Below are 121,896 nucleotides of genomic sequence, written 5' to 3' on the forward strand. Positions count from 1 at the left end.
ATAACCATCTACCCACTTGTGTCTGGACCACACTACACTAAGTAGACCCCACTTCAAAGGAGAATCAAGGCTGAGGGAATACCATTAAGAACCAGTCAAAACTGGCAGGAATCTCTAGGCAAAGTGCCCTGTGGAAGAACAGTTGAAGAAATTGAGAGTTTCCAAAATGGGAGAAGAGAAGCTAAAAGTTTAAGCTTAATTTGAAAACCTAAAGAGCTCTACATTATAGCCAGGAGAGAGATACTGATGGACACAGAGTGTGGCTCTGGAACCAGTGGATGCAAGAAATAATCTGCTAGACTGTGGTAGAACTTTCCATGGTCAGAGACATCTGAAGATGAAATTATCTGCTCCTGTTCCTACCTGTGTTCCAACAAAGACCGATGGTCATGTGTGAGGATATTGGATATTATAAGAGAAATCCACACTAGGGGTTACTCAGGAAGATCCCTCCTAGAAGGGCTTCAAGGTTCTTCCTCCATGCCACCTCCCCCCACACTCAGAAGTCCTATATTATTCCCCCTGACTTCAAGACCCTCCTTCATCTGGCTCCACCCCAGTATCCATCTTCTTTCCCTGCATCCCAGCCTCTGTCCAAGACCAGAATCATCACTGTTCCCACATGCTCAGTGCAAATATTTGCTCATGTGACTTCCCTACAAAGAATGGTCTCTCACTAATCCTTCAGGCCCACCTCCTGCAGGAAGCCTGCCGACTTTCTCTGCTCTCTCTCATCTTTGACTCACAGCCACTCAACTACATGATCTAGTGCTGTACTCCCTCTTCCTACTCTCCAAGTTTTCTGAGTGTGAATCACTCTGACCTCCTGTAAAGCATGAATTGCCATGCTTCTGCAATCTCTCAGCATCTAAGACTGACCCTGGCACACACTGGCCATCAACAAGGACTTGATCAGCTGATTAGATTAAGCACTATTCCATAGACATTTTCCCTGCCTACCTTGAGCCTCACTTTGTTAGCTTTATGAGAAAAAAATCCAAAGAAATATTCTGTGTATGGTTCTTCATCACATATGGAATAAAATGCCAGCTCCTGAGTTCAACACTCAGATACCATTGCATCCTGATCATAAGTTACCTTTCAAAATCCTCCTGCATCCCTCACAACCAACCCACAATTTCAGTCTGACTATACCGGACTCCCATTATTCCCTGCCTGGAATATGCCCTTCCCATCCTTGTTCATCTGGAAAATTCCTATTCACTCTCCAAAAGGTAACTCAGAAATCACCTTCTCAGGGAAGCTTTTCCTGATGACCTCTAAGGCGGCTCCTTCGCTCCCTCCTCTGTGCTCCCATGGCACTTTGGGCAGATCTCCATTATATTGCTCACCATATTTTATTATAGTTAATTGTATACACATCTGCCTTCCCCACTGTATGATGTGCTTGCCCTTCAAGGGCAAGGACAATGTCTTACCCATCTCTCATCCCTCCGGAACCCAGCAGAGTGTGAGGCATATAGTAAGTATTTAATTAATAAGGAAAGCAAGAGGGAAGGGACAGAAGGAAAGGGAGGGATGGTGTAAGGTATAGAGGGAAAGAAAGAGAGAAAGAGAGAAAAAGAAAGAAGGAAAGAAAGAAAGAAAGAAAGAAAGAAAGAAAGAAAGAAAGAAAGAAAGAAAGACCGAACAGGAGCATTAGGGGTGTGATGACAAGGGTCTGATGAAGGACATAGACCTGACCCACAGGTAATAAGCGAACAAGGAACAAAGCACTTTGTAAGACTTCAGGAATCTGAGAAAAGACCCTTGCCTTTTCTCTGGAACACCCACTCTGGTACATGATTACAGCTTTCTTGCATTACAATCCAGGTTAATTAAAGTAAATCTGCCTGCCTGCCTTCCAGGACCCTGATATTCCCCTGTGCAAAAGCAAGAGGAGAGAGTTTCTAGGAAGGCTGGAGATTCTGAGTGATGGGTTAGGGTAATGTGGTGTGGAGATTGAGGAGCATGTGCTGTCCCAGAACTGTGGTTTGCTGAGCTGTGGAGTGGGAAGATGGTCCTGCACCTCACAGTGGCATCGACATAAGTTTGAATAATTCTCCTTGGTAGCTCATTCTCAGAAGACTTGATCCTCAGGAAGGCTCTGGCCCTGGGCTTTCTGCCCAGTTTTGATGCTGCTAATTGGAATAACACGATGTCTCAGTTGGGACAAAACAAAGGCTCAGGTATAATCTGGTAGATGGACTTGAGAAAAAACTGTCTCCCAGGAATCTATCTGGATACTTGCTTGAGTAGAGTGAAATACTTCTCAGAAAAATTTTGAACTGAGTCTTTAAGAGTTTGTATATAAACAAACATGTCTAGTGAGCTTTGGTGGTTCCTCATGGAAGCCCATGTGTGAGAAAGAATGACGGGACCCTCATGAGATAACTCACTGTAGGAAGAAAGTCAAGGGAGCCAGACTCAGCAGTAGCACCAAGGGTTAGTGAATTACGGTGGCATTGTATATGGCACTTGTGTTACTTCGGGGACTTGTCTCGACTTAGCTCTCCTGAGGGTCCAAGGAGAAAAAATATCTGTGTGTTTATAAATTGAGAGGAGCACTCCAGTAAATTCTGATCCTTTGGAGGTACAGGCAACCCAGATTTGGGATCTCCTTCAACTGGACAGAGAGGACACAATGATGTCACTTCATAAGAGCATCAGAGGTTGAATTAAGCCAGTCAGCAATGGCTTTGGATGACAAAGCCCCAGTTGTGCATTTCTGGGAAGACCAAAGTACTCCTACTCACTAGTAGAAGTGACAATCCCCAAGTAACAAGCCAGCACCAGGACCACCTGGGTGACTCAGCGGTTGAGCATCTGCCTTTGGCTCAGGTCATAATCCTGGTGTCCTAGGATCGAGTCCCACATCAGCCTCCCCACAGGGAGCCTGCTTTTCCCTCTGCCTATGTCTCTGTTTTAAAAAAAAGACAAAAACAAAAACAAGTCAGCACCATAGTTAGCCTGACTAAAATGCCTGTAAAAGCCACCTTGTGGGTAGTCCAGAAATGTTTGAGGAACAAGAGGTTGCATGAACAAGAGGAAGCCAGAAGGTTGCAAGGTCATTATTAATAAAGTATCATCACCTGAACCCACACATTAGTAAGACTCAAGCCACTGAGATTATACTATTTAGTTGTTGCTGTCATTGTGGCTTTACTTTTGCAGTTTATTTAAATATAGAAGGTGATATTTCAAGGCCAGAGAAGAGAAGAGAAGAGAACCCTTTCAGATTCAAGTCAGGACGCCTATAACTGGGTTGTTCTCTGAATTCAGACTCTGCATGTGGGGCATGCACCCCCCTCAATGATGAGAGGTTCCACCTGGGAGCCCTGGCATTAGTACTGGGAGTCAAGTGCACTGGGGATGAGATGATGAGGATGGGAGGCAGAGCTCAAAGCCAGCCTCAAGCATGTCGGAAAGGTTCTTCCCACCCCTCGGGGCTCCTCAGCCTCAGCAGAAACAGATGTCAAGGCGTCTCTAAGAAAGCAGACACCTTGTCACCAATTGGTCCATCTAAGAGCTCTGGCTAATGCCTGTTCTCTTGGCTTCAACATAGCCAGTATGTGTTTGTCTTTGTGCTATTTTCTGAAACCCTTGGTTTTTTCATCAAATATGAATTCCTTCAGATTATGTCTTCTAGATTTTTCCCTCTAACATACTGCCCTTTATATAATACCTAATTTCTCTCCCTTTTCATCTTTACCACAATCCAATGCACCTCTGTTTCCAGGCTCTCTGCCTTGAAAACAATGGATGAGCCCAAGGAGAAAGTAAAGCCCACCCACAGTTTTCCCATCCAATTGTCCCTCTGTTCAGTGTTCCTCTCCTGAGCCTCCAAACCTGGCCTGTCAGACTCTGGCCTGGCTCTTCCCTCTGTCCCACCACCTCCTTGCCGTCCCAGAATCCAATGCCATGGGTCCTGTAAACTTTTCTGGGTCTAAATGTTAATGGTTAATGTCAGTAAATGAGTTACATTTCCCTGGGGCCTTTTGAAGTCACATGGTAGAGATTTTTTTTTTTTTTTACTCAAATCCTTCCATTTAGGAAGGTTCCAGAGACACCCACATTTCAGTTTTGTGGAAAGTACCATGATCACACTGCTGGAAGACCTGTGTCCCCTGAGTGACACAACCCTACCCACTCCATACCTCTTGTAATCTATCCTGGTCCATCTCTATCCAGGGCAGGCTCACTACTCTAAGGTGTAATGGGGGGATCTTCACACTAGAATCAGTCACCAGCGCCCCAGGGGATGGTCTCAAACCCACAGTGCCTAACTGTTTCAGGTACATTGAGCAGCAAAGAAACGTATCTCTCTCTCTCTCTCTCTCTCTCTCTCATATCCACTCATTTGCGCTTATCTGCCTCAAAAATAATTCCATGGATTTTTTTTTTCTAAGTTAAAGATAAAAAGACTTTACGAGATCCTATCTTGGGGCTGTGAAAAATAAAGGAAGCCTCATCCTTGTGGATAAACTCTAAGGCGATTACAAATGACTAAAATTTGAAATTCGAGACGGAAAGAGTTTCTTAGCTACTATTCTCATAGCCAAGAGTGGAAACAGGGCCCTCACCAAGGGAGGATGGTTGGTGGGGGCGGGTGGTTGGGGGGGTGGGCACTAAGGAAGGAGGAGTTGCATCCACCTTGTCAGGCTAGGAAATGAGACCTGAGACAGGAAACTCTACTCCAAACCTTCCTCTGGCCATAAAGGCTCACTCTCATACCTTCCCGCAGTGGTACTTCCCACACATCATGTGCAGAAACACAAGTGGCCCCAGGGAGCAGGGGAGGCACAGGGGGAAACAGTCAGAACTCTGAGGATCTCAGTTCAAAGTCTGCTGAGGCATTTTTCTCTCAGATTGAGATTAGGGAGCAAATGTGCTTCAGTTTCCCTATTTGAAAACCAGAATACCCAAAGCTAATAGCTACTAGGCCTACTCTATATGACAGACAGTGCAAAGTTCTTTGCATGCATTCACTTCCTTACTCCCCACAACAACCCCATGAGGTGGGTCCTATTATAGACTCCATTGTTCTGATGAACAAACTAAGGCTTGGAGAGACTAAGTAACCAGCCAGAGGTCCAAAAGTGCCTCTGGGGTTTAAACCCAAGTCTGCTTATTTTTCTGTGCTGCTTGTCTGGAGGTGTGCTTAGCAGCCTATGGATCTTATCACTCCCTTAGAATGCAAACATGGTGCTGGGCCTTCTCCCACCCCTCATTCTCCTCAGCAGACTGGGGGCAGAAAGAAGGTAAGCAAGTTTTCTTTTTCTTTTTTTTTTAATAATAAATTTATTTTTTATTGGTGTTCAATTTGCCAACATACAGAATAACACCCAGTGCTCATCCTGTCAAGTGCCCCCCTCAGTGGTAAGCAAGTTTTCTTGGGCACGGCATTGAAGCTAGCCAGTGATAATAACCCATGGACAACACCTTCTGGTTTGTAAGTTACCTTACATGTCCCCTCCTTTGGCTTCCGCAGCCGACTTAATATGTAAACAGAGCAAGATTTCCTTGTCTGCAAATGAGATAAAATTTCCTGCCTTGCAGGGTCAGTATAAAGATCAAATGATTATAGGACAGCCCCTGGAACAAGGTCAGGCACAGAAATTACTCTTAACAAAGGCGAGGGCCTTTACCCACTCTCTCCCAAGTGACAACACTAATGAGCAGCTGGGACTGCAGTCTCACAAGTGGAATCCTCTCGATCCCCTCACCCTCAGCCTGCCACCCCCACCACCCATGCCCACCAGCCCTCCTTCCTGGAAGCAAGCATGTCTTGGCATCCTCAGCCTCTCTTCCCTCCCCACCTCACATGCCCACATGCCCCGCAGCTACAAGTCCTAGATGAACTTTCAACAGATACTGTGTTTCAGGCCAAGAATCTAAAAGAAGACCCCAGATTTGGAATGGGTAAGGGATGCTTTAGGGTAACAGGATGACGAGCTTTTAGAGAGGGCTGGGTTCAGGTCACTGAGGGGAGCAAAGGTACATGGCACAGAGAGACAGGCAGGTGAGTGCATGTGCACAATCACATATGTGCGGCATGCATGCTATCACGTGCAAACATGCACACACACACACACACACACACACACACACCAGCAAGGGGCCTGGGTAGAGCACATGTCTGACAGCAGTGGTCCCAGCAAATGAGCCCATGCTCATGGCTATAAAAGAGCTGTTCGGGCAACTTGTTTTCCAGAAAACAGTCATTCTTTTTCAGGGGATGTTAAAAACATATATAATCATATATAATATACATAAATATAAATGCCTTGGTTAAAAATGTGGTCAAGTGCTGAGGACCAGATCCCTTGACCTGCCCTATACTGCCCCTGAGATATTTCCACAGTAGCTTAGGGCTCCATGGGATGTACTTTGAAAAACAGCTTAAAAATTTTTTTATTTATTTCTTTATTCATGACAGACAGAGAGAAAGAGAGGCAGAGACACAGGCAGAGGGAGAAGAAGGCTCCATGCAAGGAGCCAGATGTGGGACTCGATCCCACGACTCTGGGATCCCGCCCTGGGCCGAGGCAGATGCTCAACTGCTGAGCCACCCAGGTGTCCCGAAAAACAGCTTTAAACCAGAGAAGGAAGAAACGCAAGGTTTAGGATTGGGAGGCAGGACTGTGGTTGACTCTTGACTCGCATGATGCTAGCCGTTGCAGATGTGGCTCTGAAGGGGCAGGTTGCCAGGGTTTCCAGTGACTTGGTAGAGTTCCCACACCAGTGCCGGGCTATCACATCCACATCCCTTGTTTTGTGAGAGACTATCAAACTCCTGCTTTATTTGGGCCACTGCGGCCTGGATTTTCTGTTCCATGCCCGTCAACTCAAGCCCTAACCCATCGATCGTGCTATCCAATCCTCTCCTGGCATCCTGCATCCCAGGCTGACCGCCCAGTCTGATGAGCACTCCTTCTCCTGATCCAGTTCCTAACTTGACAGTTTTCTCCCCCTCCACACAAACCACTCAGGACACCTTCCCTGCCAGATTCATCACAGCAAGTATCCTCAGGTCTCAGCTACGTGCCCGGCACGTGGGAGGCACTCGAATATTTCTTAAGCAGACAAAGGAAATGATCTCACCAGCTCTGCTTTGTTCCCATAATCCTGTGGCTGCCCAACCTACAACTCCAACCCTGACCCCTTGGCCCTCTCCTATCTCATATTTCTTATTGTCTGGAAGATCTCTATTTGGTTGACCTTCCCACCCCTGCCACAAAACTTGTCTAGAGCAGAGCTTGTTATTTTTCCTTCCAAACCAGGGCCCCTTCCCACCTTCCCGCTTATTGCTAGAGGTGCAATTAGCCTTAGGACCGCATAGTCATTGCTCTTCATTTTTCTCCTTTCTTGGCATCTACTCCTTCTTTGTATCCTGCCTGTTTTTTTTCCAGCGTGGGCTCCCAGACCCCGGTTCTCCAATCTCATGGCCCACTCCTGATCCAGGTACATACTCTGCCCTGGAAGCAACTGGCTTTCCTTCATGCTTTTCACTGGCCCTGATACCTGCAAGGGATAGCCCTTGCCAGTTCCTTGATACAGATGTGCTGGCAAGTGAGCATTGGATTCATGTGTGTGATGAAGGGATGAGAGAATGAATGGATGACTCTGTACTGACTTCTTCTGGAGGGGAAGGGTCATCTGCATTCTATCTTCCCAAGGTTAACAAAGTAATTCTGAGGACTGGCTGGAGGCTCTTCTTAATTCTTCATTTGTTTCATCCTCAAAAAAAATCTGGAAACTATTCCTTTCTCTTCACCCTCACACCATGTACTTTCTCTCCCTTTCTCCTGATTCTGGACCACTGCCCTTTACTGCATGACACTCAGGGACTGTGACAGGGCATCATTGGTGACCTCACACCCTGCCTGTGGGAACAAATGGTCCTGGCCCACCCACTCAGCAAGGTGGCTTCTCCTGCTTCTATGCTCCCTAGCTTTTTTCTTCACCTCTGTCTAGAGAATGCTTCAAAGCTTCCTTCCTTCTTTCATGTTTACCTTATGATGTTATCTACCAAAGAAACAGATAAATAACAAAAAAGAAAGAAACAATAATTTCTTCACATAGGCGAGGCCAGCTCATTTTCCTTATCACCCACCCCACTACAGATTCCAACCCTGAAAAGTGCTACCTAAAAGTGCTCCTCACATGAAGAATGCGGTAGAGGATCTTGCCACATAGAATGCTTTCTGGGTATAACTGTATGTTTGGGATGAGCGTTTGGGTTCCCGACAACCCTTACTGCTCAAAGTCTGTGTTGACTGGTTTATGCAGGGTTATGAAGCTTCCTGAGAAAACAGTTTGGGATTTGGACATACACAGGCATGTCTGGTGACATTGATGGGGTCTTCAAGGAGGTCAAATTGCAGTGAAAAACTTCAGGATGTAGATCCCGAGGGGAAAATGCACCTCCATTTTGAATCAGTCTGGACCCAGGACCAAGCAACACATGGATATGGCTCTGCACAGAACAAGGCCAACACGGGACTCACTCAGTCCAGTCATCTTAGTGGCCTGGATGCTCTTCTGTAGAGGAAAGACCATGTATGTGCATAGTTAAAAGAGCTATAACATCTTGGTGTTCAAGCAGCTCTGTAAAGGAGTCACAGAGGAATCAGAGGCTTTGCCTCTCCTATTTTGTGGATATTTGGCAAATGGCCATCCTGAGTGAGCAGTGATGGCCACCTTTCAAGATGTAGCCTGAGCAAAGTGCCGATAGGGACACAGCCAACAGGCAATCAGCATCAACCGATGAGAAAAGCAAAGAGATTCATGAGAGCATTGTCACACCCAGGCAGTGCCTGAGATGGATGGGAGGAGCCATGAGGGCGGTGAGGGGTGGGAGGAGGGGGGATCATGGCCTCAAGTTCCCAGCAGCGAGCTCTCCAGTACCAGGAGCCAGGCACACAGATCACTGTGACCTCATTGTACCCACAGGAGGCAAGGTGAAGGAGCATCCAGATTACATAAGGAATCCTCCAGGTCAAGGTACATCAAGCAAGTCCAAAGAATGAACTAGGGAGAAAAGAAAAACAAGACGATTGGCTTCCAAAGCATTGAATACATTTGAGAAGGCTGAGTACAGACAGTGCTTGTTCAGAGGCTGTTCAGTCAGGGTTGGATGCCAGAGGGAGCATGTGGCAGGAAGCTAGTCATTGGTATCTGCTCAGCCCACCCTCAGCCAGCCCTGTCCTCAGAGTGGTAGGGAGTCAGCTCTAAATATGGGAAGCCTTGGAGATGAGATTTTTTTTTCTCAGATAGGCAAATGGGCTTTTCACAAAAGCAAGTAATTAAAAGTATCATTTGGATGGCATGTCACACAAGACCCCCACACACATTAGCCTGCATAATTCACACAACATCCTTATGAAATATGGTCGTTCTCACTTTAAAAGTATAGAAATAAAGGTTCTACAACATTAAATCATACCCAAGTTATCTAAACTGCCCTGCATTCCTTGCTCTGCTAAACAGGATGGGGGTTGGGGGTAAGGAGGAGCTTAGTGACATCTTGGCAAAACAATGCAAGCCTGTTCAATATTCAATACGTATACGTATGCAATATTCAATATATATATTCAATACGTATAATGCATATGAAAATGTATGATATTAAAAATCATCAAGTACAAATTGGGCAGGTTTTTGAGAACTGGGAAATCTCAGAAAATAATGAGACAGTATAAGATTCAGGAAAATTCAGGAAATATATGGGCCAGTGTTTAGTGTGCTTCAAAGTTAGTTAAAAAATATGTATGTGCAAAGCCCACCCATAAACTACACATAGGAATTCTGAGGGGCCTCCTTATATTCAATAAGCTGCTCTAGTGATTCTACTGTACGCGGAAGTCTGAGAAATAATGATCTAGGTTGTCATTTACCTTAACTTACAATTATCAAGACAAATAATTGGTTTGTAAAAACTCATATTTATTGATTGCCATATGTTTCTCTCTGATAATAGTAAATTTTCAGGAGCACTTACTCTCTACTATATATGCATTTTCTGATTTAACTTCCATAAAAGCTCTACAGGGTTAGTGGTATGATCCTCACTTTATATAAGAAGGATCTGCAGTTCAGAGAAATGGAGTGATCTGGTGAAGCAGTCTTGTTAGTTAATATGTGGCAAAGCTGGGCTCTGACCCAGAGATGCCTGTCTCCAAACCCAAGCTCCTTCCAATGTACCCACAACGTCCTTCACCTTTGTATGAGGTAGGTTGACACCGGGGTGGACTAGGAGGATCTTTTTGAGTAGAAGCTGGTGAGCAAAGATGAGGAGCATGCCTGGCCTCATAAATGGTAGAAAAAACAGGGAGCTTGTCCATGAAAGAATTATGGGAGATTAGAAAGGGAGTTTGAGGTGAGGAAGATAAGAGCAGATGGAGAAAGGGGGGCCATCAGGAGGAATGTAAGTGGTTTGAATCAGGAATCTGCAGAAAGCGAGGGAGTAAGGTGCTCGGGTTGAAGGTGCTGTGAAAGGGAAGTTGGGTAGCAGGGAGAGGGAGGAAGCTTCCAGATGGAGGGCATGGGTTCAAGGATAAGCTGGTGTAAAGGGGGGAGGTGGGGGTGGGGGTAGGAACTATATGGGAACAAGAGAGACAGAGAAGCAGAGACAGAGGGAGGTAGAGGCAAGCAGTGGCCCATTATTTTCTGAGCCAAACTCTCAGCCAAACTTATGACTAACAAGCTTTTAGAGACACACTCTGGTCCCAGGCTCTCAGAGTTTTGATCTCAAGATGCTTTCACACTCTAAAAAATTTTTGAGCCAGCCCAAAAGCATTTATTTGTGTGGATTATAGGTATCAATATTTATATTATAAATCAATAGTGAGACATTTTAAAAACACATATTTATTAATTCATTTTAAAGTAACAATAATAAAATCACCCATTTTAATTTGGTCATGTATTTTTATGGAAAATAGCTATATTTTTTAAAATAGGGAGCTGAGTGTCATTATTATATATGTTTGCACATTTCCTTAATGTCTGGCTTAATAGAAGACAGCTGGATTCCATACCTGCTTTTGCATTCAAAGTGTTGTGATATGTTGTTTTGGTTGAGGTTTATAGGACAAATTTTGGCCTTAATCGAATATGTAGCTAGAAGGGGAAGGAGTGTACTAATCACCTTTTCAGATCATTGTGGTTATTCTTCTCTGACACTACCTCACAATTCAACAAATGATAGTTTCTTATTTTCTTTAAAGATTCTATTTTTAGACAATCTCTACACACAACATGGGGTTCACACTCACAATCCTGAGATCAAGAGTCGTGTACTCCACCGACCAAGCCAGCCAGGTGCCCCAACAAATGGTAGTTTCTTAAAGTTTAGTTGTGTTGTGAAATGGAAATTATATCAGTAAAGTTTTTATACCCTCTTACTTTAAATGAATGGATCTACTTTTCACTCTGAGTGGATGTTTTGCCCATGCATGATTTGTAACATCATGCGTTGGTTATTTGGAAAATGTTGGCTCACATTTGAGGTATGCAGAGCTTCCAAACGTGCAATAGAAAACCCCACTGTAGGGATCCCTGGGTGGCGCAGCGGTTTGGCGCCTGCCTTTGGCCCAGGGCGCGATCCTGGAGACCCGGGATCGAATCCCACATCAGGCTCCCGGTGCATGGAGCCTGCTTCTCCCTCTGCCTATGTCTCTGCCTCTCTCTCTCTGTATGACTATCATAAATAAATTAAAAAAAAAACCCACTGTATACTCATGATAGAATAAGAGACGCAAAGACAAATGATCCAACAGAACCCTTGCAAGGGCCTCAGGGAGTCTGGGGTCCCAGACTATACTTGGAAAGCTCCTGCTGTAGTGTAATGAGAAGTGTCCTGACCTGGGAAATCAGACAACCCAGGCATGAGATCAGACTCTACACTTCAGTAGCTTGGGTTCATCCTTGAACTTCTCTGAGTCTCTTCAGCCAAACTGGAAGACTCACTATTTCTTAAAAATTCCCCCACGAATCCCTCCCACCAAGCTACACTTCTCCTCCCAGTCCTCCAGTTGTCACCCATCAGTTGGCATCTTGAAGCCACCCCTCTGTGATACATTTCTGATTGCCCCTGAGACCACCGTGTCACACCCTGCCTTGGGCTCTCACTGCCTTTGTTTGGACCTCTCTTAGGGATCTCATGTCATACCACCCAGAGTGCTTGTCTCCCACCCTCAGCCACTTGCATCCCCCAACCCTCCCAACCATGATGAGTCCCTGGAGGGCAGAGGCCCCTGGGCTGGTTCATGTTTGTGTCTCCTTCAGCTACCAGCCCCATGCCTGACACAGAGTAGACACCCTGTGGAAGTGAAATTAATTAGTTAGCATATTTCAGGAAGATCTATCGGTAAGGTTGAATGGATATTTATGGGGAAAGAGTCTGGGAAGAGGTGACTGGGAGGTGAAGGAAGAGAAATGATGAAACAAGGAGAAAACTGATAGAAGAGATGGAGAGCAGAGGTCAGAGTAGGCACCTATAGGTCACTAAGCGAGATAAAGGAATGGGATGTGATCAGAGTGTGGTAAGAAGATAAGAAGGGCATTTTAGGGTGGATTTGGAGGGGTATAGATGCTTGGGAAATGACATTCCATTGGGTTAAGAAACTAAAGACACTTGAGACAAAAATCCTGAGACACTGGTTGGCAGAGGGGGCTGAGTCCTGGGCAGCACTAGGATGGCTGCTTGTGTGAGTGATGAGGGGCACAAATAGGGGTGATAGGAAGCTGGTCCATGTGGTCACGTTTCCAATTCTCTCTTTAATAATTCCAAGGATGCAGTGGGCTTCCAGACACCCAGAAACCCCTGCCAGCTCCTATATATCCAGTGAGGAATGAGTTTGTATGAGGCAGAAGTGGAAAAGAGAAAGACACTCAAAACCTCTATTTTTTTTCTCTTCAAATATTTGCAGAGAGGGAGTGTGGCATGGGCATGGGGAATGCGGTGCTTATTGCTCACACTACATTAAAATTCAGATTGGCTTGTGCAATATCCCCGACATAACCGCTCTGTGCTGATATTTTTATAACTCTTAATATCAAACAAATTGCCTCTTCACCGAGACAGTTTAATGTGACGGGGGCCGTGCCCGCCAGCTTCCTCACACCAGCCCCATAAAGATCACCGTTCTGTTACTGGGGACGGAGGAGCCATGAATTTCTTATCAAAAATATGGCTGGATTATGCAGAGTAAATCTTGGACCGTATTAAAGGGATGATGGTGTTTTAATTTCTTTTCTCTCCCCCCACGCCCCCCACTGAATCTTTTCTTACTAATAAAATGAAGTGGCGGGGGGCCCTCCAGATTGAATCAGCTATGAATCATCTTTTTTTTTTTTTTTGGCTAGGATCCCTGTTTTTGTCATATGCCCTCTTCCCCAGTCATCAACGGATGCCTTCTGCCCACCTCACCCTCAATACGCTACCTCTCTTCCTCATGATCTGAGGGGGAAAGAGATTTGGATGGACTTTCCCAGAAAATCCCCACCATAGCGTCCAGTTCAGGATCAAGAGAGCCCTCTTATTTGGGCAGGGTTTGCCTCAATGGCAGCTGGACAGTAGAGAACTATGATGACATTATACATGGCTTCCCGAGCTTGTTCCATCAAAGACCCTCTCCCTTATGCATCCAGCCATGAACTCCTACGTGATTAGGAAAAATAGACTGTGTTTATTAAACAACTGGCTCTCCCTTTCATTTATGAATCGAAGACCTGGGGAAATGTCAATCGGAGCGATCTCTGAGATAATAAGTATCCTCAAATCGAGCTGGTATAAATTAACAGAAAGTGAAAAACCCTTGACATTTTATTAGGCCAAGATACCTTCTAGTAGGTAATCCGAATATTTTCCGAATATTGAAAATAGTTCATGGACTCCTCTCTCCTTCCATTGTTGCTTCAGAGAGAGCTGCTCAGGACATGAAGTTTATAACAAGTGATGTAATGTGTCCTCAAAGGCCCCAAGAAACAGATTGATTGGAAGGGTTGCATTTTATAGGATTCTCCGTATGACACAGGAACATTTTCATTTATTTACAGTAACAGTGCTGAGAGCTACATTAACCCAAACAACAAGGAATCAAATTGCTTTACATTATCTTGCAGCCTTCCTGAGACCCACACTCTCCAAACTGACAGACAGACACACAGATGGGCAAAGCCTAGGTTTTCAAGGGAGAGAGGTGGACCTCCACCTCAAAAATGTCCTGTCACTTGGATTACCTGTGTGGGATCCCTAAATACTGATTTTTTTTCTCTAACATTTTTATACCTCAAATCTCTTTTTCCTTCTCCACTCATATGCTAGTAGGCACTTTTCATTGTAGACTCTTAGGATGGCTCTACCATTTTCAAGTTTTACATTTTAGTACACCTTGAAATTAGTATGAGGTAACTTGGCCTGTATTATAGTTATTATAATTTGGCTCACATTTTATTTGAAAATGTCTTATAAATATTCAAGCTGAATAATCTTTTTCTCCAAATACCATATCTATTTGGGTTCTTATAGCAGCTGAAGCCATATCTATGTCTCTTGCTTCCAGAACATTCTCAGATCACCTTGGTTTGCACAGTCAAGGGGTCTGAAAATCTATGAAGTTTCTAGAAGGGCTGATCCAGGCCGGGCTCTCAGACTAGGCCCCATGGAGTTGTCAACTTTTAAAATACATCACATTTTATTCCTAATAAGCCAGGAAAGAACAGAAATTACTAAATCACTGCTTTTATCACTGATCATGATTTAAAAAAAAAAAAAAAAGGCCTGGTTTGGATAATATAAGGTTAGCACATCTTCATAATAGCAAAAATTTCAAAGTAATCAAAATAAAAATAGGTGCCTTGTTAAAAAACAATCATATATAGAACATGCAAACATTCAATAAAACACAATATCCATTTAAAATTATATCTTAGAGGCAACTGAGTGACTCAGTTGAGTGCCTTACTCTGGAATTCGGCTCAGATCATGAGATCTCAAGGTCCTAAGATGGAACCCTGAGGTCTGGATCCCAGCTCAGTGTGGAGCCTGCTTGAGATTCTCTCTCTCCTTCTCCCTCTACCCACTCATGCTCTCTCTCTTAAATAAAATAAGATAAAATAAAATAAAATAAAATAAAATAAAATAAAATAAAAGGCAGTCTGGGTGGCTCAGCGGTTTAGCGCCTCCTTAGGCCCAGGGCGGGATCCCGGAGACCCGGATCGAGTTCCATTTTTGGGCTCCCTGCATGGAGCCTGCTTCTCCCTCTGCCTGTGTCTCTGCCTCTCTCTGCCTCTCTCTGTCTCTCTCTCTCTTTCTCTGTATCTCTCATGAATAAATAAATAAAATATTTTAAAAATAAAATAAAATAAAACAAGGAATGCCTAGGTGGCTCAAGTTATGATCCTGGGGTCCTGGGAACCAGCATTGCATCAGGCTCCCTCTGCCCTTCCCGTTGGTGCTCTCTCTCAAATAAATAAATAAAATATTCAAAATAAAATAAAATCTTAGAAGAATACTTACTACCATAAAAAAGTATGCACAATATAACGTTGAGTGGAAAAAAACAGGTCGAAAAACTGTGTACGCTGTTTTTTTTTTAACTATACATATATTGAAAATTAGGACCAATACCCAACTACAGAATAACAGGTGATCTTTATTTTCTCGTGTATGCCTATCTCTATTTTCTTAATGTTTGACAGAAAAATAAACGTATTGCTTTTAAAATAGAGGGAGGGAGGGGATCCCTGGGTGGTGCAGCGGTTTGGCGCCTGCCTTTGGCCCAGGGCGTGATCCTGGAGACCCGGGATCGAATCCCACGTCGGGCTCCCGGTGCATGGAGCCTGCTTCTCCCTCTGCCTATGTCTCTGCCTCTGTGTGTGTGTGTGTGTGTGTGTGTGTGTGTGTGTGTGACTATCATAAATAAATAAAAAATTAAAAAAAAAATGGAGGGAAATAGACGGAAAAACTGGTTCCAATCCCTATCGCACTGGAGCTGTAAACGGAGCCTGGAACTTGCAAGACGTTGCCGCGTGGGCGCCGGCACAAAGGCGCCTGGAACTTGCAAGACGTTGCCGCGTGGGCGCCGGCACAAAGGCTCCGGGGCGCGCAGGCGGTGGTGCGCCCACCCCGAGGAACTGCAGGCAAAGCCGCAGACCCACCGCCTGCCCTCAGGGCGCTTACAGCCAGCTACCCAGACGAACCCAGCCCCGAGCATCCCCTACCTCCTGTCCCCTCCTGAGTGGTGCCTCTGACCCCGCGCGAGCCTCGTCCAGGTGCCAAGAGCTCAGGAGACTGCAGGCGGCGGAAGCGGCCTGGGCTCCCAGGGGCCTGGGGCTGCCGCCCCATCCGCGCGCACCCACCTGCCCGCCCACGCGCCCACCCAGCGGGCCGGAGCCACCGCCCGGGGACGCCCACCTACTCACCCTCTTCCGTCCCCTCCCTTCCCGGCCACCTCCCGAGGGACCTGCCGCTCCACCCCCAGTCTGTTGCAGGTGCCTCGCTAGAAGGGTCCCTGCCCTCCGCCGCGCCGCGTCCCGGGGGCGGGAAGACGGGCGCCCCGGGGCTGGCAGTCCCTCTCCCCGGGGGCGGAGTTCCCGGCGGGGGCCGCGGATGGGGGAGGCCCCAGTGGGGCGCACGTGGATGAATTTCTGGGAGGAAGCCATGTACCATCCGCTGTCGCTCGCTGCCATCCAGTGTTTTCTCCCCCCAGTGAGTCTCTTAATTTTGCTCATTTATCTTAAAGAGCTCCGTAAGCGCCGTGGGCTCCGGTGGGGGGGCCGCACGGGGGCTCCGACACCCGACCCCCACGCCCGCCTCCCAGAGGAGCCATCCAGCGCGGACCAAATCTCATTTTCCTACAAATAGTTTGTCAGAAGCAGCAGGGCAAGTAATAAATCACCGAGAGCGAGAGCGGAGCGGGAAGGGGGAGAGGCTGGGAGCGGGCAGGGCGGGGCGCGCGGCGCGGGGAGGCTGCGGGCGCAGATGGAGGCGCGGGCGGGGAGGGGGAGGCCGGGGAGCGCGCGGGGAAGGAAACCGGTGGCAAAGGAGGGAAGGAGATCGCGGAGACAAAGAAGAAAGGAGGGAGCCTGAGAAAGGGAGGAGTGCGGAAGGGGAGAGGCGGGCTGGTGGGGCGAAGGAGGCGGTGGCGGGGAGCAAAGGGAGAGGCGAGGAATGTGAGAGAGACAGCCAGGGATGAATCCGGATGCAGAGAGGCGCCAAGGGAAACGAGAGAAGAACATGAATCCAGAGGTGCTAATAGAAGGAGGAGACAGGTGTCTGGTCAAGAGGCAGAGCAGAAAGCGGATGGTGAGCAGAGACACACCATGCTCTCCTCCGCCAGCACCTTCAGCGCCCCGAATTGTTGGGGAACCTGTGGTCTGACACCTTGTCCTTCTGGTCCCCGCCTCTGTCCCTGCTGCCTACTGCAGGTGAACAGATGCAGGATAGAGGTCATGTGGGGTCATCTTGGTCCACATTGTTTGCCAGCCTGGAGATGAAGTCTCCAGTCACTGAGCATAGATGGTGGTGGTGGGGGGTGGGGGGGGTGCCTGCATACCAACTATTATGATGAAGCTGGGTGGCCTTAAGAGAACCACTTCACTCTTCTTGCCTCGGTTTCCTAATCTAGAAAATGAGAATGATAATTAATCCCTGTGTCCAGGCCTGGAAAGATTGAAAAAGGTTACCTATATGGAAAAGTATGTAGCACACAGTGCAGGCTGTTGATCAGGAAAAGGAGCTTCTCTGGAGTTTCTGTGGTCAGCAAACTTGGCCTGGGGGCCCAGGGCAGGGGCCTTCAGAATCTGGGTGCTGCCTAGCCATCCCTGCAGCCTGTGATCCCGAGCCAGGTACTCGGATCCTTCAGCTGTCAACACAAGTACACTCCAGTGCTTTCTGCTTTGCCCTTGGTCTCCCCCAGGAAGTTTGGAACACTACTGAGATCATCGTTGTCAAGCTCTCTGAGCTTTGGTGCAAAGCCAGCCTGATAAGGACCACCGGGGTGCCACCCTCCACTTCATCCTCACCTCACGTCCACCTTCCTGAATTCTGGCTCCTGCATGGCTATGGGCTCAGAACAAGATTGAGTTTCTGCTTTCCGCCATCCACTCCCTCCCCCTTTCTGGGTGCTGGAATGGAGCACACACTCTAAGGAAGAACTGTGTCCCTTAGAGGTTGAAGGAAGGAAGTAGTGCTTGTGGGGGCCCAGGTGGCCTGGGACACACTGTAAACTGCTCGTCAGTGTGGGTCACGGAATATCCCCAACACCTAGCACAGCACCCACACATAGCAGACTCATAAAATGAATGAAATTCATTTAATGTCATGAATATGGATTCACTCATTCAGGCTTTACAACTATGAAGAAGCTGTTGTTATTCTATTTTATAGAAAGGGCAACTAAGACACAAAATCATGAAGCCAGAAAGTGGCAGGTCTGGGATTTAAATCCAGAGCAATCCCAAACTCAAAGCTCTTGTCCGTCCCATGGCAGCCCAGGGCTGGGGCACCCTGACTATCAGCATTGATGATTCGGTAACAGTCTGTGTTGGTCTAGGGCCTCCTGAAGGCAGGCAATGGGCAAGCACTTGCAGTGCCTGCCCTACATTCTCTTCACCCTCTGGATTTGGGGTGGCTCCTCCATTTCTGGGCTCAGTGCCACCGGCACTGCCCTCTAGCCCTGGGCATTAGTCTGTGCCTCCCTCAGGCAAACGTCTGTCTAGCCCCCAGGACTCTGCCCTGCTTGGAGCTTTGAGGATGAGCCTTGGACCTGTCTCCCCTCACCTCTCAGGACCCTCCACCTGCTCTGCTCTGCTGCCTCTGACCCTAGCATGTCTGACCCCAACAAGGAGCCGAGCCCAGGGAGAGAGAACCAGGTTTTACTCTCCCACCATGTACCAGCTATCTGACCCTGGGCAATTATTTTCACCTCTCCAGGGCTCAGGTTCTTCCACTGTAAAATGGAGATTGAAGAAAAAAAAAAAAATCCATGCCTAACTCCCAGGGCTGTCATGAGAATCAATTAAGGCCAAAGCTGGAAAGCACTTTACAAATTCTCCGTTTCCTCTTATGTTCCACCTTTTTCTGAGAGCAGATCCTCAGCTCTCCTTTTTCACATCCCTGCTCTCCTGGCCTGATGTGCACAGGATCATCGATCCAGGGTCTGACCCCCCCCCCCACTCAGGGCTACAGATGCCTCCCAGCCTTCCCTTCATGAAGAACCACAGCACGACACCATTTAAACACCCAGAGAAGACCTCGTGGGTGCATCACTTTAAGGGAGGCAGGATAAAGCAAAGCTACAAGCTCTGGCAAATTTAAAAAACCAAATCTTCAAATTCGAGCTTTCCATGTATTAACACTGTCAACCTTGAATGGGCAGTACACCTCTCTAAGCCTCAGCTTTCCCATCTAAAAAATGGTATGGTAGGGATCCCTGGGTGGCGCAGCGGTTTAGCGCCTGCCTTTGGCCCAGGGCACGATCCTGGAGACCCCGGATCGAATCCCACGTCGGGCTCCCGGTGCATGGAGCCTGCTTCTCCCTCTGCCTATGTCTCCGCCTCTCTCTCTCTCTCTCAATGTGACTATCATAAATAAATAAATAAATAAATAAATAAATAAATAAATAAATAAATTTTAAAAAATGGTATGGTAATAACACTAGCCATCTTATAAGGTAGATAATGTATATGTAGCAGTAGGAACATTTTAAAACTCCCAATAAATAGCTACTTTTGTTCTTTCCCCCTTATTTCTGTCTTGACTCCTAAAAAGAAATTGTTGCCAAACAGTAGCTTCTCGCCTGCTTCTCACTTGTTCCAGTAACAGTGCCTTGTTCACATCCTCTCCTCCTTCAATGATGGCCACAGCCTCTCCGCCCAGCCTCCAAACTGCCCACTCAGCTCTGGTCTGGCCTCATGACCAAGATGAAAGTTACCTTTTTCCATTGCCAGACAAGAGAGGAAGAGGTGAACACAGAAGCCCCTGAAAATTATCGGGTGGTGAGAAAGGCGGGAGAGGTGAGGTGACCTGTCCAAGGTCCTAGGGATGCTACAATCAGAGTTGCTTCTAGTCTCCTGGCTCCTAGGGCTGATCCTTTGGATTATCTGCACCCAAAGCCCTGATGGGGCATTGAACTCCTCACAGCCCAGGACTGACTTCCCACTGGCAGCACTGTCCACCTCAAAGCCCTTGGCAAGATGTCCACAAGGACCCGCTCTGCCCCAGCCCACCTTTTCAGCCCCTGTCACTCACCCCCACCTTTAGCATCCTCCATTGTCTCCCACACTATTTGTTCATAGCTCAATGGTGTCTGTGCCGGGCTTCATACTGGCTGCTGAGGTCTCTGGAGCATCTGTCACACAGTCTCTGCCTCAAGGAGCCTTAGCAGGGTGAGTGCCATGTGCCCAGTCAACCTCCCACCCCAGCCTCCTTCCCAAACTGAAGCTCACCCTCCTCCATGAAGCTCTCCAAGATTGGCCAACTGATGGAAGGCACTAAATCCTCCCAAGTGGCACTGTTCTCTGGAAACTCTATGTGCATGAGGTATTTTTATCTACCTTTTAAAATTGGGCTTCTCTCTGTTGATATATATGGCTAACATTTTAAAATCGGTTTTAAAAATATACTATCTTGTCTCTTTCCTGAATATAGAAGTCCACATCGCCATCTGATTGCATTTTAAACCTCTGGAAGCAGAGACCCCAGTTCCCTGGGATCCTCAGGGAAATCAAACCCAGAAAGCCACCAGTGGGAGGGGCAGCCAGGTCAGCCTTGTTGAGGAGAAGAAGGCACCCACAGAGCTGACTCTGGAGCTTCACAGGTACCATCAGACGGAGAAGATAAAGCCCTGTGGACATCAGAGAAGGAAAAGACCATTTCCAGATGTGGAGAACGCAGGGAGAAATCCTCTTCAATTCTGCTCACCTTTAGCACACCCACTTGGAGGATTAGCTTAAATGCCATGCCCCAAAGCAAAGCTACTATGATCCCCAAATGTGTCTGAATTCATTCTCCTAAGGAACCACACCAGTCTGCGTGGACCCACCTTATGACACTTTGTGGGTTCTGTATGGGAGCTTTGGATCTTTACATCTGCACGCAGCTTTGCTTCCTGTCTGTAGTTGACCTGTGTAAATTCTTCCCAAAGAGAGCCTAGGGTCTACCAACTTTTGTATTCTTTCCTCCACAACATCCCTCCCACCACACCTGGCTTCATACCTGGTACTTAGTAGGTGCTCAATTAATGATTGTTGAAGGAAAGAAAGGAGGAGGGAACAAGAGAAAGGAAGAAGAGGGGAGGGAGGGAAAGTGGGGGAGAGAGGGAAGAGGAAGGAAGGGAGAAAAGGAGGGGGGAAGGGAAATGCTCTCAGGTGGAAACACTCCATAAACAAAGTTAGGAGGCTCTTCAGCATCTCTACACGTGTCTCATCTCCTTCCCAAGTGCTGACAAAGGGGCCTGGGGTGCAGATTTAATTTCCTATTGTCGCCCTGGGGATAGGGCCCCAGTCTTCTCAGCACCCTGAGTGGAAGCCAACACTTTATGCATCGCACTGAGTATGTGTTTCTGATGAGAAGTAACAGCTGCAAACTCATTTGGATGATTAAGATTGCTCAGATCAACAACCTTGAGCTGGATCCAGTAAGATAAAAGAAATCCATCAGCACCATCATTCCCTTTAGGAACAGGAGGTCGTGGAAGCAGAGGAGGAGTGCCCGCAGCCAGGGTCCTCTGGCTGAGATGCAAGTGAGCTTCCAGGTGAAAACAGTCTCCAGATGGCGGGCATGTGGTGATGGCTGGAACATCCGGGGCTTTAAGCCTGGAGCAGGGAGGAGGAGAAATGGAGACTGCTGAGGTGAACCAGACGGAAATGTATTCCCCACATTTCTCTTGCTTTCTCTGAGAAGTGGTTCCCAAATTGGTTCTCCCTAGCAGAGGAGGAATTTGCACAGAATGCAGAGGTCAGCTGAGACCAGGAAAGGTCTTGGATTCTAGTGCCAGAGCTGCCTCAAGCTGGCAACATGGCCTTGGACCACTTATTTCACTCACCTTACCCCTATCCCTGAAACATTTTCCCTGTCAAGGTGGCCTTATGTTCCATTTTTTAGCTTAATAGACTCTCTTCTTGAGCCAAAAAGCTTCAGTGGGATTTGAAAATATTTCCTTTTCTCTCTCTCTTTTTTTTTTTTCTCAGAAAAATTGTAGGCTGCAGCTCTCGTTATTTCAATTCAAGACTAATTCCTCCTCTCCCACTCCATATGCTTCTGGTCTTTCCTCAAGGGTTGCCAACCATGTGAGAGTCTATTCTGCTCTAAAATTCACTCTGCCCTCTATGTCAAGACCCTGTTCTTTGTCCCAAACTTATTAAAGATTTTATTTATTTATTCAAGAGAGACAGAGATAGAGAGAGAGAGAGAGAGAGAAACAGACACAGGCAGAGGGAGAAGCAGGCTCCATGCAGGGAGCCCGACGTGGGACTTGATCCAGGGTCTCCAGGATCACACCCTGGGCTGAAGGCGGTGCTAAACCACTGAGCCACCTGGGCTGCCCTGTCCCAAACTTTGAAGACATTTTCACCCATTCACTCATTCAGCAGATCTTTTACTGAGCACTTACTATAAGCAAGGCTATGGGATAAACAGGGATGAGTAGCACAGCCCTGTTTTTCTTTTCTTTTCTTTTTTTTAAATATTTTATTTATTTATTCATGAGAGAGAGACACACACACACACACAGAGAGAGAGAGAGAGAGGCAGGGACATAGGCAGAGAGAGAAGCAGGCTCCATGCAAGGAGCCTGATGTGGGACTTGATCCCGGGTCTCCAGGATCACGCCTGAAGACGGCGCTAAACCCATAGCCCTGTTAAGAAGCTCCTTTATGAGAAAAAGAATGTAAGAAAACAGATAAAATTATTGTATGTACAGGGCCATGCGTTCCTTACCAAATAATGCCCTAGAATGTCAGAGTTCGTCAAAATCTGAGAGGTCATCTAGCTGTTAAAATATCTTCATGTATTGACCTTACAAATCCAATCCCAGCATCATCTTGCACCTAGCATTTGGAAGGCCTAAATTCCATGGTTGTAGGAAAGAGATCAGAGCCTCTTTATTGAATCACCTAGAAGAAATGCCTGCCCTTCGTGGTGTTTCCATGAATCTATTCTGCTGGCCTTTTAAATCCAGAGTTTAACCTCTCCAGGTCTTAGCTCCTTCCTCTGTTAAACGAGAAGGCTGGACTACATGACTTCTGAGACCCTTCCAGCTCTAACATTTTATGATCTATGATTAAGACTCAGATGACATTGCTCAACCTGCTGTCCAGAGGGTGACCCGCCAACTTTCATAAAAACAATCATCATTAACTTATGTTAATTGGTCAATAAAACCATCACAGTTTTATAGCACGAAACTTGGGACCTGCTGAGACCAATGCTACTATGCCATGTGGATGCTCAGCCTTAGAAATGTAAAGAGCTGACTGGTGACCGCTAGATTCGTATTAGTCAAAGTGACATAGACTCAAAGTTATTTTGGCTGAAATAAGAACAGCTAATGGAGAAATAGAGTGAGATTTAAAACAATCTCAGGGCTGCAAGAACACAGGCCAATCAGATGGGGGGAGGGGGCTTTCTGGGACATGGGTTGGTACTAGAAGAGGAAGCCAGAGGGCCTGCTCAGAGGAGCCTTTTCCTGTTTCTCTATTCCTGCATGCTTAAAAGACCACACCCATCACCACCAGGGCCCAGGTAGCCTGTGGTCAGTGATTGGGGTCTGAGTCTGCCTTCCAGCCTCATCTGACAACTGCCTCCCACCCTTCCTTAAGCAGCCTCATCTGCTTAGTATCTGCTTACTTCTTGCAGTTGGGGACTGACTGTCTCTCCACCTGCCTTTTGGACTTGACAGAAATCTTCTGATCTCTTAGACTCACCCTCAAGATTTTCCTATTGTGTGCCACCATGTTCACAATAAAATGAGCGTTATTGTGACCACCTCCTATATGCTAGATGATTGCGTAGTATACTCTTACTACAACCCTATGAGATCAGAATTTTCCATTTTTTAGTTAAGGAAACTGAGGCTCAGAGAGTTGAAATTAACTTGCTATGGTTGTATACAGGTAATTGGTGGAGCCAGGATTCAAATCCAGATCTGCGGGCCTCCAAAACTCTTTCTCCATCATAGGGACCTTCACCTAATTTAGCCGCCTGTCCATGTCTACCCTGACCCTCCTTCCTCTAAAAAGGATAAGATAGTTACATTGTAAATCATCAAGGATTTCACTTTGTCTGAGAGGAGAGACAAAATGGTAATGAGAGGAAAGTGGAGGTTGAAAGCTGTGAGAAGCATTTGAGAGATGAGCCAAAGGGCCCAGACAGAAACCACAGGGGACAGACAAGGAGTTTGAATGTCATGAAGGTAGGGGTCCAGAAGCAGCACAGGTGAGAGCAGGCAGCTCAAGAACCAAATGCAGAAAAAAAAAAAAAAAAAAAAAAGAACCAAATGCAGGATGCTGAAGCCTGTAGTAAGAGGTTACTTTTAGCATAAGGCACATCCTGCCAGGGAAAGGGAAGTTCATTATGGATGATGCACGTGGCTAGACAGGAGGACATCCTGAAGGTCGGCCATCCAGCTTCCATCATCTTGTGTCATCTCTGCCAAGAAGCCTTCCAGCCTGGTACAGAAAGCCAAAGTCACTCCATTTATATATAACATTAGAGAGGGACCCTATATGGTGGTTCCTTAACCACTAGGTGAAGGAAAGAAAATGTATGCATGTAGGTCTACAATCTATACATCTACTATCTTGTCACATGAAGGCAGCAAAGCCTTGTTGCAATGTTCAAAAGTCAGCCCTCAAACATTGCATGTAGGCTCTGCTTTAAGAAAACCCATTATACAAAAAAAAAAAAAAAAAAAAAAAAAAAAGAAAGAAAGAAAGAAAAAAAAAGAAAACCCATTATACAAATGCATCAAGCTTAGTTCTGGAAGAAGGAACTCTTCAGGTTATCTATATAGGTCTGAGTTGCCCAGCTTCAACTTAGGGATGAGTTTTCTAGAACATGTCTGTTGTGTAGAGTGATGCAAATATACAACTCTACAAAGCATTGCAGGTGTTTGCACTATGCTAATCTGCCCAAGCTGTTGTAGGTGTGCTTTCAATTTAAGAGAGGACTTCCTATTTTTGCTATTGTAGTATCATTAACCAGAAAGATACCAGAAACATATGCTTGGAAGTTAGGCAAGGTCATAACTGGCTATGATGCACATATGTAATTAATGTTCATATTAATGTAAGACATTATAACAGTGTTATATGTGTATTCTAGACAGTTGATTAGCAATACATAATATTGTTAATGGTTTAATGAGTGATAATAAGATGGTCTTCCCCAAGTACTCACACTGAACAAACTACCTGATACATGAAAAACATTAATGGGCCACTGGCTTCCCAGGCTGGGAGGACTGGTTCTTTAGAGTTGTGTGATTCCTTTCAAACCACTTAACCTCTCTGAGCCTCAGTTTACTCATTTGTAAGTCCTGAACGAGGCCCACCTCCCAAGCCCCTCCCTCCCTCTGGTCTCTCTCAAACTCATTCCAGCAGCACTGACCTTCTGGGGAGCCTCAGCCCCACCAGGCTCCCTCCTGCCTCTGGGCCTCTGCACCTGCTACCCTCTCAGCCCACTCACTTTTTCTTAATTCTCAGCCCACTTGGCTCCTGTCGTCCTTTGGATCTTGGTTCAAGCATCATTTCCTTAAGAAGTCTCGCTGCAGAAATCACCGGGTCAGATCCTTCCATTATAGACCATGTTTCACCACATTTATCACTGATGCGGATTTGCATGCATTCGTGTGATAATTTTACTCATGTGTATTTCTTCCCCTGAACTATAAGCTCCTGAGAGGAGAGACTCTCTGTTTATACTCATCACTATACCCCAGAACTAGGATATAGTGAGAGCTCAATTAATATGTATTGGGTCAAGGAATAAAATTAATCAATCAACTGATGGGGATGACGCCCACCTATTACTAATAATAGTGATATTAAAAGAAAAATATCTTACTCCCTCCATCACTGTGCCTTCCCCCAACACATAACTCTTATCTTTAGGAAGATATAATCTCAAATTTTAAAAATCTGACCTCACAAATATTTCGTTCTCTCTTCTAGCTGCCCACCACCCACCACCCACCACTGATCTAACCACCGAGAGTATCCCTTAATACCTGACTCAGATCATTGTTTTATTTATGGAATCAACTATTGTTCTGTCTTTAAAGAAATCTGTGTGCTTCCCTTCCTCCCTCTTACATCTGCTTCTCTCCTTTATCATATGTCCCTCTCTTACTCCCTTCTCCCTGTAGTCATTTTATTTGTGAGCCAAAAATTGACCTTAATCATGACTGATAAATGCAAGAGCAGTGCTCAAGTGATTCGTCTGCATCAATGAGAAGGAGAGTGGAATTAGATGTCATAAAGAAACGGTGCCTCCAACCTCAAAAGTCCTTGAACATTCTCATATCCTTCTCCAGAGTCCCCACAAAAGTCTGCATCTTCAGCTTCCCTCATTTGATTCTGTTTCTTCAAGAGGTCAACATTCAGGGAAAATGCAAACACAGTATATTCAACTGTTAGGTGCACTATTTAATTACTACCAGCAGCAATATGATATGATGGTTCATTTCACTGTACTTGTGCAGAATCTTAGCTATACTGTGAAGCACTGATACAGGAATTCTAAGGATTTACAGATTATTTCTATGCAAAAGGTTCTAACTGCAGGGCTCCTTTGCGACTTTCATCCTCCCTTCCAAGAAGTTGGAAGCAACTGATAATCATGGAGGAGATTCTTTGGAAGTAAGACAACTCAAATTTTAAAAGGGTACTGATAATGTTAGTTAGGTCTTTCGCCTGGGGTCTAAATGGAGCTCCCAAACATTCTACCTGGAGTGAGCTCCCAAGAGCAAGGCCCCAGGGCTCCATGACAAATGAGGTTTATGCAAAGCCTGCCACAGCAGTGATATGTCCCAGAACTTGTCTCCAGCCCTATCCCTGGGTCCTGCGTCTGCCTGTCTCTGGGAGAGCTGGCTTTCCCCGTCCCACCATCTCTCCTTATCATCCGGCTCTCAAGGGAGCCTACAGTTGTAACTTCATAAAAATCACAATGCAATGAGACTATAGCAGCCATCTTCCACTGAGCATCTCCAAAGCTTGAGCCACAGCCTTGGCAAACAGTGCAGTAACACAGTGAACTATTGGGACTTCATCAAGATAAAAAGCTTCTGCACAGCAAAGATAACAGTCAACAAAACCAAAAGGCAGTCTACAGAATAGGAGAAGATATTTACAAATGGCATATCAGACAAAGGGCTAGTATCCCAGATCTATAAAGACCTTATCAAACTTAACACCCAAAAACCGAATAATCCAGTCAAGAAATGGGCAGAAGACATGAACAGACATTTTTCCAAAGAAGACATACACATGGCCAACAGACACATGAAAAAATGCTCAACATCACTCGGCATCAGGGAAATACAGACAAAATCACGATGAGATACCACCTCACACCAGTCAGAATGGCAAAAATTAACAAGTCAGGAAGCAACAAATGTTGACAAGGATGTGGAGAAAGGGGAAACCTCTTACACTGTTGGTGGGAATGGAAGCTGGTGCAGGACTCTGGAAAACAACATGGAGAGTCTTTAAGAAGTTAAAAGAGCTACCTTATGAACCAGCAATTATACTACTAGGTATTTACCCCAAAGATACAAATGTAGTGATATGAAGGGGCACCTGCAGCCCAATGTTGATAGCAGCAATGTCCGCAATAGTCAAACAATGGAAAGAGCCCAGAAGTCCATTGACAAATGAATGGATAAAGAGGATGTGGGATATGCATATGGAATGGAATATTATTCAGCCATCAGAAAGGATGAAGTCTCACCATTTACATTGACATGGATGGAACTGGAGGGTATTATGCTGGGTGAAATAAATCAGTCAGAGAAAGACAATTATCATATGTTTCACTCATATGTGGAATATAAGAAACAGCACAGAGGATCACAGGAGAAGGGAGGGAAAACTGAATGTATAGTAACCAGAGAGGAAAACAAACCATGAGAGACTCTTAACTATAGGAAACAAACTCAGGGTTGCTGGAGGGGAAATGGGGGGGGAATGGGGTAACTGGGTGATGGGCATTAAGGAGGACACATGATGTCATGAGCACCGGGTGTTATACCCAACTGATGAATTATTGAACTCTCCATCTGAAACTAATGATGTACTATATGTTGACTAATTGAACTTTAATTTTTTAAAAAGGTAGAAATGACTGTTGCTGCTTTGCAAATAAAGAGAGTCAAGCTGAATGAATGGCAGGTGAAGTATCTGAGGTCCAAGCATGGCTGGCAGGCTTCTTCCTTCTAAGCCCCCGTACTTCCATCTGTCCTAGTCCAGGGGCTGATGTGTGCATGTCTGCATTCCTTCTCTGAGGACATATTGTACACAGAGTCTGGAGTGAGCAAACCCCAAGTGGCAAATATGGCAAACATACAGAGGAAAAACCAAGGTGAGCCCTAGGTACTAGGGTCCAGTGGGAGGGGTAACAGACCATAACCAAGGAGCAGAAGTGGACCCAGAGCCAGAAGTCAGGAAAAAGTAAGAGTAAAGAGCTGGCCTCTCCAGGTGGAAGAATTAGGATGGACTGGAAAGAGCTCTAGTGGCATGTACCTATTCAGTCATAATAGACATGTAACTTTGTCACAGATTTCAGGACAACCAGGACACCAAAGAATACACACCCCACAGCCCCTTCCAGAAAAAGGAGCAGCCCCTTTCTGAGCATGCAGGCACACACATGCCTTAATACAGTAGGTAGGACTCTGAGATGTTATGTAAATGACCCAAGTCCAGTCTTAAATGCACTGGAGAGATTCCTTTGTTAAAGTGGAAGGAGCCTCGGTGTCCAACGAAAGATGAATGGATAAAGAAGATGTGGTTTATGTATACAGTGGAATATTACTCAGCCATTAGAAATGACAAATACCCACCATTTGCTTCAACGTGGATGGAACTGGAGGGTATTATGCTGAGTGAAGTAAGCCAGTCGGAGAAGGACAAACATTATATGTTCTCATTCATTTGGGGAATATAAATAATAGTGAAAGGGAATATAAGGGAAGAGAGAAGAAATGTGTGGGAAATATCAGAAAGGGAGACAGAACGTAAAGACTGCTAACTCTGGGAAACGAACTAGGGGTGGTAGAAGGGGAGGAGGGCGGGGGTGGGAGTGAATGTGTGACGGGCACTGGGGGTTATTCTGTATGTTAGTAAATTGAACACCAATTAAAAAAAAAAAAGTTTCCTGAGAGGTATAAAGGAACGTAAGATGCCTAAATAACCAGCTACCCCCAGCCTTCCTAAGCCTGTGTCTGGCAAAGCAGGCCTTCCAGAAGTGGGACAGCTGGGCTGACCCTGGCCATGTTTTCTGAGCCCACCCTGGTTTCTGATGAGCAGTGAACCACTGATTATTGCCACTGATGGCTGCTGTGGCCTATTTGTAGGGGTCTCTGGGGAAGAAGATCCACGACCTTCTTCACAAACTCATTTTAGCTCCTAAACTTATCTGAGACTGAAGATTGAAACTGACACTTCTCGTCTGCCCCCCAGTCCCACACCCCCACTTTAGGAGAGGATCGCCATCCCCTAGAGTCCCTCTGTGGACTGGTAAGCTATTTTTATTTTTTGCAATCCTGCTTTTCCTTTTTCCATAGGATGCTCAGATCCATCTTCTTCCCTACCCCCACCCCCAAAAGGAAACCTCTGCCTGAAGAACAGGGCATTGAAGGAAGTGCTGGCCAGAGGCAGACTCCTGGATGGAGGGTCCAGCTTTGACACTTAGAAGCTGGGTCAGCTTAATTTGTGGCTTGCCCACTCTGAACCACAGGTTCCAATCTATGTAAGGTTGATAGGAACAGCACCCACCACTAGAGATCTCAGGATTAAAGAAAATCACATATGTTTCACTCATATGTGGAATATAAGAAACAGCACAGAGGATCACAGGAGAAGGGAGGGAAAACAGAATGTATAGTAACCAGAGAGGAAAACAAACCATGAGAGACTCTTAACTATAGGAAACAAACTCAGGGTTGCTGGAGGGGAAATGGGGGGGGAATGGGGTAACTGGGTGATGGGCATTAAGGAGGACACATGATGTCATGAGCACCGGGTGGGTGCTCAGCACCCACCACTAGAGATCTCAGGATTAAAGAAAATCAAGCATATCATGGCTGGCATGGGGTGGCCATGACTATTACTGTGTCAACCTCAGTCCCCCTCCACATGCTATAATGATTTTTCCATGTGGTTCATGCTTCACAGTTGTCTGAGGGCTTTCGGAGCCTGTTTATGGGGACTCCAATTAGCTCCCCAGTTTGCACAGTTCTTACGTATGTGTGGTTGCATTGGAGCTTATACTAATTGTGGTTGGTTATGATACCATACATATTAATTTCATTATCTTAAATATGTATACTTTTATGGCATGTTTTGAAGCAAATGAATGACAAATATCCATTGTGACATACAACGCTAAGCAAAGGAACCATTTGGGAAGTGAGAATGGAATGTTAGCCATGGTTCCTATCCTGGGGAGCTCCCGGTTATTTGGCAGAGATCCCGGGCACCCACATGCACACCCACACACACACACACACACAGGCCCTGCAACCACTTGGCCAGAATGGAAGCAGGTTCTCCAGGGAGGTTCTCAGAGCTCCCCACGGGGGTCTGTGAATTCTGCTCCCTGTAGATTTACCTGAAAGGTTTCTTAACCAAGAGCAAGAAGAGGTGGGATGAGAATGGGGGAGGAAGGACCTGACTCAGCTGGGCACTTTCTCTGTTCTAGTACTGGCACCGAGTACGCATTCCAGTCATTTCACTTAATGCTAGAAAAATGCTACAAAGGACTGTGGTGGATTCTGTCCCATGTTGCACTGGTCCCCCTTCAAGACTGAAGGACTCAGCTGCCAGCTGTCAGACCTCTCTGCAACAGCACTTGGGTGAAAAGAACCAACTCACCCAAGGTCAAGCCCCATATCTAGTGAGTGGTCAATCTGGAGCTTTAAAGGACTGGCTTTCGCATCCCAACCCAGGACAGCTCTGCAGGGCTATCTCAACTTCAGAGCTCTGCGGACACTACAACACAGTTCAGCTTCTCCCTCTGCTGGATCCTGCTTCCTTCCCATTCTTCCACAGATGCTGAGCCCAGAAGCACTGCACAATAAACTTCCCGCACACTCATCTCTATGTGAAGAAATAGAGGCTCAGAGATGAAGTAACTTGCCCCAGGTCACATAGCTTTTAAGTGACAGCACTGGCCTCATACCCAAGTTAGTGTAACAATAAAACTCTATTATTTTTAATACATAAGATGAAACCCCACCCTCCCATCAGTCCTTGAGCTCCAAAACTCCCAGAAAGAAGTAGAATGTCCACTTGAGGCTGTAAAAAGCCCGAATAAGATAGCCCTTCTTCCCTTCCCCCACTGAGAAGTCATCGCTAGCCATCTGTAGAGGTCTCACGTAACTGACAGTGCACAAGGGCCTAGCTGTCGGCCCGAAAGAGAAGAGCAAGGGCCCAAGTGCCTGCACCTGCCCAGCCACCTACTACTGGTGTGACTTTGACAAGTTGCTCACCATCTTTGGGCCTCGATATTTTTCATCTGTAAATTTAAAATAATAGCTCTGCCCACAAATATTGTTTTGAGAATTAAATAGCTTGATAAATACATTTAAACTATTTTGAGTACACAAAATTTTCCAGTTCAATCAGAACACAGAGCCTTAAAAACAGGATGATAAAAAGGCATTTGCCCAGAAACCCAAGGCCAATTCGTCCTCTTCACAGTTTGTCCAACCTACCTTGAGACTTCAAGGGTTCAGAAAAGTCTGTGATGCTCTCAGGAGACCTCCAGCTGGCCTTCACTGGCTTTCCTAGGGCAACATGGGACATGGGGACACACAGGAGACTGGATGTCAGGAGATCTGGATTGCAGTCCTGGTTTTCTCAAAAACGACCTCTATTTTTTAAAGAAGATTTTATTTATTTATTCACGAGAGACACAGAGAGAGGCAGAGACACAGGCAGAGGGAGAAGCAGGCTCCCTGAGAGGAGCCTGATGAGGGACTCAATCCTGGAACTCTGGGATCACACCCTGAGCCGAAGGCAGATGCTCAACCACTGAGCCACCCAGGTGTCCCAAAATTGAGCTCTATTAATGTCACATGCCCCTTCCCTCTCTGGGCTTAGCTTTCTCTTTTTTGAAGTGAGGATGTTGGACTAGGTGCTCCATAGCACCACTTCCATCTCAAGCATGTAGATTCTATGATATCTAGTGCTTTCTAGAGAAAGTGTCCTTTCTGCTCCACCCACTGTCATGACCACCAGCCTATCTCCCCTACCCTTCCATCCTGGGGGGATGATGTCCTCACTGTCCAAGTCAGGAGCCAGGAATGGCAGGAAAGTAAGGGAGAAGACTGCCAGCAAACCCAGGGTCATCCAGAGTCCCTGGAAGCAACAATGAGCCGATGCTAGTGGCTGTCTGGGTAGATGTATGAATGCTACTTACTGGATGCCAAACCCTCACCTGGCGATCGGAGTGTGCACCAATGCAGGTGGCTCCCTTGTGCCAGCTGGTGATTCATTTACATCACACCTCACAACACACCCGATTGTTTTGCCCTGCAGAACATCTCAGGAGCTGCACCCTGATCTTACAATAAGTCAAAGCAAACACAAAGGAAAGGAAACGTACCAGGAAAGAGTTGTGTGAATAGACACCAAAGCTAAATAACCCACAGTTGTTCAGAAAGTCAGTTTACAAAGTTAATGACCAACACATTTTGCCCAGAGTATGTGGGACAACAGGAAGGTGGAGCAGCTGTACTCTTATTTCAAGGGGTGGGGTGGGGGGGGGGAGGATGGCGCACCCTTCTTGCAAAACCCCTCTCTGAGGCCCATGTGTTTCCCAGAAAAAGAGGGTGAGTGACTTGCAGAGCTGGGAAATGTTTCCCTGGCAAAAGCTCAGCACCAGCATATTGCAGCCTATGGAGAGATGGCTTCCCCTTGACAAAGATTTACAAAGGGAAGCTAAACTTTTCAGGAAACAATACAGAATATTGATGATGTGAACAAAAACTAAAACTTTCATTTCATTCGTCATTCATTCATGCATCCGCTCCCTCAAAAGTGCTTGATAAGTACCTGCTACATGCAATTTACTTGAGTGTCAACCAAAATTGTGTGAATGCCTATGTGATTTTGAATTGCTCTTTTAGGAAATCAAATAGAAAAGTGATAATGAGTAACTTTTTGCAATCAATTGCTAAGGAGCGATTTGTGGCTTTACTTTGTTGTGGGTATTGTTAACAGTGGGGCCATCAGGTTTTTTTGTATTGGCCACCCTGCTCCTGTCCACCAGCAGAGTATTCTGTGCAGTTGCCACAGGAAGGATGTCCTATAAGTCAACCAAAGGCATTTTCTAGGGTTGGAATTAAGCTTAGTCTAGAGAAGGTCAAGGGTTCATCAAATGTGGCCACTCCGTTGATGAGAGTGCTGTGTTAAGACATATTCTGAGGCCAGTGTGGATCAGTGGGAAAGATTGCCTTGGGATCCAGGAGAGAGAGGGGTATTTGGCATCCTGGCTTTTCCATCTTGATGGCTGCATCCCTGCATCCTTCAGGTCTAGTGATCAGAAGGGCTCTCCTGCTGTTCATGGTCTCCTAAGACTGCATTCCTTCTGAGGTCTGGGATCTTTACCCCAGAGTGCAGATCTCAGCTGGAGAGATGAGCCATACAGTGTGAGCAGAGTACTGAAGCTCTGGAGCCCACACTGTCTGCCACTTCCTTCCCGGTTCAATGGAGCCAGCCAAGGGAGTGAGCACTTCCCTCCCAGCAGAGAGCAAGGGTCAGGCAGGACAGACCCTGTAGAGCCATTCCATAGGGACCTCTGGCCTGTCCCCTACATCTGGCCAGGAGCTGACTGCAGAAGTTACAGCTTCTGATGAGTTCTCTCCCAAGACAGCTGCGCTCCTCACCTCCCATCTGCATAATTAACCAGCAGTTGTTCCTGCTTTGTGGAACATGGACCAGGCAACCCCTGTGAGGTCCTGCGGGGACGTTCCAAGTCTGCTTGGCAGACAGTTGGCTGACAAGCAAGCTTCTGCAATGCTTGACTGAAGGAACTGAGGACATCCATTTTTTTCTTTCCCACTTCAAATCATCTTTATCATCCACCTCTGCCCCTCTCCCTCTAGACTGTCCCAATGTAACCATGGCTGGCTCTACTGGACACTGGCTCCACCATACACTTGAAGCTGGGCTCTGATTTCCACTGCTGAACGGGAAGTTGACTTAAATCCTGAAACTACTGAATTCTAGTGCATCTAAGCTGGAAGAAGCTTAAATATTTGGATGACAACCTCACCTTCATGCAGAAGGGGAAACAATCAACAGTATGCCCAAGGACACACAGCTGCTGGGGCCCGGTTGAACCCACTCCCAGGGCTGGTCACGGCCAAATTCCACTCACATTTTATCCTCCCCTGAACCCTACAAGACATCCAATCCATAGCAACCTGGAGCCTCATGATATTCCTAGACAAGCCTTGCTCCATTATTTTAACCCTCATTTCTACACGTGCAGCCCTGACCTTTTATTTAAATTCCAGGTCTATTTTTTTTCAGATACCTAAAGTTCCCTCAGATGCAGCCTGGTGGAACCCCGCTGCCCTCCTCTTTCTTAAACCTATGCTGCCATCTGCATTCTTGCCTGTAAATATTAAATTCTAGAGTGGCTATATACCGGGAGGTAAATGGCTCCTCCTACCCTGGAAAGAAAGAAACATGTTTCAGCCAGTAACTATGGGGGAATCCCGGGGGGGCGGGGGGGGGGCGCTGTATCTTGGACACAAAGAGGGACTCCAGGCCACCAGGATGATTGGCTTCCCCTGGTGGGCTCTCAGGGAGGGGACAGGGAAGCTTAGAAGTCTGACATCTTCGTTCCAGTCCATTCTCAGCTGTCCATGTTCAGGAGCTGAAAATCCCTTCCTCTTTAGGTGGCACAGTCTATCTTGGGGGATGAGTGTTAGAACCTAGCTCACCCAAAGGATGAACTGAATCCTACCTCTCTCTAAATTCCACATTACTATTGACATTGGTGTTTATAGTCTTGCTAATGTTTAAAATGTGCCCCTCTTCCCCGCCGCCAGACCAAACATCTCCAGATCCCAGGGTTTATAGGACCTAATCCTCAGGCCACCCCAGGCACACACCTCGTGTGTGCTGGGGGAAGTGAAAACACATACCCAGTGCTCAGAAGGGACCTGGATAGAGGGAAACCGAACTGTCACCTCCCAAGTCCCAGCAGTGATGACTATCCTGGCAGCTTGAGGTTATGCCGGCTGTCTGGGCAGCTGACTCCACAGGATCTCCTCCCCATCCTTTGAGAATCGGGGCCCAGTTTCCATCAGTGTCTCCTTCCCCTCTCAGTCCGGGTGCCCTGCTTTGACTTCTCACATCCCCTGCATCACCAACTCCAGAGTCCTTCTCAAATCCCTCCTCTCCCGCCAAGTCTACTCTACTTATCCCTCCCTTACTGGAATTCCTGTGCCGGCTTCCCCAAACATTATCCATGAAATACGGGGGGGATCACTAAGGTCTCTCCCAGCTGAGTTGAATAATTCTGTTATTCAATTGCCTTCTTCCCTAACCTAATCATAGCTTCTGGTTTATCTTCCTCCTCAAGGGCATGATCAGGCCTGGCCCAGTGCTATTACTTCATAAATACTTGCTCAGTAAGTTAAGGAAGAGAGTGGACCGGGAAAGGTAGGTGTTGCTGAGAATGGGCAAATCATTCAGAAGCAGGCAGAAAAGGAGGTCTATCCCAGGAGAGTGACACAGGTGGGTACAGGGCAGGTGGGAGTGGGCAGGAAGAGACAGACAATACCCAGAGGGAGAAGAAAGGGAGATGTCATCACACTTGGGCCTCTTGCCTGGGATTCAGGGTTTGGGCTGAGCTAAAAAAGAGAAAAAATCTGAGGGTATGATTTTCATGAGGCCAGAAGCTTCAAAACCAGGGTTTGCCGGTCTGAGAACCTTGGAGACCAGACGCTCATCTCAGACTCTGCGGTGCCACAAAATCACCTGGGAAGCTTTCGAAATCTCAGATCTGCAATGAACCTTTCTGGGATGATAGATTATTCTGTATCTTGATGGGGGCAGTGGTAATATAGATGTGCGTGTTTATCAAAACTTGTGGACTGTATACCCTTCCAGTGGGTGCATTTTAGTATATTCAAATTACATCTCAATAAAGTTGATTTAAAAAGAAAACTATCCCTAGCTCTAAACCATTTTTGCTTACTGTAAAGCCATAGTAAAGAATACTGCATCCCAGAATGTCTTACAACATAGACCTTTTCTCCCCCTAGAGAAGGACTGTGCTGTCATAAATGTGAGATGACATGTTCTCTGAGGACACAAATCAGTGTTTCTGTACCTGTATATTAATCCTCCTACCTGTCGTGCACGCAAATGCACACACACAATGCCATAGACCATCCTAATTAAATCAAAATTCCTGGACATTTTGTAAAACTATCCAGTTAATTCTTTTTTTTTTAAGATTTTATTTACATATTCACGAGAGACACAGAGAGAGAAAGGGAGAAGCAGAGACACAGGCAGAGGGAGAAGCAGGCACCAGGCAGGGAGCCCAACACGCGACTCGATCCCGGGACTCCAGGATCACACCCTGGGCCGAAGGCAGGCGTTAAACCGCTGAGCCACCCAGGCGTTCCTATCCAGGTAATTCTAGTGGGCAGCAGAGCTGACGGTCACTTGAGAGCCTTTTGCAGATATCAGCAATCAACTCTTGTGGTTTCACCGGGACCTCCCCTGAGTGCCCAGCACTGTGCAGAGGCCCGAGGGGGAGAGGTAAAGGAACAGCACGTGACACATTATGTCCCTGAGTAATTTACGCTCTGGTTTGGGTCACAAGACAGGGGCCTGGATAAAACGAAGTCCAGTTATAACTGAGGCAGGGCTACTCCCACAGCAGGGGAGGTGGGGGCGGTGTTCAAATCTCCCACAAGAGTAGCAAGGGTGTGGCAACAGCTGGAGGTCACAGATTCTCACCTCTCAGGTGACTTTGGAGGGCTCTCCTCTGGGCTCCCATCCCACCCCTCCTTTTACAAATGAATAAGCAGAGATTCAGAGAGGTTAAACAGTTTCCCAAAGGTCACACAGCTAGGAAGAGAGGAGGGAAACTTTGAACCCACACCTGCTGGCTCCAGAGCACACACTGTTTTCGGAGTACCACATGCTCCCCATCAGGCAGCAGGCTAAGATCTTCCCTCTCTGATTCATTTGCCAGAACCAATCAAGTGCTAAACTGTGTGGTGCTCTGACTCTGGACTTGGGAGGGGAAAAAGGAGCCAGAGCAGGGGTGGTGTGTATTGGTGGGGATGGGTGTCTCTGGGTGACATGTACCCAGCGTGCAATCTTAGGAAAACGCGGCGGATCGGAGGGTACAGGTGCCTGGAGTCTCCTCAGAAAGAGGAACCACCATGCGCGAGGGGAAATAATTCAACTGCAGGAGGCGAGGGCATGGCGAACCCCACTGCCCCTCCTCCTTTGCCAGGGCAACGTAGGATGTCAGACAACACTGTGGCCGCCTCATTATTGGGCTGCTCGGCCATTGTCCCGGGGACAATGGTTTCCGGCCCTGGCTTTGTGTGGGGCTGCCAGCAGAAGTTATTAACCACAGGAGCTGCCTTTGAGGGACATCCAAGGGAGGGGTGAAAGGTCACCCGGAGCAGCGAGGGGAGCGGAAGTGGGAGGGAGAGGCAGCACAAAAGAGAGGGATGAGCCCCTGTCTCCCTCCCCATCCTCCTGAAGGAACCCCAAACAGAGCTGAGCCCAGAGGGAGGCATTGGGGGTGGGGGTTCAAGAGGAAGTTCCTGCTGTTGCTGCAGAGCAGAGAGGAGCATGGGATGGCTGAGCATCCTTAGAGGAGCCTGAGAGGTATGAGTGTAGACATACAAAGGCTGCATGGGGAAAGGATCGAATCTGGGGGACTGGAAGCAGAAGGAAGTGGTTCTGGCTGAGCCTGGGGCATCTCCACTCACTCCGAACATAGATGTCTGCTACCCAAGGCCTCTGACGTCCATGCCACCTGCCTGTCCCCCAACCCTCAGGGAAGCACACTAGATGGACCAGGATGTGGTGGGCCTGGCAAGGAGAGCTGCCCCTCCCCAGCACTGCTCAGGGAAGCCCACAGGTCTGGGAGGTAGAGGCCAGGACCCCGTGGTTTAGGGCTGCTGGGGCAGGTGGCTGTGGAATTAGGCCATAGCTAGAGCTGGAAAGGTTTTCTTGTTCATCTGATGACAACCTACTTTTAAATGGATGGGGAAACTGACACACAGACAGGGAGAGGATTCTGTATAGGACATGACCCCGGGGATGGGCAGAACTGGAACTCGGCACCTCATCTACCCTTGCCCTCGGAGAAATGATTTTTGGCACTTAGCTAGAGCTTTCATCCTCACTCTAGGTTCCATGGGTTCCCATGGTGGTCCCAGCTTCCTGGGTAATGCCCAAAGGTAAGAGACCCCCTAATAAGCCAGGCCTCAGAAAAGACAGCCTTGTCCTGCCTTTCAAGTGAGAAAAAAGCCGAAAATACTCTCCGGGAGCTGCCACAGGCCGTGCCAGGCCCACCTCCTGCTCTGCTAACCTGCAGAAGATGGTGGCCAGACCAGAATTTGCCACCCAGAATAAGACCAGAAGGCCCGGGGCTTCCAATCATGAGGCTCAAAGAGGCCCATAGCTCATCCAAGGTCACGGAGTCAGGGCCAGAGCGCCAGGTCCCCTTCTTTACAGCCTCTCCTCCAGCCAATGCACAGGGATGGAGGGTGGGGGAGGATGGCACTAGCTGAATCATAAGAGAAGTATCTACAGCTATGTAGGAGCTTGGATGTGTAGGGTGTCTGGACAGGAACGTATGAAATATTCCACTCAACTTTTATATTTAAGGTTATACATTTTTTCAAACTAGAAATGGTAGGGATGATTGCTTAGAAGAGCAAAAGAGAAGGAAAACTACACGAGCAAGTAGCATGTGTGGACGGCGTGAAGATTCCACGCGGGGCTGGGAGAGAATAGACAGCAGCCACCTGGGAGGAACGGCAGGGAGCAGGGGGTCCAGGCAGGCCTGCACCCATCTCCTTTCCACACTTCCTCATCCCAGATCTTGCTCCTGTTCCCCTGAAGCAGACTCATCTCCCTCTCCCTGTCTCTGTGCACCTGCCATCACTCATCCCAGTCCTGTCCCCACCCCCGCCCCGCCCCGTCCCCCCAGGGCAGCATGTCTCCACCTTCCTCCTCCCCAGCTCTAGCTCTCAGCACACCCAACCCTGATTCCAGACTTTTCCATGGTGTCCTCCCCCTTTCAACTCCCCATCTACCAGGCCACCCAGGCCTGGCACTTTGCCACCCGACTCCTCTCTCCCACCCCCTCCTCCCCAAGGCAGCTCAGCCCAGCCCAGCCCAGCCCAGCTCTCCCTGCTCGGCCCTCTGCCAGAATGCATTTCAGAGCACCCTCCTGAGCTTGGCTGATCTGTCGCCTCCCCTGCCCTGCTCTTGGCACCTTCCCTGGCCCGGTGCAGCCTGCCAGCCCAGCACCCCCACAGCTGCCTACAGCAGCCCTCACAGCTCACCTTAGTTCCATAAACAGTCAGAGGAAGGCCTTCATCTTAACAAATTCATAGTGAATAGATCAAACCACAGGGAAAATGGAGTCTCCCTCTCTCCCACTCTCTTACACAAGCTCATATGGATACATACAGATCCACACACTCACACACATCCTTACACACACTCACACATTCACACACAATTGCACCACAGCCCCACAGACAGTGTCTACATTCCAGTCATTCTGGCCACCCTCCTGGTCTCTCTCAAGTCCAGGACTCTATCCCCCCACTCCCTGCCCTAAATTCCCTACCCTGAAACTTCAAAGCACTTGCCAACTCTGCCCCAGAGCATGTAGCACCCTGAAATACAGCAGGCTGATTTTCCCTCAGCAGGTTCCCTGTTTTTGCCACCCTGACTCTGTGGGCACCGACGATGGGGGGTGAACTGCATGTGGAGACGGGGCTAGCTCCAACTACAGACCTAGGCCCACATCGCCCTTCTCCTCACTAACATCTAAGAAGCCCGAACTTTCCAGAGTTTGGCAACAACTTAAAGTCTGAACCAACAACAAGAGGAGGCGGGGGAGGGGGGGGTGGAAAGCAAATGAAATGTTAAAAAAAAAATTAAGCAATACTTGCATTCTCATTAGTAGGAACATGTGAGATGAAGCACGTTATGTTATTAGGCATTCTCTCGATTCAGTAAACACAAGCTGAATAAATTTATAAATATCAGCATTAAGTGAGATTTAACGGGGAGCTGTTTATCTTCTGCCTGTCAGGCAAGAGGCGACGCTTGCCATGTATCACTCGCCAGCCGTGCAGTCTCCACTCGCCTGCCCAGGTGAGCCAGTTGGGGTGCAAGGGCTGGCATGGAGAGCTCAGCCCGAGGTGCTCTGTGGAGGGTGGCAGGTGGAGGGTGCACAGTGCTTGGGGAGGCCCTCCTCTGCTCCTCCAGCAGCCAGCAAGTATCTGGGTGACTTGAGGACACCTTCCAATCTCGCTGAGTTCAGGCTCCTTCATTGCATCATGAAGAAATCAGTACCTACCTCATATGACTATTGAGAGAATCAATGAGTTGGAGCCCAGCAGGTGCCTGGCATGGAGCAAACTCATTGCTTACTGTATTTCCAGCACAGAGCTAGAGGAAAATGGAAAGCCCAAGAAGCCACTGGGCACTGCTCTCTGAGATGGGGAGACAGGTAGCAGGCTAAGGGGAATGGCAAGGCAGCCACAGGGAGGACGTGGACTCGGGGAGCCTAGTGTTTATTCTGGCTCTGCTGCCACCACCATCCTACTGGGACTTTGTGTGGATGACGCCTCACTAAGCCTCCATTCCCTCCTGCTCTATGCTAGAAATCCCCCTACCCCAGAGCCAATGTGACAGTTGCCCAATGTGCAACTGCTATGCAGTGGTATCAAGGGTCAGAGAAGAGGACACCGAGGCAGAGAAGACGTCATGTAACATGGGAGACCTGAATGTCGGGGAGATGGGGGTCCCCAGGCCTCTGCAAGGCCTACAGGCTTCCTCCCGCTTGCCTGGAACCCACCAGCAGCCTGGAACCTTTTCAAGGGTTCTGTGAACACAGACCCTAGGTTCCAAAGGTCTTCCCAGATCTTATGGCATCTTCTGCAGCTGTCAGCTTCCTGTGTGAAGCCTGGACCTCAGGTCATGTGGGGCACCCACGCCATCCTCACGCCCCCAACACACACTTATGAATAAGTTAAATTAAATGTAAAATAAAATAAACCCTGCATTCCTGTTCTGTCCTGCTGTGTATAAACCACTATATTAAGACAAGGCATAGTAACAGGCCCCCTATATAAAGAGGTGTTAAATGTGTGACTGTTACCCATCTTTGGTTAACCACCAAGGCTTCCTTTACTGAAAGAGGCTATAAGGTCCCAACAGATTGAGAACAGAACATGCACTCAGCTACATATGAACACAAGAGGTGATGTTCCCTGATATACGACAATCTCTGAACACTCCTTTTCTCTCCTCTCTCTGCTGAGCCCTCCAGGCCCCAGTGATCCACCTCAGGACAATATCCCTACATTAGACCAAGATGCTGCTAGGCAGCATTTCCAAGGTGCTATGGGTGGATGTCACAGGATGAAAATGTGCAATGGGACTGCACCCCCACCCAACACACTTAAGCAGATGAACTGGAGAAAGAAAATAATGCAGACAGCATGTAAGGGGACTGCACAGGGGGCCCTGGGGAAGCCCCTCAGTGTCTAAACAGAATCAAAGGATTGGAGCAGGTACATCTTTACAGTCCACTCCAGCCCTGAATCTTAAACATGGACATTATTATGCTATCTCGCTATGCTGGGAAGGAAGGTTATGGGGAGCTGAGTTGCAGAGAAGCAGCATGAGCTGCTTATTTACAGATCTATGAGTGCAAGTCTATTGGGTCTTACGGCTGAGATAAGCACCCAAGCAAATTCCATCATTCAACCACATTTATGGGAAGCTAGTTATGTGTGAGATTCTCCACCAGAGACTCTGAAAAAAATGTAGAATTAATGTGGAAGTCATATGTTCCAAATCCAACAGCATATGAGTGAGGGGGTGTCCCTGGCCTCATTGGGTCTGAAACCAGGCCCAGAGTTATCTATATTCTCAAGTTGGCTGTTACATATACTTTTGTTCTTATTGCCATGGGCATCTTAGCCCACAGAATCAGGTATAAGCCTGAGTTCCCCAGGTCTCAACAGCTTGTGTCTAAAGCTGAGTTCACAATAACGGCAATAAGGCACATCTCACTGAACTGTTTCCACCCATTCTTGAGAGAGCCTGTCCACATTCAAAGTGCCACAGTATTTCTGGAAGTCTCAGAACAATTTCACAAAGACTGACACAGATACCTGAAAAACAAAGAGTGGGCAGGGGGGTGGGGTGTTACTAGCAATAGGAAAGCCAAGAAGAGAAACAAGTTGTTTCTTTGATCAGGGTGTGTGTGTGTGTGTGTGTGTGCGTGTGTGTGTGTGTGTGTGTGTGTGTGTGTGTAAAGGCAATCTGTTGTGCTTGGGATATATTATCTTTGCGGCCCTTCAGTGATTTCCAAGCAGCAGTACTCGCCCTGAGCTCTGGAGACAGTTGGACCAGAGAGATATATTTGTTATCTACTTCGAAGAGAGCACTGAAGCGTGAAGGTTGGGAGTAGGCCAGAGGAGAGAGTGTGTTGAAAGATGAGAATATGACCAAGGCCCCAACACTAAAATACATCTTGAATTGGAGATGGGGCGAGAAGGAAAAGCCATAGAAGAAGGCATTTCCACAATATGGAGGACAGAAGGAGCCACAGATGTGCACAACAACCTGGAAATCAAGTTAGCAGGGGGCTTTAGGATGGAGGCAAAAGGTAACCATGACAAATACAGCAAGGCAGTCACAAGGATAAGGACTGAGAAAAGCCATTGAATGGGGTACCTGGGTGGCTCAGTCAGTAAAACGTCTGCCTTCAGCTCAGGTCATGATCCTAGGACAGTGGGATTGAGTCCCATGTAGGGCTTCCTGCTCAGTGTGGGGAGCCTACTTCTCCCTCTCCCTCTGCCCCTCCCCCCTGCTCATGCTCTCTCTCACTCTCCCTCTCTCATTCTCTCTTTCTCTCAAGTAAATAAAATCTTAAAAAAAGAAAAAACAAAAGCCATTGAATTTGGCATTGGTGATGTTTACAAATGGCAAGGTATGGAAAAGAACCTAATTACAAGAAGCCAAGGAATGCATTGGCAGTAAGAACCTTTAGGCTAAGTGTTATGGGTTCAATTGTGTCCCCCCAAAAGAGATATTGAAGTCCTAATCCCTGGCACCAATGAATGTGCCCTTATTTGGAAATAGGATATTTGCAGATATAATTAGGTTGAGGTCATTAAGATGGGCCTTTAATCCAATATGATTGATGACCTTACAAGACAAAGGAGAATGCCCTATGAAGACATAGATGCACAGAAGGCCCCAGCCCCATGCAGATAAAGGCAGACATTGGAGTGACATTGCCACAAGCCAGCAATCACCTGGAGCAACCAGAATGCAAAAGGGGCAAAGCAGGATCCTCCTCTCCAAGCTTCAGAGGAAGCATAGCCCTGCCAACATTTTGATTTCAGACTTTTGGCCTCCAGGACCATTAGAAAGTACATTTCTATTGCCTTAAGCCACCCAATTTGTGCTACATTGTTATGGCAGCCCTAGAAAAGGAATAAAGGCAGTTACATATAACTTCATAAGAAATCTTTTCATTAAGATATGCAACTTAACACTTTTAGTAAAGGAAATGTTTATTTTTCATAAAAATACTTGAGTGTGTTCATAGACTACGAGAAAGGAATCCACAAAGAGGAAGAAGTGGAAAACTCAAAACAATGGAAAAATTTCTACGTTGATTATATCTCAAAAATGTAATTGAAGAATGGTTAATGAAGCACAGAGGAGGCAGAAAGAGACTGAAATGAAAACCCAAGTGAGAGAATTGTCCTTAAAAGGAAGGGGACATTGTCTTCTAAGGTCAATTATCTCAGCCTCGATCCTATAGAAAGCAGAGCTTATGGGAAGGATTGAAGTGTTGACACTTTACCTGGCAGAGAGGTGCAAGCCCCCAGGACAGTGAGGATTAAGGAAAGATAGAAGCAAGGCAGGAGAAGGTGTGAGGCACTGTGCTAAAATGGGACTGTGCTGGTGGAAAATTTATAACAATCCAGGAACACACAGCACCTCATTCATGAGACACGTTCACTTGGCATGCTGGTTGCAAGAGATGCAAGAAGAAAATCATACCTTCAGTGAAGTATCCACTGAAAGGAGATAGGGAATTTCTGTGACCATCCTCCTCCAGTGTCTCATTTCCCACCAATCAAGACTTACCCAACAGCAAGCAAATGCCTCCAAATATCTGTAATAGCTCTTCAATATTTGTCCACCAACATGTCAAATCTCACAGCATGATCAAGACTTGAAGTAGAAGGATGGAATGGTTCCAAACAAGAAAGAGAAAAGAGACAGTTGAAAGAATCTAAGAAAGTACACAAAGTTTGTGTCTAATACACCAGAGAAAAGGGGAGAATGGATGAGTGGAGAGATAGAGACATCTTAAATAGAGAGGAAAGAAGTTGAGAAAATTGATGTTAAATGGTTGTTGATGTTAAAAGAAACAGAGCTCAACCAATCCATAAGAAAGGAAGAGATGAAGGGGTGCCTGGGTGGTTCAGTTGGTTTAGTATACGACTTGGTTTCAGCTCAGGTTTGTGATCTCAGGGTTTGAGCCCCATGTCAGGCTCTGTGCTCAGCATGAAGTCGGCTTGAGGATTTTCTTCCTCTCCCTCTGCCCCTCCCTCTGCTCTCTCTCTCAAATAAATAAATAAATCTTTAAAAGAAAGAAGGAAAGAGATGGGAAATGGGGCTGAGACCCCACAGCCCTAAGGAGCCAGGAAAAATCAAAGTAGAATAAACCTTTTTTGTAAATATTTGTTAAAATGTTATATTATGGACTTCTAGAACTTTAGAGGGAACTTAGAAATCACTTTGCAAGAAAAAACAACAGAGTCCTGGAGAGGATTAGTGATAAGTAACTTTCATAAATCTCTATACTTGCTAATAAAGGAGTCCTTTCTCAATAATTAGTATCTTGGATATGTGTGTGTGTGTGTGTGTGTGTGTGTGTGTGTGTGTGTTTAGCAACATCTTTAAGCATGATGGTTAAACCCTGTATCTTCTCAGTTACCCACACTCACGGGAAGAGTCATAAGGTTGTAATCTAGACACTTCTCCACCTGGTGGCACCTGCCTGATTTACAGGCAGAGTTTAGCCAATAGAAAGAAACCACCAAGGACATTGGCTGAGAATCCCAGGACATTTTAAGTGCTCAGACCTTTACAGACCCAGACCAGCTTCTAGTGGATTTGTTTTTTCCTTTGCCTTAGTCCTCAGGAACTCATCATGTTTGCTGCCTCTCTCCTTTCCCCAGCCTGCTCAGCATCCCCATCCCACTCCCCCAAAAGAAATAGGAGCTAGGAATGAAACAAACAAACAAAAAACTTGTGAACTTTCATCAGTGCTAGTCCTGACCTCTAGTTCTTTGAAGACTTCTAAGATAGGGAATGGAAAGAACACTCCTGTACATGCACTCACAGATATGAAATGCAGGGACCAAGACTGAAGAGCCTTCTCTCTCTTTCTCTTTGAAAAGTGAGTCTCACCAACCTCAAGGGCTGCCCACTGCCTCCACCATGTTTCCTGACTTGTCTCTAGGAAAGGCCACGTGACCTCTTCCCCAGGAATACCCCTGTCTCAGCTGGAATGTCTAGCCAAAACAGAAAAAAGCATCTACTAGACTCAGAAGAGCATCCCAGTTATTTCCATACCAGTGGCTGGTAGAATGCCCTCTAGAGATCTGAACACAGTTGCATCTAAAATGCCAAGGATGAATTCATGTGTTAATTCACCAAATCCCCACGTTAGGGCTAGAGGCAGGTTTAAAGCCCAAAGAACTCAATTTAGAAGGAAGAAGAAGTGGGGAGGGGAGAGGAGGAGGGAGGGAGGAAATAAGGGGGAGGAGGGAGAGGAGGAGGGAGGGAGAGGAGGAGGAAGGGAGAGGAGGAAGAAGGGAGAGAGGAAACGGGGGAAGAGGGGGAAGGAGAAGAAATTCTACTTTTTGCTTTAGCAGTGAAAATATTCTAATTGATCCAAATTGGTTGCTTTTACTTGCAACTAAAGAGTTTCAATGAATATGTCATCCAGGAAGACCGCTGGCACTGCTGATGCTGCTGTTATGTCTGCACTAGGTGGAGACAAGCCTCCCTCCTGCGGGATGAACATTCCTTGTGCCTCTTGACCTACCCAGACCTTTCCTTTCACCTCATCAGTGAAGAACTGTCTACATTCTACCAAGCCAGCACCCTCACCTAATCCCACAGAATTGGCCCACTCCCAGGCCAAGCCTAACTGCATATTCAACATTAAAATCAACTAAACTTTTTTAAACCTTTTAGGAAATGCCTCTCTTTTTCTGCGACCAAGAAGGCACTATGAGAAAACGAGGGTTTCAAGCATGGTGACTTGCATGCACCCCCCTCACACACACACTCCCTCTCTCACAAAGAGCCAGTCTGAAAATAGAATTCACCTGCACAAGATCTGCCTGCTGGGCTCCTCTCCTGCTCCCAGATGTTCTCCCTCAAGGATTTCTTCCTGGCACAGTCATTTAATAGTTACTACGTTCAGTATTTATTGAGAACCTACATGTATCAAGAGTTGTACAAGGCAGTGAGGACACGGAGGGAACAAGAAATCTTAGGATCTTGCCTCATGAAGGTCTTTTTTTCCAGCCCTCAGCCCCGCCTCTTTTAACACTTCCACTCAAGGGCCTCACTGCTCAGACCGTTGTCTTCCTCCCCTCCTCATCTCCAATCCTCCCACAGCTCCTTCACTTTGTGCCTGATCCACCCCCTGAGGGTCATGCTCTCTGCTTTCTGGGTGACAGCAAGCTAATCGAATGGCCCCGTGCTTGCTACTGTCTGTTGGGCTCTAGAAGTCATATTGTCACACTGTTCTCAACAAAAATGTCTGTGTTTTTTTAATACATCTTTATAGTCACAGTGTCTGAATCAGAGGAGAGACTACTGGAGGCCATTTCAAGAAAGATGTTCTTTCAAGTGCCCTATTCAAAAAGATTCCACTTTCCTGGGCAAGCCTGGAGAGTCAAGGGTCCTTTCCAGGCCCCATTTGCCTTCTAGATGGCCTTTCCTAACTGCTCTTAGAAGTCTCTGGAATGAGAGGGTCTGGGCGCACATTCTGGCCTCAACACTCAGGAGTTAGGTAACCCCAGATATGTGATTGAACCCATCAGAGCCTCCCTTTGCTCATCCATGAAGCAGATCAACACAAACATCAGCAGTTGCTGGTGAGGATGATAGGAGGTAATGCTTTCGAAACATGTTCTGGAGCTGTTTGCTGATGCCATCACTGACAGCAGTCTTCCCACCTCCCTCAACTTGCCCAAGCACCCATGGCAAGGGAGAAGGGAGAGCTCACCCATCTGTGGGGTCCATGGCTAAGAAAATCCTAATGGAAGATTTCTATACTACATGCTCCACCAGCTAGCAGGGAAGGGGAATGTGCTCCTGAAAATGCCTTGAAAATAAACCTCTAGAATAAGTCCTGAGCTCACTCTGCCCTGTCCTAGGCCTGAAGTAATGTCAGCGGACTGTCTGCTGGTCTGGGCTGCTCCAGGAGGCAAAGGAGGCCTTCAGACTCCCAGTTCCAGGGGCTTCACGTAATAAAGTGAGCAGGAAGGCTGCCTGCCTTCTTCTGGAGTATTGTTGGAGGGTCTTATGGCACAACAGCCTGGTGTCTACATTCAGGATGACTTTGGGATGGTGGGGAAACAAGCCAGTGAATGAGGGGCTCTAACCCTTCCCCATGTTGGTCCATGCCCCTTTCCTCCTCGGTCTTTAACTTGTGAATCAGTTAAAATGAATCAGATTCTGAGCCCATTCATTCATTCATCCATTATTCGTTGCTGAATCAGATTCTGAGCCCATTCATTCATTCATCCATTATTCGTTGCCTAGTTGGTATCAGACACTCTGCATGGAGAAAGTCACAATAACTCCAGGACCCCATGGTATCTGTCACCTAGTCCAAGGAAATGAAAAGGGGAAAAGTGATTTGTGGAAAGGAAGAGTTAAATGAGTTCACAGAATTTGGGGGAAGGGAGGTCTTCGGAATCAATCCGACAAAAGGAGTAAAAAAGTAGGCAAAGACAAGAGTGGGGATGCCTGGGTGGCTCCGTGGTTGGGCATCTGCCTTAGGCTTTGGGCATGATCTGGAGTCCAGGGATCAAGTCCCATATCCGGCTCCCTTTGGGGAGCCTGCTTCTCCCTCTGTCTATGTCTCTGCCTCTCTCATTCTGTGTCTCTCATGAATACATAAATAAAAATAAAATAAAATAAAATAAAATAAAATAAAATAAAATAAAAAGACAGAGCAGCCCTCACTGCCCCTCCTCTTCCTTATCTGTAAAAATTGTGCCTGTCACGTAAAAAGGGTCGACTGCTCTTGCTTCCTGAGCCTTGAGACATTGGGGCTGCTGGTGATGGAGGGACTCCAGTGGGTGGGGCACTGAACAGACTAGGGGAGGCTATACAGAAAATTCTATGTCTGCCGAGGAAACCAGAACCATAAAGTGGAGCCCACTGTGGGCTCAGAAGTAAATCCCTGACCTAGAGCCTCCCAGGTCTGAGTCTATCTTCCCCACTCCAGCATGAGCACCTGGAAGCGAAGGAGTCTGGTCACTCCAAGGTGGATGCTTCCTTGCCTTCTGAGCGGAATAAGATGGGCCTAGGAGGTGGGCTGGACTAGGCTTAAATCATCTATATGCCCTTGGTGAATTTGCCCGATTTTTCTAAGCATCAGAATCTCCTCCTCTCCCCCATTCCTCCTTCTCCTCTTTCCCCTCCTTTTCCTCCTACTTCTCCTCCTGCTCCTCATTCTCCTCCCCCTCCTCCCAATAGGTAAGGTCCTGGCATTAACTGGCAGTTCACTTTCTGCTTTCCTCTGAACTCCAGTGCCCCTTGAGGTGAAGCCTTCCAGCAGTGTTTAGCCACCTTCTACCTTAATATCACAGTTCTTTGCCTAATCTCCAACACAGTTTTCTTCTGATCAGCTCTTGGGTCCTGGGGCGGGAGTGGTGACTTGCCCAGCAATAGCCCCAGGAGCTCCATCCAGTGTCAGGCAAACACAGGTGTTTGGAGAACACCCGCCTTCCTCTTTGATCCCGGTGCGCGGAGACCAGCTCCCGCGGCTGCAGGCACGCAGAGGTCCCCGCCCAGGCTGCGAGGCCCGCAGGGGACGCGCGCTGTAAACGCACGGAGGCGGGGAGCCTGGGCCACGCCCGCGCCGGCTCCGGGCAGCCGGGGCCCCTCTGCTACCGCCCGCGTTGAGCCCGGCGAGCCAGGCGGGGCCTCAGAGCGGCTGGAAACCCGGCAGCGACCCGCCCCGCGGCGTGCGGAGTCCCGGGGGGCCGCGGCGGGGACCCGGCGCTCGGCTCAGCCGGCTGTCCCGGGGCGCGGTGCGAGGACGCTCCGTTAACCTCCTGGCTCGCTCTGATACCGAAGCTGCATAAAAGGAAGGATGCCATGCAAATGAGGGCCAGTGTCGCGGAAGGCTAAAGACTTTTAATTAAAGGAAGGCACCTGGAGACCCAGCCGGTGGGAGGAGGGAACTAGAGCAAGTCGGCCACGGGGAGCAAGAGTGTCGGCCCACGCAGGGCTCGCCCTCTTCGCGGCCGCTTCTCCGCCCCCCCCCTCCTCCCCGCAGAGGAGGACACTTGGAGGAGAAGAGGGGCCTTTCCGTCCTTTGGAATAGTTCTGACATTGTGCCGCTGGGGCAGCACCGCGGGACCCAACTCTCAGACTCCAGAATAGAAATTATCTGGAGGAAATAAATTGCCCCACAAGTTGGACTCCCAGAACTGCCAGCGTCAGGACCTCTCTGCTGAGTAGCTGGAAATTCCAGGTAGCACTGAGGCCAAGGATAACATCTGGGGATGCCTTTCAGAGCCCACACTATTTTATTATCATCACCACCCCTACAAGCGTCAAAGCACTTAGCAAGCCCTGTGTCACGTGCTTGACTTATCTCATTTAATCTACAACAACTCTCAAAATGTAGGTGTTCTTATCATCCCAGTTTCACAGGGGGGACAGCTGAGGCCACAAGAGGCTAAGCCACTTGTTAAGGCCCTCCAGTAAGTGGTAAAGCAGAGCCACCAAGACAATCCAGCTCCAAGATTCAAGATCTCAGGGCCCTTTTCTTTAGGAATAAGAGCACCTAGTACGGCAGAAATAGCATACAGTCAGGACCTTGGACAGCATCTGTAGCTGGCGCTTACAAAGTAGATGCTCAGTTATTGTAATGCTCCTCCCAGGCTAAACATTTACTATATATTAAGACCATGCATGTGTCCCCAGACCTAGTTCTGTTTCTAACTCTGGCTTTATTAATGCTGGTGATAAGTCCATCCTGACTCATGATTCATCTTATGTGGGGAATGTCTGACCCTAGGTTATCTGATCAACCCTGAGAAATGACAACACAGCTAGTGTAACAACTTCAGAATAACCATTGCCAGTTTGAAGATTGCCACTTGCTTTAAATGAATTGTAAAACTAAAAGAATTTATGTGGGAAGGCAAAGAAAACTTGAATAGTCAAAATAATCCTGGGTAAAAAAAGTTTTAGGATTCACACTACTAAATTTTAAGAATTACTATAAAGCCACAGCAATGAAGATAGTATAGTATTGGCAGATGGAGAGATACATAGATTGATGGGTCTTAGGAGATTAGAAATAGAGTCATACAAATATGTCCAGTGGATTTTTGACAGAAGTGCAATAGCAGTTCAATGGAGGAAAAAGAGTCTATTCAACAAATGATGTGGGAGAATGAACAAACACATGCCAAAACAACAACAACAATAACAATAACTAACCTCTAATAATTGTAATGCTCCTCCTCCCTTCCCCAGACCTTCCTTTATATGTCAGTGGGTGAGGGTAGGGAAGGGGGGTGTTACCTTGGAGGATGATCCTGGAGAGATAAAACTTGGAACACAAAAATCACCCGCTGGGCCTGCAGAGCCAGGGTTATGGGCAAGGGCATCTTAGATCTTAGGTGCCTGGACCCCAGCCTATAGACCAGTATCTTTCCTGAAAGGTAACATGGCAAAGGATGAGAACTGTTTACTGTCTTTCCCTCTTTCTTTGTGGAAAGGTGTACTAAGAACTTGAACAAAGCAGAACTGGAAACTCTGAACCCATAACAAGTACCTGGGACCCAAAGTGGTCTTGGTTCACCTCAAGCTCCCTGACTCTGATTCACCTCTTATCACTTCTCAGACTTTTGGCTAAGATCAAGTGCAAATTCACCTCTGTTTTACTCTCTACATACCAAGTGCTCAAGAATCTTGCAGTGTTAACAAGCAAATTTCTTATTCTCCTGCCTGTTAAAACCAAGGTTGCTATGTCAACCCAGCTGAAAGCTACCACATCATGCCATCTCCCTTAGGGTCACCTATAAGGAAAAAAATAAACAACTCAAGCATGGTGGACTCTCTTACAGTCACGGAATGGCCTGTGAAGTGAAACCCATCAGTAAGCTTTGCCTGAGTGTCCAGAGAATGCAAAGCCCTGTCTGACTCCTCACTACTCCAGGGACATTAACAAATGCATTCTTGTGGGGCAGGCCAATATTTTACAGACTTCATTGTTTAAGATCATCTACAATCATATATGACAAGCATCATCATCCTCATTTTATAAATGAGGCAACTAAGTCTCTGAGAGTTTGGGTGTAATGCCCTAAGCCATTCAGCATAAAAGTAGAAAATTTGGGATTGACTCTCTAACAGCTTGGTCTGGCTTTCCAGAAATCCACCCCACCATGCTCTTCATCTGGCAGGTTCTCCCAGAGTTCAGTAGACCTAAATTCTTATCCAGTGACCTTCTGGTTCTGTAAAGGAAGATCTCCTTCTGGGAATGGGCTTCATGGGAATCTCTGAACCCAGTCATGACAGGAGGAAAACCTTTGGGTTTCTAAAATATCAAAGTTAGTAATCAGCAGTCTTCACCACCCAAAGCAAATGTTGGGAGACAATGGTTAAAGCCAAAGTGTCACCAAGAGTCAAGCAGTAATGATACTGTCAGTGTCTGCCACTCCTCATGGGACCTAAAGCCAGGATGGGCTTGGTGCTTGCTTCTCACTTATCTACTTCTTCCTGACTCTGGAGCAGAGCAATTGGGTGTCCCAGAAGAGACCTCTCCTCCCCTAAGATCTTTGAGACAATACCCTCTCCAATTCGGGGCCCCTATAAATCAGGGCCCCAGAAAGGCCTGGCAGTGATGGAATGAGGTGTGTCTTGGCAAGAGGACCTGCATGTTTAGCACAATGACCTGATTGTGTGGCTTGTTCCAAGTCAGCAGCACTCTGGTCACATGTCCTCTGGGCAGCAGGTGCTATGACCTTTGCCCAGAGATTTGGAGCCCTTGGTGGCAGGGCTGAATGCCAAAGAGGAGGAGATTGGTCTGGCTGTCTCCCACTGCCCTTGGGATCTGGGGGAGGCTACTCCCTGCACACCTTTTATTGACTCTGGCCAGGGCCTGAGCCCAGTTTTCACCTAGATTCTACTCAGAGCATCCTCAAATGCCTGGAACAAAGAAGGAGCAGGTAGGCAAGCATTCCCAGGTAAAAAGTTAAGGGCCACTGAATTTCTGCTTCTACCACCAGCTGCCAAGAACCAATGAGGGGCAGGCACAGCTGAGACTTTGGCCTGGTGTTTGTCTTGTTAACTGCTGTGTGTCCAGTGCCTAGCACCACTTGGTCACAATAAAGTCATTGTGTTAACCTTGTTGCTACCATTCATTCCATCAAACACTCAGGCAAGTACAAATGTTTACTGAGCCCCTCCTATGTACCAGGCACTATTCTAGGCACGGAGGACACAAAAGTGACTAAAACTGATGAGCACTCCCTGCCCTTATGCCATTTACCAGTTACTGGTGGTGGTGTGGGGGGGAGACAGGTGACAAACAAATAGATGATAAATATAATATGTTAATAGCAGAGAGAAATAAAGCAGAGGAAGAAGGATAAACAGTCAAGGAGAGGGTTGCAACAAGGGGGATTAGAAAAAGTTCACTGAGATTGTGACTTGGGCCAAGACTTAGAGATGAGGCAAGCATCAGGCTAACCAAGTGAGAGCAAGTCTGGCATATCTGAGGAAGGCCAGGAGACCAGTGGCTGGAGGAGAATAAAAGAGGGGGAGAAGAAAGGAGACATATGAGGGAAATGACAGGGTAGCATATGCTGATGGAAGAGGACTTGGGAGTTTTGTCATTTTCTCTGAGTGAGTGAGGGACCCACTGAATATGCACTGGAACATATCAGGATCTCATGCCAGCATTATATATATATATATATATATATATATATATATATATATATATATATACAGAATAATTACATGTAGTGATATGTATTATAAATATATTAGATATATTAGTAATTCTACAGTATTATATTATATAACAGATACACAAAGCAATACATAGTAATAGATGTACATACTGACAAACCTATTAAATGAAATAATGGATATGACAGCACTTATTCACTATAAAGAGAGATATTGGGCTACAGTACTATTACAACTTAAGCATTTTCAAAGTGCTTTCACACACAGTAGTTCCCAAGAGCCCACCCAATGAGATTTAAAAGGAAAATATCCTTAAGCACGTTGTATTGAAAACAAAAAAACTTGAGTGTAGGGAACAGGGAGTGTTTTTTGCTCATGGCCCAACTCTAGGAAATACTCCTATACACTCTTGGGAACCAGTATACGTTCCAGCTCCCCATTCTTCTTTATGGAGATGGGGACACAAAAGCCCAAGAAGCTGAGTGACCTCCCCAAGGACCTACTGCCTCAGTCCCAAGCCTGGCATCCTAACTTTCTGACTGTCAGCCAGTGCTTGTGTTTTACTACCCTGTATAGCGGCAGACACCCCTTGTATACCTTTCTACTCCCTCTTTCATCCCATTAAGCATTTGTCTATCATTCAGCCTCAGGGGTGTTATTGGTACCCAGGTTGGAATGAGGTTTGAAATTCAAAACCACAGGCAGCTTGAGGCACATGCCTCCTCTCTATTCCATCCACCAGCCAGACTATGATAGTCTGGGTCCTGGACCCAAATCCATCCTCTCTTGTCTGATCTGTCATCAGACAGAAACTTCTCCTTGGCCATTGGGAGGTTTTGAAGTGACAAGAGCCAGTGGTCACAATTTTGGGTGGACCCATGCCCTGAGCCCTCCAGCGGACATAGGAAGATAGGACATGACTAGCATTTACATTCAATCTGGACTTCATAGAGCTGCAGCCTATTATCCCCAGATCAAGGATGAAATTGAAAGCCAAGAGCTGAGCAGGACAATATTTCCACCACCCCAACCCCAACATTGTGTCTCTCCAGCCTCAATGTTCCCATCACTCTTCAGGGAATCAGGGTAACATAGCCTCTTCCAGCCTGCCATGTGGCCTCCTCCAACCCATTGTCCACATCACAGCGAGGAAGAACTTTGTAAAATGTAAGTCTGGCCATTCCTTTTCTGCTACTAAAATCCCTTCAGACATTTCCCTTTGTTTTTTAGAATAAAGTGTAAATTCCTTAACATGCCTACAAGGACATTGGTGATCGAACTCTGCTCACATTCTCAGTCTCATGTCAGCCTGAGCTGAGCTCTACAGCTTCATACTTTGTCTCTCTCTCTCTCTCTCTCTCTCTCTCTCTCTTTAACTGCACTTTACTTCCCACTACAGTGAGCTCAGTTCCCTAAATGTGCCTGGTGCCCCCTGGCCCTTTGGACCTTTACATTGTGGTTTTTTTTTTTCCTGCTCAGACCAGAATATTCAACGTCCACTTCCTCACATTCCTCTCTTTGCCTGGATGAATGCACCTCTTTCTTCCACTGTCTAATTAGAGGTCTCTTCTGAACAGTTAAGACTCTGTGATGTGCCCTGCTCCATGCTCCTCACACCTCCTACTCCCCACTCCAGCTCCATCATGGCATGTAGCACATCTCCCTGCAAGAACCTGCCTATTTGTTCCACAAGGATATGATTCTTGTTTTGGTTATCACTGTATTCCCAGGTCCTAGCAGAGTGCTCAACACTTAGTAGATGCCCAATAAGTATCTATGCAACTAAATTCATGGAAATGGAGGGAAGGAGAGAGAGAGGGAGGGAAAGAGAAAGGCTCTTCTGGCGAGGTAACCCTGGCATTATATTCCACACAATTGCTTCAAATTCATCATCCTTCACATTTCTCCATTCCTGAAGAGTTTACAAACCACTTTCACAGTACCCTACTGGTAGGAGGAGAACATGATACACCTTTTTTTTTTTTTTTTTTTTTTTTTACTAAGTATGAGGGACCTCATAATCAGAGTAAGTGAGTGACTTTCCCAAGATCACACAGCTCAGGGCTGGGCTGTGTCATAAATGCAGGTCTCTTTGAACTTGAGCTCACAACTCCTCAGGCTCTGGAATGAAGAGACTGAGTCTCAAGCATGAGGGGCCAGCTCTTTCTTAAATCATGAAGAAGAGACCATAATTCAGTCACCCAGTTTGATCTGTGAAGGTGGCCTTGGGATGGCAGGGGGTTTTGGTGCACCCTCTCCTTAATCCCCGATTAGTTCTGAGGAGTCAAGAATGTTCTCAGGATGAAGAGCATTCTCCAGGCAGGATGCCCACACTGACTTCTGTACCTTGGTCACTGCCTAAAGGGTGACAATGACCCTGAATTAGGAAACCTCACAGGTATCTCCCTTCTTACTCCACCTGGCCTGCTTAACTTCAATCTTTAAAGGGATATTCAAGATTAATGAAGAGAGAGTGGGGCACCTGGGTGGCTCAGTGGTTGAGATCTGTCTTTGGCTCAGGTCATGATCCCAAGGTCCTAGGATCGAGTTCTGCATCAGGCCCCTCACAAGGAGCCTGCTTCTCTCTCTGCCTATGTCTCTGCCTCTCTCTGTGTGTCTCTCATGAATAATTAAATAATCTTAAAAAAAAATAGTAATGATGAGAGAAGCCAGACTAGACTGTTGGGAAGCCAATTAGCCCTGCCTACTTTAAAGGTGCTCACCCTGTGCCCCCACGATTCTATTTCTCTTCTCTCATCTCACCAGGAAAATATTCACACATGTGCACAAAGAATTTGTTGCAGACCAATTTTGATAAGAGAAGAAGTAGAAGATAAAAATACATGGTAAGGAGGACAGTTACTTAGACTGCATCATATCCATATTTTGAAGTATGCTTGAGAAGTTCCAAAGAACAAGGTAGAGCTATGTTCTGACATGTAGAAATGTTCAAGATATTGCTAAGTGAATAAAAGCAACTTGCAGAGCAAGATTTACATACAGTGTGCTACTATGTATGCTGAAACACACATTCCTAAAACAAAGGTCATAATTTCTACCTTAACAGACATAAAGTATGAATAGCAAAGTTCTGGAAGGCTAAATACCAAATGGGTAACAGGGTTACCTCAGGCTAAGGGCAGGAGGAAGGGAGCCACTTGTCATTACTGTTGAATTATTTATGATATTATATGCATATAAGCTCTAAAGAAAGAAAAAAGAAAGAAAGAAAGAAAGAAACAAACAAACAAACAAACAAACAAACTAGGGAAGACTCTGGCTTTTCAATTAATTAGAAAGTGGCAGTTAGGTCAGACATGGCCCACCACAAAGCTAAGCCTGAAAAGTCAGGGCCTTGGAAGCCACATGCCTGCCCTCCCGAGAATGGTGCCTTCTATTCTGAACTCCACCTTCTAGAGGCCCTGGGAACACTCACTCTCTGGGAGGACAGTTCTCAGGCTGAAGAACTTGGCAGCCTCTTCAGAAGGGGGAACGAGTTCTAATCCATGAGTGTGATCTTGGGCACTCAGAGAATAGAGGCCAGGATGCCGGGTGAGTATACATTCACAGATAATGGTGGATAGGAAACTGCTTACATACGTCTGGGGACCAGTTGTCTAGGACCTAGAATGTTCAATCCTCCTTCTGCCCAGTCCCCTGACTCCATGACCACCTTTGGAAACTCCAGTGTCTTCTGGTGTTGAGTTATGGTGTTGGTGACACCACCCCAAGGTCTATGAACGATGGTCTCTATCATCTTTACTGTGGCTAGTTTTACTGTCAGACACTAACATTTACTGAGCATCCACTGGGTTCCAGGCACTTTGTCTGACCCAATCGCTGCAATGTAATAAAAGAGAAGTACCATTTATGGTCTCACTTCTCAGACTCAGAAACTCCGGCTTGGAGAAGTTTGATTGGGTGATTAGCACAAAGTCACACAGCCCGTACAGGAATGTGCCAGGATTCCAACTTTGGCTGCTAGATTCCCCCAGCCCTACAGTCACAACTCCTGTATTGTTTCTGCATTGTGGAGGGCAGTGTCAGGATCCAAGTGGGAAAAGATCCTTCCCCAGGACTCTGGGCTCTCTCTGCTGACATGAGCCTAAGGGAAGTGAATCTACCTGGAAAAATGAAGTCTCAGAGCAGATAGGATGAATATCTGTAACATGACAGAGAATGGGAGAGAAGTAAATACAAATCAGCACGACCACAGCATACTCTACGAGGTTCAAAGGAGAACTAGGACAAATAAAAGGAAATGCTACCTCACATAAAGATGATATACCTAAAAGGATAAAAAGAATGTAAAACAACATTTAGAAAAATGTATAGGCTCAAGGTCTGAGGGTCTAATGTAAAGCATTGTGACAATCATTAACACTTGCTGAGAGGGGATCCCTGGGTGGCTCAGCGATTTAGTGCCTGCCTTCAGCCCAGTGCATGGTCCTGGAGTCCCGGGATCGAGTCCCACATCGGGCTCCCTGGATGGGGCCTGCTTCTCCCTCTGCCTGTGTCTCTGCCTCTCTCTCTCTCTCTCTCTCTCTCATGAATAAGTAAAATCTTTAAAAAAAAAAAAAAACACTTGGTGAGAGAATACACTATGAACATTTGATAGTACATGTTCTCACCAAGAAGAGAGAGAAAGACAGAGAGAGCAAGAGAGAGAGAGAAACATGTGAGGTGAAGGATGTGTTCATTAACTGGATAGTGGGGACCCTTTCACAGTGTACACAGGCATTCACCACGATGTACACCTGAACTATCCTCTTACTTTATTTGTGAATTATACCTCAAGAGAGCTGGAGGGGAAAAAGAAAAAGAAAAATGTATAGGTGGATGATTTACTCATTCTTGCCACAAATGAGTTCTGTGTCTGTGCTTCTCGAAATGTGTGGGAATTCTGTGACAGAGAGGTGGAATGTATCGTGACCCCAACCTTTGCTTTGTTTTTTATTCTTTCATTGGCCTGGCCTCTCTGAGGGCCAAGGAATCCTCCACCTCATGACTAGGGGTCAAGCTTCTTGCCAGTGGGCCACTGGTGGCCCCTGAAACGGACAAGAGAGACTCATTTTCTAGTTTATTCTTACAGCATTTTTGAAGCTACATGGCTGTCCATTCCCTTGAAACACCACATAGGGTGGTGGAGAGAATGTTGGCTCAGGTTTTAGATGAGCCTCCGTTCAGATCCTGGCTCTACTGCCCAGCAATGGGATGACCTAGAGAGCAACCTCTATGCCCCAGCTGCCTCAAAATTTGGCCTCACTGGGTGTGCATAAGATACTTAGTAGCCCCTAACATTTAATGATACCTGTAAATAACAGTAGCAGTAGTTGTTATTAGAAAGAAGCACCATGCTTAGTAATCCCTCAAGGCCACCCTCATATGGGGGCCATAGAACAGCAAGGATGGACCTATTGCTGGGGCACTGGAGCACAGATAGAAATTGGAGTCCAAAGTTGTAAACCCTCAGGGCTACTCCCCCAAACGCAGGGAAGGCAGGGGGTCTTGAGTCCTGCCAAGGCCCAAAGTGTGGCAAAGTGCCCAGGATTGCTCTGCTCAGAAGGCAGGAAGCTTTGCAGGGGCCAGGCAGTGAAGGCTGGGGGCAAAAGGCAAGGCAGATGAGGTCTCCAGAATCTTCTCTATCCCTCAACCTCTCCCCTCCACCCTGCTCTCCAACTACCAAGATCTCTCAGTCCTTTCATCAGGGCCCCGGGCACTACCAAGGGTTAGGGGAAACCCTGCCTTGTTCTGTGGTCTGTGTGAACAGCAGGGACCTCTCGCATTCCAAGGCCACAGAGAACAAAGCCAGCCTGGAGTCTGATGAAGAGCCCAGGGCCTGGGTTTTTTCCTTGGCACCTCCCCAAAAACAGGTGTCAGGAAGGCAGCCCACTCCAGTGCCCAGAGAAGATTCTTGTGCCCTGACTCCTGCTGCTCTGGGCTGGACCAGGGGCCCGGCCAATGGGAGGGAGGGCATTCCTGCTGAGTGAGCTGGGCTCCTCTCCTGTGGCAGGAAAGTTTTCTGATCTCACTCTGGCCACTCCTTGGGTTCCAGCACCTTCCTTCCTGACTAGAGGGTAGGTAGATAGGTGCTGGGGAGTGAGAGGAAGTAGGATGAGGTAAGCAGCATTTCTAACACAACGCAGGGCTTGGATCACTAGTGTTTATTTGGTCATCGAGTACCAGCTACCCGCTGTGTAACCTTGGACATGCTACTTACCTTCTCTGGGGCTCGGTATTCTCATCTATAAAATGGGTTACCAAAGGGCCATGCTAATTATTTGTAACATTTTTAAAAACTATTAAAACTAGAAAAAGTTGACGTGTTATCCCCCTATACATTGTTCCCATCCTTTCCTTCTGTCACCTTCCCCTCTGCTTTCCCAGTGAAGCTCTTTGTTACTCAGGTGTCCTCCAGACACCCCTGTTGCAGCCACCAAAGGACTGTGGGGGTAGACAAAGAGCTTGAGAGACACGTGCCCAGGACACTTCTCCAGCCTCAAACCATTAGGACTAATGCTGGCTGCCGTTGGTGGCTTTTTCCAAACTGCCTTCCACACCGGCACCACAAACTGCCTTTCCTCTCACCTGCCAGGACCTGTATTTCTATTTCTGTGTTTAGACAGCCTGAGGGGGAGGGACGGAGCAGGGGCTCATTAATGATTGATTCTCAGGCAGGGCCACCAGGAGGCCTCAGGGCAGGCTGTCAGCCATTTCCTGAGGTGTGGGGACTTGGTAAAGATCCCATGTGGCCACAGCACCACCACGGGCAAGTCTGTGAGAGGGGAGAGGGGACTGCGACCTGCAGGTGCCCTCCACACCTTTGCCCCCTCCGAAAGGGGGGATGTTGAGGAGGCTGGAAGCTCTGCCCTGGAGCTGGCCCTCCCCTTCTGCCATTGGCACTGCTCCCCTTTTTGTGGGTCAAACCCTCCACTGCTCCCCTCGCAGACACCCAGCCCCCACAACAGCCATCCCACACCCACAGCACTCTGGGCTCACCGGCCCTTTCCTGTCCCTCCCAGTTCACCTCTCCATCATTCTGGTTCACGTAGCTGTTTGAAAAACTCACGGTGCTTTTGGGAGGGGATTAAAGGAACGGATGTCTCCAGCAAAATTTTAGAGGAGTTATAATTCTGCCCTTCTTAAAAGTATTGCCCAGCCTTTGTTGCCTAACAATAATTAACTTTTGTGCACAGCTGTGGTTTCCAAAGGGCTTCCACGTTCATAATTCTGTTCATCCTCCCAACAAATCTATGAGGCCTTACCCTCCTCACTCTCCACCTGTAACCACAACCCACTGAATAAGCAAGTGAGGCTCAGAGAGAGGGGATGGTCCCGTTTCACACAGTCAGGGCTGGAAAGTTTACCTTCTAACGCTTAGCAGAGAGCTACTGGTTTCTTTCCAAGGAATGCTCTTTAGTTCCAGAATTGTCTCCCATGTAGGGAAAAGGGGGCCTGGCAGCCTGGCAGGTAAGCAAGGAGCCTTCTGGGGGTGAGGATCTTCCCCCAAGGCTGGCCTCTGGGTGGTCTGCATAGAGAAACTTTCGAGACTTCTTGTCAAAGTGGGAGAGGGGGTCCCAGATTCCCTCCGTGTCCTGGAATTAAGAAGTAAAGCCCACAGGCCTAGTTCAAGGGGCCAAAGAGCCTGAGCCCGAAGGTGATAGGATTCCACTCGTGCAATTAAACAGCCACCCCAGGAGTCACTGTAAACTCTGAGCTGCTTATAAGAACTCCAAACTTAGTTCTTCCCAGTTCTGTCAGCTAGGAGGGCTAACTCCTTCTGGTGTGCCTAGGGCAGCTTGGTTTTAGCACTGAAAATCCCACATATAGAGAATGCCCTTAGTCTCATCCCTGGCAAACCCTACCACCAGCTCTGCCGATGTTGGCTGAATCCTAGAAAGAAAGAACATCTTTTGAAGGCTCAGCAGATCAACTTAGAATAAAAAAAAAATCACAGAATACTCACGGGAGTGAGGCAGCTATACCTGGCATGTATTTCAAACTCTTTGAATGTTAAACCTGAAAGAACATTTATTTCTACAAAGAAACACTCAGATCTGTGGCCAGATCTGTCCAATTTTTAAAGGCAAGCCAGAGTTACTCTTTCTTCTCTAATTTCGTGATGGCAATTAATTACATTTTCTTGGAAAAAACACTGAGTTAAAAAAATTGTAACTGGGTTTAAATCACAGGTTGCCAGTTGATAACCTCAGCATGAAAACCTTATGGGCATCAAATCTAAGAAAAAGCCAGAGGAGAAAGAGGTATTGGTTTTAAAAAGTGTGTTCTTAATGTACCATTGATCTGATAGTCTCTCAGTCATGATGCCAAATTTATTTTGAAATGTTAAGTAACATTAGAGGAAGGCTTAAGATTTTTATGTATAATTACAATGATCATGGATATGGATTTTTAATATATATTTTTTATTTAAATAGACATAAATATATTTTAATATATTCAACATAAATATTGAAATATATATATGTTTCAACCTCTTGATTTTGCAGAGGAGGAGAGTGATGCCAAAGAGATTGAGTTGGGGTGCTGATTAATTACCATTTTCTTGACCTTAGTGGCAGGCAGATAGGAAGTAGAAAGGGACCCAGGCCTGATTTCTGATTGTAATTAGAAAGCATCATGAAGCCTGGGTTTATCTCTTCAGCAGGGCTCACTGTATTCTCACTGCTTGCTAGCTCTAGAACCTCTCTGCTGAGTCTCCTCTTGGCCATCTCCAGTCACCTGCAGTCCAGGGAAGGGGTGCTCTCATGGTCTGTGAGTGGGCCTTTTGTACCTTTAGTTTTCGAATTTAACTGAATTTTTTAAATGAGCTCACAAATGAGACAGGGATGTTTTGATAAGTCGCTATTTTTGTCCTTTGAGAACTTTTGCCAAAAAAAGGAAAGGGGGCAGATTTGTTTTGTCAAGTGGGAGAAAAGTGCAGGCAAGAATAGATGCATGAATTTCCATGGTGATTGGTACCTATTGCCCCTTGGCTTGGGAAGACCTTCTGAGGTTTGCAGAAATGTTTGGGTAAGGGCTTGTCCGGCTCAGCTGGGCACTGCCTCCTTGGTAGGAGGGAGCCTGAGTGGACAGTCTCTGCCTTCCCCTCTGCTGCCCCACAGCTCCCCTACAGAGGCAGGCTGGGCACCAGAGCAGCCAACTGGCCCATGGTAGTGGCCGTGGGACCTGCACTGAGGTCCACTTCCATCCCAACACCCTTGATCTTCTCTCCCCAGGAAGGTCTTACTAGAGAAGTACAGTATCTGGACATTTGGAAACCACAGAGCAATTTTAAATACCAATTTTGAAGAAACTTTTAACACAGTAAAGCCCTTATTGTTTTTGTTTAGAGCCATTATTACGAATGTGGAGAATCCACTTAGGGGACATGCATATTCTCCTCTCTTTCTTTTCAAAAAATGATTAATCTCTACTAAATCGAGAAAGTCTGGGTGGGAGGAAGAAGTGGATTAACCTGAAAGAGAAAACTTTCTTTTTCATTAAGAAAAAGTGTGGTTTTTTTTTTACTCACGTGGGTGCACACATGTGTACAGGAACATGCACATCCCCCTGAATAACTCCTTTCTGCTCCTTCACTCCCCTCTCACTCCAGCATCTCTGGCCTCTGTACCCCTCCAGGCCAGAGACCTGTGCTCCTGAGTCTGGCCATCTGGTCTGAGACTAAGGAGTCCAGGCCCTGCCCACGGCCCCAGCCTGCAGGTGCTCCAGCACAGGTGCTCCAGCACATTTGTTTGCACACACCATCTTCCCTGAACCCAGCCTCCTGGACAGAAGAGAAAACCTGTGACCAAAGAGGAGTCAGCTCATTCCTATTCAAGACACCCCTTCTTATCCACATGCAGGCCCCCAGCTCCCAAGGGTCCTGATTCCCACAGACCAGAGCTGGCCAGAGGTCAGCTCAGTCCTGTTGCTGGCTGGCTGACACCCTTCCATGTTGAAGTGAAATCTAGAGCCCCACTGCCCACCCTCTGAGCTGTTCTCCCAAGTTCAAAATCTTCAAGGAGCAAGAAAGAGGGCTGGCTGGTGGCTGCATGTGTTTGGGAAGAGGAGAAGCCCTGTACAATAGGTTATAGGACCATGTTCACCAACCTAATAAAGGTGAGGGTATGGCTCCTGTCTGAGTGATATGGAGGCAATGAGTTCTGGGGCTGTTTGGGGTTCTGTCTGGAAGAAGTCCACACAAGGGGTGAGAAGATGGGACCTTGCTGTCTCCAGTCCTATTGGCAGACTTCTTTGTACCTTAAGAAACAGGCTTAAAAACCAAAGTTCCCTCCTACAAAAGGAAAGGTTGCTTCCACAGAGCAGAGCAGAGGTGAGAGAAGGGATGCAGGATGTCACAGAGAAACTGTGTCTCTGACTTCTGGTGGTCAGTGACCCCAAGAAGAACCCGAGACCCTCATGCTTGGGCTCTGAGGTCTCCATCTCCCACTCCTCCAATATTTCCAGGCCTGCTGAGGTAGGGCTCAGCTGCCTCCCTCTCCTCTCTCCGCTGGAAACAGAAGCTCCAGCGAATGTTTCTAACTCCTGAGTCCACTCAGCCATGTCCCCCTTGCAAAATCCTCCCCTTCCCGCACCCCCCTGCACCCAGCCAGCCAATCCGCGGCCTGCGAGCCTCTCCAGACCCATCTCTCAGGGCCCTGGCGGGATAAAACCGGTCGGCGATGCCGGGTGGATGGGAACAAACTTCAGAACGAGGAGAGACAGCAGGGCCCAGGGCACCCTCGGCGGGCGGGCGGACCCAGGCAGTGAGGGCCTGTGGCCTGCCGGCCAGGTAGGCTGCCCAGGGGTTGGCCGAAAGCAGACTGGGGGACAGAGGTGATTCGGGAAGGGAGAGGGGCCCAGGAAGCCTGGGAGCTTTTCCCTTCCTAAGTTAAACTGGATGAGGCTGGGGCAAAACACCCGCTCTGGAGTTTGGGGCTTCCTCAGAGGACACCCAATCCCGGATCCTCCGGGCAAACGTGTGTTAAGCCGGGCGAGCGGGCCACCCTTCGCCTAAAAATCCTCCGACTCCTGCCGCGTGATGAGAGCCTAAGGGATAGGGCCTGGGGAGAAGGCATAAGACAGGGGACATCGAATCTCATGCCCCTTCCCCTGGGTCTGTGCAGGGCAGCGGCGTGGCGGCGGGCGCGGCGGGGACCTGCGCGAGGAAGCCCTGAGCCCTCGGCGGGCTGCGAGCGACTCCCCGGCGATGCCGCACAACTCCATCAGATCCGGTAAGGACGCGGCGTTGCCGGGACCCCGGAGCCCCCGCGTCGCCGTGCGTCCGTGCGTGCGCCCGGGTCGGTGGGGCTGGGGAGCTCACGCTCCGGGCTCGTGGGACCCACCTGCGCGGGGACGCAGCTGGGGGCGCCGCTGGCCTAGCTCTCCGCTGCGGCCATCTCGCCGTTCTCAGGCCCCGAGGTCCCCCTCGCCCGGCCCGGCCCGGCGGGCCGCCCTCCCCAGGCCTCGGTTTCTGCGGACCACACGGAGCGGTGAGGAGCTCTCCGTGCGGGTCAGAGGGGTGTCCCTCGCGCCCCACCCCTGTCTTGCACGGCCCCCGAGAGCGGACACCCTGCGCCTCTCGGGCCCTGGGCCGCCCCCGACCTCTAAGCCCTTGTGCCAGGGTGCGCGCGGCTCTTGCCCCCGGCTGACCCTCTTGGCCCGGCGGGACCGTGAGCCCCACGCACCCCTCAAGCCAGCGGGAAAGAATCTCGCGGCCCGGGGCCTGGGGGCCTCTGAGTGCACTCGGCCGGCTGCTCTCGGACTGCTCCTTGCCGAGCCGGGGGCAGGCGGGGAGCCGCGCGCGGGGCGTCCGGCCTGCGAGCACCGAGCTGCCCGCGGGGCCGAACCCCCTCCCCAGCGGCGCCCCGGCCCAGGGCCTTCCAGAGCGCTCCGGGGTCCCGGCCGCGGCGCCTGCTCTCCCCCGCCTCCCGGCCCAGGCCGGGCTGGGGGTTGGGGAGAAAGGTGTTAAGGAGACGGGGCCCCGGGGTCGGGGCGGGTGGGCGCGGTGGGCGCGGTGGGCACGGCCGCCCGGGCGCGCAGCGAGTGTGGACAGAGGGCAGAGGCGCGGCCCGGCCCGCGGTGATGGATGGAGCCGGGCCGGCCGCGGGGAAGGCGATTTATGGGGCCAGGGCGCAGCGCTATCGATTTGGGCCGGCGAAGTGAGAGGAAATCAATATTTCAGATGAATTCTCGGCGAATATGAAGTCCCGCTCGGCAAACGGGACATTTGTTATAATAAGCAGGGTCGGATCGGGCGCGGCGCGCGGCTGAGATCTCTATTTAGCCGAGAGCGCCGCGAATCCGAGCTTGGCCGCGCAGCCTCGGGTCCCGGGGCCGCGGCTCCGCAACTAGGGGTGCGGGGAACCCCGCGAGGCGCCGGAAGGTTGGTCATTCTGGTTCGCTCTAGAGTGGGAGACGGAGTCAGCAGTCCGCTGCCTCCCCACCCGCAGTTCCCCGAGGAGAGCGCGGCCGCAGCCGTCCCGGCCGCCTCTCGGGGCGCGCAGTAGAGACCTCGCGGCGGTAGAGACCTCGCGGCGGTAGAGACCTCGCGGCCCTCCCCGGCAGCCGCGGGATCGCGAGCCCCGAACCCAGCGGACCTGGCTGGCACCCCTCGCCCCGCCGCGCTCCTTGACCACTTTCTGAGGCCGAGACCAGATTTTAGCCCCTCGGTCATTAACCAAACCCGGGGACAATACGGGACGTCGCCCTTGCCTCGGGATCAGGACGGTGCCCGAGGCCGAGCGCTCAGCGCTTACTGCCCTATCCTAAGCCAGCCTGGTCCAGCCGCTTCCGCTCGGTTCCCCACTCCGTCTCCCCTCGCCCGCAGCCCGACCTTCCCCTGACCTTTCAGGCGATGGTAGGAGTGGATGCCCTGGGACCTCGATTTTACCTCTCCCTCTGTTGCTGCTAGAAATAAGACGAGGTCACGGTCCCTTGGGCTGGCTTGATTTTGTTTTCGCTACTTATTTTCATTCTAGAAGCACTCGCTAGATTAAATGGGGATAAAAGAAGGAAAAGGGGGAGTGGGAGTGGGAGGGCACCATTTATTTTTACTTTATTTTCAATCAGCAACAGGCCCAGAAGATGAGAGGCCGATTTCCTACTGGCTCAGATGCGAATGGTCCTTGGGTTGGGGGAAGAGAGCCGTCCACTCCCTGGCAGGGCCAGGGCAGAGGTATTTTTCCGTTTAAGGAAGGCAGAGGGGCTACTTCTAAACCTTCCCCCCTCACCCCAAACAAATAAAAAGAAATAAAGCTGCAAGGAGGGAAAAATGAGCCTTTCTCCTTTCGTTTAATTTAATGCTAATAAAACAGAAGAAAACTGCCTAAAACACAGCTCAAACGTTTCAAGGCTATCCCATTTCTTTTCTAAATTGTCATGAAAACCTGAGCCAGAGTCCTCCGTCTTGCTAACCAGTTTACTTAACACCTATTGCCTATGTTTAAAGATAAATTCATAAACTGACTCCTCCTATTTTTATAAGCTCATTTCTCAGGTTTAGCAGCTTCCCTCTTTTCCCCGGGCACTTCCATTCCTGAGTTTGGCTTTGCCTGGAAAGCTTCTATTTAAGTTTTCTCTGAAGCAGAATGCTGGGGCGCAGGCTGCCCCGGGGCTTTTCGCGGGACCGAGGCTGAGCACAGGGTTTCCAAAAACCAGAGAAGCCTGAGCAAAGTTTCCTGTGCAGCCTCTGCCCACTGGGCTGGCTGCAGCTCATCCTCAGCTTACTCTCGGCTGATCTTGCTTTGAAATGAGGTCTTAATTTTTTTTTTTTCCTACAACTTTTATTCGGGAAGGGCTGTGGAGAGCGCATAGGCAGTTATTCTGATTGCGCTGGTCAGCAATGGGCTGAACGTTCTGTAAAATCTACTGGGAATTTTGTAGCATCAGGGAACAAAGGTCCTCTAAAGCAAAACCTTTTTTTTTTAATGTTTAAAGATAAATGCCACATAATTGTTATAATGAAAACAATACCGTCATCAACGAGGAAGAGAGTTTAGTAAAAGCAAGCAGGTTGTCATTAAAAGTTATGTGCAATAACTTGCAGCAGCCCTCTTCCCCAGCTGCTGAAAATAGGTTATTCAAGTGATAAAATAAAACTTAAGATCAAGGATGAACGAGCCTCTTGCTAGGTCAGATATGCAAAGCCCTATTCCCTCATCTTGGTTTTAGAAAGGAGGAAAGGGAACCAAATGCATTGGGGAAGGATCTGGGGTTTTTTTCCCCCAGGTTTCTTGCCTGGGTTGCAAACAAGGTCTCCGGATGGGAAACAGTCTCAAGGAGCATAAAGAGGTATTGGGGTTCCTCAATTCATCTTTGTTTCGAGATGGTCCATCCTCCCACCCTCCTCAATGCAAGTTAATTAGGAGATAATTTAGCTACCTTGTGAATTAGTTTTAAGATAAGTATCTTTTTAAGCTTTGTCACTTTAATTGCTCCACTGATTGATAAGAAGTAATTATTTCTAATTGACACTTTTTTGATGTCTATTGGAAGCATTTATTTGGGACATTTTTGGGGTGGAAAAAAAGTTAATTAATTTTATCAGTCTGTACCCAAAAAGACTCTGCCTTAATTTTGCTGAAGAGGACAAAGGAAGTGAAGGAAAACAAAACCAAAAAAAAAAAAATCAGTCTCATGAAATTTTAATTATTGTGACATTTTTATTCAAAGGAGATCATCCACTAATATAATAATATGTCAAAACTTTCTCTTCATGGCTTCAAAGCTCTAATTTTAATGGGGTACATGTTCACTGGGTATATATTTTTCTGGCTTCCTCACAATCTCTTTATAGGCTGACTTCATTTTGGAGGTTACTATGCTTTGTGATTAATTTTTGTGAAAAGTGAAATCAGTAGAACTCAGAATGCTCAGAATAAATGGCATCATTTTCGCAAGAGCTAATTGTAAGAAAGATTTACTAATCATCATCCCTGTTCTGTAATTATTGATAGAGTTGGGTATGAAGGTGAAACTTTACTTCGGTGACATGCCTTTTCGTACTTAAACCTCGGAGTAAACAGTTTAATCATTCACATCCTCGGAATATGTTACCGTGAAAGAGAAAGAAGGGACAGAAAAAAGAGAAAAAGAAAGACCCTGACAGGAGGCAATGGGGGAGGGAGAGAAGTGAGAGGGAGAAGGTGGCTGTAGAGAATAAAAATGAAAAGAACTTATTTCAGAAGAGAAGGTAGCCAGGTGCACAGGACCTTTGTCATTCAATATAAGAAAATGGGAATTCTACTTCAAAACACATCCTTTTGAACACGGATCTCTACCACAGTCCCTAAGTAACCCCTAAACACCACTGGAATCTCCCCCACTTTTCTATGCATGAAAAGAGGCAGGATTTTCAGGAGCCAGCTGGTCTGGCTCTTGGGTGTCTAGATATCAAAGTCTTGATTTGGTATCCATAAAAAGGAAGCAAGAAAATACACATTGTGTTCTGGGGGTTTACAGAGAGATTTGAGCGTTATTTTTATTTATTATTAAAACCCCTGTGATCTTCATTCCTAGCGGTATACTCGCAATCTTTCCGCAGATAGACTGGTGACTCATTGACAGGAAAACGTTGCCACGCACACCCAAAGTGGAGACACATACTTGCACACACTCATGCACGCCTGAAATGAGAGCAGCACCATCAGACAAGATGCACTCCTGCCAGGTTAATTTCAGGCAGTGCCTTTTTCATTTATGTATAAAATCTTGTCTGCTTTTAATGATGTTTCTCCCAGATTACGTGGAGCTGCAAGAATGAGGAAACATTTTAAATGAAAAAAGAAATTTAAGACATACAAACAGCAGATAATATCACATACCAATCTCACTATTAGTGAAACTGAAAAAAATATATAAATAATGCAAAAAAAATCAGCAAGGGAGAGTTTAGTAATGGAAAATTCCCCCGCAATTAAATGAAACAGTAATTTAGTCGAGATATGCCTGAATGAATTAGCATTTATTAATTGGTTCTCATAAAAACAATTTGTGTGTGTGTGTGTGTGTGTGTGTGTGTGTGTGTGTGTGTTTCCAGGAGAGGGGGATATTTAAAGTATTGATTCTTCATAGGAATAGTTCTTCAAATATCCCTCTATCAAATGATGTCATGATCGTATTCTGTTTTGTGAAAAGTCCTAATTTTCTCGCTGGTGAAATTCACCAGCACACAAAGAATGTGGAGTGAGGAAGATGAGATCCTTTACATCAGAATGAAGCTGGTCCCCTCTTCTCTTGGGACAATTCCAAGTGTGAAACCAGTGGGAAACACATCAGCAGGGTCTGTTATGCTTAGAAACATCCAAACCTGGTCCTGAGCAGACTCCCAGGTGACCCATCTTCCCTGGGGCACAACTACTGAGGCAGAGGACCCTGCTTTGTGGCTCTGCACACCCCCACACACACAGCAGCCCGCCCCAGCATCCTCGCCAGCTCAGGCAGGAACTGCAGTTTGTAATCTCAGCGAGGAGCTTGCTAGGGTTGACTGGTGCATGGATGTGTTTACTTTCTCTCTCCACAGTTGGTCTGTCTTCAGTTCTAAGCATTTTAAAGCTGCTCTATTTATCAGTCCAAGAGTTCTCAGTTGCGCTGAGAAAGCTTTGAGCTCTGTGGTTCTGGGTACACAAGGAGCCAAAAGATAAAAGCAAATTTCGTTTAAGGAAAAAAAAAAAAAGATGATTTTTCAAAGGAGAGAACAGGAGAATGCATTCTTATTCAAGACTGCAGTTGGTTTTTGTTTTAGCTGAAACTTGGGGACCAGCTGAGTCACTGGCCTCCACCGGCCCCCACTCCCTTCAGAGATAGAACTTGAGGATGTAAAACATTCCATAAAAAGAGGAGAATGCACACCCATACTCAGAGTTTTTTTGGGGGGGGTGACTCTTTTCTGGGTTCAGACTGGAACACTTTGTACCCTGCATTCTTTTGGAGAAGGAGCTAGAAGACATGTTGCCTAGGAAGTGTGTGCAGTGACCACACTGGCACCTGCAGAGGTTCTAGATGTTGCTCTTTGAGGCAGCAGAAGAGAACAGCCATCCAGGGGTCTCCTGGTTCCTGAAAGCTCCACTATGCCAGGCCGATCCCAGCTCATTCAGTCTGTGATCAGTGATGGAATCTCTGGATAGGGATAGGTGAGCAGAAGCCTCTGCTCCTCCTTATTTATCTGTGGTCATGGCACTTTTAAGTAGATCTTTGAGGGTTGTAACTATTTCCTGAGGTCTACAGTTAGGGTTGACAAGCCTGTTTGGGTTTTTTGAAAGCCCCTCTAGATCTCTCCTTTGGCCAGGTGGGGAACATGATGAACAAATGTCTCTTACAAGGGCCAGGACCCAGAAAATTCTTCCCAGGAAGTTTTCTATTTTATTTTATTTTTTAAAATATTTTATTTACTTATTCATGAGAGACACACACAGAGAGAGAGGCAGAGACACAGGCAGAGGGAGCAGCAGGCTCCATGCAGGGAGCCTGCCATGGGACTCGATCCCCAGTCTCCAGGATCACACACTGGGCTGAAGGCTACACTAAACCGCTGAGCCACCCGGGCTGCCCAAGTTTTCTATTTTAAACCCACAATTCATGTCACTGAGTTACTAGGCTTTTCCTGGACTGGGGCTCCTTCCCCAGGAATGGGGCTGGGCAGAAACCAGCATCTCCCTACTGAGGCATGTCCAAGATCAAGGGGAAGGAAGTTCAGGAGTTCCCCCAAGGATACGTGGGTTCTGTTTCTGTGTTCATTCCTCACAATCCCTCCCTAGTCCTGAAAGCCACATAAGATGCCAAGTCTTGCATCTTGCTTCAAGGCTCAGCACAGTCAGCCCTACGGCCGCTCCAGCTCTGCCAATGCCACTTTTATAGTCAAAGAAAGAGAAGTCACACACAAAGAGCTCAGCACACCCTGGCACTGAGTGAGCCCTCGGTAAATGAAAGCTGTGTTAGTATCTCCGAGGGCTCCTCTTGGTATGGTGTTCCACTGGAGAGGGCATACCATCCTCTAATTTAATTCCCATGACTCTACCAGGCACATATTGTGTTTGACATTTTTGCAGAAGAGGAGGGAACTGATGCTAAGAGAGGCTGAGCGGACTCTAACGCTCCTGCTTCCTGCCCACCTTCCTGACATCCAAATCATCCAAACTCCCTGTTGTGAACCACCCATTGGATGGTTCACACCTGCGACTCCACTGGGAAGTCAGGCCAGAACCCTCCGTGAGAGGACATAAGGGTCTGTACGAACAGCAATAGTGACAGCAACAGGCAGGGCCTTCAGTCTTTCAGCTTTTTCTCCTTGCCAGGGTCCCTAACTCTCCACTCATTAGAATAGATCCTTTTCAGTACAGCTCTCCATCTTCTCATCTGCACAGTGGGAGAAGTGGTTCCTCTCAGGATGTCCCTCCTGGAGGTCGCTGTGAGGAGAAAGATGATCAGCCCCTAAGAAAGGCAGAGAGAGAGGCTTTTTTTTTTTTAATGCATGCCCCCAAAGCTGCCATGTTTCCACCTGCACCAAAAAAAGGGAGCGAGGGAGCTATCCTCTGGCACCTCCATTTATCATAGGCCAGCAAGGAACTAGTCCCTTGGCATCTGCAAACCATACGTGGCCTGCCTACCTGGGTCCACTTCAGAGACTAATGAGTTAGTGGGTGTGATGGAAGTTTCAAAGTTACTGCGAAGTCTCACCCACGAAGTCAGGGGACATCACAGGTGTCGGGTCCACCAGCAGCCAGTCCTGAGGACTTGAGGAGCCGTTTCTCATTTCCTTGAGCTTGGGTTCGTTCCCTCTGCTGCTTCCTCGAGGTATCTCTCACTCAGGGGTTCAGAACCAAATTGTCTGCTCCTTCAGAGCCTCCTCTGTGGTTCATCTTGTAACATTAGCTGGTCATTTTAATGTTGCCCTTTTTCCTGTGAGAGAAGCTGCCCAGTTCCTGGAGTTGTTTGCATTTCTTGGATAAAAAAAAAAAAATCTATGGTTTAAGCAGAAAGACTGAGAAAGAAAAGAAACAAATATTTTTTTCTCTCCCTTCTTTTAACTCTTGTCTTTCTTCTCCTGTTTTCAGCCACAATGCTCATCAGTTTTTCTTTTGCACTTGTTCTCCTAAGTGGCCTTGGAGTGACCTGAGTAGTTAGTGCTAATTAGTCCACTGGGACATATTGTTGCTGTCAGACCAGCACAGCAGAGAGGCCGGGGAGCTGGTTGGGTGACGCATCTAAGAAACAGCTTAATCTGCTGTCATCATGTGAACTGCATGTTTGCACACCCAGGGTCCTCTGTGTGTGTTGCTTTTTTTTTTTTTTTTTTTTTTTTTTTATCTCTCAGCTTCTCTAGGACAGCAGAACTATTATTCCTAGAATAAACTCCGGGGCCAGGAGGCATCAGGAGGGCGAGGGATTTGGAAGTCACTGAAGCCGGGGCCATCTGGGAGCCTACCCATCTCTACAGGCAGCAGGAGGGGCTATGCCTTGGAGGCTTTGCCTGTCTGGACCTTGCTGTTTTGTCCCTGTGTGACCTTAGGTAGGTCAGTTGTCTCTCTGGGCTTGGATTCTTCGTGGGTATAAAATGTGAAGATGTTGCAGAGCTTCTAGAAAGTACTAAAAATTTGACCAGTATCCCTACCTGGCACACAGCAGCTACTCAAGAATTTTTTTTCCTGCTCCATATACTGGTCACCAGGGAAGAGAGTCTGCGAAAATTCTCCCGGGGAGACACCCAAACATCGCATTGTCTTAGCATTTCCTGTGGAACTCTCCACAAGTAGCTTGAAACCCAGCATCAAAACTTTGTTCCAGGGGATCCCTGGGTGGCACAGCGGTTTGGCGCCTGCCTTCGGCCCAGGACGCAATCCTGGAGACCCAGGATCGAGTCCCACGTCGGGCTCCCGGTGCATGGAGCCTGCTTCTCCCTCTGCCTGTGTCTCTGCGCCTCTCTCTCTCTCTGTGACTATCATAAGTAAATAAAAATTAAAAAAAAAACTTTGTTCCAGTTAAAATTTAGGACAGATCTTTTAAGTATTCCAAGTGGACAAAATAATAAACCTACTACCCAGGGGTGTTGGATTAAATGAAAGGATACGTGGGAAGTGCTGGCTCAGACCCCCGTGGCCATTATCAGCTGCTATCGCAGCCTGTTCTGGAAAATGATTCCTTACCTCATTTTCCCAGAAAACCCAGTCATAGGGGGAACACTAGAATGGCCTATCCATGGACTTTATGTTGGAATCCAAAACATTCTAGGACTTTAGTAAAATTTAGGGTCTTAGAGGTTGCGTGAGTGAAAGTGTATGTGCAGCTATGCTGTGGTGTAGTAAGAGAGGACCACATGAAGATACATCTCGGTACCTGTTCTTAATTGACACAGAACTATATGTTTATTTTTTTTTAATTCACTATTCTCTCTTTCTCCCTCCACCCCACCCCCATCTTATATTTTCCTACTTCGTATAATAATAATACAGCTTTGTCATGATGGCAAACCCTGGTTGACATTTAAAATTAGCTGAGCACCAAATCACTGACTCCAGCTGTTTTGGTTTTCCCTGCTAACATTGGATTGTTCTTGGGTCCTGTCAAAATGGAGGTGGCAGGCATGGGGCAACCTCTTGGCAGGTCCTTGGGCATGTCTGTGACTTAGAGGTGGAAACAGGGGGAGGAATGAAGATGGGATGGAGAGTGTTAGGGCAGGAGAGATACTGGAGTCAAGCTAGGAGCCAGCTGGCACTTGAGGGTCCAGGGCTTGATTCAATGTAACAAACCCTAGTGGGGGCCACCCAAGATGTGCAGGACACCATGCCAGGAATGGTGGCATTCGCTGCCCTGGTGGTCAAAGTAAATGACAGGGGTGAGTGGCACCTCCTTGGGGAGGGCAGCTGGAGTCTTGTGATTCCCTGTCAAGGGGACAGACCCATAGCACCAGAAGGGGAAAAAATCAGACCAAACAGTTCGGTGGCAGGCCAAGGACTGAACTAACAACCCCAATGGTGGGAACACCAAAGGTCATTTATCTCCAATAGCCACCCCACCCAATCACGTTATTGCTGACAACAGATAAAGCTCATCTGGCTTTCTTGAGTCTAGTTGGTCCCTGGAGCACTTGTTCCAGAAAGGCTGCATGGGAGTCTGTGTAGGCTCCCCCAGCTCCGTGGGGGTCTACACTGAGACTCTGGAGTTGGATGGCTATCTGGTTCATGGTAAAATGTTGCCCATCTGTAGGTGCAAAGGCTGTGGAGACTTGCCCACATCTGCTAAATCCAAATGGTTGCTGGACACCTCCGATGCATATCCCCCATACTTTCAGAGATGTGCAGACCTTATAGGATTATCCCTTCTAGGCCCCCCCATCTCCTTGACAGTGTGACAAGGAGCAGGTCCCTCCAGTCACCACATTCTGTGGTGATATGACAGTGCCCCACACCAGGAAGATCCCCAAGCTCACCCTTTTGTAGATGAGACCTGCTCTCAAGAATCCTGCTGGCAGTGACACGGTTGCTGTTCTGATTGCTTTCTCACATTTGTGTTCCTGGCTGGCTGGATCCTGTTGGCTGGAAGGTATCCATCTCCCCAAGAGATCTGAGGCCAGGAGCGCATCGTGCCCCTGCCCACACTGCTCTCTGTCCCCACCTCCCTGGAAGTCACTGTCTGTACCGCAGCACGGACACAATCGTGCACAGCCTTCTATTGTCTGCAGACAATTTTGTGTGTGTTCACCAATCCATCCCTTGTAGATGGTGCCCATCTTGAGACCAGAGAGCCTATCCTTCCCTTTGCTGGTGGAAAAAAAGAAAGGCCAACGGGGCTGGTGTGGGGGGTTTGAGTCCCCATTCAACCATTTACACCTGCAGAAAAGTAGACTCATGTTTCCTGCCTCAGCAGGCTCCTGTGAGGACTGACTGATCTCAGGATTAGTCGGGGGCTCCCCTATCCAGCTATCTTCCACCAGCCCGGCTCAGATGCCACCTTCCCTAAAGCTTTCCCTCCTCACCAGTGCCCAGCGCCTGCCAGCACTTTATTTTTAAGGCATGTTTTGCAGTCTTTGTAAAGGGATGCTTTGTAAAGAGATGTTTCTCTCTGTGGCTCTTCCCCTTTAGAGTGGGCTACCTGAACACCTGCGAGGGGGTGGATCTCACCCAGCCCTGGAGCTCCCTAGGGTTTTGTTACACCAAATATCTACCTGGACCCAGAGTTGGTCAAGGAGAGAAGGGGTTCCCAGGCGAAACCCCATTGCCACATTTTCCTGACCAGGAAACTGAGACTCACAGAGGCATGCCTTGCTCCGGACCCCGCGGGCTTAGTGGCACAGCTGAGGCTCTGCACTTACAACCAGGGCTCTCTGTGTGATATTGGAGCAGCCTTCAGAGTGTCCTGGGGTAGAGTGAGGCCAGACTCCAGTCTAGATAGTGCTGGCCATGGCCCAGGGAACTGAGAAGAAGGGCCTCTCACACCTGCTGACAGGGACAGCTGAAGCCCAGGGAGAGGCATCAACACACATGGACACACAAATGGACACACAGGCAAATATATGAACACATACACCACACAGATGCTCCCATACACAGAGACTATAGAGCCACACACACACACACACACACACACACACACACACTAACACATACACCCAAGGTGGGGGTTCGGATGAGGGTGGGTGAGACACAAAGGCAACCTGAGGGCCAAATTTAAGGACACGCTCACTCTCAGGCTAATGCAGGGGCAAAGCTGGCCCTGAGAATGAGTGCCTCCTTGAATTTTGTACCTTGGGCCCCTGGCTGGATATATAGTCCCCTATATGTGATGTACATGTGCACATAGCGGGTTATAACCACACTCATATACATGCGGGTGAAGTATGCTCACACATATATGCACAATACTTACTCTGTCACAAGTATAAACACTAGGAAGAAGCCTTGACAAACTACATGTGTGTGCGAAACACTGTCCTAGGTATGTGAATGATTAAAAAAAAAAGGAGGGCCAATGAAGCCCCTGCTCTCAGACAGTCCAAGAGATCCAGCCAGGAAAACACAGGTGCAGTTGCCGAGTTCCGATGGAGTCCACATTGCTGAGAAGCATCAGTAATAGACATGGTAGAGAAAGTGAGGTCCCAGGCATCCAGGGAATCTATGTGTTGTGGGTCAACTCTGGTCAATAAAAGCATGAGGTCACTGACCTGTGGTCTCCTCATTGTTGCAACCTATGGTTTGAGGTCTGAGCAGAGGGACTCCAGTGTCCAGCCATGCCCTCCTCCCCAGGGCCCCACTTAAGTTATAGGACTGAGGTGGTATCGGGGGCCCCGCAGAGACCTTGGTTTGCAATGAGACCAAAAGACAGTTATTCACATAGGCCTCTCGTTAGGCCGGTGTCAGAGCCACTATCAATGCTCTGTCTCTGGGGTTCATGGTGGCTCTTCCCAGATGAAGACAGAGTGACCAAGCAGGTAGGCAACAGCAGCAGGTTCCTTGAGGATGGCAGCGCTGAATGCAGGCAGCGGAGGGCTGTCACTGGTGGGCTCCTTCCGCTCAGACCTTGAGAATATCCTGTCTCATTGTTCGCCCCTGCTCAGAAATCCCCCGCAGCTCTGCCCCCTGAGCCTCTCAGTCCTCACCCTGCAGCCTTATGAACACACATGCCCCTGCGCACTAAGCCATGCAAGGGCTATGTGAGTGTGCACCGAAATCTCCTGGATGTGCAAGGCTTGCTGCAGCACCTGCATGAACTGATTATTACAAATAATACGGTGTCATCATGAATACTTTGTACATTTGGTCAACAAATATTTGTATAATCTTCATAAATCAGTGATTCTCAAACAATGTTTCCCTGCAGAACAAGCAGAGATGCTCACTCATATCGTGAAACTGAGCAATAGTGGCAGGAGAAAGTGCATTTTTGAACAAACCACCTTCAAGCTCAAGATGTAATTTTTTTTCTAATGGCCACTACTTCGCATATCCCTTAGATCTTGAATCGATTAAGCAGCACATTCTACTTTTCATTATGTGGAGCTGCTGTTTGGTCACATTCTTGGTGGAAGTCTGTGTGGCCTTCCAGGGGCCCTTTCTCCTGACAAATGTCAGAATAGCTAGTGTGGATGTGAGGCTGGTTGGAGTTGCCTGATGTCCACCTTCTGAGTATAGCACCCTAGTTCTGTGAAATGTGGAGATGTGCATGCCTGCATCAAAAGCAGAGAGCATCTGAGCATTTTCATTACAGAGAATTTGCGTTGCCACCATCAAGGAAAGAGTTCTGTTCCTGGGCCCCCACCTCTCTCACCTTTACTTTCTCAAAAAGCCCCCTGTTTTCCAGGCACATTGTATATAGCGTGTGTGTGTGTGGGGGGTCATTTAAGGGACCCAGTGATTGTGGCAGAGTAAGGATACTCGCCCACACTGCTTGTACAAGCTGCCCCGCCCCCCCCCCCCCCCCCCCCGCCTTACTCTAGCTGCTCTGGAGCATACTTAGGGCCGTGATGCCTCTCCTTGAGATTTCCTCAGAAGATCCCATCAACTCTACACTTTCTATCCCAGTCACCTGTCTTAGTAGGTCCAGGTTATTAAAATAATGCCAGGGGTGCCTAGGTGGCTCAGTTGGTTAAGCCTCCAACTCTTGATTTTGGCTCAGGTCGGGACCTCCAGGTTGTGGGATCAAGCCTCGTGTCGGGCTATGCACTCATTGTGGAGTCTGCTTGTCCCTCTCTCCTCCCCTCAACCCTCTCAAATAAATAAATGAAATCTTTAGAAAAAAATACACAATGCCATACACTGGGCAGGTTAAACAATAGACATATATTTCTCACTATTCTGGAGGCTGCGTCTGAGATCAGAGTACCACCATGGTCAAGTCTGGTGAGGGTGCTCTTCCTGGCTTGCTGACAGGGCCTTCATGCTGTGTCCTCATGTGGCCTTCCTCAGTGCATGTTCCTGGGGAGAGAGAGATCTGGACTCTCTTCTTAAAAGAATAAGCATTATTGTAGTCTCTAATTATAAGCACTGTTCCCGTCATGAGGGCACACCCTCATGACCTCATCTAACTCTAATCACCTCCCAAAGGCTCCCCCTCCAAATACCATCACATTGGGGATTAGTCCACGCTACCAGCCATAGAAATCATCATTTATTTTCTCCTCAGGTGCACAAACCACTTGGTCCACTCTCTAGAGATGGTTCTATTCCCAGCCCTCTACTGTCCTGAGACAGATCTTCTGGCCTGTTTGTGTCCTACGTGGGTGCCCTGCCTGGCCCCTGTGCTTGGATCATCTGAAGTTTTACTCCAGCTCCTAAGAAGCATATGAGGCCCCCCCTACTCTCTGCCTCTGACTTCCTGTATGCCTGAACTTGCCTGGCAGTGCCCTGCTCAGGTCTCTGATGGCACACTGCACCAGTCCCCCACCACACCACACCCCATGCTTACTCCAGGGTCCTATGACATACTCTCGCCCTCTCACCCAATCACACATCCCCTGACCACGTAAGTGTTGAGCTCTAACTCCAGATTGTTTCAAAGAACATTTGTACTCTAATGTTCAGTTTAATAAGTAAACATCTACAGAACCCTTTTGTAGGGCAGGTACGGAGCTAGACTTTGGGGTTGCAGAACTCAGGAGTCCTCTGCCTTCATGCCGACATTCTAGAGAGAACGGAAACAAATTGGACTTTTAGCCACAAGCGAAGAGAGAAAGGAAAGGCTCAGTCCAGACAGGCACAAAATGCTGAGCTAGCAGGAGAGAGGAGAGAGAGTGCATTGCTATGATCAAGGCAGGGGTGGGAGCCTACCCTAAGGCAGGGACAGGATTCCTACCATGTGGGACTCTTGGAGGGACCATAGGGAACAGAGATGTGGCGTCCCAGGCGTGTGTGCAGGCTCCAGGGACCAGAGTCAGCTCTGGCCAAAGAGTACAGTAATGGAATGTCTGATGGGATTCAGACAAACTACAGGGAGCTTTGACCAGAGAGGCCAGGCTAAGGGGTCGATACCAGCTCTGCCATCAGGAAGCCTGGGTCAAGTGCACTCGATGTACACGTTTAGGAGTGTTTTACTCACTGTGCATGAAAACTTCCATCCTTACCTGGCTTGACTTCACACCTCCCTTGTCATTGATGCTCATATTCCTTTTAGCTCTCTTGCTAGAGCCACATACCTACTTTATCCTCTTCAAGCTTTGTGTTATTTTTATGATGGGGAACAGCTTGGCAATAATCTGTGATGGCTAGATGATTCACATTATCAAAATGTTCTGATTTCTCTCCTTTCCCAGCTCTGTTCCAGAGAATCTTATCCTGGTGATTTTCCAAAATAATCTTAGAGTCCCGCTTGTACTTCCTTTTAATCCAATCATTAACAGGCATTTGTGGACAAACCTCTGGCATGTAATTTAAGAACATTCTATCCCACCCCCCTGACGCTGTTTCCCCCTACTTCCATATGCAAACCCATGTTCCAGCCAACTAGTCTCTGTTTCCAAAACATACCATGTACAGTCCCACCTCTGTACCTTTGCCCATGCAATGGCAGCTGCCTGGAACAGCATCCCTACTCCCACCCTTTGACAAAGCTCTGCCTCCCTAACCAGGCCCTGTCTGCTCCCCTCAGCTTTAGAGACCATGTCTAACTCCCCACGGCACTAACCTCTGAGCTAAGCAGGAGCGAGAATTCTTGGTTCTCTCTACATCTCCAGCACTTGGACATAAAATCTTAAATCCAGTGACAGTTGCCCATGGTGGTAATTTTGACATAATTCTCCAATAGCATGTTTTATTGTTTTGCTAGTTGACCTAACTTATACATTTGAGCTTTGTGATTAAAGTTTTCCCAACATGAAGCACCCTTGGTCCTTTCACATGCTATTGCTATAATCACTATTTGCTTTTCTTTATACTAAGAGGGTGCTAGGGGACTGAAGAGACAAGGAATTGTAGCCTTTCTGGGAAACATGATGCAGCCACTGTGGCCTAAGCTGTCCCACTGGGACACCTCCCTGGTCCTGAGGCACCTCCCTGGCCCAGGCCCAGATGTGGGGTGTTAAAGTTGGGTGGCAGGGACCACTGGGAGTAGCAAACACTAGCAGTCCTGGGCAAGACTGACCAAACTGGGGTCCTTCCTCGTGAACACTGGGCATCAGTTGGGCAAGGCAGATGGCCAGATTCAGGGCCATCTGTGAGAACCAATGCTTACAAGATTCTAGAGATTGGGAATTGAATTCCCCAAACTCATCTGGCACATAGTAGATATATGCTAGATGCTTAATAAATATTTGCTAGATGAAATAACCATTTTTAAAATTGCTTTATGCAAGTGCTTCTCAAGCATAATTTTTGCTCTAGCATCAGAAGCTTCCAGGGCTCTGTGAATAGATGTAGGGCCCTGGAGTCTGTACCCATCACAAGTGCCCAGTGATTCTGCTGTGGATCAGCATTTGAGAACCACAGATCTAGAGCCAGCCCATTACGGCCCAGCCAGAGGTTTCTCACAGGTGGAGAACCTCATGCCAACCTGCTGAGGAACAGCCCTTCTTCCTATACAACAGCCCCGCCTCTCAGAGATTTCCCATCTGGCTGTGGGCAAGAGTGGGTCAGACTCACATGTAGTCTCAGGTCTGGTCTTAACTGGCTAGTACATAGTTGGCGTCTTCATCCAGAAAACAGGCTCAACATGTGAGCCCCACCTTTCTCACAGAGTTGTGAAAACCTGTCCCTGGTACAACCAAGGCCCAATTGCTATTTGTTGAACTTAATTAAGTTTAACAATCACTTACTTGCTAGCACTTTTAAAGGGCTCTGCAAATGTTAAGGGAGTCCATAACCAACTTTTAGACTGAATCCAGAAGGTTCTTGAAAGGAGGAGAAGCCTGGAAGTCCTGGCTGACTTGAAGGGAACCCAGCCTGGTTGGGCAAGAGTGATAAACACCTACATGGGGGCTTTGTTATGCTGCTGTGTTGACATTCTTGTGTTAAAGAAGAATTTGCTATGTGATAGAAGGATCAGGAATGGAGACCAGGATGGTGACCGCCCTGTAGGAAAGACAGCAATGTCAAGAGAAGCAGGTGCACATAGGCAAGATCAGATGTTGGAAGGTGCTCTCTGCCTGACTAAGCCTGCCTTAGACTGGAAAGTTACTTGGAGGGGCAGCCAAATATCCCAGGAGAGTAGCCCAAAGGGGCCTCCCTAAGCCTGCCAGATCCAGTTCAGAGCTAGCACCCAGCTGATCTGTGAATTGGCTTTGTTGGGGCTGACATAACAAAACACCACAAACTGGGACAGTGAAATAATAGAGTTATCTTCTCATGGCTCTGGAGGCTGGAAGTCTGAGGTCAAGATGTTGGCAGGGTTGCTTCTTCTGAGAGGTCTAAGGGGGAATCTGTTTCCCAGTCCCCTCCCCCAGCTTCCCGTGGTTTGCTGGCCATCTCTGGTGTGCCCTGGCTTGGGGCCACACAACTCCAATGTTTGCAAGGCATTCTCCCTATGTCATCCCTGTGTGTCTAAATTCCCCTTTTCTTAAGAACACAGTCATGTTGGATTAGGGCTCACTCTAATGACTTCATCTTGATCATTTACAAAGACCCTATTTCCAAATAAGGTTGCATTCTGAGGTACTGTGGGTTAGGACTTCAACATATGAGTTTTGAGGGGACACAGTTCAATGTGTAACAACCTGAGTGTTGCAGGTGGGTGGTATGGGTCAGACTTTGTTGGGACTGACAGTAGAGGAGGAGAAACCAATATGGGTTCTCCAGAGCCTTTCTTCTTGTGCCCATCTCAGTGTTCCCACAGAGGAAGGAACTCTACTTCCCAAGGCCAGAACCCACAGAACAGAGCCTTGGGTCTGGGTTCACCACGTAAGCAAATAAAAATGACAAGCAAACAAGCTGGTGAGAGGAGCAGAAATCTTCTCAGGGTGTGCCTGGCTCAGAACACATTCTACCCAATACCCACAACTTTCTTCCTCCTCTGTGTGCTAAGATGGCCCCAGCCAAGATGGCGCTCAGGTCCCCAAGGGCCTCCTGGAAAGTGGAATGAACGGGGACGTAGGTCAGAAACTGTGAGTCTTGGGTATGCCATGAAGTGAGTCTGTGACATTAGGCAGGTCGCCTCTCCTTCCTGGCCAAGGACACTCTAGAAGGGCCCACAACTCTGGTTCGAAATGAGATACTGCACATGGCCACTTCCATAGTCAGTTAGCTAGAGGGTCTCATTGTACCATCATGCAGGTCACGTGACAGCCCAGGGGCCCCGTTGTGTGCCACTTTCCCTCACCTTCCTACAGGTGGCCTCAGGGCCAACCCCTGGTAGTTTTCTGTATGGAAAAGGTGCCCAGGGTCCCCCCACAGAGCTCTCTCTGCACCCTCTTCTGGGGATTTCTGGCTTCTGTTCCCAGGCCCAGGGGCAGTTCTGGAGTTTTAGGCATTGGACTGGGAGGACACTAAACATCATCAGCTCCTTTCAGACCAGATGAGGAAACTGAGGCACAAATAGGCAAGGTCTCAGAGTGGCTGGAACCCGGGTCTCAGCACCCCTGTTCCTTCCCCTGAAACTATAACCTACAGTCTGAGCCTATCCCCATCTGTCCCTTGCTGGTTCCTTACGCAGCAGCGAGTGTGACTTTTAGAGTGTGTAATCCACTTTGCTACGGTGCCAGGTTCTGGGGAACCAGCTGTCGTCAGGTGTGGAAACCACAGACACGCAATTTTGTCACAGATTTTGCTCGGTGCGTCAGGCTCAAGAAAGCGGTTCCTCTTCATTTGTTCCTACCTGTTTCGCTCCTCAGGATGGCCAGGCCTTCTTCCTTCCCCCTCCCACCCCAGCCCTGAGGGCTCTCCACCTCACACACACAGACATGTACACACACATGGACACGTACACACACATGCACCCAGACACACAACCTTTCTAACTGCTTCAAGTTTAAGCCAAAGCTCATCATTTGCAGCCACCCCGCACCTAGTCAGGCACCTCTTATCTTAGTTAGGATCTCAGCAGCACAGAATCCCAGTCAGAGAGGATTTCAGAGGCCATTGAGTTCAACCCTCTAGATGAGGCAAGATTTCCCTCTTCTCTTCTTCACGTGATTTCACTGATCTTCAGGATGCCCTCATGCTTCTAGCCTCTCAGTCACTGCAGGTACCCCACTTGTCCAGTGCTGCTCCCTGCCCTCTCCCCTCCCTCTTCTGCCCTGCTTCCCCTCCAGGGGCCCTTCTGGCTACCTTCCCACCCCTGCCCCTCCTCATCTCTGGGTGATTTTTAACTCAATGTCCACAAAACCCACATTTATAACATTATAACTTTGAGCTATAGAACCTAGCAGAATGTTCTACAACATATGTATGTCATCAGACATGAATTATTGATGACTCACCCTCATTCCCCAACACACACACACACACACACACACACACACACGAGTGCGTGCACACCCTCCCCCCACCATAGGTATTCTACAGGCTTCTCGAAAGAATTGAAGGAGATAGTGTGTGTGAATGGATTTTAAAATTTTAAGGTTCTATAATGTGTTGTCAGGGATTATTAACTTGTAAGTTTCTCAAGGGCAAGAACTGTGTCTTCTACTCGGAAACCATCTCCCCACACACACCCAGCCTGGAATATTATTGGACATAGAGGGGATACTCGTTGAATTGAAATCTAACGAACTGAAAATGGCTTTAATATAGATCCATATTTTTAAAAACGCATTAATATCCATAGGCCTCTGACCCCAGGGAGGGTGATGGAAGGTGCAGTGATTTGTGTTGCTGGGCTTCTAAGTACGCATCCAGGGGGTGCTGGCATTGCCGCCTCATGCACCTCTCTCCCCCCAGAGACAGAGGCCCTGGCCCCTGCTGCCACAGCCCCCAGTGTGCACCACCAGGAGTCTGGAGGTGTCTAAGCTCAGTGGGAAGTTGCTGAGAAGCATAACCTCCAGTAAACCTCCAGCCAGCCCTGGAAAGATCCACTGTAGCCTCTGACCGGAAGTTTATGTTTAATCAAGTAATTCATGCTTTCAATAAGTATTTGACCATCTACTGAGTGAATATATACTCTGGGCAATCACCAGAGGAATTTTTTAAAAATACAGATTTGGAGACACCAGGTCAAGAGTCTGGTTGAGGGAACTGGAGGTAGAAAGTTTCCAAAGTCCTCAGGTGAGTCTAGCACACAGCCAGGCAGAAGCATGGCTATCCCCCTGCAAGGCAAGCTTAGATGGCCAGATAGGACACTACCCTTGCCCTCAAGGAGCTAGGCATCTAGGGACCAGGAAAAAGCACTGACCCTGAGAAAGGCCTTAATAATGAGATGGCAGGCCATGGACAGGGACAGTAGGGGAGGTAAGAGGGTAGGGGGTAGTAAAGATCCCTGAGAGCTGGTCCACGGAGGCTACTAGTTTGGGCAACATGAAGGCCAGAGTGTGAGGTGCAGATTAGCCACTCCAAAGCCATGTCCTTAGAGAGGAGGCTTCACCTCTTCAGGATGAGGATGGAGTGTGTCTCCAGTCAGAGAAACAAGGAAGGAGGAGACATAGTGCCCACCCTTAATTGCAGGGAGAAAGTGGCCCATCCAACTGTTTGGCCTACGGATAGAATTTATAGATCTGAGAAAGCTTGTAGAGGCCTCCAGAAATCTTTGAGACAGAGGGGAACCAAGCCAGGGAACCCTTCAGGGCTCAGAGGATCCCAGGTTCTCCTCCTTCCCCCAGCTCACCAACCTCTGGGTACCCCCAGGCATCCAGACTGGCTTTAGGCCAGGGCAGGGCCTCCCCTCCAGTGGGACTTTCCTTGGGAAGCTTAGAGGTCCATTTCCAGCAGCTCCATCCCTAGAAATCCACACATTGGGGCCCTTCCTGGGAGGGAGGTGACAGGGTTAATCTAAGGGCTGGGGGAGGTGGAAAAAGGCCTTGAAACATACGGTGAAGCCAACCAGATTAATAGAGGAAGAGAGAGGGGGGTAGACCATTAGGAAGACAAAGAGAAAATCATGCTGGAGCAATAGAAAGGGAAATCTAATATCAACTAGGGAAAAATAAATGGAGATTAGGGCAAACAAATTAGCTTTAATGGGTTCAATGCTAATACAAGAATAACAGCCGAGCTGCGAATGCCTTTGAGGGGAAGATGGGATAAAGAACCTGAGCAGTCAAGCAGGCAATAAAGATGATGCGCGGAGGGGGCCGGCCAAAGGCGAGCGTGTGCAGAGGCAGAGAGGAGAGAAGGCTGGGGGTGAAGGGGTAAGAGAGAGGTGCCCCCCGCCCCCGGGGCAGGCTCTGCCGCCTTGGACGGGACCCAGGGACTGGTGCAGGGAAGGGGCTGGGAGGACCTAGAACTAGAACGGGAGGCACAGGGGCCGTCAGCAAGGGCTGGACTTGGAGGCTAGGAAGGCAATGGGAAGGGACAGAGGGCAGTGAAAGCCAGAGCAGGACAGACTAGGGGGGACAGAGGGGAACAGAGTGCAGGACAATGAACTAGCAGGTAAGAGGGTGAATGAGAACCGAATTCAGGGAGTCCTCTAACTGAAGAAAACCACAGAAAAGGCAAGATGAGGCCTCAACAAAATGAGAACCTGGGGAGGACCCCGAGGTGGGTTTGGTAGGTGCCGCGGAGACACGAAGGCTCTTGGGAAAGGGGCTGATGGTCCCCGAGCCACGGCGCCGCGGGGGCCAGGGGCGCTGCCCAGGGGAGGATGGGCCAGGCCACACCTGGAGCCCTGGAGACCTCTGCCCCTTTGTGATGATGCAGCCTGGGGACGGTCCACACAGCCTTGGCTCCTCATCCCCGCTTCTGTAAAATGGGGTTGAGGTCGCTACCTGCCTCAGAGGGCTGTCATGAGGACGAACCAAAAGATGCATTTAGAATGTCCAGTGTGACTCAGGGGTCAGTACCTCCCACCACGCTCGCGCTCGGGGTATCCCTAAGCATTGGCTCGTGGGGGCAGGAGGCAGAACCCTGGAAATAGGATTGCTTGCTCCCTTGCTTCTCTCCCTCCTTCCTCTTCTTGAAGTCCAACATGGGCAAGATCCCTGCCAGATTTGGTTCTTTCCCAGCTAGGGACTAATCCAGGGGAAACCTCTTTATCCACCCTTTGTCTCCCTCCCTCTGCACCTCCCAGCTCTCTCTCTCCCTGTTGAGGAGGAAAGAATGGTGCTAAACCCTCCCACCCTCTGGGCCTGACTAAGGCAGAGCTTTAGGGAGCCAAACTTTTCATCCCATTGTTCCAGGGGCCTCTGGAGACCCTCAGATTTGCCAAAACTTCAAGTTGAGAGAAGTCAGGAGCTGGAGCTCATCCTCATGGCCTCAACCTGGAGACCTCTTGGGGTGTGTTAAAGTGCATGGAGATCTCACAGGAGGAGCAGAGCCCTACAGACCAGGAAAATAAATCAACAAGAACAAGCCCAGGAATCAATAACTAACCATCTAGACGGGGGCTCCAGGAGTGGGGAAGACAGAGCTGGGATTATTTCCTGCCCCTTAGGGCATTCCAGAACCTTACCAGAGCAAGACAATGATCAGACAGGAACAGACCTCTTCCCTTTGCTTCCCCCTCAGGGGTACCTCATGGCCTCTTGGTGCTCTTACAATCCTCCAGCACCCAGAGAAGTAATTTCCTGTATTGAAGCGCCTTGCTGAAGTACCTAGAACAGGCTTCTGATTTCTGACTGGACTCTGACTGACATGCTACTTAATGTCAGGAAACAGGATTCCAGGATTGGCTTGGTCATGCCCTTGGCCTTGAACACAGCACAATGCAGAGCTTCTTGGCAGTGAGACCTGGGAAACCAGTTTCTTTTTGACCAGCTGGATCCTGTTAGACACAAAAGGGCAGCCCTGCCCAACAGCTCCGAGTCAGACACTTCTCCTCAAGGGAGCCTCTGACTCTGGGGTGTCCAAGTCCCAGGAGGGGTAGCTTTTTTTTTTTTTTTAAGATTTTATTTATTTATTCATGAGAGACACAGAAAGAGAGGCAGAGGGAGGAGAAGCAGGCTCCATGCAAGAAGCCCGACGTGGGACTCGATCCCGGGAATCCAGGATCACGCCCTGAGCCAAAGGCAGACGCCCAACCACTGAGCCACCCAGGGATCCCGGAGGGGTAGCTTTCGACACAACACCATGCTTATCCCTAGTTCAAGCTATCACTTTGTGGCTTTTTCCCTCAATACACACTGAAGTCTCCCACCAGAGCCATAAACCCTGTGGGGGTCGTTCTGTATGAGTCACCCCTCGTCTTTCTCTGCAGACCCTCTGGGGCTAAGGTTAGAAGGAAAAGCCCTCTCACCCAGGAATCTGCAGACCTGCCTTGGTGACAGTGGCTCTGCTCTCCCAGAGGGCTCCTGCAGAATCAAACAGGCCATAAGTAAACCATGACAAGTGCTCACTCATTTCACAACGACACCAAAGCCTGGATGTAAAGGAAGGCCCCTGGCATTCATCCCATGGCTCCTGCAGGAGGGCAAATTTCTCTTTTCCTGGACTGTGGTAGCTGGGCCTCCTTCTAAAATAGCTCATGTCTGAGAGAATGTGACTTTGGAAGACACAGTTCTGCTTAGTGCGAAGATTGTGCAGGCTTCACTAAGCTTGTTTTAGGCCTCTTGACTTTCCTTCCTCCCTCTCTCCCTTTCTCCCTCTATCCCTACCTCTCTCCCTCCCTCCTTCCTTCCTTCCTTCCTTCTTCCCCTCTCTTTCCTTTGTTCCTTCCTTCTTTTCTTCCAATAATTAACCAGCATTTATTGAGTGCCTACGGTGCACCAAGCATTATACTAGATATTAGGGCTTTAGGGATTAAAAAAAAAAGTCATCCCTCAAGGGGCACACAGTCTATGCAGCAGGACACAGCCAGCATAAATAGACACATTCTTAGTGATGTGTAGTGCTAGAGACTGTGTCCCAGCATGTTTAAAAGAAAGGACCAGAGACAGCAGGGAAGAAAGGCAGGGAAGACTTGCTGTAGGAGGAAGCATCCTGAAGTGACTCAAGGTAGGCAGATCAATGGGGAGCCAGTTAAGAAAGGCCCCTCCAGGCATGGAAAACAGCACAGACAAGGACACAGGGGAGGATTCCAATGCTGTGAAAGAGCATCCAACAATTCCATGTTGGCTGGGTCATTGGAAATAGGGCTCAGACAGGTAGGGATCGAGGCTGGAGAGGTAAGCTAGGCTCAGCCCATGTGGACCTTGTCCTTCCAGGTTTAGTAACTCAGACCTCACCATGCAGGAGATGGTGCTATGCCCCAGCAGGCTTCTTCAGTACGGGAGGGATGCACACAGACTCAGGTTTTAGATGTGGTGCTCCCCAACAAAAGTCATGTGTGCATGTTGAGTGCAGGGACCAGTGAGTCCAGGTGACTGGTTAACCCCTACTCACCTTTGTCCCAGATGATACATCACTTGGGGAGATTTTCTTGTGTCACCTGGAACTAATTCTATCTCTCACCCTCTCCCCCCAATTATTCTTTAATACTGTACCCTACTGTGTCCTTAGCATCACCCAAACAATAATTATACACTATTTGTATGTTTGCTTTGTAAATATCTACCTATTTCTAGACTGGAAGCTCCATGAGGTCAGGCATCAATTCTATATGATCAGTTCCAGTAAAGTGTTTGCCCTATGGTAGGTGCTCAGCAAATATACATTGAATGGGTATAGGAATACATGGATGAAACAAACAAACAAACAAACAAACAAACAAACAAGGAATACATGGATGTATGAATGCTTGGGATGGCTAGGAAGGTACTGCTTAGGTAAATATTTAGAAGACAAAAATGTCATGATTTGGTGAGCCCTCCATATGGGGAGAATGGAAGAAGCTAAAGGCCATTAGTTGGTTCATGTGGCATATATTAATTGAATACCTAATACAATTTGATAATGAACAAAACAGACATGGTCGTGCCCCCATGAAGCTTTCAATCTAGTGAGAAAAGACAGTCTCTACTCTTGTATATAATCATGCAAATGAATGTAAAATTAAAATTTGAGTGAAGGCCATGCAGGGAAGGTAAAGGCTGTTGGTTGAGAATGTCTAAACATAGGCCCTAACCTTCTCTGTAGAATAAAGTAAAGCCATCTGGACGAAGAAGTAACTTTGTTCTAAGCTATACAGGATGCATAAGAGTTAGCTAGATAAGAGAGGAAGAAAGACAAGAGTTCAGGCAGTGGGAACCGCATATGCAAAAGCCCCAGGGAGAACAACATGCTAGCTCTGAGGTCACGCAGAGAGCCAACGAGGCTGCAGGGCAGTATTGGTGGAAGGTGGGATGAGGTGAAGTGCAGGGCAGGCTCTCTGCTTCCTTGGTGGCTGGTGTCATTCTCAATCAAGACAACACCAGAGAGAAGCCTCCTTATCACCCAACAGGAGATTTCCAATAAGAAACTAAGTATAAAAAAAAAAAAAGAAAGAAACTAAGTATAAAAGTAGGGGAGAAGCTCTAGACTGGGGATCCTGGGATGCTCACGGCGCCATCCATGCGTAGGTAATAGGTCAAACAATGAGAGTGAGTGTGATCAACAAGGATGACTGTGTAGGGTGGGTGCAGTCCTGGCGTTTAAGAAAAGCCTAAAAAATGTATACATATAATAGAACAAATGCAGGAAGAAAACCCCAGGAAAGAGAAACAAAAGCAGGTCTGAAAGTATGAGGAGCCAGGGGACAGCGCTGTCACAGAAACCTCTCCAAGGAGGTTTCTGCACCACTCCCTGTCCATCCAGTGCCAAGTGTTTGGGCACTTGCTTAGCTGGAGGCACATGGGGAAGTAACCAATGAACAGCAAGGAAGGAAATGAAAGAAGTAGGAACAGCAAGTATGACTGTTTCTTGAGAAATCTGGTCGAAAACAATAGTAAGAAAAAAGTTCTTAGTCAAGGGGGGAATACTGGGGGGAGTTTGGGAGGGGCTAGGGAAGCAGCATAGTTGAATTTCATTGTGCTCAGAGGTCCAGGGGAAAGACCTAGTAGGAAGAGGTAAATAACATAAAAGAAATATGAGGATAATTTATGGAGTAGCGTTCCAGACCAGGTAGAAAGTGAGGGGTCATTGCGACATGAACGAGAAGTATAAGCAACAGCTTTAGCCGCTGGCTGCTGTCTCTTGGCTCCAGTTAGTTAGCCTTGGGAGGGGAAGTGGAAGGCATGGTAAGAAGGCCACGCCTAGGTCGGGGCTGAAGCCAGATGTGGAATGCTGCCTCTCAGTGTGCCTGCCCCTTTTTGCTAGAGCAGGGCCTGTGTGCCTAGGTAACCCATAACCATGGGTGCTGGCATGATCCAGTGTGCAGACTTGGGGTGAAAAATGGAACCAGAGGTTGGCACCTAGGTGTCCATGGTCCTGGAACACTTCTAGTAGTGTGAGGCAGAAGCCCTGGCCTTTTTTCCAGAAGGGCACTGGGCCAAGGGGAGCAGCTGGGAGGTTGTAGTGGCAGATCACAGGCCTGCGAGCAGCGACTAGGCTAAGGATGTCAGAGCCTGGTTCCCGTCGACAAAGCCATTCCTTTGTGGAAGGGGAGTAGGCACCGCGTGATAGAAAGGGCATCTCAAGGCAGCCACTGGCCCTCCCTTTATAGTCCTGCCAAGGCTCAAACTCCCACCTTGACACGCTTTGGAGCTAAAGAAAAGCCCCCAGGTAGTTAAGTGGAAATCTTCCCAGAACAACACACGCATAGTCACTCTAGGACTGGGCAGTGGCCTGAGAAATGAGACAGAAAGAAAGAGGAAAGTATTGAGTCTGCCACTTAGGGATCCCACAGTGGGGAGTCTGCGCAATAACCATCACAATAGCCGCACAACAGCCCTCACATTTGGAAGGCATTTCTCTGTCGCTTGTATTTACAGAAGGATTCATTAGCCTTTTGTGACCGTGCCAGGTAGACAAAGGGGGACCTTGCCCTTGAGGAGAATCCCTAAAGAAATCTAAACAGATAGAGAGACTGATCAGTGTAATCAGTGCCACGATGAAGACTTGTACAGAGAGCGATGGGTGCCCAGGAAAATTCTCCATGTGCCTCAAGGGCTTGGGATTGGTACCTGTGACCGAGAGTTTTGCGCGATGAGCCTCTTTCTTTTCCTTCTACTGTTGCTGCTCCTCAGATCTCTCTAAGGGGTGAAGAAATGACCAAAAGAAACCCTAAGGCCTCCCTATATGGTCACTTCTCCATAGTATACATTTCTGGACAGCAGGCTTCAGGTGGGGCTTTGCAGGGCTCCAGACCCCTCACTGTAGACTAGTCCTCTCTGGCCCTGGGAAAGTTGGCATCCCCTTGTCTGAGGGCCTTCACACTCACAACCTGCTTGTGTCTAGCCAGGCAGGCTTGCCTTCCTCTTCCACACCCACCCCTCCCCACCCACAATGCTCTAGACCATGCAAAGAGCCTTTGCTTAGGAAGCTTCAAGCCTCTTCCTGGTTCACACCTTCCCCGCCCCCCAGGGGCTCCCACTCATTCCTGGCTTCCGGCCTCAAAGCCCACCCGGTCTGTAGTTGCAAGGAAAGGTGGTCAGCACAGTGGGCGGCCCAGCCCTTCCCGGGGCAGGAAGGAAGGCTGCACCCACCTTTGGGCATTTGGTGGTGACTCACCCAAAGGAGTCCACTCCCCCACACCGGACACAGGAAGGGACAAAAGTCCTTCCATTACACAGACTTAGCTCAAAACCTCAAACCATAGGGGCCATCTCCATGTTCAGCCCTCAGGCTCTTGCCAGACACTGCTACCTGCCTGTCCTACATCACAGTAAATGTCCTCCAATGTTTTGAGAGCACCAAGACATTGTGCATAGATTTATTTCCCTGTGGAAGCTTCTTTACCTGGTTACGTCCTAGTCATCTCTCCCTGCAAGCTCCATCTGACCACTTATGTGGGCTCCCCTAGCCCCTGAACTTATCTTTCCCAAGAAACTTCTCCCTTACCGTGGGGATTCCCAGTGTCTGTGATTGCATCCCCCAAAGATTTTAAGTTCCCTTGAGGGCCAGTTCTTGTCCCTAAAAAGAAATGAAACTGTGATATACAAACAGTACAAATTATTATTCTTTAGGAGCTGGTAGGGCTGAGGTGGGAGGTGTGTGAGTATTTAGTTCCTCTCTTAATTTTATTTACCAGCCATCGCCCAGCCTAAACCAGTGGTTTGCAATGTGTGGCCCCAGACGAGCAGCATCAGCACCATCTGGGAACTTCTTAGACAAATTCTTGGTTCCATCCCAGACCTGCTGATTCAGAAACTCAGGGCATTGGGCTCATCAGCCTGTGTTTTAACAAGCCTCCCAAGTGATTCTGATGCATGCTCAAGTTTGAGAACCACTGCTCCCATCCTAGGGCCAAGCTTGGGGTCATAATTCAACTATGTAAATATTAAAATTAGAATTTTTTTCCACTAAATCAAAACTTTCAGCAAACCAAACACTCCCACATCCTCATTTACTCATCTTCTTATAGCAGTTTGTAGGTCAGGAGCAGAATAAGAAGTTCCATTCAGTGGATGCGAACAGTAAAGGTGGGGGGAGGGGAAACACTTTCTCAAATGATAAAATTAAAACAGGCAGAGTCAATGCAGGAATCTGGCCAATATTCTTTGTACAGCAACATAAAGTTATTCGGAAGCCAGTAAAATAAAATAAAGCACCAGAGAATTTATAGTTTAAGGGCCAGAGGTATAAGTACACCTTTCCCTTCACACTGATGCTGGATGATCTAATAAATGAGATGTCAGGAGGGTTCCTGAGGGCTTGGGTCTTTAAGGATCCTGATCAGCCCTTCAGGAAGATTTAGGACAATGCCCACACAGCTTCCTTCAATAGAGAGACAGGGTTGATTTTTTTAAGGCACAATACTCAACTCAGGTCACCCCAAAAATGGCACTTGATTTTTTCAAAACTGCTACCTTTCTAAAGGTGAAGAACTCCACCTGTAGGAAACTTTGCTTCCAGGGATCCCTGGGTGGCGCAGCGGTTTAGCGCCTGCCTTTGGCCCAGGGCACGATCCTGGAGACCCAGGATCGAATCCCACGTTGGGTTTCCGGTGCATGGAGCCTGTCTCTCTCTCTCTCTCTCTCTCTCTCTCTCTCTGACTATCATAAATAAATAAAAATTAAAAAAAAAAAAAAGGAAACTTTGCTTCCAGATATAGAGGTCCTACCACAAACACCTGAGCCTTGGTGGATGACGTGGCAGCCTAAAGTTCTGGAAAATGGGGACAAACCAGGACTGTCTCAAGGTCTTGTCTGCTTTCGGGTGGCTCTCTGGTGCCCCCTTGTGTTCAGTGTTTGGACCCAAAGAGCCAAAAGACCAGAAGGATGGAGTGAGGGCTAAGCCATTCTCCAAGGACTGACTGTGGCCATGAGAGGCCAGCAGAAGGGGCTTAGGAGTGGGCCATCTGGGATGTCTTCCCAGGTCTGGTGGAAAACCACTTGCTGGGACAAGCTGCCTAGTGTGGGACAGTGGAAGTTGCGTGCAAGCTCACCCAATTGCCTCCATCAGGGGACTGGATCACTGTGTCCCTTCTGCTGGGGTATTTGGCCAGCAGGCTTGTTCCTCCTGACTTAGTGCCCAGGCCAGAGACTTATAGCCTCTCTTTTTCTTTTAAGAGAAATAGACTGTTCTGCTGAAGCCAGCTTGGGCCCCTGAGGAGACATTGCAAGGCAGTTCTGAATGTGCTAAGTCAGTGGGTGGTAATGGGCACTATGTGCCCAGCAGAGGCACTTCCCACCCTTGGCCATAAATAGTCCTTAACGGGCTCACAACAGAAGGCTTGGCACTGGCTCTTCCTCCTCGCCTGCCTGCTCCCCCTGACTCCCACCCCTGGAGCTCTACCATCCCAGCCAGATCACCACATCAGGCCCTGGGATGGAGAGAGGTCCTTCATGCTCAGATCATGGCATCTGCAGCACAAGCTTCCAGGGCTGGTGCTGGAGAACAGGGCTTGAGCCAAGAAGCACTGCTGAAAGCTTTCACCCTTGGCTAGAGCCTGGCCGCTCCTCATACAGGCTGAGTCACATCAGTCATAGAAAGCACTCTCCACACCCCAGTCTCTTCATCAGCAAAAGGAGATCTCAGCCCTAGAATGAGCCCAGCCCAGGCCTCAGGATTTTCAAGAGTTGAGAATGTTGGTAAATCTGACAGACAAGCACCTTCTTGCCTCTAAGCCTTTGTAGGTGCTGTTCCCACCGCCTGGAACAGTTTTCCCCCTTCTCTCCTTCACTTATCTTCAGTCAAAGCTTAGACTTCTTCAGGAACCCTTCTAGAGTCCCCTAAGCCTGGGCTTGGTCCCCTCCAGTGGTTCCCATAACCCCCTGCTTAGCCCTGGGCCCAACAGTGGCCATGTGGTCTGGTGACTGGCCATTGAAAACTGCAAGAACAGAGATCACATCTGCTTTATTCATCTGGGCATCTGCAGGGCCTGCTACAGTACCTGGCACATGGTAGGCGGTTAATACGTATGTGTTTGGCTAGGTAGATGTGTTCAGAACGAAATACAGGCTGGGGCCAGAGGGCAGAGGGCAAGTCAGAAAGGCAGCTGAGGAAACATGCACATGTATCCACGGTGCATCCATGTTCTGCACAACTGCCTGCAGCCCAACATGTCATATCCCTGGAACCCCTGGGAACGTGTACCAGGGATATCTCTGCCAGCCCTTTTAGGGCTCTGGCCTGTTAGAGAGAGGAGAAAACTTGGAGATCCCTCAGGATCTCAGGATCCCTCAGCATCCCTCTAGGCCACAAACAAGGCCTAGCCCCACTCTGCCCCAGCTCACCCAGAGAAGCTCTGCTTTTGCTCGTTTATGTTTCTCAATGCACTTGTGCTTATAAAAATCTGACTCTGTGTTAAAAAGAAGACAAAGACAAACTTAAAAACCACTGATTTAGTCTTTGCCCTCATTTTATAGATGAGGAAAGGAGAGCCAGAGAGGACAGGGTACTTTCTCCAACATCACACAGCTCAGCATCAGAGTAGGAAGACCCTGCATCTCTAATTCTTTATATACTTTTCAGAAGCAGGGAAGAAGGTAGGAGGTGGTTATTCAGAGTGAAGGGCTGAGGGTCTGAGAGGAGACCGCAGTCTGGCAATCTACCCCTCTGGCATCATACACCACCCTCCCCAATGGGAGCTAGCTTCCCTCTGCAATGGGACACAGGAGACGGTGCATCGGGAGCACCAGGGGGCACGATGGGGAGAGCTCACGCGCACCCGGTCGCTCGCACACACAGCACCCACACTCATGGGCTAATTCCCACCCACCTGCCCTGCCTGGCCCTGACAGCTGTTCCTGGGCCTCCTGTCTTCTCAGGCCATGGAGGGCTGAACCAGCTGGGAGGGGCCTTTGTGAACGGCAGACCTCTGCCTGAAGTGGTACGTCAACGCATCGTGGACCTGGCCCACCAGGGCGTGAGGCCCTGTGACATCTCCCGCCAGCTCCGAGTCAGCCATGGCTGTGTCAGCAAGATCCTTGGCAGGTAAGCACGAAATTCACCACATGCCACCTTCCCTGCAGGCCTTGTGTTGGGCAGCCCAGCTCTTGGCCATGCCTTTTCCCCGCAGGGAACTTGGTCCATTCTTGATTGTGAAGCTTTGGCCCAAGGACTGGGATCTGAACAGAGTACGGAGGTGTTTCTGGGCCTCCCCGCCCCCTGTTCTTTTATTGTTTTCCTGCCCTTGCTTCTTTATCTATTCTCCTTCCTTTCATTTCTCCCTCCCACTTTTCTCTTTTGCCCCATCTCTCATTTTTATGGGCTTCTCTACTCCTAAAACAGGAGAATCTGCCCCAAAGTACCCCAACAACCCGGGCTGAGACCAAAGGAAATGAAGCTGCTAGGGAGCGGACACATGATCAGAGGTGGCTCCTGCGGTCTAACCCCCTGCATGAGGGATATCTGAGTATGCTTCTCAAACTGTTAACTCCCAGACCACCTGCAACAGAAGCACCAGGGTTCCTTGATGAGATGCAGATCCTTAAGGCCTGATTCAGGCCTACATATAAATCATAGCATCCACTCAGGGAGCCAGGCCTGGGTGCTGTGATCCTTATGAGATGACCAAGTAACATTTATGAACAGTAACTCCAGACCAATGGTTCATAGCCTTGGCTGCACGTTAAGAGTCACCTAGGGAAACTTAATTAAAAAAAAAAAAAGAAGAAATTGAAAAAAATAAAAGAAATAAAAATTTAAAAAGAAATTGTGTCTAAGCCTTAGCCCACACCCATTAAAGCAGAACTTTAGGAGAATGGGCCTGAGTGTTTGTATAGTGTTAAGGGTCCATCGAATAATTCTAGTTTTCTGTAGCCAGAGTTGAGGACCACTGACCCAAAAGTTCAGGAGGGACCAGGAGCAGTAAAGCCTGCTTCTAGACTGACATAGCATAGTCTGGACAGCCACTCCCCAAATGCCCCTGTACTGTGGCACTTGGGCTTTGCATTGGCTTAAATGTACCTGTCTCCCTCACCCAACTCACAGGTAGATTCAACAGGAGTTCTGGTTTAAAGAGGCAAAAGGACCTGAACTGTGGTTGAACTGTGGAGAACCCCAGATTTCTGACTGAGGTTGCCAGGGGAAAGCGTGCTCCCTGGCTCAGGTCAGGAGCAAGGTTCCCGAGATGGGCTGTAATGTCCCAGAGATGAGCCCGGGATGGCTGTGACTAACAAGCAAAGTTTTAAAGAACCAGATTTCATTCTATGGTAGAAGAGACCAGAGAGTTTCCATAACAAATTGGGGAAAGCCATCCTACCGTAAGTCATGGATCTACCAAAGGAGGTAGTTGAGGGCTCAGGGGAAAGGGAAAGTGGACAGCCTGGGAGAGTGGGCATGGCCTAAGGGGCTGGATGTGGCCAGGGATCCAGGCCAGGCTGCCATTCCAGAGTCCAGGAGAAACAGCTTCAACCTGAATCATGTAATCTGGTAGAAAATTAGTGGCCAGCCAGAGGGGAGGAAGGTAAGGGAGCAAAGGTGAACCAGTGAAACAGGGCAGAGGGCCCAATGATCCAAGCTGGCTTCCTGGGGAGGGGCAAAACCAGGATAGCCGAGAATGGTAAGTCAAGCTTTAATGCAGGAAAGCTGGGTAGAGAAACCCGCTGCCATGAACCTGTATGTATATACAGAGCCTGTGCATCAAAACCTCCTTTCTAAGAAGGGAAATCTTTTGTGCTTCATAGGTGGCTCTTGCAGGAGCTCATATACAGGAGACTGGCTGGAGGGAAAAAGAGAGAAGCTAGGTGTCCAGGGTAAGGTCTTTAGCAGAGGGTTCTGGTTTGGCAGCAGCATAAACCTACTCATGCAAGGGAAACAGACAGTGCTAGGAACATCAAGTGTTTAAAGCCAGCCCTGGGGGTGCATTTTACCCCTCCCCCCCAGAAGCCTCAGAGAGGAACAGGAGTCTCTGGCTAAGTCCTTGCTCAAAGATCCCACCTGCTTATTGGGTAATTCTTTGGGGTTCTCTATTGGAGTAGGTACTACGAGACTGGAAGCATCCGGCCTGGAGTGATAGGGGGCTCTAAGCCTAAGGTGGCCACCCCCAAGGTGGTGGAGAAGATTGGAGACTACAAACGGCAGAACCCTACCATGTTTGCCTGGGAGATCCGAGACCGGCTCCTGGCTGAGGGTGTCTGTGACAATGACACTGTGCCCAGTGTCAGCTCTATCAACAGGTAAGAGGGACACAGCAGCTGGGGCAGGAAGAGGGGGGAGAACAGGGTAACTGGCTTTGGGGGAACCATGACAGAGATCGGAAGAAGGACTTGGCTTGGGTGGAAATAGAGCCTAGGAAGGGGCCTCTTGCTGAAGAATTAAGCAGGAGGCACCCCAGGTGCCATGGGGCAGGTACCACACCTTCCCACTGCTCTGTGACATTCCCACCCACCCCACCCCACCCCACCCCAGGCCCTACTTTGGTAGTTTCCTACCTCGCACACTACATCCTCTTTCATTCAACAAAAGAATCCTGGAATGATCCTTTCCTGGGCCACACGACCCCTAACCTGGCCCTCATTCACTCAATTGTTCGGTTATTCAATTATTCACTCACAGCCTCCATCAATCATTTACTCACTCATTCATTCATATATTCATATATACATAATTCACTCATTATGTGCTAGGCCTTGGGAACCCACAATCCTTGTCCTTGTGGAGCTTATAGTTTAGTAAGAAGACAGACCCTAATCAGGTACCAGTCAAGTGCCCCCACACACAATTGTTAAAATGTAGCTCTCAGTCCTCCCAAGGAGAGGAACCTGAGGTATGTGAACTAGCGTCCGGTGCTTGGTTTAGGAAGGAATGAAAAGATATCCTGGAGTAAGAAACAATGAATAAGAGTTAACTGGGTGAAAAGAGGAGCCAAAGAAAGGGGCTCTGAGACACCATATGCAAAGGCCCTGTGGCTCACAGATCCTAGACAGGAAGCTGAAAGAAAGCCAGCAGATAGAATGTTGGTTGGGGGCAGGGGAGCATGAGGTAGCTGAAGTGGAAATGTCAGCAAAGACTGCCCTATAGAGGCTGGTGGCCATGTCACATATTCTTGCCTGTGACCCATAGGAAAGTTGGCAGACTTTAAGCAGGAGGCTGCAGGAGGCATTGCAAAAAGTCTACTCAGGCTATAATCAGGAGCACAGATTAGAAAGGGTTGAGAGCAGATAGGGGTGGGCCAGTGAGGGATCCTGGTGGGAGAGAGCTCGTGGAGGCCTGCCCTAAGTGACTGACAGTGACATGCGGAGACGGATCAATGCTGGAGAGGCTTACAATGTCAAACTCACAGAACCTCATGATGGGTTTGACAGAGGAGAGAAGGAGGCAGGTGTGAAGCCCCTCCTGCAGTTCCGCCTTGAGTGACCAGTGGAGCTGATTGTGAAACAGGACCACTGGGAAGGACCGGGTGTGGTCCGGTCAGGAGTCCAACTATAGACAAGTTGTGCTGGAGGTGCCTCTAAGATAACCAAGTGCACTCTCAAAAAAGGCACAGGATTGGGGCAGTGTGAGTCCAGCTTCCTCCTCTTCCCTCTAATAGCTTCTTTGTCTTCTTACAGAATCATCCGGACCAAAGTGCAGCAACCGTTCAACCTCCCCATGGACAGCTGTGTGGCCACCAAGTCCCTGAGCCCAGGACACACGCTGAGTGAGTGCCGACACGTGGGCACACTCAATCTTGCACACACATACCCATCTGTAGAAACATGGTCACATGCAGGCCCACAGAGATACACCCGCCTGTGTGGACTGAGCCCTTGCACAGGGACAGAGCCTCATTGGGTCCCAGGGAAGGTGCCCTGACGTATTTAGGGGTGGCCTCACTTCAGGCAGCCATGTCTCCAAGCACCCCTCCCGCCAGCGGGCCTCCTGACTCCTCTGTCGTGGCAGCAGGGACCCTGAGGGGGGAGTCACACCCCACCCCGCACTGACCCTCTCCCTCTCATCCCACTGCAGTCCCCAGTTCAGCTGTCACGCCCCCAGAGTCACCCCAGTCAGACTCCCTGGGATCCACCTACTCCATCAACGGGCTCCTGGGGATTGCTCAGCCCGGCAGCGACAGCAAGAGGAAGATGGATGACAGTGAGTATTGGGGAACCAGAGGGCAGGTTGGGGGTGCAGGAGGGCAATCGGCTCAGGCTCCAAGGGGATTGGTGGCCCCAGACTTTGCAGGTGCCGGGGGGTACCCGCCTACAGCACATGGCCTGTCCCTAACTGGCCACAGTCCCACGGCCTGGAGCCAGGTCCTCCCCGTCCCTCTGCAGCCTGAGTCTGCCTCTCCACTCTGGCCTGGGGCATGGGTAGATGGGTCCCCTGAAAGCTCTCTCCCTGCCTGGGGATGCCAGGTGACCAGGACAGCTGCCGGCTGAGCATCGACTCCCAGAGCAGCAGCAGCGGGCCTCGCAAGCACCTTCGCACAGACGCCTTCAGCCAACACCACCTTGAGCCACTCGAGTGCCCATTCGAGCGGCAGCACTACCCGGAGGCCTATGCCTCCCCCAGCCACACCAAAGGCGAGCAGGTAAGCAGCCAGGTGAGCAGCCGAGCAGCAGCAGGCAGGGACTGCAACACAGCACAGTCTCTGAAAGACTCCTGGTCTCCTAGTCAGCCTGCGGTCTTGCCACCAACGTGGCCAGAACCTGTGCCCGTGGCTTAGGGTCACATGCTTCCTGCAGGTCCAACCCCAACACAGATTTGACTTTACCAGATGCCGGCATCCTCCTCCTTCTCCCCACAGCCCTCCTGCCTTCCCCTCACCCTTAGCCTCTGAGCTCCACCCTTTCGGAAAGAGCAACACAACCAGGTGGCACCCTCCCTCTGTCCTCAGTGGCTCTCCCAGACCACAGGGGGAGGTCCCACAGCTCTAAAGCAGCAGCTCAAAGCCTCACACCATGACCTCAACCAGCACCTCCAGCCTACCTCTGGCCACTCACACCTGTACACCCTACAAGTGCATTACTGCATTACTCATGCTGCCAGGCATGTCATTCTTGTTCACACCTCTGTGCACTGACACACTGCATGCCCACTACAGAGTGCCTTTCCTTCTACCTTTCTGCCTGGAAAAGTACTGCTTGGCCATTATGACTCAGCTCAAGCATCACTTACCCATGAATCATGCCCTGCCCCTCAGCCAATGCTTCATCTCTGTCTTGTCTGTGCTTCCGCCCATCCAACAGGTCACTCCAGCAACTTCTCACTATGTACTGAATTGTCCAGTGGACAGAGGTGTAGACCATGGGTTTCACAAGGAAGGGCAGCATTTCGAAGCTTGCTTTTTCTTTCTTTCTTTCTTTCTTTCTTTCTTTCTTTCTTTCTTTCTTTCTTTCTTCTTTCTTTCTTTCTTTCTTTCTTTCTTTTTAATCTATGGCACCTAACATTGTGCCCCTCTTAGAACAGATACTCAGTAAAGGTGTCTTGGTGAGTGAGCTGAGAAATCCAGAACAATAAATTGCAAGTTACAGGGGAACTTTTATTTCCAGGGATCATGACAGGTGAAATGGTTTATAGTAGGTCAGCTTCTGGAAACAGCTAGCAGAGATGTCCTTGGTCTCCCCGAGCCCAACAAAGACTCCACGACTCTGACAGAACTTCCAGGACCATCCATCCATTTGTATCTCTCCACAGTAGCAACGGCTTCCACCCCCAACCCCCAACCCCTACCCCCTGGATCAACCAGCTAAGGAATTCCCTTAGGATGGGTGTGCTCACCCCACTTCGCTCATGCTGTCATTTAGTCCAGGAGTGAGGCAAGCCTTACGCCTTTAAAGTCTGAGCAGGACAATGTGGACGATGCCAATAACCAGCTGAACCACTGCCAGTGACCGTCTGGGCTGCTGGGCCTATGCCAGCACTGCAGCTGGGCAGGCAATCTGCGTCAGCGATTTTATCAGCCTGGGCTGTGGCAACCACGAGGGGGTGCAGAGAAAGCTGGCCGTCAGCAGACCTGGGGAGAGGGCCTTGGTGTTCAACCGGGAGTCGGCACATGGCTTTCTGAGGGAAGTGGAGCAGAAGCCGGGGGCTCACGGGAAGCCTGCTCTGTGGCAAGGAGCTGCACAGCCCAGGGTGCAAGGAGCAGCCGTCCCACAGAAACCCTGCTGCTGACACCCTGGCACCCTCTGGCTCACAGAGCCATTTCTTAGCTCCACTGCTGAGCTCCCAAAGGGCCCTGCTTGATTACAGGGAGACCCTGAGACCAGCCCCAAGCTGGCACATGCATGTGGGGAATCACGGTATTGGGGAGTCTTAGAGCCACAGGGATCTCAGGGATCATGGAGTCTAGTCTTTCCATTTGTGTGCCGATAACCCAAGTCCGAGAAGGGTAGACAGAGCCTGGGGGGAGCAAATGGCTGTGGAGCTCAGGTCTGCCGACCTGGTTTCATTCAGACTGGTCCGCTTGCGCACTCTGTTAGACACGCTGCTTCTGTCAGCTGGAGAAAGAGTTTGAAAACCATGGAACAGCTCCAAACCATGGAATAGCTCATCCTATGGATAAGGAAACCAATCAGCAGTATCCATCCATGATTCATTCCCTCCCTCAGCCCATCTTCTACTCGCTCATCCATTCACCTGGCCAGGTAGTGAGGGGCAGAGAGCATGCAGCCTGTGCCAAGGGCTCCTTGTGTCCAAGCTCCTGCCTTCCCTGCCCTTGGTGACTCGGACTGTGCTGTTGAAGGATACTCTGTGTGCCCTCACCTAGACACAGGAAGGCCCTCAGGCCTGGGGATCCGAGAGAGAGAGAGAGAGAGAGAGAGAGAAGCACAGGTCCTCATACGCGACCTCAGGAGGCAGGGAAGGCACAGCTATTTTTTCTGTAAGATCAATAAGGGAGAAAGTATTCAATAGAAACACCATGTGGCCTCACTTCTGGTTGCTATTTCACTACCAGGACAGTTAGGAGCAGCTCTTTGTCCTGTATTCTACAAGTGCAACAAGAAGCAGATCAGCAGAATGTGCATATTATGACAGAGACCAAGAATTTTGCAGCTTACGACTCTTCACAGAATTTGGAAATACTTTTTTTTTTTTAAGATTTATTTATTTATGATAGACATAAGAGAGAGAGGCAGAGACAAAGGCAGAGAGAGAAGCAGGCTCCATGCCGGGAGCCCGACGCGGGACTCAATCCTGGGACTCCAGGATCGCGCCCTGGGCCAAAGGCAGGCGCCAAACTGCTGAGCCACCCAGGGATCCCCAGAATTTGGAAATACTAACTCCCATTAGAGCAATGTATTGGGCATTCCCTGCAAAGCGTTTAATGTAGATATACGAAATCTCATTTAACTCTTACATCAGCCTAGGGACACAAATTCCATTCTCTGCCATAGAGGTGAGAAAGTCACAGCTCAAAGAGGCCACAGCGACCACAGTTACTTGGCTGGTCACTGTAGACCGAGGGCTGAAATTGGCCCAAGTAGCAAAGCCACTCTGCACTCCAGTTCAAATTCAACCCCAGAAATAAATCCAGTCATGACTGGGATGACTGGTGGTTTTGGGGGGAATTGGGGATTTTTTTTTCCCCACTGAATTGTCTGGATTTGGGAAAGCTGTAGGATTTTGAGTAGGAATTTGTTATTTGTTATTAAATCAACACACCCATAAGGCATTTTAAACTTTTCTTACACTCTCCAGAAATTAGGTATTTTGTTCAATTTCATTAAGCTGGGCTCTAAGCAACTCCACCCTGCCTCAAAGCAGGCCCCCTCTGAAAGCGTGGAACCAGAGCACCATTTAGTCAGTAATTGCGGCTAAACAATAATGGTGCTCTGGTGGCCTCTAGAATTGCCTGCAGCTTCCAAAAGTGCCCGGCATGCAACCAGAAAAGTGCCAGCCCCTTGGAGAACCCAGCTCCGTGGAAATCGTTGGAAGAGACTGCTGTTAGTGGAGCTGTTATGTAACCAGAGCATTCCTTGATTTTACCATTGCACATGACTTCACGGAGTGTGTTTGCGACGTGTGTGACCCACGTATAGGGGACAGGTGTGTGCTTGTGTGTGCTGTCTTGTCCTAAGGGAGGGAGTCACGGTGAGGGGTAGTGCACACTTACCCATCACTGCACTAGGGAGAAAGAAAACCCCACAGGTACTTGATAAAGTTTAAAAACAAAAACAAAAACAAAAATAAAGTATCATCTTCCAGGTGAACCTGTGAATTTATAGTTACTGGATATAGAGGAGAGAAAGAAGACAGCCACCTGCTCTGGTGGGGTGTCATGCCTGCCACTTTACTGAAGGAAAGAGCACCTGGGGCAGGATCCAATGCCCTCAGTTTAGTATCTGTTTCATACTTCGCTGGGACACTTGACTCTCCGGGCTTCAGGCTCTCTACATATAAAACAGACACAATATTGCTTGCCTACTTGCCCGCGTCACAGGGCCCTTGGGGTCAGTGGACAGGATAGCGTCAGCAAAGCTCTAATGTGTACTTTTTGCAAATGGATACGGTCATGATGTCATCCAGTTTAGTGCACCGTTTGGGAGTATAGACTTGAGAGCCGGACCCCCTAGGTTTCCGTCCTGGCTCTGCCCCCTATGGGAAGGTGTCAAGTTTCTTGGTCTCCCTGCGGCTGTGTTTCCTATCTGAAGAGGAATAACCTAGCGGATCCAGTGAAGACCTCTGAACCAGGCCACAGGCGGACTGCTCCAGCCCTGCATCCCATTCATTCTCTGTAGGTCCAGACCTACAAGGAGACAAGGAGGAAGGAGAGCACAGTCCAGCCAAGCCCTGAGGCCACCAGCGGACTCTGAATTCTAGGGCTGCAGGAGGGGAAGCTATGAGCCAGGGATTAGGAACAGTAGGGCTGTGAGTGGAGTCGGAGAGTAAGAATCTTAAGGGCTAAGTGGAGTTGAGAGAGAGCGCAAGGAAGGGCACAGCGAGGAAGGGCGAGTGTTTCGGGAGACTGGGTCTCCGCGGCCACGGCGAGGCCCACTGCCAGGGGCCTGGGTGCGCTGACCTGTCTTTGTTCCGCAGGGCCTCTACCCGCTGCCCCTGCTCAACAGCGCCGCCCTGGACGACGGCAAGGCCACCCTGACCCCTTCCAATACACCCCTGGGGCGCAACCTCTCGACTCACCAGACCTACCCCGTGGTGGCAGGTACGATGCCTGGAATGTCCTGGGCCATGCGCCCCGGCTGCACCGAAAGGCTGGAAGGCGGAGTGTGGCCGGCCCTGAGGGGGGCTAGGGCCCTGGGCCTGCGGAGAGGTGGGCTGTGCCGCCCGGGGCCTCCAGGTGGGTCCCCAGGTCCTGCCTGCAGCCCAGGCCCTGCTCCGGCCGCGGGGGGGAGGGGGGCGCACCAGCCCCCGCCGGTCGCCGAGGCACAGCAGGAGGGGAGCTGCCCGCTCCCGCGCTCCCGCTCACTCTCCCGAGGCCCCCAGCGCAGAGAGGAGCCGCCTGCCCCAGCGCCCCGCCCGCACCCCCCACATCTCATGGCTGGGTTCGTGCATGTGCCCGCCCCATCATCTCACACCCCTCTCTCCTTGTTGTCTCCCTCCCTCCGGCAGATCCTCATTCACCCTTCGCCATAAAGCAGGAAACCCCCGAGGTGTCCAGTTCTAGCTCCACCCCTTCCTCTTTATCTAGCTCCGCCTTTTTGGATCTGCAGCAAGTCGGCGGCGCCGGGGTCCCAGCCGGTGCCTCGGTCCCGCCCTTCAATGCCTTTCCCCATGCTGCCTCCGTGTACGGGCAGTTCACGGGCCAGGCCCTCCTCTCAGGTACGACAGGGAGGTCCCGGGCCGTGCAGCTCTCGCGGGGGGAGGGAGGGGGGTCCTCAGGGCCGGCCACTATCCCCTGCTTTGGGGTCCAGCCCCCTCTCCGGCCCTCGCCCCAGTCCACCGTCACTCTCTTCCCTAAATCTTCCTGCAACTTTTGCACAAGCCGAGATGTGGTGCTCCCCTGCCCCGGCGGGGTCGGCCATGGGGGTGGGCAGGCACTCTGGGGATCCCAGGAAGTGGGGTGCCTGGCCGATTTCTAGAACCTCGCCCCAAAGACCCACGGACGAGGAGACACCTTAAGGCCAGGAGCCAGGCAGTATAGAGCAGTGAACCCTTGGTCTGGATGAGAAACAAAAAAGAACTTTGGAGGGAAAAAGTCATTGGCTCTTGTAGCCAATTTCTGGATGGAATTTTTAAAAAAAACAGAGGGTCGGTCCCCATTGGATCCCCAGAGTGTAGCTCTCCTTGTACCCAGCTTAACAGGGTCTCCCTTGGAGAACACTGAAGCAGAGTAACTCACCAGCTTGAGAGATGGGAGAACAGGAGAACCTCCCATCAGGAACCTCATTGGCCTCAAAACGTTTAAAGCTGGAAGCACCTTAGGGACATCTAGAGCAAATCTCTCCTTATACTGATGGGAACAGGCCCAAGAAGGAGAAGGGCCTGGTCATGGTTCCTGAATAGGCATGTGGCATCTGGCAGAGTCGAGGGCTCAGCCTGTGTGCACCGGCTAGGGCTCAGACCTCCCTAGCAGAATGACATGAGCCCATCCAGCCAGGGCCTGGGCAGCAGGCGAAAGAGTCCAGGTAGACATCTGGCTTGGGCAGAAGGCCTGAGATGGAGAGAAAAAAGGGAGCAGAGACCCATGATAGTCTTCAGATATCTGATGGGCTTCCACAGAGATGGGACTATTTTATATGTGGGCCCAAGGCATTGAACTAGAACACATGGAGGAAGCCAAAAGTGAGCCAGCCCTCTGGACCAGTGGTTTTCAACTTACTGGGCCTCAGAACGCTCTCTTGAAATGATAGCTTTTATAGAAGCCAGGTACCCAAACCAGACAAATGAAGAGCTACTCTGTTTGAAGTAGGGACTATGCCCCCTGAAAGCCCTTGGACTTGAAAACCACCAAACCAGAAGAATAAGACCTCTACCTGCCCAGAGGGACTCCAAGGTCATCTTGAATTTAAGTTCACAGACTCTGTCTCATAACTGACTCTACATATCCTGTCTGGCAGGCACCTGGGATTATTTTCTCTGTGTATCCCCACATTTAATGTGGGAAGCCCTCTTGGAAGGAGTGGGCACAGAGTTAAAGGGTTAACAAGGGAAGTCCAGTGTGTGGGCAGAGAGGCGGTGTTTTGGGGTATGGAGCAAGGAAGCAAATGTTGACTCAGAGTTCAAAATTTCAAAAGCGGGTGAAGTCAGTGGAGATGGGTCATTTGTTTTGACCAACGTGATTAAAGGAGAAAAATCTGTGAGCTGAGTGGAATGATGTCAGCTAGAGAAAATGGGATAGGGAGGGTGAGAGGGGAGCCAGGGAGTAAAGAGACTCACATCCACTGTGGGGTGGAGAGGCCCAATCACTGGGTGAGGCTGCCTGCTTTGTGTGAATGGCAGGCCCCGACCAGGAGGGCTGCAATAAGGCAGGCAACGGCTAAGGTGTGGGAAAATCATGTGACAATGGGGAGCAGGACTTCAGTTACTATGTGAGTTGCCCAGAGACTTGGCAGGCCCACTTGAGTGGAGAGGGAAGGGCAGATAGCAGTAGGAAGTGGTCTTGGATATTTGGAACAGCCCAGAGCAAACTCCCTACCCCAAAGCCCCCATACTTTCTCTCTTCTCTGTCACCCTGTTAGGGCTTCAAGCACTCCCTATCAATATGCAATCAAACCAGGATGCCACTTCCAACCTCTGTCAGTTCTTAGTTTAGTAGGCATGCCTACTCTTCAGACCAACTGCCAGACTGGAAGGTCATCTACCGCATGGGGTAAAGAAGCTGGCAACACATGCCAGGGGACAGGGTGTGATCCCTGTGAAAGCCAATGGTGAGCTGCAAGGCCCAGCTCAAGAACTTGAGGTGGCACCAAAGGCAGGTGCTCTGAGAAAAGCAAGAGGTGCCCAGGCTTAGAGAGACTGGGTCCAGGCAGGTTGCCAAGAGCAGGAAGCAAGTCAGGACTGCAGTTCAGAGTAAGGCCAGCTCTGTGGCTTGGGCACCAAGTACATGATGGCTGGTGTCCATGCAGAGCCCAGGGTGTTGAACTGGAGCTCCCTGAAGACTGTCCACCTGCAGCCTATGGTCAAGAAGGGACCTAAATACCTACCACGTGGCTGAGCCATGGTGAGCAGGCTGGGAGGACATCCAGAGAGAAGGAGGATTAGGAGGAAGGATCTCAAGAGTCTGAGGGGCTAGAAACCGATCCAAGGGAGGAAAAGGTGAACTTAAAGAAAAGGTAACCAAGACTAAATTATTCTGAGGGAGGGCTGCAGACAAGAGGAATAGGCAGGCCAGGTGAGTTTTCATTCCAGATTCAGCTTGGCCCTCACCTCCCAGAGCCCTCCTGGCTCTCCTCCTCTGAGTGGCTTCCTAAGGACCCTCCCTGCTGCTTCATGGTCTCCTCCTGGGGTCACTTCTATTCCTCACCCAGTGGCTTTGATAGCACAATTTCCAGGGTGACTGCCCTTCTAAGTCTCAGCTTCTCCCAACTCAGAAAAAGAAGAAGCATCAGAGTTTGGGAAACAATAGGATTGCCCCTAATATTCCTGCCATTTCCCTTCAAATGCCCCAGTCTGGGTCCCCACACACTTGTAAGAGTGATATCGAGGTTGTCCCTGCCCTGGATGTTTCAGGGCTGATTCCAGCTCAGCTGATCAGAAAGCTCTGAGTTTGGTTTTATCATCAAACAGTCCATTACCCGCCTCCATTCTTTTGTGAGGAATTATATTTAGTCCTGCCAAAGAGATTTCTGGATTGCTATAAATTTTCTTTGCTATCAGAACAAGATAAGGAATTGAAAAGGGTCACATAGAGGGCAGACATCAAAGTGGGCAAATAAAATTGTCTGAAATCACCTCTACCCTCTGAATTCCTCCAAGGAATGCCACCAATATTTAGAACATTTACCAATATTTCTGGGGTGCTAGTGTTTTCTTATAGAACCCCACTTCACAGCCAGCCAACATGGACCTGTGTCTACATCACCTTCTGAAAAACAAGGCCATGTTGAGATATATTTGAGTACAGAGGAGTTAACAAATCAAAGAAACTAGTGATGAAGAGCCTTAAAAATAAGTAAGTCAATTAAAAGTCACAGGCCCTTTTGGAGTGCATCTACCTCATGGCTTCTGTGGCTTCATTTCTGAGAAGGTCGTGAGGTTCTCGGCTTTTTGGAAGAAACCATGTATTTAAGGAACTGAAACAAAGTTTTGAAGGATTGATAGGAGAGTTTAAGGTACCACATGCTGGGTGAGAGCCATCCTATAGAAAGTCCTCCTAGGCTTTCCAGGAGGGCCAAGTTTCATGGACACTTTTGGGGTCTCCTCCAGCATTTGATTCAGAAACCTCTGCCCCACTGGGAGAAAATTTGGTGACCAAGGAGAGATGAAGATTAAAATCTCAGAATTTAAGTGAGTGAGGTTGATGAATTTTTATCTAAGAGCAGTCTAAGGGCTAGTTTCATGGGATGGGGTCCCACAGGGCAACTGTGACTTCATTAATTTGTGGCTTCAGGGGAGCACGTGCCCTAGTGCTCTGCCCATGGAGCCACAAAGGTCAAGAAGCAGTAGGGTCAGTTGATGGACAGGGATGGAGAAGGGCTAGAGAAAGGAGAGTGTGAGACCACAGGGCTCCAGGGCCAAGGGAGCCTTGGAGAGCACCTAGGCCAGTACCAACAAAGAGGTGGCCTAAGAGTCAAGACTTACCTCCTCACCTCCAACCCCAGTCACGGTAGACACAGATGCAGCCTCAGAATCCTGCTCAACACATTGTGTCTGCAAGTGCTGTCTCTCTCTATCTCTCTCTCAGAGGAGGAAGCAGGAAGAGGAAAGAGAGAAGGCATCGAGCTTGAATTAGCCATCACCGTCTTCCATCACTCTTCTATGCATGCACCTGTCTATCCTCTGTATCCCTACTGCTCTCACAGGCTTCTTGTCCCCCCTTGCTCTCATAGGCTCCAGTACCTGGCCAAGTGCTTCATCTGAGGGCCGAGGGGGCTGGGTCTGATAGCTGATAGTACTGCAGTCTTCTTCAAAGAAAGACCAGATTTTATCTTGGTATAGATCCTGCATATTTTCCTACTTCTAAATATACTAAAATTTCCTTGCCTCACCTGGGTTTCCAATCCTTCATTTGTTCGGGACTTTGGGTCAATTGAACTGAACCCACCTATAAAATTCCAGTAGATTTCACCCTCTTTGGTCCAACACCAACCATAGCTGCCCTTCATACTAGAAGTCAAACAAATTAGGAGGTGATATTCATTTTTATGAAAACAATCACATAGTTTTAAATAATGATCATTGATGGCTCATTTCAAATAGGACTTATTCTATAATGGTTCCCATGACATGTCACAATTTATGGAATTTGTCCATTGCACCACTCAGTGCCCACCTGTAACATGAAACCCTGGCTCTGAATTATGCTGATAACACCATAGCAGTAGTAATAAGGTGCACAAGGCTACTCTTACTCTTTTTCTCACATTTTGCACATGAAGAAACAAGCTTGGGCACATAGGTGGCTGGTTGAAGGGCATTTGGAAAATTAGCTATAGAAGCAGGATAAGGACTGAGGTCCTCTGCTTCCTAGACCCTTCCATCCAGAGAAAGAGCAGAAGACCAGAAGGCGTGGTCTTGTTTGTTAATCCCTAGGCTTGGCTCCACATGCTCATCCCAGCTCATGCCCCATCTTGATTTAATGGCTGGTCTTGCTAACTTAGCATTCTTACTCACTGCTGTATCCCCAGTACTCAGAAAAAGTGCCTAGGACATTATACTTACTAATAAATCTTTACTGAATGCACAAGTTGTCTTCAGGGTAAGAGGTAAGACTTTGTCACTCTGGTATTGACAACTCATAAAATTCCACAGGACATACCTTCCCTTTTAATATTCCTGGCTACCCCCTGAAGAGTTCAAAGCATGTAGGACCCTGGGGGGACCTCAGGGAGAAAAGTGGGACAAGCAGTAATGTAGAGGGGATGACCTTGGCAAGTTGGTTGACAGGCTTACAGGGAGTCCATATAAGCCCTAGGAGAAAAATAGCCCTCAGCATGGAAGAAGCAGAGGCATTTGGGTAAAATGGTCAGAAAAATTGAAACAGAGAGAAATTGAACAGAGAGATTCTGTTCAATTGAGTTGAGAGAGATTCTCAACTCAGGGTGATTTTACATAAGGCAATATTTGAAGATATTTACGATTGTCACACTGCGGTGTGGGAACTGCTACTGACATCTAGTGAGTTGATACCACGGATGCTGCTGAGCATCCTGCAGTGCATAGGATGGCCCCACACAAAGAGTTATCTAGCCCCAATTCAGTGGTGCTGAAGCTGAGAAAGCCTTTAAGTATCACCAAGAGCTGCGATGACAAAATAATTCATCATTCACACTGGGGCATTTGAGAGTGAAATGGACATTATTAATAAATATGCTGGGACAGTGGTCATAACCTGGACAGGTGTGGGCAAACCAGGTTGTATTGCCAAAGATCTTTGGGTGAGGGAGAGTCTGATCTGGGCCTGCAGGATATCTCGGCTCTGGAAGAAACTCACCTAGTCAGATGGAGCCTCCAAAACGGGAAGGCTCGACTTCCAGGTGTAAGGAAGAGGTGGAGCCAGGGAAATCAGGTCTCTACAGAGCTGCCTCGCTGCCACCAAGGCAAGGGCATTACCTACAAATGATAGAGAGAGATGGGTGCCTGTTTGGCTGAAAATGTTTTTTTCCCCTTTCAGGAATGGACTTGGCAGATATGTGGTTCATGTTCATGTATAAACACTAAATATCTCTCAGCCCACATCTCCTTTCTAGGTCAGGAATAGCCAATAGATTTTGTGTCCTTTACAGCTCTGATAGGTTGTATCCACCTGGAAGGCCAGGTTGAAGAGACCAATGCCCTCTCTGGTCCACTGGAAAAGAGTACAGTGATTGATTAGCAATGTCTGCCACAGGTCCAAGAAGGGTAGTTAAGGATGGTGACCAAAAGGCCACACCTGGGCCATCCCTTGTAGGGCCTTGTTCTTGATCCTCAGAGCTGGGGCTGGAAGAGCATAAGGTCTGAGCCCAGTAGCCTCTAATGTATTACTTAGGCCAGCTGCACCCACTGCTGTGCTGGACACCAAGGGATAACAAAGACCCAGAAGACCAAGCCCCAGTCTTCCTCCAATACCATGACATTTTTATGGGTGAATTAAGATTCGTGCAAATAAAATCATTGGAGGACGGGCCACAGTACAGGACTGCAATAGGCAGTGCTCCCTGTGTGGTGGAGCCTGTGTCCTCTGGAAGGCCAGACACAGGCAGAAGCTTGAACTCAGAGGACGGAGGAGGGGGAAGTGGGTTCTGGAGAATGGCTTTGGAGAGAGTGGCCATGGCATGAGGAAAGACTTGCTGAGCCTCAGGGAAGCAAGACAAGAAGTGCAAGAACCCACGATGGCCTAACTAATGGCTCCTTGCTGTGTTTTTCCAGGGAGAGAGATGGTGGGACCCACACTGCCCGGATACCCACCCCACATCCCCACCAGTGGACAGGGCAGCTATGCCTCTTCTGCCATCGCAGGCATGGTGGCAGGTAAGGGGATGGGCTGGGCAGGAGGGGAGTGCTACAAATAGGAAGTGTTGGCCAAAGGTGAAGCAAGAGGGGACAGAGAGGTAGGGTGTGTCCCATGCATCGATTTCCCAAAGAGCACATCTTGTATATGCCTGGAGCCAGGATTTTGCAGTGGTTCTAGCTCCTTAACTCTCCCCCACTCAGCCTCCTTCTTCCCACATGCTCCCAGATTCCTCATGATGAAATGGGCAGACCTGAGACAGACCAATGTTCAGATCTAAGCTCTGCCATTTCTTCCACTGACTCAGTGAGCCTTGATGGACAGCGCTCTAGGGGTCCGCAGAACAGTATGAGCTAAACACCAGCCTGGCACTTGAGCAACCCACGGTCTCCCAGTTATTTCACTCTGATGAATCTGTATGCCCTTTCTGTAAAATCTGAGTATGAATGGTGTTGGTGATGATGATGTTGAAGATGATTGAAATATACCTTCCATTACACCCCGCACTCAGCCCTGCATGGGTGAGACCGAAGTTCTGGATACTCCAAAGGTACTACAGGGAGATAAGCTGGGAGGATTTCTCCATCATCATTTGGATTGTCTTGGATTCCTGCCTGCCAGTCCTTTGGGTTCCTTGTCTACCAGCATGATCATCACCTAACAGTGACCCAGAGCCCAGAGTGTCAAGCTCTAGGCAACTGAGGAGGACAAGGAGAATGTCTTTGTTAGAGTCACACTCACTTTTTTAGGAACCACATGGGAAGGACTCAAGGGTGGATAGAGCAGAATCGAGTCATTTCTACTGCCTCTAGAGGCCCAGGACCTGGAGCTTCTAGAACAGGCTCTGAATCAGGGCATCTGTGACTCCCATGCCAACCGTGGGTCAGCCTCCATGGCTCTGACCCCAGAGACTTAGCACATTCACCCAGGCCTGCTTCCCTCCCTCCCTGACAGAGGTTATTCTTTGCCAGCCACCCACTCTGGGTTCCCTGTGCTGCAGGTGGGCTGGGCTCTCCTGGGTAGAGGGAGGGGAGGGAGAAGAGGGAGGGAAGGAGGTCTCTGCACTCCCTGGGAACCTGCTGAGCTGGCACTTGTTGCTGCCTGGTTACCGTGGCGATGTGCTTAATGCAGCGTTGAAAATACAGAATACTGACTCCTCTCTCCCTCCTGGCCCTGGACTCCCTCCCTCCCTCCTTTCCTCTTCTGGAGCGTGAAATGAGATTGGTCAAGATAAAAAAGGAAAAGATTCGGTTATTTTTTTAAGAGTGTGGATAATGGGGCCTCTCAATCAAAATCCCAGGCTCCAGTCGGCTCCCCCCATCCCCCTTCCAACCTCTCCACCTTCCCCTGCCGCCTGCTTAGAGGAGGAGGAGGAAACATAAAGCACAGGGCTTTTCTCTTAATTATGAATCATTCCCTGGGGCCAGGCCCAGGGCAAGGGGGTCCTGGGGCCTGGAGTTTGACCTGTGAGGTAGCTAGAAGGTTTGGGCCTCTCATCAAAGGCCCCCAGGTGTTTCCAGAAAGATCTCATCCTGAGTGAGTGTTGTGGAAAAAAAATAGCACAAGTGTAGCATCAACTACCAGTGAATTGCAAAAAGGGGTGGACCTTGCCTTACACAGGGCATGGGCTCCCCACTAAGTTATGTGTAAATTAGTTTTCAGAAAATGCAATACTATTTAAATGCATCATCTGGTTCCTAGGAACTCCATGGTACAAATGAATTCTTAAGGAACTGTTTTTTTTCATAAAATATTATTCCTCCATCCCTTACCAGTAGCCACAATCTCCCAGTGAACTGAATGGCGATTCCTTCCATTACAATTAATAAACCTTCACTGAGCACCTACTGTGTGCCAGGTTCAGAATACAGGCTTAAAACAAGGCATGCTAATGACATTCCTCAATCATTAGTGGAAGGAAGGCAAAGATAATTTATTATGTACTTCTGTGTGCCTGGTCATTCATAGATATAACTTTCTTGTTTAATTCTCACATAAGACTAGGAGGCTGATATTATTCTAGTTTAATAAAAATAAGGAAACAAGCTTAGTGTGTTGAGGGTCTTAATGAACTATACTACATGGCTGAGCTGTTCATTAACACAGGTCTTTTTGAATTCAAATCTGGGGCTCTTTCTACCATACCACACTGCCTCCCATAATACTAGAAATAACAACACAAGCTCTAAGAAAGCAACACAAGAACAGGACCAGGACAGACTTCTCGTATCCACTCATCTTCTGTTTTGCCTTCCCATAGTGGTGGTAGTTGCTCCTGCCCCATTAACAGAGTTGATGACCCTCACACCAGCTCTAGGGCTGAACTGGCAACTCCAGATAGATGGATCCATCCATCCATCTACCCAGCTTTCCATCCATGCATCTTTATACACATTTTTCCATCTATCTGTGAATCTTCTTACCCATTTTTCCATCCTTCCATCATCCATCTTTCCATTCTTCTTTCTTCCCATCCATTGTTCCTTCTATCCATTCATCTATCCGTCCTTCCTTAGATCCATCCTTTCATTGATCCATCCATGGTTCCATCCACTCATCCACTCACCCATCTAACCATCTATCCATCCATTCATCTATCTGTCTATCCATATATGCTTCCACACATCCATTCCTTCACCTACTCATCTTCCCATCCTCCATCCTTACCCAATCTTTCAACCATTCTTGCATCCTTCCATACATTCACCTCTTTTTCACCTAGTAAAAACTGGTTGAGTACTATGGTATAGGATGCTGGGGGATATAGCCTTGAACAAGGCAGGTCCCTCTATTCATGGAGCTTACAACCTAACAATGGAGAAAAAAAGTACAGTAAACAAGTCAATGAATTAATAAACAAGATAATTTCAGATAATGATAAGTGCCATGAAGACAATAAAATAGAATGATGTCATAAAGAGCCACAGGGAGAGGAGATAACTACTTTAGATTGGATGAACAGGAGAAACCTCTCTGAGAAGGTGTTCAAAGTGGTCAGCCAAGTGATAAACTGGAGCAAACCATCCCCAGCCCAAAAGAACAGCAAGTGCAAAGGCCCCAAGGCAGGAACTAGTTTAGCATGATCACACATAAAAAGGGGGTGAGTATACCCAAGAACAACAAGTGAATGGGGAAAACACTATAAAGTGAGAGGATCTGGGAAGTGGCTTGGTCAAATTTTAAGACTACCCAGGCAGCTGGGAAAACACATTGTAGATAGTCAAAAGTAGAAGCATAGAGACCAATTAGAGGAGGGACAATTTCAATTGTTCATTCAAGACATGACGGTGGCTTGAGCTGGGGAGGTAGCAGTGAGGGAAGAGAAAAGAGACACTGAGGATTATTTAGTGGTACAGCCAACAGCACTTACTGGTGAATTGGCCATAGGGGTTCCAAAATAGAGGGTACAAGGATGACTCCTAAGCTTGGGGCTTGGGAAAATGCATGACTGGTGGTGGTGGCAAGTATATATGTGGGAGACCTGGAGAGGAAGATGCAGAATGTGTGGCTGGTGGAAATCAAGAATTCTATTGGGCCATAATAGAATTGAGACACCTCCAGATACCCAGTTTAATAAGTCAGTAGGCACATGATATATGTCTGAAGTCAGGAAAGAATTCTGGCCAGGGCATAAATTTCAGCCATTACACTGAGCTGTTATTTAATGCCAAGGAATTAGACAAGATCACTAGAAAGAGAATGTGGATGGAAAATCACAGAGGGCTCACAAACCAAGCCTTCAGCATTTAGAGCTTGAGCAGAGAAGAAACCACCAAGGAGAGTGAGTGGGAGAGGACAGTGGATCTGATAGCAGAGGCATCATGAAACCCAAAGGTGTAGAGGGAGCAATGACCTGAATCACAGTCAGCAAGGAGGTTTGGCGGGGGTGGGGGGGAGCAGGCCTAGAAGTGACCATTGGAATGATCAGGGTGGAATTTGTGGGATTTCAGAGGATCATCACTGGCCCGATTGGACAGGAATGAGGAAGTGAGGGCAGACATCAGGAAGCACAGAAAGCTTCAGGGAGCTGGATGTGGGGCAGCGAGACAATTTTTAAAACAGAAGATGGCAGAGCATGTTTGCCAGCTAGAGAAAGTGGTAAATTAGGAAGGGAGAAATCAATGAAGCAGAAAAATGGAAGGGATAGATTGTAGGGGCCAAGTCCTTGGAGAGGTGAGTGGGGTGGGGTGGGATGCAGAGCAAAGAGGATGGGTTGGGCTTTTGTGGGTGCAGGGACATTTCATCCACCATGGCTACAGGCTGGTTGACAGATCTTGTGTTGGGAAGATGCTGCACCCAGGTGTGTGCTGCCTCCTGAGCCCAAAGCCCTATGCCACCTTCTGGGTGCCTGAAGCACATAGGTACTTGGTGAATGTGTGTTCAATAAGTGAGTGTGTGAGTGAGTGAAGGCATGAATAAGTGAGAAAATGAGAGAGGAAGCCCTTTGTATTTTCCACCTCTATTTCTTTGGAGCCAGCAGTGTTTGGCACCAGGTGGAGGGAAAGGCACCACGTGGCCCTGGCTGTGGAGCCCAAAAAGAATCCGCTTCTTCCTAGGGTGCTCTGACACCAGGCAGTTCTGAGGTACACCAGCCGTAAGTGGAGAACAGTTAGCACTGTTGGTTACAAGAAAGAGCCCTGGAGTAGGAGCTAGGGACCATGGTTCTAGCTCTAATTGAACATGGACCTGGGACAAATGTCTTTCCCTCTCTAGGGAGCAGCTTCTTCATTTGTGATCCTCTGTTGAGCTTTATTCTAGCACCCGCTTATTGGGAAAATAACAAAAGCTAGCATTTTTGGAGTGCTTTTCATATACCAAGTGTGGGGCTAGCCATTTAATGTATATTCTTTAATTTCATCCTGAATAAACCCCATGAGATGGGGACAATAATTTTCCCCCATTTTACAGATAAGGAAATCAAGGCAACTTGTCCAAGGTTACACAGCTAGGAAGTAGGGAGCAGGGATTTGACTTCAGGCAGGCAGTGTTGAGAGCCAGGCAGTTTTCAAGCTTCCTTTCCAGAGTCTGAAAGAGACCAGGAGCCACAGAAGGCACTCACTTCCCAATAGCAATGAGGTTTTGAAAGGCAATGCCGACGTTCAAGGGATGGCAGAGTTGGCAGGAACCTGGCTTTGGAGAGGTAATTGGCTCAGAAACACATAAAGGGATTATCTGGAATCCAGAGTTAAGAGCCCTAAGGTCAAGTTCTACTCTGCCATTTACCAACGCTGTGATTTGAGGGAAACTGCTTAATCCTGCCGCACTCATCTTCTAGAAATTGGTGGTATTAATGGGTGCTTCATATGATGCTTGAGGATAAGGGAGCCTAGTGTGTGGGAAAGCGTTTTGCAGACTTTAAGCTCCCTACCAAGTACCGATGGTAATGGACTGGTCTGCATGGCTTTGTTGCTGTTGTTTAAGGGAATCCTTACGAGATTTCTTTGGAAAATCATGCCTTTGGTAAACCCAAAAACTCACTCACAGAGGTGATCTGATTTCTCACCCAATGTCCGGACTACCTTTCAAAATCTCATCTGCTATTGGGAGCCAAGTGACTTCTGTGACTCCTGGTGATCTGATTTACTTTGTTTAAATTCATGCACTGAGTTTGCTTCAAGTGCAAATGGAATGGGAGTGGGGGCGTCCTCAGAACAAGTCCCAGGACACAGAGGTCGGCGCCCTGCAGGGCTCTTCCCTCTGCTCCTTCCCCTAATCCCCTGCACCCCTCCCCTCACTGCCACTGCCCCCCACACACCCGTCCCTAACAAACTCAGACCTAGGGAGGCTAAAAAGTCTATAAATGCTGATTCCTCCTCCTGCTGTTTCTGACCTCTCTCACTCCCTTCAGCCCCTTCTGGAACAGCCTTCTGCCGGAGGTCCAGGCAGCAGAAAAGGTGGCTAGAACCTGGGCGCTAGGAGTCACAGCACAGTTTCCAAACACCACCAAACCCTTCTGCTGTGTGAGCTTCTTCAGATCTCCAAGGCTTAGCTTCTTTACCTGGAAGACGGGCATTATAGTATTCCCTCCTTCCTGGGATAGCTGGGAGGTCTGAGCTTGTCAGGGCAGTGACCCTGATACCTGGCGATAAAGGGCCCTGTCCAAACTGATGCAGACTTAAGGGCCCCCGAAGAGTGGATCGAGAGGCCTCTGAGCTCATGCTGTCCCCGGGCCCAGTGCCCAGCCCTGCAGACCCTCGTCCCAGACCCCCAAGCCTACATTGGTGTGTCCACCTCACAGGCCTCTCACCTGTGTGCCTCCAACAGGAAGCGAATACTCTGGCAATGCCTACGGCCACACCCCCTACTCCTCCTACGGCGAGGCCTGGCGTTTCCCCAACTCCAGCTTGCTGAGTAAGTCCCCCTGGGGTCACCCAGGCCCTCTGCTGCGTGGGGCAAGGTTGGGGGACAAGGCGGGGCCGAAAGTCTGCCTCAAAGGCAGCCAGGATGCCCAGGTTAAATGGAGGGCCTGGGGAGACAGGTATTCTTGGCAGTCCAAGCAGGTGGAGGGAAGGCAGAGGACCCGGCTGTTTGGAGGGAGAGCACATAAGCAGGAGACTTCTCTGCATCATTCTCTCTCTTATTGCCTGAGGCCATGTCTCTGAAATCTGTTTTTCATAAGATTTGGGGCTCAGGCCTTGGGAGGGCAAGGGTGAACTCAAGAAACGTCTCAGAGTGGACTTCTTGCCTTCAGGGGCTCATAGTCCAGCAGCAGGGACACTGAAGTGGGGGCGCCCTGCAGGAGCACCAACTGCCCTCCTGCCTGGGAGCATGCTGTTGGCAAACAGGGCCAGCCTGTCGCACACATTAACCATCTAAGTGGTGCCCCAGAGCTCATTATTCCACGCGGAAACCCTTCCACTGGGATCTTTTGTTCATGTGTCTGATATTTGGCTTGAGATGTGAATGGGCACCCTTTGGGAGGGAGATCCAGAGAGTAAGCTCTGGGCTACTCTTCACTCCTCTCTTGCCCTGGGGCTATAGGCTGGGTAGAGACGCTTTTTTAGGAAACCAAGCCCCATAAATGGGGAACTTGAGGAATTCCACTAGAGTCTCCCTTGAGGGTCTCAGAGCAAATCTGAGCCCAAGAGAAGCAATGGAGCAAGTGTGGCCCACCCATGGGTGCCATCACAGGCCAGGTAGGACCATCCATTTCCTAGGACCCACCTCCCCTCTCCTGCCATTACCTCTTGGCATTCCAGAAATGACTGGGAGAGTTGCTAACCTGGGTTTGCCAGATGGGTTCAACTGCAAGCCACTTTTCTGTTCAGTTGCGCCAGAAAGGAATGAAGGGGGCTGAGCTGGGCCAGGTGGCAGGACACCTCCCTGCCAAGCCTACCTGGGCTGCCCATCCTTCAGGTGGGCAGAGCCTCCCCGTGGAGGCCCTCAAATACACATCCTCCGTGGCCAGTCAGGATTCTAATCCTTGGCCCTAAAAGGAAACTTTTCTGACCTCCCACTATTTGGGTAAGGTTGGGGAAGGCCACAGGGACCCCCCAGTGTGCTTGGTTCTCCAAGATTCCAGATGCAACTGCTCTCAATTGCCCTCTCCCTGAAACGAGGGTGTTGAAGGTCAAAGCAGTCATGGGAGGAGGGGCAAGAAGCCACAGTTCTCATTCTGGCCAGAAACCCAAAGGTGAGGCCAGAGAAGGAGGAAATAGGGCCAGAGAGGAGTTAATCTTTGATGATCAGATAGGCCAGAGGGGTAGATGATTAACTTGTGTTGTCTTCAAGGTTAGCAGATGCAGGAGAGGCTATGGTGCAATTTCCCCTTCTGACCAGCAGTGTTGTTGTTATTTTTTTTTTTAACATGTCCAGGTTCCCCATATTATTACAGTTCCACATCAAGGCCAAGTGCGCCACCCACCACCGCCACGGCCTTTGACCATCTGTAGTTGCTATGGGGACAGTGGGAGCAACTGAGCAACAGGAGGACTTGGCCTGGGACAGGCCCCAGAGAGTCACACAAAGGAATCTTTATTTATTACATGAAAAATAACCACAAGTCCAGCATTGCGGCTCACTCCCTGTGTGGTTGATTTAATGAACCATGAAAGACGGGATGACTTTGGAGAAGGCCAAACTGTCCTCTAAAACTCCTTAATGAGGGGCAGGAGTCCCAGGGAGAGAGAACTGTCCCATTCCAAAAGATACAAAATTGGAGGAGAAATATGGAGAGAAGAGGGAGCAGCCGAGGAGCTTGCGAGGGATGACACTTGGGCGCCTGATGGGCTTCAGGCCACACAGAGGCACCCATGGCTCTACCATCAACTTGCTCTTGCAGGCGCGGGCTGTGAGCACGCCTGTCCAGCCCACACACTGCAGCCGGGCACCAGGGCTGTCCCTCACAGCCCCACGGAGAGTCCCGTCCGGCTGCCCCACAGCTGAGACTCCTGCTGTCCACCTCCTCCACCCAGCTTGCTTGGCTCTTCTGCACCTCTCTCTTGGCCAGGGCTAAGGGCTGGGTGGAGTGGAAGCCAGAAGCTCCACCTGGTGGTCATCGGGCCTTCCTTTTGCCTGCTGCTGAGAATGTGTGAGCACACCCCAGGTTCTCCTCCGATGGATCATTCCTTCGCAGCCAGACCAACTGACGACAGCTTGACAGACATTCCCAAGGGCCCCTGCGGCTCCTGGGGAGTGAGCTCCAGCCCTGCCCCCGGGCAGAGCAAGGCAGTATTGCTGGGGACCCACTTCCCTCCCTCGACAGCCCCTGCCAAGCCAGGTATGCGGCCTGCAGCCCCAGCCCACAGCAACCGAAGAGTCCCTGTGGCAACCCCCCCGAAGCCAGCATGGAGGTGCCCTTTCCGGCCCCCCGCAGCCCTTGCCCCCAAAGCCTGACTGTAAATACTGTAAATGAAGCTCTGTTTGGGTCAAGCTTCCCTCTTTCCACCCCCAGACTTTGGCCTCTCAGTGAATTGTCTCCCTGCCATGTTGGGCTTCTCTCCTTGATGCTTCTTCCTTTTTTTTAAAGACAACCCACCATTACCACATAACTCAATAAACCATTACTCTTCGTCTCAGGCTTTGCAGTCAGCTGGGGAAGGAAGCACCCTGGGTCTGGGCTTTCTCCAGAGAACCTCAGAGCCCAGTGGCCCATGAGCTCACTTTGGGGGGTGGAGAGTTGAAGGGCCTTCTGCTGCCCAGGAGCCCTGACTTAGCATCCTCTCTCTCCCTCTGTTAACAGCACAGCCGGCAGCCACTTATCCTAAGCTTTGATTTCCACTGTGAATGAATGCGAGGATAAAATGAGCACATGGCACGTGCCGGGCC

The 121,896-nt window shown here is 48.6% G+C and overlaps 1 protein-coding gene, 1 long non-coding RNA gene and 1 pseudogene across 22 annotated transcripts; 2 read left to right on the plus strand and 1 right to left on the minus strand.

The window, feature by feature from the left end:
• Positions 1-50,687: 50,687 nt before the first annotated feature.
• Positions 50,688-50,795, plus strand: LOC144281425 (small nucleolar RNA SNORA72; annotated as a pseudogene).
• A 13,635-nt stretch (positions 50,796-64,430) lies between these two features.
• PAX8 (paired box 8) lies at positions 64,431-121,646 on the plus strand. 21 transcript variants are annotated; one of them, XM_077843234.1, is made up of 12 exons: positions 64,431-64,546; positions 64,881-64,988; positions 95,957-96,149; positions 98,135-98,335; positions 99,710-99,798; positions 100,107-100,232; positions 100,496-100,683; positions 105,120-105,243; positions 105,651-105,860; positions 112,548-112,649; positions 118,894-118,980; positions 120,445-121,646. In XM_077843234.1, the coding sequence occupies exons 2-12, from the start codon at positions 64,964-64,966 to the stop codon at positions 120,519-120,521; spliced, it is 1,422 nt and encodes a 473-aa protein (XP_077699360.1). In that variant the 5' UTR covers positions 64,431-64,546; positions 64,881-64,963; the 3' UTR covers positions 120,522-121,646. The 21 variants fall into 21 exon arrangements, with proteins under 21 accessions (XP_077699360.1, XP_077699364.1, XP_077699361.1 ...); XM_077843238.1 differs by having other exon boundaries at positions 95,984-96,149; XM_077843235.1 differs by having other exon boundaries at positions 64,466-64,590.
• On the minus strand, positions 109,782-111,754 carry LOC144280830 (uncharacterized). Its single transcript, XR_013349237.1, has 3 exons — positions 111,634-111,754; positions 110,245-110,306; positions 109,782-109,879 (listed from the first exon to the last, which is right to left on the minus strand). It is a non-coding gene; the product is annotated as an uncharacterized LOC144280830 (long non-coding RNA).
• Positions 121,647-121,896: the final 250 nt, after the last annotated feature.

The sequence above is a fragment of the Canis aureus genome, chromosome 12, assembly GCF_053574225.1.
Source record: "Canis aureus isolate CA01 chromosome 12, VMU_Caureus_v.1.0, whole genome shotgun sequence".
Taxonomy (NCBI): domain Eukaryota; kingdom Metazoa; phylum Chordata; class Mammalia; order Carnivora; family Canidae; genus Canis; species Canis aureus.

What these genes read in the sequence shown, in the direction of transcription:
- PAX8 (XM_077843229.1), top strand. Translation starts at nt 66,841, where the DNA reads ATGAGAGGCCGATTTCCTACTGGCTCAGATGCGAATGGTCCTTGGGTT. An exon ending in AGTGTCAGCTCTATCAACAG is followed by an intron (nt 98,336 to 99,709) that starts GTAAGAGGGACA and finishes GTCTTCTTACAG; the next exon opens with AATCATCCGGACCAAAGTGC. An exon ending in CCCCAACTCCAGCTTGCTGA is followed by an intron (nt 118,981 to 120,444) that starts GTAAGTCCCCCT and finishes TAACATGTCCAG; the next exon opens with GTTCCCCATATTATTACAGT.